The sequence below is a fragment of the Clytia hemisphaerica genome, unplaced genomic scaffold (genome assembly GCF_902728285.1).
Source record: "Clytia hemisphaerica strain Z4C2 unplaced genomic scaffold, Clytia hemisphaerica genome assembly, whole genome shotgun sequence".
NCBI classification, from domain to species: domain Eukaryota; kingdom Metazoa; phylum Cnidaria; class Hydrozoa; order Leptothecata; family Clytiidae; genus Clytia; species Clytia hemisphaerica.
Window position 1 is genome coordinate 1,546,148 of NW_027103282.1, and position 143,059 is coordinate 1,689,206.

At 36.4% G+C, this 143,059-nt stretch overlaps 11 protein-coding genes and 1 long non-coding RNA gene across 13 annotated transcripts; 8 read left to right on the forward strand and 4 right to left on the reverse strand.

Moving 5' to 3' along the window:
• The first annotated feature begins 18,008 nt into the window (after positions 1–18,008).
• LOC136804065 (uncharacterized) lies at positions 18,009–22,152 on the forward strand. Its single transcript, XM_067060808.1, has 5 exons — positions 18,009–18,260; positions 19,909–20,065; positions 20,690–20,968; positions 21,441–22,034; positions 22,124–22,152. The coding sequence occupies exons 1-5, from the start codon at positions 18,078–18,080 to the stop codon at positions 22,150–22,152; spliced, it is 1,242 nt and encodes a 413-aa protein (XP_066916909.1). The 5' UTR covers positions 18,009–18,077.
• LOC136804744 (TNF receptor-associated factor 6-like) lies at positions 21,853–23,306 on the forward strand. Its single transcript, XM_067061351.1, has 2 exons — positions 21,853–22,298; positions 22,589–23,306. Exons 1-2 carry the CDS (start codon positions 22,250–22,252, stop codon positions 23,293–23,295), a joined length of 756 nt encoding a protein of 251 aa, XP_066917452.1. The 5' UTR covers positions 21,853–22,249; the 3' UTR covers positions 23,296–23,306.
• Positions 23,307–24,530: 1,224 nt separating this feature from the next.
• LOC136804754 (uncharacterized) lies at positions 24,531–26,446 on the forward strand. The gene is made up of 3 exons (XR_010846302.1): positions 24,531–25,046; positions 25,546–25,913; positions 26,276–26,446. It is a non-coding gene; the product is annotated as an uncharacterized lncRNA (long non-coding RNA).
• Positions 26,447–26,891: 445 nt separating this feature from the next.
• LOC136804074 (uncharacterized) lies at positions 26,892–59,535 on the forward strand. The gene is made up of 6 exons (XM_067060819.1): positions 26,892–26,928; positions 27,647–27,772; positions 28,460–28,596; positions 30,798–30,957; positions 53,608–53,862; positions 57,104–59,535. Exons 1-6 carry the CDS (start codon positions 26,892–26,894, stop codon positions 57,784–57,786), a joined length of 1,398 nt encoding a protein of 465 aa, XP_066916920.1. The 3' UTR covers positions 57,787–59,535.
• A 4,174-nt stretch (positions 59,536–63,709) lies between these two features.
• On the forward strand, positions 63,710–64,601 carry LOC136804765 (tropomyosin-2-like). The gene has a single exon (XM_067061357.1). The coding sequence runs from the start codon at positions 63,785–63,787 to the stop codon at positions 64,511–64,513; it is 729 nt and encodes a 242-aa protein (XP_066917458.1). The 5' UTR covers positions 63,710–63,784; the 3' UTR covers positions 64,514–64,601.
• Positions 64,602–64,693: 92 nt separating this feature from the next.
• On the reverse strand, positions 64,694–66,980 carry LOC136804781 (dynactin subunit 6-like). Its single transcript, XM_067061358.1, has 2 exons — positions 66,796–66,980; positions 64,694–65,486 (listed from the first exon to the last, which is right to left on the reverse strand). The coding sequence occupies exons 1-2, from the start codon at positions 66,938–66,940 to the stop codon at positions 65,110–65,112; spliced, it is 522 nt and encodes a 173-aa protein (XP_066917459.1). The 5' UTR covers positions 66,941–66,980; the 3' UTR covers positions 64,694–65,109.
• A 15,841-nt stretch (positions 66,981–82,821) lies between these two features.
• On the forward strand, positions 82,822–85,196 carry LOC136804084 (uncharacterized). The gene is made up of 2 exons (XM_067060830.1): positions 82,822–83,283; positions 83,526–85,196. Exons 1-2 carry the CDS (start codon positions 82,822–82,824, stop codon positions 85,194–85,196), a joined length of 2,133 nt encoding a protein of 710 aa, XP_066916931.1.
• A 6,775-nt stretch (positions 85,197–91,971) lies between these two features.
• On the forward strand, positions 91,972–98,565 carry LOC136804797 (serine/threonine-protein kinase Nek11-like). Of its 2 annotated transcripts, XM_067061359.1 has the most exons (12): positions 91,973–92,194; positions 92,517–92,601; positions 92,983–93,063; positions 93,285–93,468; positions 93,711–93,837; positions 94,082–94,139; positions 94,374–94,465; positions 94,919–94,997; positions 95,406–95,993; positions 96,761–96,893; positions 97,173–97,485; positions 97,887–98,565. In XM_067061359.1, the coding sequence occupies exons 1-12, from the start codon at positions 92,025–92,027 to the stop codon at positions 98,092–98,094; spliced, it is 2,118 nt and encodes a 705-aa protein (XP_066917460.1). In that variant the 5' UTR covers positions 91,973–92,024; the 3' UTR covers positions 98,095–98,565. The 2 variants fall into 2 exon arrangements, with proteins under 2 accessions (XP_066917461.1, XP_066917460.1); XM_067061360.1 differs by lacking the exon at positions 92,983–93,063 and having other exon boundaries at positions 91,972–92,194; positions 97,887–98,177.
• Positions 98,566–101,192: 2,627 nt separating this feature from the next.
• LOC136804824 (uncharacterized) lies at positions 101,193–106,584 on the reverse strand. Its single transcript, XM_067061361.1, has 9 exons — positions 106,259–106,584; positions 105,927–105,976; positions 105,502–105,563; positions 104,972–105,181; positions 104,162–104,303; positions 103,035–103,126; positions 102,717–102,890; positions 102,491–102,563; positions 101,193–101,728 (listed from the first exon to the last, which is right to left on the reverse strand). The coding sequence occupies exons 1-9, from the start codon at positions 106,429–106,431 to the stop codon at positions 101,511–101,513; spliced, it is 1,194 nt and encodes a 397-aa protein (XP_066917462.1). The 5' UTR covers positions 106,432–106,584; the 3' UTR covers positions 101,193–101,510.
• Positions 106,585–106,839: 255 nt separating this feature from the next.
• Positions 106,840–109,325, reverse strand: LOC136804840 (UBX domain-containing protein 6-like). Its single transcript, XM_067061362.1, has 2 exons — positions 109,090–109,325; positions 106,840–108,394 (listed from the first exon to the last, which is right to left on the reverse strand). Exons 1-2 carry the CDS (start codon positions 109,317–109,319, stop codon positions 107,263–107,265), a joined length of 1,362 nt encoding a protein of 453 aa, XP_066917463.1. The 5' UTR covers positions 109,320–109,325; the 3' UTR covers positions 106,840–107,262.
• A 9,999-nt stretch (positions 109,326–119,324) lies between these two features.
• Positions 119,325–132,948, forward strand: LOC136804857 (V-type proton ATPase subunit d 1-like). Its single transcript, XM_067061376.1, has 8 exons — positions 119,325–119,530; positions 126,416–126,587; positions 126,975–127,153; positions 128,654–128,733; positions 129,056–129,133; positions 129,295–129,471; positions 131,765–131,842; positions 132,097–132,948. Exons 1-8 carry the CDS (start codon positions 119,398–119,400, stop codon positions 132,259–132,261), a joined length of 1,062 nt encoding a protein of 353 aa, XP_066917477.1. The 5' UTR covers positions 119,325–119,397; the 3' UTR covers positions 132,262–132,948.
• LOC136804847 (uncharacterized) lies at positions 132,822–136,046 on the reverse strand. Its single transcript, XM_067061370.1, has 2 exons — positions 134,760–136,046; positions 132,822–133,742 (listed from the first exon to the last, which is right to left on the reverse strand). The coding sequence occupies exons 1-2, from the start codon at positions 135,765–135,767 to the stop codon at positions 133,257–133,259; spliced, it is 1,494 nt and encodes a 497-aa protein (XP_066917471.1). The 5' UTR covers positions 135,768–136,046; the 3' UTR covers positions 132,822–133,256.
• Between the last annotated feature and the right edge of the window lie 7,013 nt (positions 136,047–143,059).

Below are 143,059 nucleotides of genomic sequence, written 5' to 3' on the forward strand. Positions count from 1 at the left end.
AATTTAATTTCGCGAATGAGCCGATTTTAAAAATTTCACGGAATTTAATTTCGCGATTGAGAAGAATTTATCAATGTTTATATTTGATAAAAAATACACAGTTATAATGCTTAAAAATCAATTGTGTCCATCTTTGTTAGTAATACCTGGTCAAAAACATCAAAATAAAAGAAGAAGAAAGAAAATCGAATTTCGCGGAATTTAATTCTGCGAAAATTTCTTCTCGCGGAAATTTCTTCCCTTAAGGTAACCTAGAAATGAATACATGCTAAATGGACGTTGAATATTATTTTGCAATATCAAAGGGCTTGGTAAAAGCCATCGGAATTTGAAAATTCAATACTTGTTATCATGAAAAAATAGGTTAAATGGATTAAGTTAAATTTCATTTCAAAATTCAATCGTAATCAGTAATTATCATGAAAAAGATGTTAAATGGTTGTTGAATGGACATTATCATTTATAAAGGGTGTGGTATGTATCAAAGCCGACCATGCTAAGTTTCAGTTAGAAATTCAATCCCAATATCAGTAATTATCATAAAAAAGACGTTAAATGGATGTTAAATGGACGTTATCATTTGTAAAGGGTGTGGTATGTACCAAAGACCTATCATGCTAAATTTCATTTTAAAATTCCATTGTTATCAGTAATTATCATGAAAAAGACGTTAAATGGATGCTAAGTGGAAGTTGAATATTTAGTGGTATATAATGTGTCTCTTGAAATAACCTTCACATAAAACTAAAAGTCCACGAATTGAAATTTTTTTTTAATATATTATGACTGAAATTCACAAAAATTTAATCATAAAACCGTTCACTATAAATAGACCTTATCGGAGTTTTCGATTTTTCTAAAAAAGCGATGCATTGTGGGATTGTATTACAATAGAATTCCCTTGAGGAATTCCTATGAGATTTCTATTGTAATACACTCGAAACAATCCCACAATGCTTCGCTTTTTTAGAAAAATCAAAAACTCCGATAAGGTCTATTAGATATCTGCACAAAATAATTACATATCTGCCCAGAATTTACATAACTGTGCAAAATAATTACATATCTGCGCAGAAATTACATAATGTGCGCAAAAATTACATAACTGCGCACAACACAGGTCTTTCATTTGAGGGCTATGCATGTATAGCCTCCACTGATGCAAGTTACCCGATCTCACGGTAGTTCTAGGTTCTTGTGTAGGGTTCCAGTCAAGAAGTTAGGGCACTAGTCTGGTAGAATTAGGTAGAAAAGGCCCTTCTTTACCTTTTATGATCTTTCAGATAAAATAGTTCAAATTTTTTTGATAACTTTTTGAAAATCTTGTTTGCAGAGAATTGTACTGAAAGTTGAGTCACTTCTCAAATCTACTGCAGGCGTTTTATTGGTGGTTCTTAGCCCAATACAATAAAGGACCTATGTGCCAAATTTCAGCCAAATACTATTTTTTTCAAGGTAACTAATTACCTATAAGTACCTAATTCTAACTGACTACATTGCCAGTCAGCCACACCCCCTTTCATTAATGGGCTGATATTTCAAATGATGAGATGAGCACTCTCCATGTGGAATCAGTCCCAATTCCCACTTTTTCAAATAGGAATGTATAGCGCTGTCCAGACACTGCTGGTTCTGTACACGCAAGACACAGATACCATAATGCATAGTGATGATACTAAACTAAGCAGGAGAGCATATAGCTCACTACGCACATAGAATAGGGCACCAGTGCAACCCCACACCAAAACGTCTGCTATATTAATACCCACACCCTTGTATCAGATTGATAGTACCCAATTCCCCTAACATAGCTGACCTGGGTGAAGGGGTGTTCACTTGCTAAGTGAACCGTATTACTACAATGGGATTCGAACTTGGACCTCCCAGACAGGAGTAAAGAGTGTTATTATGGCTTAAAGAACAATGATGACAACACCACTATGCCTAAAAAGTTTAAAAAGTCAGAAGAATTGGTCTGTTTTTTTTAACTTTCATCTCCTTCCCCTGTATATAAATCATTATGTGCAGTTCTGTAAAAATTACCCCCAGCCGACTGGAAACAAATTTCATTGCTCTTGAGGAATTATATGAAAACTTGTTGCTTTTACAGATTTTCTGAAAGCTGAAAACCCTGCACAATGTACTTCTCATATTGAATGACATTTTTGGCATAAAGACTTTTCCTGTTTGGCATTCAAGCTTTTTCCAAATGATGCAAAGAATATATTACGTTTTCTTATCATGTCAGGCGTGCCAATAAAAACACAGCTTTTTTTCAAGTCGTCAAACTTTGCTGAATGTAGAATAAACATTTTCCAACTTAAATAAGTTACATGCTGAATGGACTTCCCTGAATATTGATGTAAAACCAAAATAGAAAAAATGGCAGCAATAGTAAGAATGCAGACTAAATAAGCAACATATTGAATGAACCTACCTGAGATAGATAGTTGGAAACATGCTGGATGAAGATGAAAATGTTCGAGCAAAAAAGTAAAGATAGCAGCATTAGCATAAAGATACGTAAGCTTGAAAAACATGATAAACTTGTTTCACACTTGCTTTTCAATGTTTTAGAGGTAGGGAGCCATGCTAAGTAAAGTTTTGGGCATAAACCAAAAACAATCCTTTCTTTCATATAAAGATAACTCTAGCTCTTTAAAGATAAAATCTAATGAAGCAACTTCCATAAGTCAAAAATTTGGCCTTAAATTTTAAGGATTACAACTTCGCATCACTGCGTAAAAAATCAGGAAAAAATAAAGATTATGGAATTTCACACAAAGAAAAAAAAACATTTTTAGGCACTTTTTGGCCCGAAATTGGCCAAAAAGATTTTTTTGCGAAAATCGGGCTCTATCAGATTTTAAGCAATTTTTAACATTTTACATTGTGGGCAAAAATTCAGAAAAAACTCAAACGCAGGAAATGCTAATTTTCCCTAAAAATGACAAAAGGGAATCTCCCCAAATAAAATAATAAGATTTAATACGATCAAAAAAAAAATTCTGAAAAAAATAGCTTCAGCCACTTTTTAGAGAACCTTGCCCCATATCTTCATGAAAAAAATCAGAAAAAACTAATGACAAAATCTCAAACAAGGTCCAAAAAACCACTCTCTTAGGCCCTTTTTGGTACAGACACCCTACCCTTGGGAATAATTCTATTTGCTTCCACTAGTTTCCAATTCCAAAGATAACTGCTCTCCCCAACAGGAGCCATTTAGTTTAGTAGTTTAAAAGAGCACACTGCAACAGAGAGCAGTGAAATTTAGCACAGACACCCTTGAGAATAAACTCAGTCAGGGCTTCCCTGGTCTTTTTTAACATTTTAGTTCAACACAACCAAACCTTGTCTTGCGTTTACTCTTTCCTGTCAACAACTTTCACTTTTGCTTATGTAGGTTTTCAGAAATAACAACATCAGTCATGTACAGGATGTAATTGAAACAACAAGGGTGAGAGTTACCTGAATCAAGTTGAAGATCCCAAGACAATTAAGTAAAAATCGAAAGCTTGAAATAAAACATAATGACCAATTACTAACGTGCAGCATCCAGCTTACAAACCAACCATTTGTAAAATTTGCAATTCAATTCCAGAGATGTCGCCTTGATTGTAGGGCCTTGATTACTAACTAAATTAAAAATAATTACGCAGACGTAAATGGGTTGGTGTATGAGCTCTGGCAAAATTTCCAAGAAGTAGCCTATCCTGCGGTGCGCGGATCTAGCTGGTTGTCTAAGCCATAGGTCTTTTTTTTGGGAAGTTGTTCTTCAAATTACTTTTTGAGGTTGGCTTGGTTCAAATTATTTCATTTATGGCTTAAAATTTGGTAATTTTTCATGATTTATTTGAATAAATCTTGTTGAAAACCTTCTGTCAGGTTTCATTCCGTACGCTTTTTATCCACATGGTGAAGCGGTTTTCTCGATCTTCTGATAAATAACAAGCAACATGCTGAATGGACCTACCTGATGATGAAACTTAGATAGCAATAAGGAGAAAAAAAATCATTAAGAAAATATAGCGCTTAGCGAAAATGCATTAAATGTCATCATTGATTGTTGATGGGGGGAGGGGTTTAGGGAAAATAGAAATAGAAAGTTCCGGCTGCAAAATTGCAAAAGTTTTATTGACAATTGAATCATGCTTGATGGTGGCATTGTTATCATAAATTTTTTTAAGTGAAAAAATAAAGTAATGTATGGAAAAAGCCCAATTCAAATCTGCAAAAACGGCAATTTCCGGCATATTTCCAGCATTTTCGGCCGGAAAATTCTTTTTCTCAAAAATCGGACTCGGCAATGATTTGGGCATTGTTAATACGCATCTTTGAGCAAAAAATCAGCAAAAAATCAGCAAAACCTAGTGATAAAATCCCCAAAAAACAGTTTTTTCGGCATATTTCCGGCATTTTCGGCCTGAAAAAATGTTTTATCACAAATCGGACTCGGCTATGTTTTGGGCATTGTTATCAGGCATCTTCGAGCAAAAAATCAGAAAAAACTAATGATAAAATCTCAAGAAAATGCCAAATAAACAGTTTTTCCGGCATATTTCCGGTATTTTCGGCCGGAAAAAAAATTTTCTCAAAAATCGGACTCGGCCATGTTTTGGGCATTGTTAATACGCATCTTTGAGCAAAAAATCAGAAAAAAACTAATGATAAAATCTCGAGAAAATGCCAAAAAACCTGTTTTTCCGGCATATTTCCGGCATTTTCAGCCGGAAAATTTTTTATCCAAAATCGGGCTCCATCACATTTTAGGTATTATCATTTTGCATCAGTGTGCAAAATTTCATAAAAAAATATAAAGTACAGCTCGAGAAAATCAAGAAATACCGTTTTTCCGGCGAAAATGGGCTGCACCGGCGATTTTTAGACAGTTCCGGCTTCAAAACTCAGTTCTATTGACGATTGAACCATGCTTCATGGTGGGCATTGCTATTAATGATGTTTTTGTGTGAAAAAACAACGAAATATAAGGAAAAAGTCCGATGAAAATCTGCAAAAATGGCGATTTCCGGCATATTTCCGGCATTTTCGACCGGAAAAAATTTTTTTTCTAAAATTGGACTCGGCCAAGTTTTGGGCATTGCTAATACGCATCTTTGTGCAAAAAATCAGAAAAAACTAACGATGAAATCTTGAGAAAATGCCAAAAAACCGGTTTTTCCGGCATATTTCCGGCATTTTCGGCCGGAAATAATTTTTTTTCGAAAATCAGGCTCCGTCACATTTTGGGCATTACCATTTTGCATCATTGTGCCAAAAATCAAAAAAAACTAATGAGCCAATCCTGAGAAAAGCTGGCAACAGACGAACGAACGAACGGACGGACGGACATGGGTTAATTTAAAGGACCTCCACCGGGTTACCCGGAGGTAGGTCCAAAAATTGGAACTTTCCTGTGGGCACGATTGGGTGTAGGCCATCATAAATATATTTTTTATGTCAATTTACTGTATTCTAACGCTAATATAATCTAGATAGGGAACAAATAATAAAACTTGACTCTCTTTTGCTCGTATTTCAAAATTTCATGATAAAAAGAACTATTTACAAATTATTTTCTTTAACGGGTATTGTCATATTTAATGATGTCATAATCAATGACATGTATATTTTGTCAGCACAGTGCATATTTTGTCAACATCCTTTTCATTGGATAAATACCACAATATCGCCTGCAAGCATAGCTTAGCTAAGCCCACCTCTCTCTCATTATCTTATCAAGAATTGAACCAGGCAAAGTGATAGTGGACAAAGGTTTTTTGAAGATATTTTCAATTATGATCCAAGGTAGAACAAAACTAAACATAAAAACAGGTATTCTTTAGCGCTCTATACGATGATCGGTATTTGTTGAATTCTATGTTTAGATTTTTCTACCCAGCTCTGTTGTTATGAACGTGCGTCCTGTTGCTAAGACCTTTGCTTGAAATCGAGAGCGAAACCAAAATGTTATAGCATGCACTGCGGTGTGCATAGTATTGATAAAGTGAAAGGAAGCCCTGACTTAGCCTGGATCCAGGCTGTAAACTATTTCACAGTCTAGTTTTTTATATTCTATGTTCTGGTTTACAGCTTGGTCTCCCTAGAGTGTTTTAAATTCTCATATGAGAATAAGCCGAAGGACCGAACTACATGGCGCAGAGCAATTCTGAAACAAAAATAGGATATAATACTCCACTTGCCAGTAAAGATACAGCTTTCTGTTACATGAAAACATGAAAAGAAGAAAACAAGGACAAGTGTAATCTTTTAAATGGTTTTAGATCTTGTAACGGCTGCTTTTTATCAATTTCTGATTTGCTGCCCTGGCAGGCCAGGCCATATTTTAGAAAGGCAGGGCAGCGTCCGTTGGTGGCCAAAAAGGTCACTTTTTCTTGTGTTTTTCTGCTAAAAAGGCTGTTTTGACCAAAATTTAAGAGATTTCAGGAGGGGCAGCGTCCGATGACCGGACGCTAAAAGGGCATGAAAAATGGCCTGCAGGCCCTGGGTTGGCTAGAAAATTTTGGAAACATGGGTGTTAGCACTTTCATTCTCTAGGGAGACCAACTTTGTATGCTGAGGTAAATTTAGTTTTTTCGAAGCAAATTTATGAGCGAGGCAGTTCCAAATAAGTTAGTTAGATAAATTGTGTGCACATACCTCTATCCCATGCAAAAATTTGCTATATAAATCACATCTTCAAAACAGCGATTTTTTTGCCAAATGATTTTGTATGACTTTGGTTGCAGTCAAGGAAATTTTCTCGACCTGGCAGATAAGACTGTGAAAAATGCTGATTTAAAATGGTACCCTAGAAGTGTACGACAAAAAATTTATCGGAAGCTGAAACACGGATCTAAAATCTGAAGCTGATCGAATTACCGCAGGGGTATGCATCCAAGACAGTGGTTCTACGGTTTTGAATGTTCGATTTGCCATTATAAGGAAAGAAATTTGGTTCAAATGGCAACAACAATGACTTTTCATCATCCTAGACTTTTTATAGGCTGCTTGCATCCTCTAACGAATTCGTACTTCTCATATTTTGCCTGTGGTTTTGTAGAGGTCTGTGGTTCAGACTGGACTTTTTAGAACAAGGATCAAGTATCAAAGGTCAATCAATGAGAGGTTTTCACCGCGTCGTCCTGGAAGGAGAGCTTTTTTGTTAAAATTTTAAGCGACCGCCAAATTAAATTCCCGCCAAATTTAGTTTTTTCGTCCATCTGCCAAATTAAATTCCCTCTGAAAAAACTTTTTTGGCCATCTGCCAAATTAAATTCCCGCCAAAATTTCTTCCTTTAAGGTACTTCTTTATGATTCTACAAAAATGAGTGTTGTTGTTCGGGTTGTTCCCTTGTTCAATATTGAAAACCATTTCTTTAGCTTTTCATAGCTTCAGTCAGGTTTTTAGCTCCCCCAACAAAGTAATGTCCCCCAAACAATTTAGCCCCCCAAAAAATTACTTTGTGCTAGTTCCCATTATCATTATAGCGTACCATCTCTAAAATATTAGTATTGTGACATTCTGTATGTAGAGAGAAGTCAATAAAAAATATATGTGAGTACAGTACTGATAAAAATGAAAAGTAAATTTTACTTGTATAAATATTTATGTTTACAAATCTTTTGCTTTTTATATTTGATTTAATAGTAAGATAAGAGATCTTTTGTAATTAGCTGACCAACCCCCAGAGTCTATGTCAGATCAACAACCCCCCCCCAACAATCTTGGTCCCCCCAAATATTTTGGTAATTTTAGCCCCCAGGTTCTTTATTAAAGGCCAAAATATTTCTTAGCCCCCCCCCCCTAAAAAGTAAGGGGGGCAGAAGCTATTCTTTTGCATTCCACTTTTCGAGACAGTGTGTCCTTTGTGTTTATCTTTTTCTGGTATTTAGTTTTAATTCTTTAAAAAAATGTTTTTGGTTGTTCTCTTTCAGTTTTTTGTTCCATACTTGTATTTTTGAGCTTTGACCAAGGACCGAAGGAAAAGTTTTGTTAAACTCACAGACCAGATATCTTATAAAGCAAAAGTGAAAAATAAATTTACAGACTGTACAAAATGCACATCTCAGACCGTTTTTTATATTTTGTTTTTATTCTGATTTTTCTGGTCTGGAATTCGAATTTCGAATGTAAACATTCTATTGAAAACATTTGAAACTATTTTTTGTGCGCACATCAATAGACCTTATCGGAGGAATTCCTTTAGGGAATTCTATTGCAATACACTCGAAACAATTCCCCAATGCATCGCTTTTTTAGAAAAATAAAAAAACTCTGATAAGGTCTATTGATCGATGATGAATTGCATAAATTGTAATCCCTGTGAGGGAAGTTTAAATATTGAAATCTGCAACAAAAACGAAATGGTCCCTTCTAATGATTGCTTCCCAGCGCTCCTTTGCAGCTGTTTATAAAATTTACACCAATGAGATTGTGCCGCATTTCACAGGGCCCTTCTTTTTGGCACCCTTGGCCTCTCAGTGTCTTTCACGACGTGCATCTGTAAAATCCCACCCTTCATATATTTGTTTCAATCCGTGATCCTATAGCTAAGGATTTTTCTCATCTTCGATTTACTGAAGAAAGCAGGAATTTGATGTGATAGTTAGATTATCAACAAAGTGCTGTAAAAAATCATTGAATAAAAGAAGAACTTAAATCTTAAATATTTTAATTTTGAAGAATTGGTGCAAAAAAGTGAAACATGGAAAAGTTTTATCTTTGGCCCAGTGCGCAGCGCAATGGGCCTTTAAAACACAACTGGTCGAAAAAATTTGAATTTATGTGATGTGCTCAATTATCAATCAATGATTCCAGGCTAAAATCAAACTACTTGACTTTCTATGGTGGGCATGCGTAAGAAAAAACCACATAAATAATTAATACCTCCAACTTATATGGTCAAATCTTTATTAATTGCCAGACTTGAGTCTATACAGTGAAAAAATTTGCTCCTGTTGTATGGTCGATTCTGCAGTGGAAAAATATGCTGACAGTGCCAACACTGCTGGGCCTTTACGTTGCTTGACTTTCTTGTTTATTGGCTCAATCGAACAAGGGGATTTGGAAAACTTTCTACTTTATTGCATGAAAATTTTGCGGTTTTGCGGTTGAGGCCGAAAAATTTCTCACTTAGTGTAAACCAAAAGCACTACAGCAATGAGCAGGAATCCATTACATTAATCAAGTTGATTTTGATTCCACACATCGAAAGTAAACAGGAACTTTTAGGTTTACCCCAGAAAGCTTAAGCAATATTTAATGTTTTTAGAGGGCAAATCACACAACTGGTTTTAGATCTACTCAAAGATAACAAGATCCTGTTTGATTTTGTCCCAGCAAACATGACGTGTAAATGGCTAAGCTAAAAGATATTGCAAGAAAGTATTCAATGAATGGTATACTGATCAAGTTTTCCAACAGCTTGACGATGGGAAACATCAATGCCAAGCTCCAACTGACCACACTGAAACCTTTGCACGCAAAATGGTTAACAGAGTTCTACAACCACTTGACAACAAAACAAATGAGGGGAAGAAAGTGATTTTGAATGTGTGGAAAGCCTGTGGAATAAGAGAAGCAATTGATAAAGGCTATGATACCTTACCAGAAATATATCCTTTTCAAGATATTGACCCATTAATGTCAACAGGTCAACCTGTAAATAAAAGTAACGTTGTCGCTTATCTTGAAATATCAGAGGAAGACCGGCAGCTCCACGGTTACCGACCCTGTGAATCAGATGAGGATACCGATGATGATGACAATGATGAGGATACCGATGATGATGACAATGATGAGGTTTTCGAACTATGGAGAGGAACTATTTGGATGCATTTAACTGATTCAACTTGTTTTAAAGGAAAATATAGTCAAAAGGATAACTAAAATAATGCCTTATTTCTTGTTTGTGATAAAGAATAGCTAATTTTTGTTTTCAATTTTTTGGAACCGCAAAATTAAAATGCCGCGAAATACAATAATTTATGGCAAAAAAAACACGAAATTAAAATGCCACGAAATTTTCATACAATAGAGTATGTTTGATTTTTTGCACAAACCCCTGTAACTACCATAAGCTGGTCTAATGCAGACATTCCTCCTTTAATTTTGACACCCTCATTAGAGATGGAAATAAAAAGAAGGTCAGAATCACTGATAGATAAGATTTTTCCCTCTCTGATCGCTAAGCAAAGAAAAAAAGTTTACATCAGCGATTCCGACCTTCAAATTATTCCAAACTAAAATAATTGATGTTAGTTGACCAATTTATAGTATGAGCGAGCACCCCGTTCCTAGCTAAGATGTTGGCTTGAAATCGAAAGCAGTAAAATCACTGAAAGTGAAAGTAAAATCGGCCCACACTCCTTAAATCCCGTAAATCTTGATTGAAACCTTATTGCCTTGCATTAGTTTCCAATTCCAAAAGTAATTACAAGAACTTCAAAAAAAAGCAAATTTGAGAATATCAAACAAAATATCCAACACAAACTCACCACAGAAAATAATGTTGTACATTATAATATGTAGGTTTTTAATAATTATAATGTCCTACATTATAAATGATGTCACGTCTTGCGACTTCTGCATTAATAACACGCATGCGTAATTCGTCGTTCTTTTAGACCCGGGGGGGGGGGTACTTAGGCAAAAATGAATGATGGGTATGTGCGGACGGTAAGGGTCGGTTTTTTCACCTTTCAAAGTCTCTCTAAGGGTTGAAAAAATCAGAAAGTTTCAAAAAGTTTCTCTAAGGGTCACCTTTTCAGCAAAAATCAGTCTCTCTAAGGGTCAGTTTTCGGAGGTCCCCTCCGCACATACCCCTCATTCGCCAACCCTAGTACCCTCCGGGTTTAGACCACACATGTAGTTAATTCCCTTGATAAACAATTAGGAATGAATCGGTAGGGGTGGTTCAGTCACTTTTCGGTCGGGTTGTGGACGGCCAAAAGTGAACTTTTATTATTCTTCCTTTTTGACCGTTTCGATATTTTCGATTTTTGATTATTTCGATCTTATCAGTTTACCAACCCTGACCCTGGTTGGAGCTCGAAACACTAGCGTCATTATTTAGATGATCTGGAATGGATGAGCATCAACTAAAAGGGAAATGGTTAAATCTGTAAAGTGTAGAAGAGGCTTTCTTTTATTTATTTGAGTGTAGAAAAGTCCTTGAACAATTTTTTATGTACTACATTATAATGTGCGACATCATTTATAATGTAGGACATTATAATTATTAAAAACTTACATATGATGTACAACATTATTTTCCGTGGTGAGTTAGGACGCTTGATATCAAACACCAAATGTAGAATATTAAACTAACTTCATCAACATTTAATGATGGAAAATACCATTAGTCTTTTGCTTATCGCTGGAAAGAACTGAAAAGGAACAGAGGAAAAAGCATGAAAAGCTCTATCTTTTCCGTGTGTATTGAAAGCAAAACAGGCATCGTAAACATGGCAGCTCAATAGCTAGTAACTCCAGAAGATTTTTCAAACCAATCCTATCTTGTAGAGCTTTTTTTGAAAAAGAAAGAAAATGAGGGGTCATAGGCCTCCAGAGGATAAATGGTTGTAAAGATATTCAAATTTTAGTGTCAAAAATTTGACTAAAAATGTCAAAAAAAGGTTAGGAAAATAGCTTGGAAAAATTCGAAAAATGTGTCAAAAAAGAAAAAAAAGATATTTCCTAATCATGCTTCTTTAATTTTGCATATCTCTTATTCTAGTGTACAGTAGCTAGAGACCTGAAATTCGGAGGGAGAATTCTTTGATGGTGTTAGAACATTATTATATAAAAATATTTGTAAAATATTTAGTATATTATGTTTATGTTTTATATCTTATGTAATATATCTTTTTTTGAAAAAAAGACATTGCATTGTTTTATTTTTGTTTTTGAAGAAAATAGCTTGGAAAAGGTTGAAATGAGTTAAAAAAGGTGGTAGGACCCATTTTCAAGGGGCCTCTGGATGGAAATGGAGGAACAAAAAGTTATAAGTAAAGAATAAGTTTTTCTGAAAGGAGAAACCCCAAATGAAAAGAAAATCCATTTCGGCAGAAATATAAACTATTTTTTGAGAAGCAAAAAACCCTTTTTTGGATAAACATACAAAGTTTCAGCCTTCAACTACATTTTCCTCCATTTCCAAAAACATTTGTTCATCGATAGTTGCATTTTTTTTTTCTCCCGTCGGAAAACAATTTTGAAAATGTTGCAAAAACGTTCGGCACTTTACCAATTTGCCATCTAGCCTGAGTCCACAGTGTTATATGCCCCTGGAAAGCTAAGATATCACTTTTAGTAAAAGCTGGAACACTTTAGCATACATAGAAAAAAAGTTTGAAGGGTTCAAAGTTCACGGAAAAATGAAACATTTGGTTTGATATCAACAAAAGTAGCGTGACTTCTGGAATCGCTACAATAGCAATACAGGTCCTTGAAAAAACATTTATTGCGAAGCGTATTTATGAGCGAAGCAGTTTTACTATATTGTGTGCACGTACCTTTAACTTCTATCCCAAGCAAAAATTTACTATATAAATCACATCTTCAAACCGATGATTTTGTCAAAATTACCTTGGATGGTTTGGCTTGAAGCCACAAAAATTTTCTCGGTTTGGTAGCTAGGACTGCAAAAAATGCTGTTTTAAAATAGTGTATCCTAGCAGTGAACAGCAAAAAAAATACCCGAAGACGAAACATGGACTTAGAATATGAAGTTGATCATATTGCCACCCGGGCGGCACACATCTAAGCAATCTAAGCAGTGGTTCTTCGGTTTTAAATGTTTATTTTGCTGTTAAATGGAAAAAAATTAGTTTGAGCGGTGACAGAAAGGATCTTCATCATTCCTTGACTTTTAACAGCAAGTATCAAATATCAAATAAGGTCAATCAATTAGAGGTTTTTGCAAGTCGCGCGGACGGGAATTGAGTGCTCTTTTAGTGAACGAAACTTACCTTGCAAAATCAAGTGGATATTCTATGATAAAGAAGTACGGAGGTAATCATATTTGTCGAATTTGCCAAGAAATAAATCAAAACTGCCCAAGAACCAACAAGCCATCTTTTTACATTTTTGTTTTTGTTTTATTTTTATGTTTTGATGATTTCGACAGACAATTCGTATAAAAATGTTTGATCGTTCAAGGAATATCGTTCGATTTTATTAAGGCACCATTTACACTAGATAACTAGAAGGAACGAAAAGAGCAGCGACGCGCGGGGCAGCGGCAGGTTGTTGTGTCGCTGTGTATTATGTGGTGTGTTAGGGGTATTAAGGCTTACGACCCTGTCTCTTTAGCGGCTTTAGAGAGGCTTTAGAGTGTCTTTTGTTTTGCGAGCAACTTGCGAATTGAGGTGGAGTCTGGATCGCTTCGCAACCCTTATTTCTTATACGTACTACCGTAAGTTGGTCTAATGTCGACATTCGTCTTCTAATTTCGACATCCTTCTTTATAGATAGGAATAATAAGAAGGTCTAAATCACTGATAGACTAAAGATTTTTCCTCTCATCGCGCTAATCAAAGTCAATCATCGATTCCGACCTTCCTCAGTTTCTATTGTTCTTATCTCTAAAGAAGGGTGTCGAAATTAGAAGACGGATGTCGACATTAGACCAACTTACGGTAACAATACACAGTGTAGCTGGAACCTCGATATTCCAGGATTAGAAAAAGCTATACCTGTTATCTTTTTTCTTTAAAGAATCAACAAGCCATCAACATCTATAAATAACACATTTCCTCAGAAACTTTCAAAATTATATCTGCCATTATGACTTTCTTGAATCCGTTCGGAAATTAACCAATCGGGTTAGGTATCGGAATTCCTATGGGAGTTCTTTTCCGAGATTTTAAAATAGCTAAGTTGGCAAAAAAAATTTTCCTGGGGGTTTGAGGAATAAGCAGAACTGTTATCACTTGTTTTTTTATATAATCATATATTTAAATTTGCGCTCAAAAATACTTAAATAAATAAGTTTAATAATATTCAATATACTATTTGTACCTCTCAGAAGATAAACACTTACAGAACGACATAGTTTATCATTTGGAATACCCCCGTGTTTAGACCATTCTATCGTGGGCGGCGCAAAGAATTCTCGCGCGCTCAAGGGGAAAAGGAAAGTGATCGATATTCTTTGAAGGGAAAACGTCAGAAACAAACCCAAAGACCAAATAAAATGATGTACCGTGAGATTGGGTAACTTGCATCAGTGGAGGCTAACATGCATAGCCCTCAAATGAATGACCTGTCTGGTCATTAAAATACAACTACGCAGCACTGCTCGCAGCTCTACTCTACCATTTTTGTTTTGATTTAACTTTGTATTTTAATAACCAGCCAGGTCTTTCATTTGAGGGCTATGTATGTTAGCCTCCACTGATGCGTGAAGATGAAAAAAATTCTGCTATGCGTTTTTTTCGGAACGCTGAAAAACTCTAATTTCGATCTACCTTAAGGTAAAGAGGTTGCGAGATTTGGGTTAGCAAGGCAAAAATCGCTAAAAAACTGGTAAAATCGTAATCCTCAAAAATTGAAGTTCCAGCCTCACTGATACATACGGCTAGTTGAGTTATAATTGCCAGCGTTCCTCGCTCCTGCACTGCCTTACTAAACTTTAGCTGGATGAACTTTGCAGAATTAGTACAGGAAGGAATACTTACAATATCACATTTAGAACATCAACCTTCAAGACTTTCACTTTTGTCGTTTCATTCAGCTTTAGCATTGTTAGCATTGCCTTTGCGAGAAAAAAATAATAGTAACACTACTAAGATCTACCATTTTTAATAAAGAATTGTGGGTTGACGTAATACATGACAAGGGGAAAACCTAGTTTCTCAGAACTTGCTACGATTGGGGCGACTTTGTTTCGTATGAAATAATCAGGCAGGGCGGAGGGCGTTTGGAAGGGTGGAAAAACCTGAAGGGAATTCCCCTTTACAATGATAGAATTTCCCTATCCCACACTCCTTTTCTCCTAATCGAAATTCAAGATGGCAACCAAATTTTAATCTACAGACAAAAGTGAAAGTAGTCAGGTAGTGTGGTTGAAAACGACGAAAAAGGAATGCTTCTGGTTAGTTTATCATTTTATATTTTTTCACATAGAAGCTAAAACTGGAAATACACAGTCAGGTGTCGAAGCAGCCGGCGAGGCGACCTTTTTTTCCGATGTGTTTTGAGAGTATGTTTAGCTAGAAATTTTGATCTGTTCTGATATATCTTCGAAAATTAATCAGCTAGAAATAATGATGTGTCTGACGTGATAGGGGTATAATCAAAGTCAGATTTTGGAATCTACACATACTAATTCGCGAGTTTCCGTTGTTTTTTTTTGGAATCTAAAAGATGTATCACGAAATGAAACGTTTTTCGACCTCAGCCGCGCGACTAAAGGGTATTCTCTGGTGTCAATCAGTAATGTAAATAAAGCCTAGGATACATGGAGACGAGGTTCGGAAAGATATTGAAACTTTATTTCTTTGTAACACGGAAAACACCTTTTTCAACCAGTTACTTTTCCTTTCTCTGAAAAGGGTATCCGAATAGTCATTTGGGAGAACGCGATGGTCTATTGAATACGTAACAAATTACTCCAGTATTTATGTGGGAGCCATGTTTTACATGATATGTCCCTGGTGAAATTTCTCTTTTGTACAAAGCTAGGCTACCATCTTGTTCATCTTGTTTGGATGTACTTTTCACTTTCGCCATAATGATGACTCACAAGTGTATTTTGTAGAACAGAGTTTTGGTCAAAGAGTTAGGAGTCACATTCCCTTCTGTGTTTTGCCTTTTGTCATTTGTCTCTTTTGCCTTACTTACCCATGCTTTGAGGGACTCACGTCTGATAACTAAAGCTCTTAGCCATGATCATATGCAAAAGAAATCTGGAAATATCTGTTTTTTTCCTTTGGAAATTGAGGATTTAACAAGTAACGTAAATGAGCGCTCAGCCGGTTTTCATCATTTTCCCTGACTGATTAAGAAAAAAAGCAAATTTTCCTGGGAAAAGTGTTTACTTTTCCTGACCTACGAATGTGAGTTGTATTTGAATTGTACAATTCAAATGTATTTCAAAGAAGGTTCAGTTACAATTCAAATAATGATTCATATACATTTCGCAGTTAATTTAAAAGCAGTTCATGAACTGCTTTTGGATTGTATAATTTGGATTGTATTTGAATTATGAATTTCTAAGAATATAGTTAGCAATTCAAATACATTTCATAATGACATTTCAAAAGCAATCCATGAACTGCTTTTGGATTGTATATTTTGAATTGTATATATTTGAATTGTGGATTTTACAAGAAAATAGTACGCAATTCAAATGTATTTCAAAAACACATTTCAAAAGCAATCTGTGAAATGTTTTTGGAATATCTAATTTTGAATTGTATTTTTAAAATATGTTTTTGAAAGTCATTTTTTATGATTCAAAATTATAATTCAAATACATTTTAACTTGAATTGTATTTGAAACATAGAAGTCATTCCATTGCACATTTCACATTTGAAATGCAATCTAAATCATGCATCCCACAATGCAATTAAAATTGGACAAGATGGCAGAAATTGATAACGCCAGAAAACTCCAGAAAGATTATTTTATACTAAATGAAATTTAACGAAACTGAATACAGTATCTCCTTTTAATTAAAAATTCAAGCATTTTTTGAAAAAGAATGAGGTTGTTTAGTGGAATTCAGAGTCCTGAAATCCAACCAAGACTTCCTGAACATTGACTCCTTCAAAACGTAAGATTTTATTTATAAAGTATACGAGCAGCTTCTCTGATCTCTGTTTATAGATAGAATAGAAAAAAGTGGCTAAAAACTTGGACCCTTCCTTGTTATTTTTCCCTTTTTATTTTTCCCTTTTAGTATAAAAATCCTGTCAAATTATCTAACAGGTACAAAATTCATAAAAAATCAACATACATTAATGCCAGGGTGGAAACTGTGAAAATATATACTGTAATAACCATCTTTCAAAAAAGTCACAATCAACCAGCTGATAATACGATCTAGAGCATTTCACATTAAAAAAATAATTTGAAAGCTTTCCGTCTTTCAAGTAAACCTTCCTTGACTCTGAAAGTCTTGAAATGTTTTGTTTTAATTTTGAAATTCGAATTTCTGAAAGTCTGGGCATGCTCAGTATGGAATGAATTTGAATTTTCGAATGTTGCTAATTTTTGTTTTTGTAGCAACTTCAAGTACCATCCATTCTGAATTGTATTTGAAATGTTTTCAGAAAAGGTGTTTGAAACAATGCAAAAACATTTCATTGTTCAAAGAACCTTGATCGTCTTTGAAATACTTTTAGACTTTTAGGGCAAAAGCTTAAACAATCCAAACACAGTTCATTTTTTCTTCAATTTAGAATTGCATTTGAATCGTGTTCATTAATTTTGAAATGCATTTGAACTATGTTAAAGGGTTTTATTTCACGGAATGTGTTTGGAATGTCTGTCAAATGATTTTGGATTTCCTAGAATCCGTAAGGGCATTTTGCAAAAGTAATTAGAAATGTATCATTTTTTCTCTAAAAGTTCTAGACCAACCATTTCAATAAAAATACATTCCATTATACATAATACATACATTCCGAACAGTCCACTGTTTGTCGCCTTATTTGTTTACATGTGGCACTGCAACGGCTTCTTTGATCCACAACCCACTCAAATAGCATTATCCTTTGGTTTAGCCCCCACGATTTATCACACTGACCTATCAAATGAGCAAAAACTGCTACTAAATTATCTTGTCTCTAGGTAACAGCTGTGTTATAAAAGACAAATCAATTATATGACCTCATCATTTAAAAAAGTTCTGCTGGAGTAATTAGTTATTCAAAAGGGCATTGGACTTACGGCTCATATTTGAAAATAATTCTACGGAAGAAATGAAGCTACTACAAGGCAATCTACCTTAAGGGAACTTATTTTGGCTTATTTACTCGCAACTTGATTTTATTTTAGACCTGATGGTGGAAAATAAATTCCGAAATATATAGTCAAAGTTTTTAAAAAGATCTTTGTTATGGTAAAATGATGAGGAAAAGTAAAAATACTAAAAAAGAAATCGAAAGCGTTGGAGAGGAATATGGTGGCCACCAAGTTAATACAAGAGTCGTTTATTTTGGTGATGGTGGGAAGGAAATCCATGGTGTTTTGAAGTTTTTCGGTCATCTAAGATTGATGGATGATACTGTTTATGCAATTGTCGAAACGGTAATTAAATTTGTTTGCGGGAAGGATATTGCGAGTTCAAGTGCTAACTACATCCCAGACTATACATACGAGTCTGCTAAATGACGCGCCTTACGCGCCCACGCGCCCTCATATTTCTAACGCGCCCACGCGCCTAACGCGCCTGACGCGCCTTGAAAATTTGACGCGCCCTATGATTTCGACGCGCCTTCAAAATTTGACGCGCCCTAGAATTTCAACGCGCCTTCAAAATTTGACGCGCCCTAGAATTTCGACGCGCCTTCAAAATTTGACGCGCCCTATGATTTCGACACGCCTTCAAAATTTGACGCGCCCTAGAATTTCGACGCGCCTTGAAAATTTGACGCGCCCTAAGATTTCGACACGCCTTAGGGTTTTGATGTGCCTTAAGTTTTCGACGGTTTTGACGGACGGAATAATGGGACCGGTCTAATCATACATGGTTGGTATATAAAAGAATGCCGGTGTTAGCAAAATGATCATTTCTTAAGAGATTAGCCTAAAGTCGACCCGTTCCATTTATCGGCTGTACACTTTATGTACGCTTTAGTCTATTTCATAGAATTTGTGCATGCTACACGTTATTTCTATTCAATTTACAGGGGAAAATGTACAAATTTGTCCCTTCACAGAAAACCCAACTTTTTGTAATCATCTTTGACTTGGAAATTTTTGAAAAGTTTTCCATTGTCGCTGTCTTTGTTAAATGTACATCTCAATTTGAAAAAGAGTGATTTAAAATAATAATTTGATTACTGCAGTGACGTAGAAAAAAATCATGTACTGACAACACAAATTATGGCTTGGTAATAAAATACTCGGGAAAAAGGTTTGTATCCTCAATCGCTCATAGAACGACACTGGGATAACAACAACATTCTTTATGAGACATGGAGAAAACTCTGATCTTCAAATCAATCTCATTACTGTCAGTTACTTAGGTAGTGTCAAATTATCAGGGCGCGTCAAATTATCAGGTCGCGTCGATTTTTTAGGGCGCGTCAAATTATCTGGGTGCGTCAAATTATCTGGGCGCGTCAAATTATCAGGGCGCGTCAAATTTTTAAGGCGCGTCAAATTACCAGGGCGCATCGATATTCTAAGGCGCGTCAAATTTTTAGGGCGCGTCAAATTACCAGGGCGCGTCGATATTTTAAGGCGCGTCAAAATTTTAGGGCGCGTCAAATTACCAGGGTGCGTCGATATTTTAAGGCGCGTCAAAATTTTAGGGCGTGTCAAATTACCAGGGCGCGTAGGCGCGTGGGCGCGTAACATTTTAGGGCGCGTGGGCGCGTGAAGGCGCGTAAGGTGCGAAGGCGCGTTAAAAATATGAGGGCGCGTGGGCGCGTAAGGCGCGTCATTTAGCAGACTCCTATACATACAGTAGAGTCTTCATAACTCGAATGCTTTCTTAACTCGAACAAATTTTCTAGTCCCTTCAGCTAAGAATACTTTATACCAATCTCCATAACTAGAATTTTCCATTCGAGCAAATTAGGTCATCTTTAGAACAGCTGTTAATTAATGATATCTGCTCAAAAGGATTGCCCTTGGAATTATTCGACCTTGTTGAACTCTAACAAAGTCTACACTTTAGGCAACTTTTAAGGGTTGATAGATATATATCCGCTGGCTTCATTACTTTTAGGATGAGAGATGTACATGTACTGATACCAATGGTATATTGGGACGTTTGACAAAAAAAGAATTGAAAAAGTTGAATATTTCCTCCTTCTACAGAACGTTAGTTGTTCGACCTGAAGAATTGATGAAAGAAGAATTCATGTATGAGCAAAAAAAGAAAGGTACTTTTTATTGACTCTTTTTTATTAGGTAAAAATCTTTCTTATTAGTAGGTAAAAAAAGACAAGTGAATATTAGCCATCAAAAAAGACTTACACCATGCCATCTCACAGACCCGGTTGGTTTTTTTCAGCCAGTAGGGGTTAACGGACTGAAACTTGATGGGGATTGATATTCCTGTATTTTTTTATGGCTTGAGATTTAAATTCTATTGTTTTGAAGTCAGAAAAGAGCATATTATTTTGCAGTATGGATCAGTTTGTTTGATTATTTTCAGTGGGAACAGAAGTTTTAGTATAATTTTCAACTGGAGAAGATATTTCGGCCAATTTTTCCAGTGGGAAGGGGTCCCAGTGGGTCTGTGAGAAAGGGTGTACTTTCCAATACCAACTTCTCTCTTCGATTACCTAACCCCATCAAACAGAGATATAGGTTCTAGTAGGTGTTGATTATAACATTATGAGATCGTTCTTTTTGCTATGAGAAGACCTCTTTGTCCTAGGCTTAGGTGAGGAGAGAGCTTCTTGTCGACTCTTCAGGATACTAAAGTTTTTTGTGTATCCATTTCTTTTTCATCGTTTATCACGTTTATATAACTATTGTATCTATGAACTTTCCCTTTTCAGAAATAGTGAATCACGATCTTAAAAATGAATTTAAAGAGACTGCGCAAAGACAAGCGATAGTTGCAAATGAACCAAACACTTTGCATGAAGTGACTGAAAGACTTTCCGACCTGGATTTCTGTTATGAGCTTAATTTGACGGCACCGATTTACACCGAGTATTCGAAGCCGGATGAAATGGTAAAAAAGCCGATCCCAAGACCAAGACAAAGACCACATATCGCTTCTTATGATTTATTTGGAGAGAGAACATCTTATGAAGAAATCTCAGATATACCAAGTAACGTGTTATCGAGCGACCGTTTTGTTTGCAATTTCCCTTCCTTACTTCCTTCCTTTCTTCCCTCCAAGATTTATAATAAGATTTTTTTGGAGTGAATTATTTATGACGTGACACAATTTAATCATTCTAAAAATCATTAAAATTAAAATTACAATTATGAATCACTTGATGATAAAAGATATATTTATCGGTTCAATCGGTTTCTGAACGTTCCTGACTTTTGAAGGGCAAATAGGATATTCACAATGCCCAAATGTGATTTATTACGGGAAATAGGTCGTAATTTTCCAACTTAAAGGGGGCTTAAAGGGGTTTATGGCTAACTAACTCTCACTAAATGACTGTTTGTAGCTGATGTTTATCCCATTCAATGATTCGAGTTAATCTTGATTTTTTTTCCTTGGATAAAAGGTGATTCAAACTTGATTTTCAGTATGCTGTATGATATTCTATTTTATTCTATTTCTAGTATTGAATCCTGGTTTCATCCTTCCATGGTCAAGTTCGAGTGAAAGTGCAACAAACCTTCAGCCAATTGATTTTGACGAAGGGAACGACGCAATGTCAGACGGAAATGATTCCATGGTGGTGGAAGTTGAATATGACGATACATTCAATGAGGCTCCTGCGAGTTGGAGTGACCAGCCTGACCATCATTCTGTAAATAGATTCAGCATTGCATCGAACGAGCCTTTCACAAATGAAACTATCATTGCCCCTCTAAAGGTCCCTGCGGTTTGGAGTGACCAGTCTGACCATCATTCTGCAAATGGATTCAACATTGCATCGAACGAGCCTTTCACAAATGAAACTAGTATTGCCCCTCTAAAGGTCCCTGCGAGTTGGAGTGACCAGCCTGACCATCATTCTGCAAATGGAAATGGATTCAACATTGCATCGAACGAGCCTTTCACAAATGAAACTATCATTGCCCCTCTAAAGGTCCCTGCGGTTTGGAGTGACCAGCCTGACCATCATTCTGCAAATGGATTCAACATTGCATCGAACGAGCCTTTCACACATGAAACTATCATTGCCCCTCTAAAGGTCCCTGCGGTTTGGAGTGACCAGTCTGACCATCATTCTGCAAATGGATTCAACATTGCATCGAACGAGCCTTTCACAAATGAAACTATCATTGCCCCTCTAAAGGTCCCTGCGGTTCAGAGTGTCCAGCCTGACCATCATTCTACAAATGGATTCAACATTGCAACGATCGAGCCTTTCACAAATGGAACTATCATTGCTCCTATCGATGCGAACCCTCAAGAATCAAAAATGAAAAATGAAGATATGGTTTGTAAAAATGTGACAGGGCAGAATAGTGGTAAGATTTCTTTGTCAGGGAACTGGTTTTAATTTTTCATACACGATAAGTTTTAGTAGAGTTTTATTTTTATAACACATTCATAATTGTCGATCAAAATACGTTGGCGAAAACAAAATGTTGCCAGAATTTCGTTAAATTGTCAAAAGCTTCTCCTAAAGGCGCCCTAAAAATTCAATCGAGAGTAATTTCCTTATCTGTTTGTCAGTTTATTGTTTCTTTTGCTCGAAAAGTATTTTCCCTACAATACTCACTTTAGAATTTCTTTTATCTCTTATTTTCACCCTTAGAAACAAAGGATGACTTATTAAAGAATTTCGAAAGTCATTACTCGTGTCCTATCTGCTTGGACATTGCTGACGATGCAGTGGAGTGTACGAATTGCTTTAAGATTTATTGCGGTGAATGTACAGAAGGAATAAACGCGTGTCCCAGCTGTCGCTGCACACCTTCTGCATGGCAACCAAGTCGTAATGCTCGACAATTCATTGGTAATCTAAAAACCGATTGTCCTAATGATGGTTGTAAGGAGAAGCCAACGCGGTCGAATCTGCAAGTTCATTTAGAGAAATGCGAATGGTCTTTGATTGCTTGCTCAAGCGATGGTTGTGATAAGAGAATCAAGCAGAGTGGAATGGTTGAACATTTGCTTCAATGTGGTCATTGTTTGATAAAGTGTTCGTCTAAAGGTTGTTTTGAACTGGTCAAAAGGAAGGATGTGGAGGACCACAAGGATCGATGCTTATTCACTAATATCAATTGTATGAATTGCAACGAAATGTTTGTACGCAAAAACGAAAGTACCCATTTGAATATTTGTAAAGAGAAAATAATCAATTGCATGTTTTGTGGTTTTTCAGACACCAGAATGAATGTGATGTTACATTCTGTGCGTGTTCATTACGAGAAAGTTGCACACCCTTTCGGTGAGATGTTGGAATCTATCAGAGTGCATCGATCCGTGTCGAATCATTATCCTTCGTATTTGCCGCCTTGAAAACGTCGTATGATAACGTATTTTAAGTAAATTTTTGAAAGATTTATTTTGAAATTTCAATCTGGTCATTTCCAATCCAGTCTGTTTAATGGTGATTTACAAAATAATTTGTCTTGGGATTTGTTCATTAAATGAACAGAAAAATAAAAATGGGGGTTGGAAATTGTAACTACGAAAACCCAAAAATAAGGTAAATATAGGCTAAAATCAGGCTATTTAGAGCAAAATAAGGGACCTTCTCTTTGGAGTGTTTAGGCACACTCATGGGTCCAAAGTGGCTATCATTTCCAAAGTTTTCTAGCTAAAACGTGGAAGGAAGGAAGTATTTTGGAAAACGGAATATAATCAAATGGCGAGGAATAGATTTTGGCTAAAATAAGTCACAGGAAACAAAGTTTGATAGAGGGAATTCACTTTTTGGCAAAACTAGGAAGATTTATATATTTGTAATTTAATCATGTAATACCGCGAATGCTAATTTAATTTAAGAAAAATATCTAAAATTATAAATTATATGTAATTTATGCGTAATTTATATTGAAAATCAACTTTTTCCTGTTAATTTTTTATAATTTGTGACCATTACTTATTCATTTACTAACTAATCTTGTCTTTATCCTTGATTTCTTAAGACATTTTTTGAACAATCAGACCACAAATAAATGCCTGAAGAAAATTCTAGTAGTTTCAATTTCAATGGCAATTTGTCCGGGGGGGGCACTCGTATGGTCCGGCATGTGCCGCCCTTAAGGGTAGGTTTTTCGAGACTTTTAAAATGCACTGTAAGGGAGTACTTTTGATAGTGTTCACTACAAGGAAGGGTTTTCTCTTTTAGCTGGATACACTGTAAGGGTGTGTTTTTGGGACTGCTGAATTGCCAGTCTGACAGTAAAAATCAGATTTTTCTTTATAATTTTGACTTGCACCCATTTTGATTTGTTTTTTTACATTTTGTCGCCATCTCAGGCTCATTTTTGGGTGGCTTCAGCGAAATGAGATAAGAAATCAAAATTCACTGTAAGGGTCAGAAACGCTCGCTAAAATGTACTGTAAGGGTACCTTTTCACCGCTTAAGGGCTGCCCTGTAAGGGTCCGATTTTGAAACCCATTCTTTGGCGGCACATGCCGTCGTTTAGAAATCGAGTGCCCCCCCCCCCCCGGAAGTTGTAACAAAGATATCAAACACTTTTGTGTTCAGTCTTTGAACTATTTAAATTTTGTTTATTTTCAGCCCCAAAAAAAAAAAAAATAATAATTAAGCATACCATCCAACATTCAACATTGTTATGGCTTCAAAAACTGGAAAAAACATTAAGCATTATATTCTCTTGAAAGATATTGTTGGGTTCGAGAAAATAAAAATTGGACTTCTCAGAAGAGTGGCTTCGGTACCTTCCCAGGCACTGGAGGGAGAAATCTTTTATAAAGAAGAGAAAAATAATGAATATGATGAATACGTGTTTGTGTCAGCCGAAAATCAAGACCGACATGTGAGTTGTATAGAAGAGAACTTCAAACCCCTGCCAAGCAGGCTGTTCAAAATATTGATCGCAATACCATCTAAGATTGAACGAATGTATTTGTTAAATTCTGAAGAAATGGTGAAAAATATCATGAATATTGAGAAAGGTGACATGGTTGATGTAGAAGTGTGCCATTCTAACATCTTACCAAAGACAGTTAGTGGTATAATTGCGTTTGTGGGAAAAACACAGGAAAAGATTGGAGACTATTTTGGAATCCGTTTTAAAGTAAGTTTGTGTTTTTCACTTTATTTTATCAATTGCAATCATAAGGAATTGTTTTTTAGTATGGACTAAAGATCACTCGGCGTCTAGTCTTTGTTCTTGTTTTGGCAAGATGGACTTATTTCATTCACCGTTTACTCAACAATCATTTTGAGCTTCTCTAAAAACCTTTCAATCTAAGAAGGCAAAACAGATAAGGAAACATTGTTCGACGTCGGTAACGAAAACATATGGGAGATAGCTTGTGAAAAATGTAAGATGCCCTTGCATTAAGGGGAAAAAGTAAAGCCAAAAAAAGTCAATCAATTTGGAAAACTGTTTTGGTGTTTTAGATGCAGTCTAAAAATGATGTGCGCCGAGGAAAAACTCTCCTTGTAAATTTACTTATCTACCAGTCCCCTTAATCGCACCGTTAATAGATTGATTGTTGGTATTTTTCTCAGTCAACGATTTCCTGAAATCAAACAGATTCTGAAAAATTTATTGAAATATGTTATTTCAGGAACCTTTCGGCGATTGTGATGGATCGATAGACAGAGAAACTTATTTTTATGCACAGCCAAAACACGGAACTTTCGTGTCTGCTGACAAAATCAAGAGTGTAACCAAAAAAAGGACATCCCAAAGAGTCAAAACTACTCGTCTATGCCAGCATATTCTGAGGCATTAAAGCAAGGCAGAAAGGATTCTAGAACGAAATCGAGGAAAGGAAGAAAAGAAATGGAAAGCGTTGGAGAGGAATATGGTGGCCACCAAGTGAATACAAGAGTCGTTTATTTGTATGATGATGGGAAAGAAATCCATGGTGTTTTGAAGTTTTTGGGTCATCTATCTATAATTAATGATACTGTTTGGGCTGTCGTTCAAACGGTATACAAGATATTGTCTAATCATCAGTTTGGAAAATTTCCTCAAAGAATCAAGATAAAAATTTAAAAAAATTAAATTGGAGTTAAGTTAATTTGGAAATCCAAACTAAAATATTGTTTTTCATTTTCTCGTTGCATTTTTATCAAGGTTAGATATAAATTGACAGCCCCCCTCTCAGAAGTTCAGTTTTATTCTTATTGTTTGCCGCTTCGAAGCAATAGAATACTTTACCACACTGGACTATCATTCTCATTTACCGGTATCTATTCTACACTCCTCACTGCAATTTTTAAGACTCATTTCCTCCCTAAGCCTTAGCTTATTATAGTTTATATTAGTATTACTTGTTTTTAAAATTTTAGGATGAGAATTTTCTAAATGACAAGGCTGGTAGTGCATGGTACAAACATTTGAGAAAAGAATTCAAAGTGCTGAAAATTCAAACCAACCAGGCACTAGTTGTTTATCCGGAACAACTGATGAAAGAAGAAATTTCTACGGCCAAATGCAAGAGCTGAAAAAACGTGAAAAAGAGGGTAATAAGCTTATTGAGGATTATTTTCTGAATGAGCCTGAAATCAGTAGAAAATTGAATCTTTACATCAAAACAAAAAATAAGTTTAAAGACATTGAAAATTTGTTAAAAAGAAAACATTTTAATAATTTTTCTTAGATCAATTACTTTGAAGTTTGAAGGCGGTTTATTCTAAGTTGCTTACAAACGTTTCTCCACCTGCATTTTGCAAGCTATTTATCTTACTATACTAAATGAGTTTATGAAAATTTTTTGTAACGCCAACCCAGCATTATAAGAGACATCTCCGTTTATCACGAGCTTCACATAGCCGCGTATTGGATCGAGAATTCTATGGGGGATAAGATGGGAGGGGTTATGACGCTTGAGTGTGACTTTGAAATTTGGCAGAATTTTTAGACGTTTTCACAATTTCAGTTGATGACGTCATCAAAACAGGAAAAATGCGATATCTCGAGATTGGAAAGGAGTTTGGAGATGGTTGACCCCTCATTGGATCAAAGATTTTACGGAGAAAAGGCTGGGAGGGTATATTTTGAGTTACAAAAATGTAATATATGCAATTTGGGTCATTTCGGGTCCGATGACGTCATTAAAACCTAAAAAAGCGATATCTCGAGTTTGACAAGGATTTAAACAATATGATTGCCCCTCATTGGATCAGAAATTATCAAGAGAATCTATTTGGTCAATGAAGAAATAGTTACAGTCGAATAAAAAGTTTATTACACTCTCGATGACGTCATTTAAGGGCCAAATGACGTCATAAAACATTAAATTTGCCATATGTTTAGTTTTCAACCATTTTAAGTGGTAATTTTTCGTTATTTGGGCTTACAAATCAGATATTTTTACCCTCCCACCATCGAAAGGGCTTATGATGCGTTCAGCTTATCTTATCTACTTCTCGGCGGGTGCAACTCCCAACTAATCGATGTACTCCGAAAACTAATTCAAATTCCCCTTAAAAATAAAGTTAGAGAGCATCAACAATGCCATCCATGCAATACCATCTTTATCATCCTGAGGGCTTTTGATGCGCAAGCTAAACTGGCGTTTGTGACGACGGGAACCATCTAGTGCCTTCTATTATGAAATCACGTTGCGGTCTTGTTTTAGTTTTTCGTTTATACTGCAATGTTTTCGAAAGCTCGACATTTTGATTGTTCATATTAAAACGTTTTTCACTTATTTTTAGGTACAACCGAAGTTGAACAGTGTAAGCCTCAGAAAGAATTCGAAGAGAATATTTTACGTGCAGATTTACATAAACATTCGGTGAATGTTCCGAGTCAGGTGGACAATGTACAAAGCCAACAACTAGGTACAGTACAGTCCACAATTTTTTAAAGATGACTTTTTCGAAAATATATCAGAGTCAATATTTGTAAAATTTAGATGAGACTATAGTCTTGCATTGTTCTTTTTGTGCCTACGCCACCAAAATTGTTTTTTGTGATATATTTGTGGCAAAAAAGCAAGGAAAGTCAGTTGTTGAAATTGGTTTATTGATTCTGATTCTAGTTTTTCCCTAGGGGAGGGACTAATGTAAAATTAGGTGCCGCGACGGACCGTACCATTTTCTTAATAAACCCAATGAATGTTTATTTCTACGATAATCAGTATTGCACTTAGTCGTTGTCCCATTTAGAATTGGTTACACGTTTTTTTGTTTTAAGAAACACACTTTTACGAAACATGAAGCTCAGAATGCCTGAAACTAAGAAACATCTAAGAAACATGCTGAGGCTGAGAATGAGAAAATTTTTTAGTTCGGTTTTTTTTAAGAACCTTCCAATCCAGCCTTCCATGAGGCTGATTATGTCAAAAAGTTTAGAAACATGTAAGAAACATTTAAGACTCAAAAGGCCTTAAGAAACATTGATGCTGCTTGGTAAAACTAGTTTCTTAAAAAAAAAAGCGTGCATGCATTTTGAAAAAGCAATTCTTTGATTTCACGAGGGCCTAATTGCTAATTTGAGAGTCGTTGTTCTTATGTTCTCAATTTTAGAAGAAGCAGAGCCAAAAATTGAATTAGGAATGATGGTCGAATTCATGATCAAAGAAAAACTATACTATGGTTGCGTCAAATGGCTTGGTACGTTAGATATCAAAGGAAAAATGATTGAGCTTCTTGGCCTTGAAATGGTAAATATGTAATATTTTTAATTTTTAAGTCATTCCATCATGCAATAAACTCTTCGATTTCGATTCAGTTTGATTAGCGAGCTGATTGTTTCTTCTTTGTCTCGACAACCTGGTAAGAGTTCTATGGCTAAAGTCAGTCTCAATAGCGAGTTTATGTATTCGAGATAAATCGAGGGGGACGGTATAAAGCAAAGCTGACATAGGACCGAAATCACCGTCCACTTTGCTCGACGACGGTAAAAACACCAAGATACCGTCGTCTGTTTAGGTGAGCAAAGGCGATACAGAGCCGTACATCAACTATCGACTTTCTTTTATATCGATTTCACTTACCGTCGCCCTCGATATCCTCCGATACATAAACTCGGTAATATAATCTGCAGCGGAGACAAAATGTTATAACTTTTGATGGAATTCGATTTGAATAAATGTTTTGTGCTTGTTGAAAAAGATAAACAGGAGTGGAATATCATCAAAAAGAAATGAAGATTGAAAATGAAGAAGAAAAAAATCTAATCTTCTTTAATAACTGTGCTATAATCATTTTCAAACGAGTGATTCTTTGATCTTAGAACATCATTAACAGTCTGTGCCACTAACTCGATCGGGAAGATTCTTCCCAAATGGGAAGAACCTTCCCGAACGGGAAATTAACTTGACACCTAAATAGGTAAGAGTTAAAAAACGGACTTCCAGATCAGGAAGAAGCGGGAAAATAAGGAAAACTCGATCGGGTTGGAACTTCCCGTTTGGGAAGTTTACGCAGTTTTTTCACAATTTAACAAGATGTATACGGTAAAGTTTACTTTTCTTTCGATGAAAAATCTTAAAATAAAAAACCAAAAAGTTTCAATTTTCGCCGGTCATCGTGCAGCTTTGCCGAAGATTCAGTCAATTTTCAACTTCCCAAAGAGGAAGAATCTATTAAAAATCCGAAATTCAAGAAGAAAACTGTAGCTGTGATGTAAAGTGCGAAAGTTGGAATCCATGTTTTTGAGAAAATTTTATTGTAGGATCTTTTTGCGATTGTTTTGGTGTTATTTTTTGTTTTCTGATTTTCTTTTGTTCTGTTTCGAGACTTCTGTTTGTTTATTGATTGGTTCAATGAAGCGTCTTATGTGTTTGTTATTTGATTTGGTCAAGAATTTATTCTTGATGGTGGGGAGTGTTACTGCCGTAGGGGCAGTATTTTTCTTTGTTTTTGTAAATAGTTTGTAATTAGATATTTTTAGTTTCTTGCTTGTGTTTTATTGCTAGTTTATGTCATTAGGTACATTAATTCAGTGATCAAAGTTCTTCCGTTTCAGACGGATATCCGTCTCACAGAAATTTTTGTCAAAGTTTTCCGTCTCGGTTAGAAATGGTTATTTAGCAAGAAATTAATGATTTTATTTTCTATTCTCGTATTGAAACTGTGTTTATGGCTGAGGCCCCCCCCCCCAGCGGCACCCCTTCGCGCAAAAAAAGTTTTCTCCATCCCGCATCACGAAAATCGCTAAAATTTGTCATCACGCAAAAAATAGCGAAAAATAGCATAAATCACGCATCACGCCTCAAATTTTTGCCCTATCACGCATCACGACACAGTCTTGATTCACGCCATCACGGCAAAAAAGATCTCTAATCACGCCATCACGCAAGAAAAAAGTCCCAATCACGCCATCTCGCAAACCGCTGGGGGGGGCCTCATGGCTGATTATGGCTGATTTTACATTTTGAATTGTATTAATTAACAAATTTTAGTGCCTTTATAGCCAATCTAGGACGTAAAAAATCTGAAAATTTTCTGGCCCTTGGACCCAACCATGGTGGGGCCTGCGGGTGTCACTGTATACCAAAATATCTTTCTCAAGAAATTTTCCGTCTCACAGAAAAAAACTACTTTGACCACTGTATATTATAAGACAGACTTTAGTGTGGAGATATCACGAAAGAAAACCGATAACTTCTCTGTGGGAGTTTTTGCTGGGTATTTTATTGTGTTTCAGCTCAAAAAATTCTTTGAAATGACAAAACTTTCATTGCTTGTCCTAGTAGGGATGGGAATTTAGTTTTGCTTTCCATTGGTAATGAAACTAGTTAGGGTTCCAATCTGGTCTGTGAATTATGAAAATGCCTGAATGTCTCGTATAGAATCTTACGCTGGATTTTCTAATCTTATAACAAGACATTTCTGAAAAATTCTACACCCTTTTTTCTAGGAAACTTATGAAATAGCAAACAACAGTGGTTTTTTTCTCGGACAAAAGTACTTTGATTGTCCAGAGGGGAAAGGATTCTTTGCGAAGACCAAAATCTGCAGGGTAGACAGACGTTCCGGTGACGCTACCTCTAAGCAAGACAACTTCAACGTTGATAGAGGTAATCAATTACCCAAATTTCTCTTTTCCTTTAAATTTCGTTAGAAAAGATATCGCAAAGAGTGAGATATCATCAAATAAAAAACTGCCTAAAGTTTAAAAATGAAAATAGAAATGTATGAAGAAGAAAACAAGAGCCGCAAAGATCTGGAGTACAACAGGCAAATTTCGGGGCATGCGTCTCCAAAGAGGTGAAAAGTTTTTATGGTGGTTTTGGAATGCTAATTATACTATATTTTCAGGAATATGATAAGAAACGGGCTCAACAGGCCGGTATCTAAAAAGGTAGCCCATCAAATTGGATGTGTTTTTTACGAAAGTGTACCAATTTGTAACGGATTTTGCTCGCTAGTAAAAGCTGAATTCAAAATCACACCGAATATTATTTATTTGAGAGTCCTTTTGACTTGAAACTTTACAAATTTGTTTGGCATGTATTAAATCGAATTTTTAAAGAAAAATTTTTGAAAAAAATTACTTAGGGGGTTTTCAAGAGAAAACTGGGGGTAAAATGCTAAAGACCCCTCAAAACGACTATTTTTGCCTAAAATAATTTAAAAATTGACAAAACCGAGAGTAAAAATGAAAAAATATCGCACTTTATCGTTAAAAACTCAAACACAGGCCTAGTTAAGTATTAAACGGGTATTAAAATCAGTTTTATGTATTAAAAAGAAAAACTACCCACAATTCAATATTTGAAAGAAGGAAGGTCTATGAATCTTCTTTTTGGACCTACCTTAAGGTAGTCCTTTAAATTAACCCTTGTCCGTTCGTTCGTCCGTTCGTTCGTTCGTTCGTTCGTCTGTTGCCAGCTTTTCTCGGGGTCGGCTCATTAGTTTTTTCTATTTTTTTGCACAATGATGCAAAATGGCAATGCCCAAAATGTGACGGAGCCCGATTTTCGAAAAAAAAAATTTTCCGGCGGAAATATGCCGGAAAAACTGGTTTTTCGGCATTTTCTCGAGATTTCACCATTAGTTTTTTCTGATTTTTTGTTCAAAGATGTGTATTAACAATGCCCAAAACATGGCCTAGTCCGATTTTTGAGAAAAAAAATTTTCCGGCGGAAAATGCCTGAAACATGCCGGAAATTGCCGTTTTTCTAGATTTTCATTGGACTTTTTCCTTATGATTGGTTGTTTTTTCATTCAAAAACATTATTAATAGCAATGCCCACCATCAAGCATGTTTCAATTTTCAATAAAATTGATTTTTGAAGCCGGAACTATTTTAAAAGTCGCTGTTTTCGAGCAAAAGAAGAATTAATATCCAGACTTCTTTTCTGGTCACCAACGGGTCTAGTAAGACTAAGGAAGTTAACCTTCCTGGATACTCTGAAGAGGGAAACAGGTCTCGAGATTGAGGAAATAAAGACAGTCATGCAAGATCGGGTATTGTGGAAGGAAGGCTACGCAAATTTTCCGACGTAAGTCGAAAGATGATGATGATGATGATGAAAAGTCGCCGGGACAACCTATATTCGCCGGAAAGACAGTATTTCTTGAATTTCTCGAGCTGTACTTTATATTTTTTTATGAAATTTTGCACACTGATGCAATATGACAATACCTAAAATGTGACGGAGCCTGATTTTCGAAAAACATTTTTTTCCAGCCGAAAATGCCGGAAATATGCCGGCAAAAACGGTTTTTTGACATTTTCTCGAATTTTCATTTTTAGTTTTTTCAGATTTTTTGCGGAAAGATTCGTATTCGCAATGCTCAAAACATGGCCGAGTTCGATTTTTGAGAAAAAAATTTTTCCGGTTGAAAATGCCGGAAATCGCCGTTTTTGCAGATTTTCATTGGATTTTTTCCTTATATTTCTATGTTTTTCACACAAAAACATTATTGATAACAATGCTCACCATCAAGCATGATTCAATTGTCAATAAAACTGATTTTTGCAACCAGAACTTCCTATTTATTTTTTCCCTACAACCCTTCCCTCTCCCCCCATCAACAGTCAATGATGAATTTATTGCGTTGTGTATTTTCGCTAAACGCTATATTTTCTGACTGATTTTTTTAATTTTTCTTTTCGCATTGCTGTCTAACTTTCATCATCAGGTAGGTCCATTCAGCATGTTGCTTGTTTTTTATGGTTCGAGGGTACAATATCGGAAAAGACAATACTTTAAATTGTTAAGATTTCAAAGTTTCAAGTTGAGATCAGTTACAAATGGGGTGAAAATAGGCTCATTGCCAAGGGGACTGACTTTAGCTCTTCCATAAAAATTTTCCCACAACGCCAAATTTTTGATCCAATTGAAATTTATTGTCAAATTTCCTTAATCCTTTAAGTGCCAATGTTGAGTATATTGGACATGGGCTATTGTCATTTTTGGTCTTACTCGAAGGAATTGGATTGTGCTTTATGGTCAAGCAAAAAAAATTAAAAAGTGCTAGATTTTAAGCCAAAAAGTCAAAAAAAAGCAAAAAACTTGACAAAAATTGAGATTTTGACTATTTTTTGACCATCTTGTTCAACGAGTGATCAAAGAACTTCCAAATTGAGCTATGAACGACTTTCTAACTCCTACTAGATCCGGAGATATAAACCTTAAAGGGACATAACAGTACTGACGAAATTTGTAAACAAACCGAATGTAGCGGGATACAAAATCAAAACAAATGTCACACGTCAAAATATAAAATCAAACCAAATATGGCTGATTTTTATTGGTGCAATTGTTTTACAAGTTTGTTTTGGACACGTGATTTTCATTGTTCTCTTTAATGACACGTGGTTCGCGCAATGTTTACATTTTACTACTGTTATGTCCCGTTTGAATAAACGATTTTCTTAAAAAACTTAGAAAAATGGACCGTAGCACTTAAAGGGCCTCTAGCTTTAGTGGTCAGAGAATACGTAGATATTCGTTCGAAAAATGACTGTTTACCGGCCCTCCACAAGCTGGTAATAGCTCAGAACCATGCATTTTCGCTCCAAAACTTTTTGTCTAAAACCCATTTTTTAAGCCAATTTAAGTAAAAAAGTAACTCTTGGAGAGAGTTTGAAAAGTTTTCTTCGATTTTCGAAATATTTTCTACCCCTAAGAGACATTTTTTTGCAATTTTTTCTCTCAAAACTGAACAAAATTTCTAAATATGATGAATTATTTGACCCTTGGTGAAACCACTTTGAAATTTTCTGATTTTTGTCATCGTTAGAAAGACTTTTTAAGTTGAAAACCTGACCCTTATCGTCTGCACCCATCTTTGCCTAAGTACCTCCCTTCGAAAGACGAGTACCTGAAAAATGGGTAAAAATTGATCGGTATCGGTATTTGAACGAAAAAATTATCGGTATATCGGTAATTGAGAGAAAAGTGATCGGTATATCGGTATTACGAAGTCCCGTACGCCCCCACAAGCTTAACCCTTCAAAACCAAGAAATGTACGTACGTATACGGGGGGACCCGAAAAAATTCCTGTGTCAGAACACGAGTACAAATAGAACAATTTTCTTTTGTGTATTTGTCAAAAATTAGTATTTAATAATAATTATCACACGGTACCGAATCCATTATGAGATATATCCAAGTTCAGATTTTTCAATATTTTTTTCTAAACATTCGAAAAAAGAATCGAATGGTCATTAAAAAGATCAAAACATTCTTTTCATAAACTCTTTTGATATGTTGTTGTGTATTGGAAGCGAAGAGAAAACCTTTCTAATCATAAAAATGTACAAAATATGACTTCTCTCTTACCCCCTTTTTGAACGCGGTCTTGTATTTGTACGGTACAATGTACACGTCAATCAGATTGTTCATATTTTTCATCATATTTCTGCCGTGATCTGACAATATTTTGAGATAATTGCATAAACGAGTTGACCTTGTTCAAGATTAATGGTATCGTTTTAAGGTATATGTGTACACTTTTTTTCCGATTTTTTGTCAAAAAATTTTTTCCCAGTCAAAGTGGAAGAAAAGTTACTGGATTTCATTTTGGTAAAATCGCGATCTTAAAATCTTTTTTTGATCCAGAGTTATAACCATTTAAAATTCAAAACAAAGTTCGTCTTATGATTATTTACTCAAATAATTGTCTCTTTCGGAAACAACAAAGACAAAAGAGAGAATTCAGCTGATGTTTATTCTCACCTCTATTGAATGGGGGGGGGGGTTTCAGGGGGTACCCAATTCCGCAATTCCGCCAAATTTTTCTCCAATTTCCGTCAAACCGTCTTAAATTGAACCAAAATTCCGTCACCGAAAATTCCTTTGAAATTCAATATTTTTGTCGAAAATTCCGCAAATTTTGAATATCTTTTACTAATTCCAAAATTCCGCAAATTTTTTTGCTAAATTCCGTTTTTCCGCATTAAAATTGTCTAATTTTCCGTCTCCGTCAGAAAACCCAATTTCCGTAATTCCGTCTAAATTTTCGCCAAATTCCGCCACTCCGTCCGAAAAAAGGGCCGATTCCGCTCCTCCCCCAACCATGAAACCCCCCCCCTTGAATAGTAATATTTTTGACACATTCACTGATTACTCAAATAAACAGCAATTATCTCGTTAAAAATTTCAAATTGATGTAGAAAAAAACGAAATTTTACCACACCATACTACTTTTGACGAAGTTAAAGTCACCCATAGCATTTAGATATCGACTTCATTCTTTTTTTATGAGATTGACAAAAGATCAAACTTAAAAAGTGTCTTAGGATTTTATTTCTAACCGAGTTGTTTTTCCTCAATTTACAGATAACTGAAAAAATCACATTTAAATTTACTTTTTTATCGATATTTTTACAGAATTTAGGATTTAAAGAGTTAAAGTCAATCCCAAAGAAAATCCCAAGACACTTTTTTAGTTCAATCTATTGGGTTAACTTCTTTGAAGTAGGTAAGGTTAAAATTCTTAAGATTTTAATTATATCCTGCCCAGTTTTTTAAATTCAGCTGAAACTTTTACATTTAGAAAGAGAATATTATTGGCTTTCAGAAAATATATACTTTTGATATATAAAAATTTGTTGTTCTAAAGATATGATCAATTAAAGAGAATGTGTCAAGAAAGGTGAACACGTACCTTAAGATCAAAACTTTTGCTGATTGTGAAAGACCAAACCCTAGAATAGTATAATATTTAAAAGGGAGGAGTTAAAAGTAGTTAAACATCTTGATTTTGGAAAGATTTACACAAGTTTTACTCTACTCAAGCTCTTTCAAGCCAAAATTTTTAAAGTTACTTCTTTTTGTCAGAAAATAAACTGCAAAATATTGCAAGCAATTTTCATTTCATTTTTCAGGCTATATAAAAAGAAGCAAGTGACTTACTTACTTCCTTTTGTCAGAAAATAAAATGAAACTTTAGACTCTTAAGAGTTGATTTTTGCAAAAATATGAATATTTCAAAAATTGATGGTTTCTTTCTTTTGTCAGATCACGGCAGATTTGTGATAACGTGTTTTAATAAAACGCGATCATTAATGTCTTTTTACTTTGTTTGAAAAAAACGCTTATAAAAATTGATAAATTTATTTCAATACTACACTCAAGAGAATATGGCAATGACGAGAGCTCATGGGAATTCTACGTTTCAACCTCCAATTGTCTTTTAACTACTTGTCTCTAAAGGAACAGCTTTTGTGAACGTTTTTCAACCTTACTAATTCCTTTGAGAAATCAAAATCTCTTTAAAAACCAGAGAAATTTTTAGAAACTTCACATTAGCTACTGAACCGTTTATGTGTAAGTATGCCTCGAAGGAGAATTTTATCGACTTCAGAAGAAGACGCCGGTGATGGCGATAAATGTTCGACAAACTCAAGGAATACTTGGATCAACAATTCATGGATTACCAAATCCTATATCTCCTTAAATAAGCACTTTTGCTTAACCCAAAATTCTACAGGATAAACTATATATTTTTGGAATCCTCAACTATCCTAGTTTAAGAAATGGTCGGTCCCCAAAGCTAACTCCTAGTCAATTTTTCATATTGGGCCCGAGTTTAGGGGGTACTTTTTACCCTATGTAAGGATTTGTTAAGGAAAATATGTTTCCATGTATGATTTAATTTGCTACATCTCATGAATAAATTGACCAATTGCTTTGAAACTTTGCCAAAAGTTTCAAGATACATCGGTGATCATCATTGGCAAAAGATTTTTGCGAAAAATTATTTTTGGGGTTTACCTGGGGCAAAATAGGGAAAATTTGGGTATTTTTACTGAATTTTGACACTTTATAAGACTGGGACCTACCAAAACAGCTTTTAATGAGGCTCAAACTTTGTGTTATGATAAAATTTGATGCGATAGACCAGAAAAATTTCTTGTCAACTGTATTTAGTTTCATTTTTGACGCTTCAGGGGGTAAAAATGCCCATTTTATTGAATTTTTACATAATTTGAGCAATTTTCACTGCTTATCTCGCCTAAAATATCTTCGAAATTAGTTTTAACTTGATCTTTGTGTAATAAACTCTGGAAAATTACAATTCTGATTTGAAATTATCACATTCAGAGTGCAACTGGACAAACCAGGGGGTAAAATTGTCCGTTTTAGTGGATTTTTATCAATTTTTATTGATTTTTGGGCCCATTTGACCCATAAAAAAGTATTAAGGTGTACGAAATTTGATTTCTAACTACTGGAGACATTGATATTTTCTGATAGATAATAGAGGAAAGTAATCTATGGTTTTCATTATCTGGCATCAGGGATACAGATGTCAAATCAGGGAGTTATATGCCAAGTTCTAGTTCGCAGTTGCCTGAGTTTGGATGTTTTTCTCGAGAAGTTTCCTCAAAATCCTAAATTTTTAGGATATAAACCAGCCCTAATAAACTTTAAATTACCATTCAATCATTTCTTAGTCCTTTTAAAGACAACTACACAACATTTCAATGCTTTTAACTGAAGTTATGGCTACATAGGTACAGTAATTTAGCGTAATTTTGTCAGCTTTTACTTCCCGAAACGGTCACTACTGACGGTTTTTGAGTAGAACTTGTTATTTTGAGGAAAGCTACTGTTAAAAGGAAAATAAAATAGCGGAAGAAAAGAGAGTTCAACTCAAAGCATGACTTTAAAGAGGACATCAAGTTCTACTTTCATCAAAGGTGATTTGGCATTTTTCGTCACTCAGGTCGTATCCCCCTTAACCCGCAAAATATCACTTTTATTTCTACGCCTTCTAGTAATTATTTATGATAAATGTACTTAAAACACTGCTAGTAGGGACCATTTTTTGGAGGTCCTGAGAAGCTATACAAGAAATTTCAGAGCAACAGCTAACAAACTTACGCTAAATCACTGTAACTATGCAGCTGTAACTTCAGTTAAAAGCATCGAAATGTTGTGTAGTAGTCTTCAAAAGGACTAAGAAATGATGGAATGTAGACTGGAGTCGTTTATAATGCGTGTAATACTAATAATAATAGTAATACGGGATTTAGTTTGTATAAACTAAAATTGTTCCATTCATTACTTTTTGCTTTATTTCTACTATGTATAAATTAGTCGTCTACCTTGCTAGACTAGATGGAATGGTAATTTAAAGTTTGTTAGGGCTGGTTTTTATCCTAAAAATTTAGGATTTTGAGGAAACTTCTCGAGAAAAACATCCAAACTCAGGCAACTGCGAACCAGAAATTGGCATATTACTCCCTGATTTGACACCTGTATCCCTGATGCCAGATAATGAAAACCACATATTACTTTCCTCTATTATCTATCAGAAAATATCAATGTCTCCAGTAGTTAGAAATCAAATTTCGTACACCTTAATACTTTTTTATGGGTCAAATGGGCCCAAAAATCAATAAAAATTGATAAAAATCCACTAAAACGGACAATTTTACCCCATGGTTTGTCCAGTTGCACTCTGAATGTGATAATTTCAAGTCAGAATTGTAATTTTCCAGAGTTTATTACACAAAGATCAAGTTAAAACTATTTTCGAATATATTTTATGCGGAATAAGCAGTGAAAATTGCTCAAATTATGTAAAAATTCAATAAAATGGGAATTTTTACCCCCTGAAGCGTCAAAAATGAAACTAAATACAGTTGACAAGAAATTTTTCTGGTCTATCGCATCAAATTTTATCATAAAACAAAGTTTGTGCCTCATTAAAAGTTGTTTTGGTAGGTCCCAGAGTGTCAAAATTCAGTGAAAATACCCAAATTTTCCCTATTTTACCCCAGGTAAACCCCCAAAAATAATTTTTCGCAAAAATCTTTTGCCAATGATGATCACCGATGTATCTTGAAACTATTGGCAAAGTTTCAAAGCAATTGGTCAATTTATTCATGAGATATAGCAAATTAAATCATACATGGAAATATATTTTCCTTAACAAATCCTTACAAAGGGTAAAAAGTACCCCCTGGTCTACCCTTAAGCAGTTCCTGAGCATACGAAAAACCCCTAAAATTCCACCCATTCGCGACGAAAGAAACGTCCTTGTGAGCGATGTTTCTGAGAAGGCCGATATTTTTAACTCTTTTTTTGCAAACCAATGTTCTTTGATCGAAACTGGAAGCGTGCTGCCACCTGAACATTTTTTTTACTGACTCCAGGCTAAATAACCTTGAATTTGACGAAGAAAAAATCGCGTCAATTATTAATTCTTTAAACGTAAACAAGGCCCATGGGTGGGATAATGTTTCTACTCGTATGATCAGGATCTGTGGTGATTCTCTAGTAAAACCTTTGTTTAGTATATTCAATCTTTCCATCAATTCTGGCATTTTCCCATCACAGTGGAAGAAAGGCAATGTGGTTCCTGTCTATAAAAAGGGAGACAGGAGCATAGCTAAAAATTACAGACCAGTTTCTCTTCTTCCAGTGTTTGGAAAAATTATTTGAAAAGTGTATCTATGATGCACTTTACAGATATTTTGAAACAAATAATCTATTTTCTCCATGTCAGTCTGGATTTCGGGAGGGTGACTCTTGCATTTCTTAGTTGTTGTCCATAACGCATGATATTTTTACAGGGTTTGACGTGAACCCTTCTTTAGATACCAGGGGTGTGTTTTTAGATATTTCAAAGGCATTCGACCGGGTTTGGCATGATGGCTTGATTTTCAAACTCAAATCATATGGGGTAACTGGAACTCTGCTTTCCTTAATACGTAACTTTCTTGATGATAGGCATCAGAGAGTTGTGTTGAATGGGAAAACGTCTGAGTGGAAGAGGATCGATGCTGGGGTACCTCAGGGCTCGATTCTTGGTCCTTTATTCTTCTTAATTTACATCAATGATCTCCCATTAAACCTTGAGTCGAAACCTAAAATCTTTGCTGACGACACCTCCTTATTTTCCCTTGTGATGGACCAGCTCTTGATCCTTGGGGTACTAAACAGAGATCTTGCCAGGATAAGTGAGTGGGCTCGTCAATGGAAGATGTCTTTCAACCCTGACCCTTCTAAACAAGCTGTGGAAGTCTATTTTACCTGCAGAATCACTCCTGCTAATGCTCCAGTAATCTCCTTCAATAACACTAACATCGCTGTCAGTGAGCACCAGAAACATCTAGGTCTTATCTTAGATTCAAAACTTTCTTACGATTACCATCTTGAGGAGAAGATAAAAAAGGCCAATAAAGGTATTGGCCTTATTAACAGACTTCGCAAACATGTGCCTAGAAGATCTCTTCTTACCATCTATAAATCTTACATTAGACCTCATCTAGACTACGGTGATATCATATATGACCGCCCAGGAAATGCCTCTTTTGTGCAGAAGCTTGAATCCATTCAATATAATGCCTGCTTAGCTATCACAGGTTGCTTTCGTGGAACGTCTCAGGAGAGAATATACTCTGAACTTGGCCTTGAAAAGCCTTGCTGACAGACGTTTTGCCAGAAGAATGATATTTTTCTATAAAATCATAAATAACCAAGCTCCGTCTTACTTACGTAACTATCTGCCAGCAAGGCTTACAGAGCCAGTTAACATAAGAACAAGAAATCCTATTTATCCTCTTAATATACGAACTGAGCGTTTTCGTAATACATTTTTTCCTTACTGCATATCACAGTGGAATGTCCTGGGCGCGAATATAAGAGATCTACCTTCTGTTAAGACCTTTAAGAATGCAATTTTAAAATTTTTGAGACCCAAACAATCTCGTGTTTTTGATGTTTCTGACAATCAAGGTGTAGTCTTTCTAAATCGACTTCGGGTAGGGTTCACTCATCTGAACGAGCACAAATTTAGGCATGGTTTTCGTGATACTTTAGACCCTTTTTGTGGTTGTCGAACTAACTCAGTTGAAAATACTCAGCACTTTTTTCTGCACTGCTCTATATATTCCCATGCGAGGCAATCTCTATTCGACAAACTACAAGACTAAGGTATTATTTTCCTCCCACTAAACCCTTCTTATTTTTGTCGATTTTTATTATACGGTGATGAAAGCTTGACTTTAATTTTAAATCAAACTATAATTCTTTCTGTCGTTGAATATATCCACGAATCTGGAAGGTTCAGTGGTGCGTTATTTTAGTCTACTACAACCATAGCTCTCTCCACGTCACACCTTGTTTTACTTTTTCCTTTCTTCATAGCCTTACCTCTGGCGATATAACCTAAGTTTCTAGCGGAGGGAGGGACTATATTAATGTTTAGTAGTATTTTGTATTATATGTTCGTAATGTACCCTGTGTTTATGTTTCAATAAAGAAAAAAAAAAAAAAAAAAAAAGTACCCCCTAAACTCGGGCCCAATATGAAAGATTGACCAGGAATTAGCTTTGGGGACCGACCATTTCTTAAACTAGGATAGTTGAGGATTCCAAAAATGTATAGTTTATCCTGTAGAATCTTGGGTTAAGCAAAATGCCATTTTTCAGGTTTGGCTCCCAGACTAGATTTCAAGGACGACAATACCGACAAAAGAAAAGGCAAGAAAGGAAAAGAATTCAAAAAACATCTTGTAAGATTCAGTATCAGTTTAACGATTATCTGATATTCCGATGGCGTATTGGCGGCCGCCCACGCTAAAGCTCTAAAGGAGCGGGCCAATATACCATCGGAGAGAAATAGTAGTCATCCATTGATGTGCCGACATAAGTTTAGCCCTCATTTTCGGGGCCGTGCTGAACGCTCAAAAATTGTTTTTTTGAGATCTGGCGCCTCAAAAAGACCGTCAAATCACTGTCGTTAGTTACCACGTCATGAGTATGTCGGCAAAAATTACAAACAACATGGCTGATGTAATTTTCAAAAAATGTGTGCTGTTATGGTTGTTTTTGGTTTCTTTTGATGGATTTTTTGTAGTTTAACTGTACTTATCACTCCCTGAATATTAGTTTAGTATCCAGTGTAATTTCTGTATGTGCACCAACCCAAAAAATGTGTTTCTACCACAGAAAAGTTGATAATCATAACTTTTGTTTTTGTTTGTTTTGATGGCTGATTTTTTCTGCACTTTCTCAAATTTTATACCATTCAAAGACCAAAGAAACTAAAGCAGGTATGTTCCTATGGGCTTAGGCTTTTATCAGTAACTTTCATGTTGTGATCTATCTTAGACCGTCCTCCAAATATAACTGTTGTCCACCGGCCGACAACCGACAAACCGACTTCACAACCAGTGTTCCAGAACTGAAGTTTTTTGGATAAAATCTTTATTAAACTTCACAAAAGTGTTCATTATGGGTTAGTATTCATTTTCTATAGCTTTAGTTTTTCTTTTAGTGTTATTATAGATGCTGATTATGACTTTTCTCTTCTTTCAGGCTTTTTTGTGTACAATGTTATTTCTATTTTGTTTTTCCTTCTGTGATCAGTTTAAAGAAGGAAAAATACTTATATGAGTGTTTCTACATGCCCTCCTTGTGAAAAGAATGATAATATTTTGCATGATTCCTTCTCCAAAAAGTTTTGTATTTGAATTTATTCCGTGAAACCTTTTGAAGTTTTTTCTGAGCCAAATTTTGTCGGCCATGACACCTTCCCTGTCCAAATTGCACTCGGGCCCATTTTTCTAAAAAATTACGCGGTCAGGCGAAATTCCGTAATGTATTTCTTCCAGATGTTGAAAATTTTCTCGACCTTCAGAGCTTTAGCGTGTCGGAAGAAAATTTCTACATCGGGTGCCAGATAAGTTTAACGACGACCAGCTTCGATTAGTCGATGTCGGAAAAGAAAGTATAATTATACGTATTACGTCATTGTATATTTAGCATATATTAGCATATATTATATTATAGCATATTACAGTCCTTTGTATTCTTTTGAGTTAGTTTAGTTATGACCGCAGCCGCATAAGGTCTGTAGGTAAAGATAGTATATTTTATGAAATGGTCCACCGAACCGGATAAAAATAAAAGAAGATAGAAAATAAGAAAAAGTAACAGAAGGAAAAATAAATAAAAATTTGAATTTATGGTTGTGGTTGGAAAGTTGTTTTGATCACTTCATATATTTTAGACACTGTTTGTTGATTGAGTTTTGAATTGTTTTAAATCGTTTCTTGGGCTTGTTGTATACAGTTTGCAATTATGGCTACAAAAAGAACGCTCAGATCGTTGACTAGTAATTTGAAAAATATCGAAGGAGATATAAATGGAATTCTAGATGAAAATGAAAAACTTGATACCGAAAGGATTAATGAGTTAACTGGTTTAATGAATATGATGTTGGATAAAACCAATCGTTTTGTACAAGCATGTGAAGAAGTCGGAGAAACCATCGAATCAGACGGTGAGTTTGACACATTTGTTAACGCTAATTATGCAATTGAGAGTAAATGTAAACTTCTCATGAACAAAGCTGATCACAGGATCAGGGCCAGTTTGCCAGCCAAGCAGTATCAACCAGTTACAGAGGCTAGTGTATCGTCCAACAAAGCAAAATCAGTTGCGCTTCCGAAAATGAAAATTAAAACTTTCTCAGGAGACCCCACAGAATATCAATCCTTTTCTCAATCATTCGAAGAGGCTATCCATAAAAATGGTCATTTATCAAACGTCGAAAAAATGAACTATTTAGTATCTTTGTTGGAAGGAGAAGCGTCTGAATGCATTAAAGGCTTGAATCTTACGAATGAAAATTATGAGAATGCTAGAGAACTTTTAGCTAAAAGATTTGGTGATAAACAAACCCTTATTTCGGCCCATATGGACGTATTATTGGGATTAGAGAGTGTTGACGACGAAAAAGACATAAAAGGATTAACAAAACTGTTTGACCGAATTGAATCGCAGGTCAGAAGCCTAGAGGCATTAGATTGCAAGAGTGAAACTTTCGGGCCAATGCTAATTCCAATTGTAATTAAAAAATTGCCAAATGATTTTCGATTACTCGTTTCAAGAAATACTCCAGGAGAAATTTGGAATATAAATGACATTTTGAAAGTTTTTGAAAATGAACTCTCTGCGAGGGAGAAAATTTCAAAAGATTTATTTTCTAACGAAAACTATTATTCAACAACAGAAAGTCTGTTCGTTTCACAAAGAAATAATTATCATCACAAAGACAAGAGAGAGGAAAGAAAGAGCGGTGAACAACAAAGAGAAAGGAATTCACCAATGTGCGTCTTTTGTCGTCGAGGCCACGCCTCTAAAAACTGTGAAATAATAACAAAACCTGAAGTCAGGAGATCAATTTTGCAAAGAGAAAGACGTTGTTTTATTTGTTTTGCAGCTAATCATATGTCTTCTAATTGCTCGAAAAAGTGGAAATGTTTTAAATGTGGCGGTAGACATAACAACGCCATCTGTACCTTTAAAAAGAAAGACGAGTCTAAAAACGATTCACAACCCAGCTCCTACCCCTCCTGCTACAACTCAAAAAACTGAGCCTGACACAACGACATCAAACTTGACTTCTGCGAAATTTCAAACTGTTTTGTTACAAACTGCTGTTGCAAAAATCAAAAACGGAAAGAATTCGGGAAATTTACGTCTCTTATTTGACAGTGGTAGCCAGCAAACTTACATCAGCCCTGAAGCAAAAAAACTTTTGAAACTAGAACCAATTGACAAGAAAACAGTGAGCATCAAATCCTTCGGAAACGGAAAATCTGAAAAGGATTTAGAACTTGTTGAATTTGAAGTGATTACAAAAGCCAATGAAAAAGTTTTGGTGAAGGCCTTAGTGTCTGATATTTGTCTTCCTATTGAGAATCAACCCATTGAGATTGCCGTGAAAAGCTATTCCCATTTACAAGGGATTGAGCTTGCAGATAGTAATCTCTATAATTCCCCTTTGAAAATTGACATTTTAATTGGGTGCAAAGATTACTGGAGATTTGTTGGGAGTAATCAAATTAAAGGGACTTCGGGTCCTGTTGCTGTTGAAACGAATTTGGGTTTTATTTTGAGTGGTCCGGTTGATGAGAATTCCGGAAGCTCTAAAACGTCAGTGTTTAGTACGCATACGATGAAATGTGCTACAAGTCTTAGTCCTGATGAACAGATCAGAGAAAGTTACGCGAAGTGTTTTGAGACAAACCCGAAAAGTGACCCCAACGTACAAGAGATTCTTGATGAGTTCGAAAGTGACACAGTTTTCAAAGATGGTCATTATGAAATTAAGTTACCCTTCAAGGAGGAGATTACAAATTTGGGAGACAACTACGCCAGAAGTAAGATTCGTTTGAAAAATATGGTTCAGAAACAGTTCAAAGACAACCCAGAATTTTTGAGAACTTATGATGAGATTTTACAACAACAGCTCTCCGCCGGGGTGATCGAAAAAGTTGAACATTACGAAATTGGTCAAACACATTACTTGCCGCACAGACCGGTAGTGAGAGAAGATAAACAATCTACGAAAGTGAGAATAGTATTTGATGCATCATGCAAAAGTTACAAGGGAGGAGAAAGTTTAAATGACACTTTGAATCCTGGCCCGTCGATTACAGAATTACTTGGAGATGTTTTATTGAGATTTCGTAGTTACAATTATGCATTTACGGCTGATATCGAGAAAGCCTTCCTTCAGATAGGAATTACACCAGAACACAGAGATTTTGTTCGTTTTATTTGGTTTGAAAACCCTCACAGTATCGATTACGAAAATTTTGAAGAAAATAAACTTTGTGAATATCGTTTTGCACGTGTTTTATTTGGATTGAATGCATCCCCCTTTTTGTTACAAAGCCACGTCGTTAAACAAACATATCACACAAACTGTACAGACTCTCTCGAAAACAAAAGAGAAGTTGAAAAATTCTTTACATGTCGATGATATGACGTCAGGAGCTAACACAATTGAAGAAGCTGTTGACTTTTATATGAGTTCAAAAAGAAACCTCCACGATGGAGGGTTTAATTTGAGAAAGTTCAAAGCAAGCAATAGAGAACTAGAGAATATTGTTTATCATTTATTTCCTGAGGATAAAGAATTTTCATCTGAACAAAAGGTCCTAGGTTTGAATTGGGACAGAAACAATGATACCGTTTATTTCAATTTTCGAGAGCTTCGTGAAAAATTCGTCGCCATGCCAACCAAACGTGCTATTTTACATAACATGGCTTCGATTTATGATCCTTTGGGACTGATAAGCCCACTTTTCGTTTCGTTTAAAACTTTATTTCAAGATATCTGTGAGGAAAAATTTGACTGGGATGACATTTTACCAGATAGACTAACTGAGCGTTGGGAAAAAATTCTCCTTGAATTTAACAAAATTGACAAAATCGAAATTGATCGTCCCTATTGTATAGAGTCTCCATGACAATATTAAAACAGTCGGAGCTCATATTTTCAGTGACGCATCCAAATATATGTTTGGGGCGGCGGTATATCTTCGATTCGTATTGGAGTCTGGTAGTGTAAAAACAGCCCTTGTTTCGTCCAAGAATCGAATTATATCTGCTAAAACCTTAAAGTCAAAAACACAATACAACTCCCAGAAACGAATTAAATGGTATCCTTTTGGCAACTTCGCATGGTCCTGTGGTTATAGAAGCCCTTAAGAACTCTTACAATATTTCAGAAACTTTCTACTGGACAGATTCGTCCATTGCTTGTGCGTGGGTCCAGAATGAGAAAAAGAATGAGGACAGTTATGTAGAGGATAGAGTGAAGTGAAGAAAATTAAGAATGTCATTAAAAAGCCTCTATCCCACCTAAAACTTGTACCTTCAGAGATTAATCCTTCTGACATTTTGACAAAGGTACATTACCCTCTCGGTCTTGCTCGTAATGAATTGTGGTTTTACGGACCTCAGTTCTTGACTGAGAAGAAGAATGCCTGGCCAGTTTTAAAACTAATACAAATTCTGTTACAGCTACACCTGCCTCAACTGATTTGAGTGCAGCAAAAATCAATATTAGTGAAATTATTGATTACAAAAAGTTTAATGATTTTAGTAAAACATCCCGAGTGTTAGCTTGGGCAATCCATTTCGTGAGTAAAATCACGCTCAAGAAAGAAGAAGAAGATACAATAGAAACCAAACAAATAAATAATAAAACAAAACAAATAATACATAACAATAAAGATTGTGGTGGTGTGTTATCAATTGTTGAATTGGAACTTGCAAGAAATTTATTGATTGAAGATTCCCAGCGTGGTTTGGAGAATGACAAAAACTTTACAAATTTGAAGAAACAATTGGACTTGTTCCAAGACGAAAATGGTTTGTGGCGTTGTGGAGGGAGGTTGAAAAACTCTGAGTTAACGTATGAACAAAAGCACCCCCTTCTTATAGATAGAAAACACCCAATAGCGAAAATGATCATTCGAGAATCACATGCAAACGTCATGCACAATGGAGTAAGTCAGACTCTTACAAACCTTCGAAAACGCTATTGGATTACAAAAACCAAGAAAACTTAATCAAAACGGTGATCAAAGAATGCACCACATGCCGAAAACACGAGGGTAAACCGTATGGTTACCCAAACGAACCATCACTGCCGAGAGAACGAGTTACTGCAAACTATGCTTACGAAAATATGGGCATAGATTATCTCGGACCAGTCTACGTGAAAGACATTTACGCAAAGAACAATGAAACTCACAAAGCCTGGATCGCCTTAACAACGTGTACAACAACGAGGGCCGTCTACTTAGACCTCGTTTCAGACTGTTCCGGACCGACTTGTGTTAACCTGTTAAAGAGATTGATTTCTACTCATGGCACGCCAAAAGTCATGATATCTGATAACGGGACTAATTTTATCTCAACAGATGTACAAAATTTCATGGCAAACAGAGGAACACTGTGGAAATTTAACATTGCAAAAGCTCCGTGGTATGGAGGCTTTTTTGAACGTCTCGTCCGATCCGTCAAACGTTGTTTACGAAAATCTATCGAAAACGCTAAGCTGAACTATGAGGAAATGTTAACTATTTTGAAAGAGGTCGAGAATATTTTGAATAATCGACCATTGACATATCTTTACACTGAGGAAAATGTTGATCCTTTGACACCTAATAAGTTAATTTATGGGCGTGACCTGAACACGAATATCGCGCCAAACTTGAACGAAGAAGAAAACGAAAATGTCGATTTGGACACACGTTACGTCTACTTACAAACGATTCTAGATCAATTTTGGGATCGATGGTCAAATGAATATCTCGTATCACTTCGTGAACGATCGAGAAACATTGCTAAAACGTCCAATATTGACGTAGTTCCAAGAACTGATGACGTGGTACTAATCCACGATGACAAAGTCAAAAGACAGAATTGGAAACTGGGTAAGATCACAAAACTTATTAGAAGCACGGACGGTAAAGTTCGAGCCTGTGAACTATCCGTTATTACAAACGGCAAATTGATGAAATATAAACGCCCAGTAAATAAACTTTATCCATTTGAGTATTCCAGGAAGAATGAAGAGACCGACGAAAAGGTCACTATCAAATTTGTTGATGAAAAAGACACTTTGACGTTCGTGGCCGTGGCGGGAGTGTCGGAAAAGAAAGTATAATTATACGTATTACGTCATTGTATATTTAGCATATATTAGCATATATTATATTATAGCATATTACAGTCCTTTGTATTCTTTTGAGTTAGTTTAGTTATGACCGCAGCCGCATAAGGTCTGTAGGTAAAGATAGTATATTTTATGAAAGTCGAGAAAGCATAAAGTCACCTTAAGCACAAGAACATTAAGAAGGCAAAAAGTAAAATAAAAGATTTATCAAAAAATCTAAGAAAAGAAACAAACTTGATAAAATCGCTGATAAATCCCCCGGTGGATGGAGTACTGTTAAAAAATACGAAACCGACAGCGTTGCATCCGACACCGCCGACGAGAAGCGTCTGAAGAGAGCTGAGAAACGTGCACTGGAAAGGCGACACGAGTGCCCCGAAAGAAAATCCAGGAGAGACTCCAGAAACTAAAGCTAAGTGCAATTCAAATTTTCTTGTGAATTCTGAAACAAACTCTGTTAAGGGAAAACTTAAGCTCGAACTGGATTTTTGGTCAAAGACTCTGAAGGCACCGAAGTACATTCTAGACATCATCAAAGACGGATATTTTTTGCCATTTGTCGACATTCCTGAACCAAGCATTTCAAAGAACAGCAAATCTGCATTCCAAAACAAAGACTTTGTTTTAGAATCGATAAGGGAATACTTCAAGATGGCTCCGGCCAGGGAGGTAAAGTTTGCACCAAAGGTTATTAGTCCGCTCTCGGTTGCTACAAACAGCGTTGGAAAGAAAAGGCTAATTCTTGATTTACGTTATGTCAACGCTCATCTTTTTAAAGAGAATTTCGTTCGATGACTGGAGGTCACTCAAAAATCTGATTTCCGAAAACGGACTTGCTTATAAATTCGACTTGAGGAAGGGTTATTATCATGTGGAAATAACTGAGGCTCACCAAACCTATCTAGGATTCTCTTGGAATCTTGATGGCAGAGAAAAGTTTTTCATATTTTGTGTCTTACCCTTCGGATTGTCTTCTGCCCCCATGCTTTTCACTAAGTTGCTGAGATCCTTGGTCTCCTACTGGCACGATCATGGCATTAAGATATGCGTTTTTCTAGACGACGGGGGCGGGACGGAGAGTAATTTAGTCAAAGCCATTTCGAGCTCCAACTTCGTCAAGCGGTCACTTAAATCGTCTGGTTTTGTAGTAAACCAAGAAAAATCTGTTTGGCACCCCCAGAAACGACTGACTTGGCTTGGAGTAATTATCGACTTCTCAGAGAACGCCTACTTTATCACAGAAAAAAGGATCGAGACCTTAATCGATTTGATAATCAAGACTCTAACCATGAACGAGTTACGTCTAGAACTTTGTCAAAAGTAGCAGGCTCTATAATTTCTATGAAATTTGTATTAGGTGATATTACTCAATTAAAATCTCGTTACTTGTACGAAGCAATCGACAGTGAGGTGGCTTGGGACGCTCCATTTCTTTAAAGAAATTCCCACATGCAAAAAGAGGTTGAATTTTGGATGGGAAATTTACGTCAGCTTAATCACAGATTTATTTCGGAACACTGGGCCACCTTTGTAAATGTATATTCTGACGCAAGTGATTTTGGTATCGGGAGTCATATCCCAGCTCTAAGGGTGGAAAGTCATAGAAATCTTGACACAAAAGAGCAAGGTCTTAGCTCAACATGGAGAGAACTTTCGGCAATTTTGTACAGCCTTCGATCATTTAAGCAGCTTCTAAAGGGATAATCTATTAACTGGTTCACCGACAATTTTGCCGCTTCACTCATTGTCTCAAAAGCCCTTGACATATTTAACTTTTGCGCAGGTAATATAATCTCCCTGAAAATAAACTGGATCCCAAGGGAGGAGAAGAACAGCAGACGAAATATCTAAGTACATTGAATTTGATGACTTTCAAATTACAGACGAATTCTTTGCCTTGAACAAACGTTGGGGTCCTTTCTCTGTAGATCGCTTTGCACGCCCAGAAAACGCAAAAATACCAAGGTTCAATTCGAATTTTTTTGTCTCAGGCTCCGAAGCGGTGGACGCGTTTTCAGAAAACTGGTCCAACGAGATAAATTACGTAGTCCCACCAGTCGATCTTATCCCAGAAGCCCTATAATTTATCTTACATAGCCAATGCAAAGGTACCCTCATGATCCCCTTGTGGAAGTCCGCCCCATTCTGGTCTATGATCCGAGACGAATTCTACAGTAGAATGTTCATAGAATCCATAATTATCACAAGAGAGGAGAGAAAGATCCTTGAGAAGCCATCTAATGAACTTATAATACTATCCCCAGATAAATACAGGGGCTCGATGATTGCGTTCAAATTCGACTCTAAAAACATTATCTGATAATGTATTTGGCTTATCTTCTGAAAGATCTCACACAAATTATGCTAAAATCTACCTCTTCTGATGGGTCCCTCACCCATGGAGAAGAAAAAGGGCTGAAACAAGTACAAATCTTCCGCTGGGTTCCTGACCCATGGGGAAGCTTCCGCTGAGTCCTTGACTCATGGGGGAAAAATTACGTCCTGGACCAAATTCATTTGGTGCCCGGCACACAACGACTTTAAAATCTTCTGCTGGGTCCCTGACCCATGGGGAAGCTTCTGCTGAGTCCTTGACTCATGGGGAAGAATTGCGTCCAAGACCAAACTCATTTCGTGCCTGGCACACAACGACTCGAAAATCTTCTGCTGGGTCCCTGACCCATGGGGAAGTACGTATATGGAAGAAAAAATCGGGCTATATTTTCTCTACAGCGAAATTACTTGTTCACTTTACATCTCGAATCATCCTTTTCTGTCCTTTTTTCTCCTCTGCATTTAGATGATCTCGTTGCGTCAACTGCCGAATCAGTAGAACATCCAAATTGGAAACGTCTCGCTAGTCAAGTCCCTGGTATCATTTTGAAAAGCCGTTCTGAGAACACCGTCGAGGAATACAGATCATACTTCAACACTCGGTACTTGGTCAATCCTTGCAGCAAGATCAAACATGCTCGACACGGCTACACGAATTGGTTTAAAAAGGAAAAGATTTGGCTTGCACAGCTTACGCTCTGGTGGAGATACTACAGCCGTGAATGAAAAGTCTCGGTTAGACTATTCAAACAAATGGTGAAAAGTCCAAAGATGGCTATGTGAAAGATAAACCACTTTTCACTTACGTTTTTAGCACCCCCCATTGAAGTCGAAAGTATTCTACATTAAATTAGATTTTTCCCAGACCATTTTTCTGTGACTGTCACAGTGTTCTGTACAGCTTATCACTAGAACTATTGTTATGCTTTATCTATTTGTAAAATGTTTATAGGATGTTTTTATAAAATATACGATTGGTGTTGAAATAAATGTGTTATTTTCGTTTGAGGTACGAATTAGAAAATAATTTATTAGATCAGGAGATGATGAATGAGGCAAACAGAAAGGCTTACAGGTCCATCAGAATTGCTTCAATCTTTTCTAAACTGATAAGGAACTCTACCATGTTCGATTTTTTTAGGTCGTTCGATTTTTAGTCAAAACAATTGTTATACATATTTGGAAAGCTTAAGGGTTAGGGAAGGGTGCCAATTTTTTTCGGAAACTTTTGGGCGTTTTTCAGACAAATATGACGGTCTCAGGCAAAAATCATAGGGTCAAAATTTAATGAAAATTTTAGCTTGAGAAAAGAGAGCCCTGTTGACAGTGCCATAGGAAGCATTTTCTTATTGGGGGTCTGAAGTTTAGTGACACCGCGAGGGCCAACCATGAGGGGGGAATTTTGAAAACTTAAGCTCTAGATTGCTTGAAAATGCACTCAAAACAAAATTCTTTCAAGAAAAAAACAAGAAAAACTTTGCATTTTGCAAAATACCAATTTTTGAAAAAATTATTGAGGGAGCATTGGAAGTGTTAGTTCTCAGGCTAGCTTTAAGTGTGCAGTCCATTGAGTTTAAAGCCCGAAGGGTTAGTGTACAATCTCTAACCTTTCTCAGGCAAGGAAAAGTGAAGCTTTAAAAAATGCGCCGTATTTTTGACGACAGATTGAATCTAGCAATTGCTTTATTTACGATTGATATTGTTTTCGAAATTTAGCGGTAAATTTTAGTTTCAATCTGTCATTTGTGTAAAAACCAGGCGAGCCGCTCAAGGCCGCGCAACTTTGGTAGGATTTGTTGGCTTCAAATCCTACCAAAGAGATTGACTTCTAGCCCTTCGGGCTTATACTTCATTGGTGCAGTCCAGCTCTCGATTATTTCCATTATTTGAAAAACTTTGGTGTCAAGATAGAGGGGTGAAATTCTTAGGGCAATGGTGACGAATACGAATACATGCGAACATAAAAGTGTTAATCTTCTTATCAAAATAAATTATAAGACAATTTTATGTTGCACTTTTTTACTCGCTTTGCTTTTTAGCCTTAGTCAAACATAGTACGTACGCTCTAAGGGGGAGGGGAGGGGTCGAAGGGAAATGTACGTACAATCAAGGTCATAATATTTGAGAAAAAAGGGAAATTCCCCAGGAAGTTTTGAAACCACAATCGATTTGTAAGTGCTCTAAAGTAGGTTGGAAGGGTAGTTATTTTTAACTCTGAGTTTTAACGCTAGACTTGGGACCTTAGGATCTGAGGATTCAAAAGTTCAAAAATATTCCAATAAGGCTCAGAATATAGCCTGGAAGTCTGCCAACCCCTCCCAAATTGAAATATTCGATTAAATATTAAAGAGAGCCTAAAATCGATTTCTCGCCGGATATATACTTAAAATTTACTTAATGAGGTTTTTTAGATACTTTTCAAATATTTAATATTTTAGTCACCTCTTCTAACAAAAACATCAATCCAAGCCCTTCAAGAGGAATCCCAGCTATATATCTCGAAAATACAACTGAGCTTGAAGTTCGTCAACCAGCGTTACCAGATCTAGCTTCGTTACCTGATCTGCCTCAAGTGACAATGAAAAAACCACAACCTAAACCACGTACAATGATTAAAGCAGATGCGAAAATTGAAGAACCAGTGAAGCCTTCATCCGTTTCTCACAAAGATGACATCGTTGGAGAACAGACAGGTATGATATTGTTCTTGTTTACATGAAGGTATTTTTTGGCGAAAATAAAAAAAATGTAGTGTTTCCGGAAATCGGCCGGGTGAAAAAGAAGAATTTTTTGACCCGGCTGCAGACTATGGGTTCATCTATATGGTTTATCATAAAGAAACTCAAGTTGACCGTTCAAGCCATCAAATATCGTTTAGTGAGATATTCCCGCTTGTAAATCAAGTTTTTCGCTAGTAGTAGTTGATACATTAGTATTCAGGGCTTACTTCATACTGTTTGTACATAAAAGTTACATTATGCCGGAAACACTATATATTTTTATTTTCGCCCGAAGAAATAGTTTTTTGAAAAATCACATTAAATCTTAAACTCTATGCTAGCCCGGGGTCCACTTAAAGCTTTTAAGTAGCCCGGTAGTATATGGTAGTATGCACTTGCTTAGGCGTACAGTCCCGCCAGATTTTATATTTTTTTGGTAGATAAAAATAGAATTAAGCCATTTTTTATTTGAAAATAAGGGATTGGAAGTCTAGTTCAGGAGCCAAATCCTATATCTCCTTAAATAAGCACTTTTCCTGAACCCAAGATTCTACAGGATAAACTATTTATTTTTGGAATCCTCAACTATCCTAGTCTAAGAAATGGTCGGTCCCTGACGCTAACTCCGGGTCAATTTTTCATACTGGGCTCGAGTTTAGGGGGTACTTTTTACCCTTTAAGGATTTGTTAAGGAAAATATCTTTCCATGTTTGATATAATTTGCTATATCTCATGAATAAATTGACCAATTCCTTTGAAACTTTGGCAAAAGTTTCAAGATAGATTGGTGATCATTAATGGAAAAAAAATTGCGAAAAATTATTTTTGGGGGTTTAGCTGGGGGGAAATGAATTTTGACACTTTATAAGACTGGGACCTACCAAAACAACTTTTAATGAGGCACAAACTTTGTATTATGATAAAATTTGATGCAATACACCAGAAAAATTTCTTGTGAACTGTATTTAATATCATTTTCGACGCTACAGAGGGGTAGCGTTTTTATAGAATATTACCTAATTTGAGCAATTTTCACTGCTTATCTCGCCTAAAATGTTTTAAAAAATAGTTTTATTTGATTTTAGTGTAATATACTCTGGGAAATTAGAATTCTGACTTGAAACTATCACATTCAGAGTGCGACTGGACAAACCAGGGGGCAAAGTTGTCCATTTTAGTGGATTTTTATTTATTTTTGGGCCTATTGGACCCCTAAAACAGTATTAAGATGTACGAATTTTGATTTCTAACTACTGGAAACATTGATACTTTCTGATAGACAAATAGAGGAAAGCAATCTGTGGTTTTCATTATCTTGCATCAGGGATACAGTTGGCAAATCAGGGGGCATACCAATTTCTAGTTCGCAATCGCCTGAGTTTGGATGTTTTTCTTGAGAAGTTTCGTCAAAAATCTAAATTTTTAGGATGGAGATCAGCTCTAACAAACTTTAAATTACCATTCAATCATTTCTTAGTCCTTTTAAAGACAACTACACAACATTTTGATGCTTTTAACTGAAGTTATGGCTACATAACCTAAGCATGACCTTATAGAGAGCATCAGGTTCTACTTTCATTCGCACATTCGTCAGGCAGGCCGTATCCCCCTTAACCCACAAAATATCACTTTTATTTATACGCCTTCTAGCAATTATTTATCAAGTACCAGACTCAAGATAATAATTGTACTTAAAACACTGCTAGTAGGGACCTTGTCGGGAGGTCCTGAGAAGCAAGACAAAAGCATCAAAATGGTGTGCAACTGTTATCAAAAGGACTAAGGAATTATGAAATGGTAATTTAAAGTTTGTTAGAGCTGGTTTCCATCCTAAAAATTTAGGTTTTCTAGGAAACTTCTCAAGAAAAACATCAAAACTCAGGCGACTGCAAACTGGAAATGGCATATTTTCCCCTAATTTACCACCTGTATCCCTGATGACCACAAATTGCTTTCCTGCCTATCAAAAATATCAATGTTTCCAGTAGTTAAAAAACAAACTTTGTACTCCTTGATACTGTTCTATGGGTCAAATAGGCCCAAAAATCAATAAAAACGATAGAAATCGTCTAAAATTGGCAATTTTACCCCCTGGCTTCTCCAACTGCACCCTGTATGAGAAAGTTTCAAGTCAGCATTGTAATTTTCTAGTGTATATTACACCCGGGGGTACTAGGGTTGCGAGCTAAGGAGGGGTGCCGCCCGACTTTCGACCCTTAGCGGGACAAATTTGACCAATTTTGACCAAATTTCGGTCTTTCCGGGGGTAAAAACCCTTACTGGGACTGAAATTTGATTTTCTGATTTTTCCGACCCTTAGCGGGGCTTTGGAAATCCAAAAAGGGTACCCTTAAGGGCGGCACATACCGTACCCTTTATTTGCCTAAGTACCCCCCCCCGGATATTACACAAAGATCAAGTTAAAACTTTTTTCGAATATATTTTAGGCGAGATAAGCTGTGAGAATTTCTCAAATTATGTAAAAATTCAATAAAAATGGGCATTTTTACCCCCTGAAGCGTCGAAAATGATATTAATTACAGTTCACAAGAAATTTTTCTGGTGTATCGCATCAAATTTTATCATAACACAAAGTTTGTGCCATACTGAAAGTTGTTTTGGTACGTTCCAGTCTTATAAAGTGTCAAAATTCAGTGAAAATACCCAAAATTTCCCTATTTTCCCCCAGGCAAACCCCCAAAAACAATTTTTCGCAACATTTTTTTCCAATGATGATCACCAATCTATCTTGAAACTTTTGGCAAAGTTTCAAAGCAATTGGTCAATTTATTCATATATCACGATTCCAGAAATATATAGTTTACCCTGTAGAATCTTGGGTTAAGCAAAATGCCACTTTCAGGTTTGGCTCCCGGACTAGTCTGTTATGGGCGTTTGTTTCTGATTCTTAATTATATTTTTCAACTCCAAGTAAAAATGGTACTTGATGCCTCTCTGCTTGATGCTCAGCAACTAAAGAGACGGATCAAGGGTAAGTGGAGAAATCTAGGGAAAGGAGTGGCGCCCTCCCCTACCTCCGGGTAGACAGCTATACGAAAAGGGAGCCTTCGGGTCACCCTCGACTGCAGTCGTAAACTTATATTTTAGAATCTAGTCTAACTCTATACCTGCTTCCGTGATGTTACCATATTTTGTCTGATATCTGAATCATAAAATAAGGTACATTTCTTTCATGTGTAAATTTTCTCTGCAGAAATGAAGAACGAAGTCTTCAAAAATGTTGAAGACCAATGCAGTTGTGCCATTTGTTTGGAGTTCGCTGATGAAGCCGTGGAGTGTAGCAATTGTCATCAAGTGTTTTGCCAGAAATGTATCGTTGGGTTGGAAGGTTGCCCGAGTTGCCGTCAAACTCCATTTAGAACACAGCCCAATGTGATTCTAAGAAGAATATTCGGTAGCATGACGACAAATTGCACAAATGAGGGGTGTAAAGAACGACCAACTCGCTCAAATCTAACATCGCATTTGGAAAAATGCGAATGGTCTACGATTGAATGTCCAAACGATGGATGCGATCAAAAGTATCAGAAATTTGGTTCAGAGCAACACAAAAGGCAATGCGTGTATCGTTCGGAGGCTTGCATCGGATGTGGTCATCAATACAAGATGTTGGATCTGGCAAATCACCAGGATCAATGCTTATTTGTCGACGTTCCTTGCATGAATTCCAATTGTAATGAGCATTTCTTACGGAAAGATGAGAGCTCTCATATCAGTGTTTGCAAACAGCAGATGATACGATGTTCGTTCTGTTTCTTTTCCGATACCAGGATCCAAGTATTGCATCATACAATAGACATCCATTACCAAGAAGCTGTCGGCCCGATGTCCTCTTTGGCTCCCAGGTCGTTTGGTGCAAGTAGTCATCAACTGTGACACGTGCCTTGGCTGAGCCGTAGGCCAAGCTAAAACAGTTAAATGTAAAGTTTGTATTTTCTTTGAAATGGCACTTGAACCAAATATGAATTGGTATCTTCGGTGAGAATTTTGGAGTCATTTACGACGTCATTGCCACCTGACGACGTCATTGCCACCTGACGACGTCATTGCCACCTGATGACGTCATCATTCTTTGAAAATGCCGAAAATAGGATTTCCCAAATTTTTCACATTTTTCACATTTTTTTTGCTCAAATTTTGTGAAACAGCTCCACGTGACATGTATCGCAATTTTTTGCCACCTGCTAAGTATCGTGTATTTTACAGATCGACCCAAAATTGTTCTTTTCAAGTAAACGAGCCTTAGTTTTCTGCAAATAGGGATTAGAAAATGCTATTGACTGGAGATTTTGACAAGTGTTCGATAGTCAAAAGCTTCCAGTAGCTTTCGAGTTCTGGCAGGGGTCGACGTTAACTTTCTAGCCAGTCTGCAAAATACCAAATGCTTATTGAAAAACATTTTCCGTTTTAAGTCTCTTTTATTTGACAAACCAACCTTTAAAAACGACCATTGGTCAAAATTTAAAAAAGCTCTTAGCACTTTGTCAATCTTGAGATTTTGAAGTGGGCCTTGAGCCTCCCTTGTGATTTTAGTAATTCCAGATTCTTTCATTGGATATTTCGCAGAGAGGTCCAGAAACATTGTATGAGTCAAAAAAGGCCCACCCCAAAGAATGCCAGGTTCCTCTAAAATCCACATTCGTGAACATTTTCCAAGATGGGGGACTCTTGATAACTCTTTTCAAACTAGTTTTCAAATCGCATAATTGATTATTCCTCTCGATGAGTAAAAATATCAGGAAAATGGGATAATTTTAAACTTTGAGTCACTCGGTCTTGGGATATGACCTCTAAAGCTCTAAAGAACAAAAATGCTGTTATAATAACATCAGCTTTTTCGGGTGACTTTATTCGAAATTCCAGCAGCTTCCCGTGTAGCCTATATCATGGGCTTTAGAAAAATATATTGGAAATTTATCGTGGCTTGGATCACGAGATTTACGTTTGGCTTAGACGATGCTGAGAGATTCTTCTCCCATCATCGGGCAATGTGGAGGATGTTTTCTGCACTATTTGTACTAAGACCTTCTGATTACCCATAATTATCACGTGTAATTTCCCTACAAGGTATAAATCCCCATGTTATCATAGGTAAATTATCTCTTGGATTTATGAGATTACTCATAACTCTGATTTCCACTTCGCCTCTCTGTCTGGATGTTATAAGAACCCAAATATTGGGTAGAATGTATGGAATGCTATTAATGTGATTCTCATCCTTCTATGAAGGAATCCTCTCTTTTATCTTTCTGTCCTTGATATAAGCATTAATATCTATCACTTTCCTTTCGTCCCAATTCATTTCATGGTCATTCACGAGTGACGGAGAATTAGGGTTCGATTTCGGAGATGGAGCCTGAGAAACGGCTACCACATCTAAGGAAAGCAGCAGTCGCGAAAATTACCCAATCCTGACTCGGGGAGGTAGTGACAAGAAATAACGATCCCACCATTGATCAGATATTTCGTTTTATCTGACCCCGAAAGATCTTTTAGACTCGCCGATATATGTAGTATTACATTCCTTAAAAGGGATTTTGTATTATGACATTGTTCCTTTTGTCCATAGGAACTGTGTCTTTAGGGAGCGGTCATAAAGTATCTACTAGAGGGGATAGGAGATTTTAGGGGGGGGGGTGCGAAAGTTGTTGCCATCCTTAGGGAGGGGGGCTCGAAAACTCTTTGCCGTCCTTTTAGGAGGGGGGGAATTTGATTGATTGATTCAAATGAGGTTGATTCAAAAATGAAAGTCTTTTTTAACCATTTATCAGAGCCTTTTTTGAAAAAAAGCCGATCAACTTTAGGGCTTTACAACAATCATAATCTATTATTTGTCTTTACATGCTGCAAAAATCTCTTATTTTCAATAACTGTCGCACTAACAGGAAGCACCTAGGGTCACCTAGGAGGTGCATTGTGCACTGTAGTCATTTTTAAATTTTTGTGATAGGCTTTTTAAGAACATACATTTTCAGGTTTTAGCTAAATGAGAGGGTTAAAAATCTAAAATGTTCTCTGTCGACGCAAACTGGTTGCGCCTCACACTCACAACGATAAAATTTCCCAAAAAGAACACACAAAAATTAAAGGATATAAATGAGATTGTTTGTTCAGGAAGCAATGTTTGAAATCCAATTTCACATTTCAACAACTTTCATCTAACTTATGAACAAGGCAAGGATTTGAGGCAAGGAGTTTTTGGACATGTCTAGGGGGAGGGTGCCAATTTTTTTCTGTGTACACTTTGACAGATATCGAACCATCTTTATTTTTTTTCAACAGAGTGTTCTATTGTGAACTTTATCTTCATTTCAAACGAGTTGATATGGTCATGAATTTCTGTATATCTCCTCGTTTTTTGACACAGAAAATATCGTCTACAAAACGTTCAAATACTTTGGGAGATGACAGAAAACTACTTAGAGTTCTTTTTGCCGTGACTTTGCATGAATATTTTTTGCGACAACTGAGCTTGCTGGTCCTCCCATTGCAACTCCCTCATTTTGTTTGTAGAACTTTTCGTTATACATGGACCAAGTTTTCTGTCAGAAGAAAGTTTACTATGTCCGAGAAATCATCTATTGAAAATTTAGTTATATCTTTGACGTTTTCGTCGTTAGATAATAAATCTTTGATGATTTCATGAGCCTTTGCGATCGAAGCATTCGTGTACAATGAAGTGACATCAAACGACACTAAAACCTCATCTACCATCTCTCTCCTGACATATTCAGAGAACACTTAGAGTTCTCAGAATGCCACCCCTCGTTGTCAAAGGAAGGTAGAAGGTTCTCTTTCAAAGTTCGAAAAGCCTGATAATCATGGGTTATCAGAAGGTCTTAGTACAAATAGTGGAGAAAACATCCTCCACATTGCCCGATGATGAGAGAAGAATCTCTCGAAACATAGCCAAACGTAAATCTCGTGATCCAAGCCACGATAAACTTCCAATATGAATATCCATTGAGTCGATAAACTCAAACTTATTTAGATTTAGAAAAATATATGGCTTAAAAGTTTATAAGGTTTCCAAAAAAGCAGGTTTTCCATCTTTCTTGAATGGGCTTTTCCAGAAAAAAAACCGTGCACCCCCTGTTGAGGAGGTCCAACGTTTTGTGACCTACCCCCTTGGAATTCCAGGCAATTTTAGGATCATACCCCTCTGGAATTCCGAATTTTTAAGAATTTTCAATCATTACCCCTTTGGAATTCCGCTTATTTTTGACGGATTTTCATCTACCCCTATGGAATTCCACTGCATTTCAAACCTTACCCCCTTGGAACGGAAATGGACCTCCTCAACAGGGGGTGCACGATTTTTTTCTGGAAAAGCCCAATGTATGTTTGAGAAATCCCCGAGGTAAACCATATAGATGAGTGGGGGAATTAAAGTTTATTTTTCCAAAAAATATTTTGCGGTATTCATCGTTTATATTTTGATATTTTGAATGTTTTTCTTTCTTACTTTATACACCTATTTTGTAATTCTATAGATAAAATACACAAGCCCTGAATACACAATCTGATCATATAACCTTCCTTTAACATCTCATTAATGAATGTTTCTAGGTAGAAGAGGGTCAAGAGTTAGCAAAATTTAAAATTCAAATATCTCAAGATCCTATTGTAATAGTGTACTTTGGCTGAGGGTGAGCATTATTCTTATTTTTCTATTGTTCTAAACAATAGACCTATTGTTCTAACTCCGAAATCTCACCCTGATATTCTTAAGTATAAATTAAGCCACGTGCTGAATGGACCTACCTGATGATGAAAGTTAGATTGCAAAAAAGAAAACAATCAGTCAGAAGATATAGCGTTTAGCGAAAATGCAAAGCACATTTAAATTTCATCATTGATTCGATTGTTGGCGGGAGAGAGAGGGAAGGGGAATAGGGTTGAAAAAATCAGTTTTATTGACAATTGGATCATGTTGGTGAAGGTGTTGTTATCAATAATGTTTTTTATGTGAAAAACAAAGAAATGGACCATGTTTTGGGCATACGCATCTTTGTTCCAAAAATCAGAAAAAACTAATGATGAAATCTCGAGAAAATGCCAAAAAACCGGTTTTTCCGACAAAAATATTTTTTCTCGAAAATCAGGCACCGTCACATTTTAGATATGTATGCTGTGCCATAATTAATTTTTCACCCATAAAAAGATATCAGGCAAAAACCAAAAAATGCTGACGTCAGCAAAACTTGTTTTTTGAATAACTCCAGTTTGGCCTATGGTAAAAACATGAAATTTGGACCAAAGTTGCACACCATTAATAGGAGAAAGCTATGACTGTGTGATGAACGCGGTTTAATGACAGCACACAACGCATTAATAGAATGCGCGCACTCAATCCTATGTTCAAACACCACAGGAGATCCACTCTGACCTGAAGGAAGCGAGTGTCTTCAACATAATGTACACGGGCTAGGTTTACCATCAAAAGAGTATCTTCCAAACACACGAGCTCCATAGAATGGAGAAGCTGAATTTTGGAATATTAGCTTTAAGCGGTGTATTTTGTATTAACGGGCGTCACTTCGCTACAACACACCATCCGTGTCTGCCGAATGAACTATGAAATATGAATATATACAAAAACATGACACAAACAATTCAGTTCCAACCTGCCAATAATTATGAAAAAAGGTTTTGAAAACATTGCAGATCATTTCATTGTAGTGAAAATGAAGACACACCTAACAGCTCGTGATTTAATGGTTTAGTGATTTTGTGTTGATAGAGGGGAAAAAAGGTTTTCATTAATCTCGGTGGTTGATGCTAAAGGAATGGAGGGGCGACAGGATGTTGGTCTTTAAGGGTCGTAACGAGAATGAAAATGCTATTGGCCTCCGATCTCATCCTCAATCCCGACCCTTAAATTGTCGTTTAGCTCTTTCCTTTCGTCGCCACTAGCTATAAGATTCTTTCTCAGATAAGAGGAGTGCAGAGACAGAGGATAATCCAAGTATATCGACGGAATGGACGTATAGAGAAGACTGTATCAATTTATAAAGAAATTCTAAAACCTGATCAACGACGCTGCTCTTCAGATTCAAAGAAAATTGCTGAAAAGTTTTGGCTGTGGGTAACAAGAAAGAAAGGAAACAAAAAATCACCAAGAGTCAAAAGAAGAGATGGGAAGAAACCTGTAATCAACACACCTCGCTGAATGGAGGAAATTACTCAAGAATGTTCTGGAATATTTCGATTCCATTAACCAGAAATCCAGGTTTGCGATAATCATAAACTAGAATATTTCTGCCCTGCCGATCTCTTGTGGGAAGTGAGTTGGATCCTTTGTGATAATTCAAACTGTGTCACCGCCTTTTTGAGGAGAGATTATTAGATGATTTTGACCGATGGTGTCCTGGAGTCGATGGATTTTCGCATTTATCTTCTTTGTCATAGTTATTTCATAGACTTTGTCCTTGTTGACATAACCAAAGATCAAGACAATAAAAAGACATTCGAGGACATTACTTTAGCTGATGACGTCCGGCCTGCTTGAATCAAGCGTTCAAATAGCCTAATCTTAACTTTAGTAACATCAATCGGTACAATGAACAAAACAGCACGAACAAAACAGAAAAACACGACGTTGAATTGTCATATCAAACTTCAACATTCAAGAGAAGACAAAGACATGGATTGAAAAAGATTCATTTCTTTTGGCAGTGATCTAGAAGGAACGGAGGAGCTCATCCGAAGAGATCTGTCGAGGAAATGAAGCCATTCTAAAGCTGACTTTTCGAAAAAAAGTTTTCGTGAAGTCACTGCATTGATTTGACGTGAAAATAGAAAAAAACCGTTCACATCTCAAAAACGAAAAAAAAGCTGGGTCTTAAAGTTTGTAGTGAAAAAAGCTGCGAAGATGGACGCTTTAAGAATCAAAATGGAGAAACTTGTACAGAAGATTGACGACACTGATGGAGACACGGAAGACAAACAAGATATGGTGAAATCTCTGGAGAACAAAATCTCCGAAAATGAATTGGTATCTGAGGACCTTAGACGAAGAATCAAAGCTGTACGTCTCCAGTTGACGGATATACAAAACAAGACAAAAAAAGCGGAAGATAAAGCAATCGAGTACGAAAAACAGACCAAGGAAAATAATCAACGAATTTCTGTATTGACTGAAGAAGCTGACTTGAGAGATGAGTATTACGTAGAGATTGAAGAAAAAATGTGCCGCGCAAAGTTAGATCATATGGAATTAAGCGGAGCTTTCCAGGACGCGCGGTCGAGGAGTCAATTGTTGTTCAGCGAAATTGAGAAAGTAAAATCGTTGAAGAAAACCAAACAAAATTTGGTGGAGAAACTTGAAGGAACCATACGACGGAAAAGCGAGCAGTTGGACAAGTTGACCGAAACGAATGTTCAGAATGAAAATTTCGAGCGAGACGCTTTGAAAACGACGCAAAGTATGGATTCATGTATCAAAGAAAATAAATCGAAAGAAGCTCTAGCTAGAAGTGATATCGAGAGAATGGAGAAAGAAATCGAATCAAAACAAATCGAGATCAATGAAAAACGATTGGAACGTGAAAAGATCGAATCGGAGTTACAAGAACTGGTCGATGATCTTGATGAAGTATAAATTTCATGGAAATATTAAAAGTATGCTTTTTAACAAAGTCTCTGGTCAGTTGAGCTATCATTTTTGAAATTAAGGACAATTCGAGATTTTCTAAAAAAAAATTATTATTATTATTGAGCTGTGCCGGATTCTGATTTCTTAAAGTTGACAAAAATTATGCTTGTTTCCGAGTCGTCAAAGTTGAAGTTCTGTGAAATATTTCAACGATTTTTAGTTTGATTTAATGAATCTTGTATATAGTACGATTTAGTTCACAACGCATTATAATACCATAATAATAAATAAAATTTCTGAGAAGAAAAATAAAAATTTCAATTTTTGAGTATTCTATAAGGGTCATAAATTGAAGTTATGATTCGAACATAGTTTACTCCAGTGTTTCCCGATCGTCTGACTCTTTGTTTTATTTATATTATAAGAAGTGGAAGCAAACCATTAAGTTCTTTGTTGATAACAATATTAGCCATTGAAATCAGCTTCGGCGCACCTCAGGGTCTCGACAATCGAGTCCATCCGTCATATTACTACAAATTAATTTAAAATTTTCAGCAATCTTTTAGGACACTATAACTGAATCGATGATATAGAAATTTCTCTTATTTACCACGCCCCTTTAAATGATGGTAATTCGGTAAAATCTTCGTCAAAAAGTCTAATTGTAACATTTGTGGTGCGGGCCGTTCAGCAGCTCGTCTACGGTCGTTGTTTTGTCCGAATATAACTGTATTCTCTGCTATCCGTTCGGTACCAGTCAATTTACAAAGAGCTCCGACCACGCAACCATGTGTTACTTCCACATGCGGTCCGACGACTGTTTTGGCTTCGAAAACATTATTATCTCCGATCGCGATCGCTTCGATGTGTGTTCCGATTTCGAAGACGTTATTATGTCCGATTGTTAAAGGATTCTGTGATCGGTTGATGATGACGGCTTGCTCTTCGATCAAATTTCCATCTCCGATTATAATGGGACCTGTGATAAGCAAAAAAAAAGGTTTTTAAATTAAAGATTCTTCCTAGGAGTTTTAAGGCTTTCACCCGATTATTTCTCTTAGTGCTACCAGTCGGGGAAAGTGAATAATTGATGAGTCGCGTGGTCTAATAGTATAAATGTAGCATATTTTTCTTGTTTTGAAATTAGCGTTTTTATTTAGTTAAAATTTTAACATTATTAGAGAAAAAAATGTGAAATTTTTAATAAAAAATAACTGTCTTATTTTATTGCTCAGAGTCACAAAGAGTACTAGGGACAGAGATTCCGGTACGTGCAGACCCAAATTTTAAAGCCTGACCCTTGCAGAGACTAAATTTTCAACAAAACTGGATTTTTTAAACTCTACTGATTTTCGTAAAATTTTTGAGAAAACCAAAAAGGTTAAAAGTTCGAAACTAAGGGAGACTATCCTCGCGTTTTGTTATTTTTTGGAACCCTTTAAATAAAGCATATTTCTTTGTGTGGTTCAGTACAAGAAGACTTGATGTAGTATACTTTTCTTTTCATACTTTCTTTTCAGAATTACGTGAAAATTACCGAAAGGTAACACGGACACTAAGGTTTGCCCCCTTTTCAAAAGTAACGAAAAAAAACAACATTTGCCTTCATCAAACATCCTGTACCAAAGTTTCACGAGCTTATCACAAGCTAATAAATCGCTAACGACTCTCTGACACTTGATTTTTTTCTTAAACATAGGGTCTATTTGAGCTGAGGCTGGTCATATACTTTAAAGTTATGTTGTTCTTTAACATTGTTTTGAAGCCGAAATCGAAACCTGGCTATGCTATGAAGTGCTATGCTTAGGTCTTGAAGGAAGAGATTACTTGTGTTTTGATCTGAATAAGATTTGTCTACCATTCTTTAGATATAAGCGTTAAATAAAAGAAGTGTAGTTCTTCATTATCTTAAGATTTGAGAGACGTTCGAAAGATTCGAGAAAATCGAAAGAATGGAATATAAAAGCCCTGAAAGAGAGTATCATCAGAAAATAGTGTTACATTTTGATGTATAGTTATTGAAATAATAGGAAATCCTCTTATCTTAACAAATACAATGAAACATAAAACCCATTTTCTGATGATACTGGAAGAGTATAATAAATATTAAACTCCTGTGGGTTCAAATAGGGCTAAAAATTTGGTCCAGAAGGTAAAAATTTAGCAAACTAACCTTTTTCACATCAGCTCAACAAGCTGAATCTGGTTGTGAACCTTAAATTTATTTACTTATCTAGGAAAATTTCATCTGCAAAATATCAGAAAAGGAAAGATTTCAAATGACATACCACTTTCGGCGATGATTTTGGCTTTTGGATGAACAACAGTCCTTACACCAATGGTGACATTGCCAGTAATTTCAGCTTCGTTGCATACTAATGCTCCTGGTGTGATCTTGTATTGGACGTTGCCACGAGACGTTGATGTGCTCATTGTTTTTTATATTGCTTTTCTTTAAATACTTTTATTCTAAACAATGAAGTTAAATTTGAATAGCGCAGAATAGCGACATAAAATCACAAACAAAGAGAAATGTGTATAAACGTAAAAGCATCAATAATATTTTTCTTCTATTTTTGTCGTTTGTTTTGTGTTTTGTACTGGCAATCTTGTTTTCGGGTTGCCATTCGGTTGAAGTCAAACTTTTCTTTCAAATTTATAAATCAATAGTTCGAAATGCCTTCCAATATTGAAGAGGTAGATTTCAAAAGCAGCGATGTGCGCAAGGGAGGGGTTTAATATTTCAACGTCTTACAATAGGGAAATATACGAATTTCTAATAATGCTTATTTGGAAACAAATCTGTAAATTTTATTCAAAAACCACATTCACGGCTGAACATATATCATTTCAAAGTTTGTCTACTAAAAACATACAAGAATTATTGCAGAACCTTGAAAAATGTGCAAAAATAAGAAGCGTGATGAAAGAAGGTAAGGGGCCCTAAAACACCAAACCATAGTAAACATACAAGAGGCGCGAAATTTACTTTCAAACTGAGCGAGAAAAAAATATAGAGTAGTAATTTTGATCCACCAGTAGCCTATACTAGACGTCACCCGCGTTTTTTCTACGCAACTAACGTTTATTCCACTTTGCAACTTTTTCGAATATTTTGAGCCCAATTCGATTTTTTGACGTCACTTTAAACTTTCGAAGCTCTTGCAGTAGCAAAAAAATCGAATTTGCGTCAAAGCACTTGAAAGGCTTTTATTTTTAAAAAATCATCAAAGTGGAACTCACTAAGAAACGAGATAAAAATCCGAGTTTTTGATGAGGTGCTCGCTAATCCACCAGTCTTTTGCGGATTATTAGATCGAGGGATGATGATGACGAGGCCCTTTCTCTCTTTTTAAAATGGTCTGGAAACAGAGGAAACAGAATATAGCTTTTCTGAAGAAATGCCTATTTCCTGAGAAGGATGCAGTCACTACAAAGGTAACAGAGGTCTAAGTCATGGATGTGGGAGCGTTACTGCACAGAGCTCTGTGATCCATTCGACAAAAAAGCTTAACGAGAGATGTTATAGCAAATCAAAAAAACGAACAAATTTCCCCCTACTATATGTTGACAAAAAAGACTTTCTTAGAAATATTTTCGGATTATTCCCCTGTTACATTAAAGGTTTTAATTCCCGTTCTTGTCAGACACATGTTTTATACCAGGCCAGTGTCTCCTATTGTTATATTATGTTTGATTTTGTGCTAAATATACAAATAATAATTAAGTTTCAGTTCAGGCCACAATAAAAAATAGTCTGGCTTACAGAAATGTGGGTGACGAAGCAAAGAAATTATTAGAAGAATTTCAGTATCAGATTCACAATGGCTGGCCAACAAATTGCAACCAGTGTTTCACATATCATATGGCACCATACTGGGAGCATAGAAGTAAACTGACAATATTGAACAATTTGTTGATGTTAGGAGATAGAATAGCTATACCGAAAAAACTACAACCGGAAATTTTGACTCAGAATACACCCTGGACACAACGGGGTAGAAAAGTGCAAATGACAAGCAAGACAGTGTTTTTTGGCCTGGCATGAGTAAGGACATTGAATCAATTGTGAAACAGAATAAAACTTGTGCAAGATTACTGCCATCCAAACCAAAAAGTCCACTATTGCATCAAGACATTCAAGATAGAGCATGGCAACAAGTGGTAGCAATATATTCCAGTATTCCATTCCAGACGATTTACACGACAAGAGAACATTAAACATGTTACCAGTAGCCCCCATTGAATTTTCTCTAAGAATTTTGGGAGCCTTTGTCTGATACAAGAGTCTCAGTTATGTCAGGTACACCATTTCGAGAAAATGTTTTTTCAATGCATTGATAACCAAATCAGATGTTGCGAGAGATAAGACACAAACCTCGGGCCACAATGAATAATAATAATCTGCAACAATTAAAAAGTTGTTTCCACCAAAATGGAACATATTGCTACCACTTGTTGCCATGCTCTATCTGGCGCCTAGGTGTCAGTAGAAGGGTGTGGTTCTAATGCATTTTTGGGTGCGAAGCCTATCAGTGAATTTTTTGTAACATTCCAGTCAGGTTGCTGGTGTTTTGATAGACCTTTTTGCCTTTCCATCCGCCATCTTGAATTGTATGCAAAAATAAGAACGAGGAAAGAGAAACGAAAATGCTGTGGTTGGATTTAGTTGGAAAATATGCAAAACATAGGCAAGTTTACACAAAGATTACATAGTGTCCTCCCCCCCTGGATTCAGGGGGGGAATTGGTTTTGAGGTCAAAAGGACGTATAGGGGGAAAGAATTTTTTTTGAAGCCAGGGTGGGGAAAAACGAGGGGGGGGATGGAAAATTTTCATTCTAGGCATGGGGGGAACTCACCAAAATCAATTCAAAATTGAAAAACATCTGGTTTTATGAGATTATATACTTACTTTTGGATGTGTTTGAGCGTACTGCTCTGGCAAGAATCTTTTGATCCACACCACAATCTTCATTCAATCCATAATTCCTGAAGGAAGAAATGGATCAGCAGAGAGATTTCATGTCTAAAATTGAGTTTGAGTCAACTCTCCTGCACCCTGTATAACCACGGATTTGGGGTTCATCGGGAATTTTTTGCAAGTGTTTGTCAAGTGCATTTTTGAATTTGTCAACAGTTAAATTTTTCAAGTTTCTAATCCTCTTTGGCATTGCATTGAAAAGTTTTGCTCCTTGTATAGTCAGGGTACTGTCGCGTAATTTTGAATTGTATTGAATTCGTAAAATTGAATTGCGTATTTGCTAAAACACATTCGTCCTAATCTTGGATGGTCTTTAGATTTGAAGCAATCATTGATATTTGGCACAAGATTTTCCAATATTTTCCAGGTGTATATGATCCTGTAGCGTTCTCTCCTTCTTTGAAGTGAGTATATTCTAAGCTTCTTTAGACTTTCCCAATAATTTTGGTGTGTTCCTTTTATTTGTTTCAAGAATGATTTCTGGATCTCTTCAAGTCTTTGAATAAGACTAATAGTACTGGGGCTCCATAACGCTGAGCAATATTCCAGTATAGGGATCACAAGTGATTTATAGAGAGTGATCATGGTATGTGTAGAGCGGGAAGTGAAGGTACGTAATATCCAAGAAATGATGTTTTTGGCTTTTTCAATTATTGATTCAATTTGATGTTTAAATAGACAATCATTGGACATAAGAACTCCCAGGTCTTTAACATATTCCTTTCCTTCAATTTTATCTCCTGATGGTGAGGTATAGTAAGATTCATTTTTGATTTCTGTATTTGAGCCATAACGTAGCAATTCAAATTTTGCATCATTCAATTTCATATTGTTTGCGATTGTCCATTGATATAAAATCTGAAGGTCTTGTTGCAATATTTTTACATCTTCAGCATTCTTTATTGACTTGGTTGTGCGAGTGTCATCTGCAAAGGACTTGACGATAGATAATGCTTAAGGCATAATGCATAATGCATAATGCTTAGTTTTATTAATATTATGGTTTAAAAACAACCATCCTTTCCATTTCTTCTTGAATTAGAACTACCATAGGGAAAACAATAAGCGTTAAGTTCATCAAATTACAGCTTTTTAATTTTTTGCTTGAGGGGGGGGGGACAGAGAAATTTTTGGAGGCAGGGTGGGGAAAAATGAGGGGGGGGGATGGAAAATTTTCATTCTAGGCATGGGGGGGGGGGAAGAGACCCTGAAGGACACTATGGATTAAAAAGACAACAAAGCATCTTATAAAGAAATATTATAATCATTAGAACAATAAAAGATGGAATTTCTTAACCCAAAAAGAAATATTTACAGAACAACAAAATCCTTTTGGAAATTTATTCTTAGAGACATAGCATATTCTGTTTTCATGACATTAAAAAACTCCACCAAGACGGAGTACACACACCAAACTTTCAAAACATGCAAACTGAAAGAAGCAGTAATTATAGTAATTATACACATTCAGGGGGTTTCAGATCAATGTTTTGATTTGATCATTTGGCGGTTCTATTCCCAGGAGAATAATTTACCGTTAGCCAAATAAGGATTATTTTTGTACCTTCGCAGGTTTTTCAGCTTGAGTTTATGTTTTTGAAGTGCTTGTTCTAAGAGATGAGTGCATTTGATTATATTTAGTTTTCAAAAGAAGCAAATTTAATCTTTCTTCTACAAGATTTCACTTTAATATAATGCCAATTATGCATGTTAGTTTTATATTAATAATTTCTTTTTGCATAGGTTTTGCATACCAGACGCCCGTGCTCGATAGGATCGATCATCGGAACGGCTCGATGACGGATCGATATGTGATCGATGGATTACTTAACGATCCGGATAGGAGATCGATAGAGGATTATTTATCGATCTATCATCAATCTTTTATCGATCTTATCGACCCTATCGACTCATACTCGATTTACGATCAATAACAAATCGATTAACGATCGATGACGAATCGATTAACGATCGATGACGAATCGGTATACTCGATTGAAATACTAGCTCGATAATGGATCAACGAAGGATCGATACTTTTTAATGGCTGAATCTTCCATCGATCTCCTATCCGGATCGTTAAGTAAATCCATCGATCACATATCGATCCGTCATTGAGCCGTTCCGATGATCAATCCTATCGAGCGCAGGCGTCTGGTGCATACTATACTTTTCAATGCAATCTCACCACGCCACGGCAATTCGGTCACCATAATTTTAAAATTTTTGCATACAATTCAATATGGTGGATGGAAAGGATGGAAAGGTGCTCAACACCCAAACATAAATTCCTCGCAGTCAAACAGGAAAAATCAAGGTTTCAGAAGAAGAGGAGAAAAAACAACATCACATCAGACATCTGAATAAAGAATGCAGAATGTATTTGCAACAACAAGGATTGAAGCATGAGAACTCCCTGAACCAAGTTTATAATCCTAAGACAATAAAATTAAATGGAAATTGAAAGTTTCAACAAAATTAGCTAGTGTAGTGACCTACCTTGATAGGTTTATGTTGAGCGAGGCAAAAGCCTCTTAGTTGCAAGCTTGGCAGAGAGTGCAGACGTCTTTCATGAAGAAGAAGAAATAGTTGTAAGAACTGAACTTTACCTTGTCAATTATTTGTGTCACTCCCTGTTTGTTGACCCCCAAGCACTTCGACTAAGTGGGTACTACAGCTAGGAACTACTAGCACTAATAAATAGGTGTCTATAAAATATCAAATCAATATAAAAATATTTGTGGCACAGACCAAAAAATCCAGAACCAGAGCCTTTACTGATCAGAGACAATCAAGAGCAAGTAGCCTTTAACCACAGCAGTAGATCTAGGTACTATACTCACACATTATAAAGTTACAAAAGATTGGTAAACTGAAAAAAAGAAAAGTGATCACGTAAGTGATCTCGGTTCTCTTTTTTGAAAATTTCTTTTCTTTTGCCACTACTGCCTATACCATTTTGGAGGAGATTTGATGACAATTACGTCATAGCGACTACGGCGTTAGATGATAGCTAGCTTTTTTCAAAAATCTTTTGGAGTCGGAGGAATCGGCATACTTTAAAAGTCAGACCCGGACCTTGGACCCTGACCCCGGACCCTATTTCGGACCCAAGATCGGATCGGACCTCAAATCGGACCCTATTTCGGACCCCAAATCGGACCCCTATCTACAAAAGTCGGACCCCCATCTACAAAAGTCGGACCCCCATCTACCTACAAAAGTCGGACCCTCATCTACAAAAGTCGGACCCCCATCTACAAAAGTCGGACCCCCAGGCCCCCCAAATGAAAGAGTTTCTGATCAGAAACCCAGCGTGCTATCCATGTGCATATCATCAGTTTGTATTTTATTTGTAGAGTTAAATGGGTAAATAAACACTTAGTTACTAATACTAATATGGGTAAAATTACCCCTTTTTTACTGAAATTCGAGCCGTTACTAGCAACCCTGACCTAAGCAATTCCAAACAACAAAACCCCTGGAAAATTTGCAATGTCGGAATTGAAGGAAACCTCCTCGTGTTTACTTTTTGTTAATATATCTTTTACGATGAATATAATCTAAACGATAAGAAAAATAAAGTATATGATAAATGTTAAATGGGGCGACATCTCGTCATCCCCTCCGAGTTCAATATATCTGAACGGTCTTCAACGAGAGACCCATTTACCAGTTTCAGGTTCAAAACTTTTTGGCACGTCTGACTCGAGGTTCACGCGTCTGTGTCTCGGCAGTAGGGTAGTCAACGGAGTCGAACTCTTGGGGAACGTCGTCATCAACAAGGGGCTCAGCTTCCACATTACTTCCACTCTCAGGTTCACAGTTCAACAGAACATTCGGAGGGGTGGAAGCTGTCAGGCGGAGTGGTAGGTAGACGATCAGCTGGAGCAGGGACTTCAGGTGTTGAAGTAGGCGGTAAACCGGTGGATTGCGAACGCTGTGGTGGTGATGGGATACATGGAGACACAGGTTGAAACTTACGCAGAAATCGTCTATTCCTCCGAGTCAGACGTCCTGATCCATCAACTTTGACAACGTAACTGTCATGGTCAAGTACTTCAACGACAGTACCTGACCGATCCCATCGCTTCGGGTAATTGCCAGCTTGATTTTGGACATAACATCGGTCCCCAGCTAGAAGTGGTTGGAGTGGTCTGGCGTGAGATGCTAAGGATTCGGCAGTACGATGGTAGCGAGTTCGAAGTGCAGCTTCCTTCTCCTCCCAAGCATCTCTCCAAATTTGTCGGACGTTGGGGTTTGAATACTTCTCCAAACGGTTGACGAATGACATCGAATCACGACGGGGTCTTCCAAATAACACCTGGGCGGGAGATAACTTGCACTCTGGGTCGGGAGTGTTGCGAAGTTGTAACATGGCGGTTAGGAATTTCTCTGTATCGAGGGTTCCGGAAGGCGAAGTGTTGGATCGAAGAAGTCGTTTAACAGTCTTTACCGCAACCTCTGCTCGGCCGTTTGACTGGGGGTGGTAGGCGGAAGAAAGACGATGGTTGACACCCCAGCGTTTGAGGAACGACTCGGTATTTGAAGCAATAAACTCAGGTCCGCCATCACTCGATAAATCGATAGGGACACCGTAGCATGCGAAGCAATTGATTAGACATGAAACTAACCCTTGCGATCCTGATTTAGGAGATCCTGGCTTGCATTTGAAAACCTCCGGCCAGCCTGAGAGTCGGTCGGCAACAACAAGGTAATGCTGGCCGTCTAAATCGAAGAAGTCCGCAACGGTGGACTCAAATGGTGTGGAGGGTATGTGTGGTGGAGCAGGAGGCATCTGTGATTGAGAGGGTGCGTTTTTGATGCAGTCATTGCAACGGTTACGAGTGTCAGCAATGTCGTTTGTGTAGCCTGGCCAAAAAACAATTTCACGAGCTCTTGCTTCCATGGTCGACACACCCTGATGAGCGGAGTGTAGGGTACGCAGAACCTCCTGACGAAGACTTGGAGGGATCACTACACGATCATTATATAAAATCACACCATCTAGTTCGTATAAAGATTCACGATATTGCCAATATGGCTTAACTGACGGCTCATCTGATAAGTTATTAGTAAAACCTGTTCTCACACACTGCAATAACGATGACATTTCCGAATGTGTCACCTTTGCTAGCCGTTCCCAGGACAACGAGAAGTCAGATGTCGACGATTGCTGGATAGAAGCCATCAATGCTGATTCGATGAGATCGGATTCCTCGAGATAATCAACTGCATCGGAAGGTGAAGGATGTCGAGAGGTAGCGTCTGATGCTCCATTGAAGCGTCCTGGCATGTTGATGAAGAACCATGGCAATGTTCTCTGTTTTATTCGAAATAAACGAGTGTTCTTGATTTCATCAAGTCTACGGTCGCCGAGGAGTTTAGTCAAAGGTTTGTGATCGGTAACTACGAGTAAGTCATCACAACCCAACGTAAAATATCGAGTCTGTTCGAGGCCCCAAGCCACACCTAAAGCCTCTCCCTCTATAGGTGCATAACGCCTCTCAGCATCTTGGAGAAAACGAGAACCGGCAAGCGTAATCTTCCAACCGTTTGGGCAACAATCGGGTAGAGCAGATTGGCAATTACAATGTTGTTGAAGAAGAAAATAACCAATACCCTTGCATGACCAGTCTGGCCGTAGGCACGTTGGCTTCTGTAAATCAAAAATCTCAACACCCTTTCTAATAGCTTCAATTATAGCTGTCTTAGACTCGTTAAACGCCGTGTCAAGTTTATCTGTCCACTCGAAAGGATGTTTCGGGGAAAGGTATGGTCGAAATATGGCGAGGTGGTCTCTCAGCTGAGCGTAGTTGGCGACTTGATTTATCAGCCCAAACCAGCTCCTGATGTCGGTTGTGGACTGCGGTGTGGGGAAATCTCTGATGGCATTCAAGTACTTTGGGAGTGGTTCGATTGTGTTGTCTGACACCTGGAATCCAGCAAATTCGACTTGCTTCTGCGCGAACTGAAACTTCTTTGGATTAAGGACTGTTCCGGATGATCCAAGTTTGATGAGGAGATCGATGGGTCTCCACCAGTGTTGCTCCAATTCGTCGTCATGGTGCAGCATGTCATCAACGACCCGTTCCTTGCGCTCAAAGGTTGATAGTGTTGCATCGAGTCGTCGGTTGTAGCCATCACCGGATCCTTTGAAGCCTTGGAGGGCCCTCTTATAACGAAAGAGCCCAAATGGCGTTATAAATGTTGTTAAATGTTTATCGGACTCACGCAATGGAATGCTGTGGTACCCATTCCATGCATCAACGACTGTCTTCCATGTACCGGATGGGATTCGACGAACAACATGGAAGGGTGATTCTGTTGCATATGCGTCACGGCGACAATACTTATTCATACGAGATGCGTCAACGGTTCTTCTTGGTGAACCGTCATACTTTCTAGACACAACCATTCTATGACACCATGTAACCTGTTCATTCTCGGGTACACGTTCAATAACCCCAAGATCAATGTCACGCATTAAGTCCTCATAGACTTGCTGCTGCCAATGGAGTGGTATTCTTGCAGCCTTGGTGTGAGCGAACGGTTTTGCGTCGTCTTTTAGGTGAATTTCAAGCGGTGGTCCCTCCATTGCTGGTAACGGTGTGTGTGGACAGTTGTTGAACGTGGATTCTTTGAAGTAGTCGAGCAACCATGCTTTCATTCTCTCATTGTTTTCAGGTGAGCATTCAAATGGGAGTTTATCAGGTCTGGGAGGTATAGTTGAGCGTTTAGGGCAATCACATTCACTTTTCGTAGGAATGCTGTGACTGTTCATACTCTGAATCAAACCGTCTGTACCTTCTGATCTGAGGTTCAATCCGGCACATCCTGGTGCTGGGAAGGATTTGGGTAGCATATTCAAATTGAGCATGGTATCATACGATAAGTAAAACCCACGAACATCTCTACTGACGTATATCATCGATTTAGTTCTCAAAATAGTCCCGTCTGAAGTTCTGCCAGAAATGGTACCAAAGAATGCTCCGTCGATGTGTATGGCAGATTTATTTGCGGCATTCAGCGACAGTCTAACAGGATGTAATTTCTCGACTGAAAACCCTGCACGAACAAATTCATCCATCGACCAAACATCAGTCTGAGCGCCGGAATCAGCAAGGGCATTGACAGTGGTCGACTGAGATGGGGCAGAGTCATTTGTGATGGTTAACTGTGTACTGGGATGATTCCTCAACTGCGCACGTCGCCATTCTGCTTTGGAGAAGACATGATGACTCAATGTAACCGGCTTTGGACTGGAAGGTTTACGAACAGTGGGGTTTGACACTATCGGGGTTATGCTGGTAGATGATAAGGCACACATTTGACCGAATGGGTTAGATCCTTCACTCACAGATATGGCACTGGTATCACCCTGTTCATTCTTTTTCTCGTTTCGACGACGTTTCCAACAACTTGCACATCTCTCATGTGTTTTTTTATTCCAACCTCTAGGTTTATGACTAAAGAGGTGAAAAACAGTTCCACAATCTGGGCATGGAGCAGTTCTAGCCTTGTCGGCGGCTGATGGGGACGATGATCGATTCGTAGGTTTATTAACACGAGATCGACGATACTCAGAGACACTCGAAATCCCAACTGAGGGACTAGCATTACGGGCTATTTCACGAGCCTCAACAAACGAAATAATGTCATTTATGGGTCTGTTATGAATGTTCTCTGAGCTGAGGGCTTCTCTACGAATGTCCATATCAGCGATACCATTCAAAAGCACATCCCGGATACGTTCATCGGTGTAATACGTCTGACCGGTAACAACGGTATCGCAATTATTACATGACTGTCTAAACGAAGTCTTAAACTCACATGTTTCGGCTTTGCCTTGAACACGAGCGGCGAATGTTCTAAACTGTTCGTCTGCTCCTTGCACCATAGAACTCAGCTCGGCACGCACGACACCTAAAGCCACGGGTACAACTGCAAGCGATTTTAGCAGACGTATAGCCTCTTCCATCGTGGAATTAGTGAAGTCAGGGTAGGCTCGTAAGGTGATGTTGCCAAGGTCCTCGGTGGTGCATTCGAGTAGTTGGGCAGCTGCAGATGCATCGGTGATGCCTGATCCTGTGCGGTAGGTGTCCCATCTACGTTGGAAGGCGTTCCACTCCTCTGACGTTGCGTTCATCTTGATCCTCGGACGTTCTAGCTTTGGTGCTCTGACGTGCGGAACTGGACGATGTGGAGCATTCTGGTGGACGCTTCCATGGATTTGGAGGACAATAGCTGCCGCACCGATATCAATGTCTTGGGTTGCAAACGTGCAACTCTCAATAGGGCACTCAAGTATTGGCATAATGGAATGTTCAAAGCCAAGATAAAAATATCACTCTATTGATGTCCAAGTGGATTATATTCATGAAGGAAACCTCCTCGTGTTTACTTTTTGTTAATATATCTTTTACGATGAATATAATCTAAACGATAAGAAAAATAAAGTATATGATAAATGTTAAATGGGGCGACATCTCGTCAGGAATGAGCAATATACAAGAGTTTTTTCCACCGTAGATGTATTTATAAATAGTATTTATTACCGCTTTAGCGCGCCATAAGGGTCCGACTTTTGTAGATGGGGGTCCGACTTTTGTAGATGGGGGGTCTGACTTTTGTAGATGGGGGTCCGACTTTTGTAGATGGGGGGCCGACTTTTGTAGATGGGGGTCCGACTTTTGTAGATAGGGTCCGATTTGGGGTCCGAATTAGGGTCCGATTTGAGGTCCGATCTTGGGTCCGAAATAGGGTCTGGGGTCAGGGTCCAAGGTCCGGGTCCGACTTTTAAAGTATGCCGGAGGAATCACAGCAAATTGATCCTTCAAATCAAACGTATAGCTGTATAATTTCAGGACTCAGTTTCATTCCTGAAATCAGATGACAAACACAGGGTCTTGAAATTTCTCGATTTTCAGATCAAACCGATTCAGATCCAATTTATAGTGCATTGTATAATCCATTGGAACCAAAATGGACCTGCCAATGACGAAGATCCAGGTAAACATTCAGCTCTCTGTTGTTCAGGTTCGAACATTTTGTAGGCTGCTTCCTCTTCTGGTCATCCTTAAATTAAACTAGCCCTATATAGTTAGTAAGCAATGGGCAATTTCATTTTTAACCTCACAGCCAGACGGTGTCAATCGAACGAATCGAACGCCGAATCAATCGAACGCAATACACCGTTTAGGAGTCTCGGCATTTCACGGTACTCCATTGCAGAGGCCCGGTAAAAATGGTAGGTAAAAATGCGCACTTTAGTACTGTGAAAGGTTAGAGGAATGTAAACATTGTGAATTTTTGTCTCTCCTTTAAAGAGAATGATTTAGATATTTGAACATGATATCAATGATAATTTTATAAGTTTCTCCTGAAAATTTCACAAAAATTCATCAAGAGGAAAAGAAGTTATGATTAAAAGGAGTTCTTTACCTACCGTTTTTCTGCTATGTTTCCTTATGAGAACCAGATGTTTACCTACCGTTTTTTTACGGAGGAGAGTAGTGAATTTTCCGTGATCGCTAAAATCAAAACAATGGAAAATTGGATTGACGCGTGCGCAGTCGACACTCCTAAACGGTGTATTGAACGCAATCGAATAATTGCAATTCGATTGTCGAACGCAATCGAATCGCAATCGAATATTACCCAGGATTTACTGTTCGATTGCTTTGATTACGTTCGATTGTATTCGATTACGTTCGATTGATTCAATTGTGTATTAGATTTTATTCTCTTTGGCATGGTACTTAAGCACTCGGCCGCCCACGCTAAAAAGCTCTAACAGAGTGATCCAATTTGATTTAATCGCAATCAAACTCATCGAACATAATCGTAATCGAACATTAATCCAATTAATGTAATTGACAATCAATCAAACCAATCGAACATAGTCAACTATCAATCGAACATTACTCGAACGCAATCGAACACAATCGAATATTACCCAGGAATCGGCCGTTCGATTAAGATTCGATTACGTTCGACAATCGAATCGCAATTATTCGATCGCGTTCGATTACGTTCGATTGGTTCGATTGCGATTTTTGTTCGAAGTTGTTCGATTGACACCGTCTGGTCACAGCATAGCATAGCGTCAACCCCTCACCAACTTTTGGTTGGTTGGCAGACGATATCATATCATCCACCAGGATGCAAGTGAGATTTTTCAATCTACGGACCTAGACGGGGGTTCGGTTATTATCAGCTAGGGTTAGGATTGGAGCTCGAGAGTCACAATATAAGGCCGAAGGCCTTCTTAGGGGCATCTGTACCCTGAGACCTAACTTTAAGGGGCACCGGTAGGGTTGGGAGCTTTCTTAATAAAGGTCTTTAAATTACACCCTATAAGTAAAGTATTTGTGAATGACAGCTTTCTGCAGTGTCTCGTTGGGTTTACAAATCAAGGTTGCTCGCATTTGGTGGTTCGAGTCGGGGTCGGAGACTTTATTTCCAGACGGTATCAATCGAACGAATCTAACGCCGAATCAATCGAACGCAATTGAACGCAATCGAATAATTGCAATTCGATTGTCGAACACAATCGAATCGCAATCGAATATTACCAAGGGTTGGCTGTTCGATTGATTCGATTACGTTCGATTGTATTCGATTACGTTCGATTGTATTCGATTACGTTCAATTGTATTAGATTTTATTCGCTTTGGTATTATCAAGCACTCGGCCGCCCACGCTAAAAAGCTCTAACAGAGTGATCCAATTTAATTTAATCGCAATCAAACTCATCGAACATAATCGTAATCAAACGAAATCGAAGATTAATCCAATGTAATTGACAATCAATCGAACCAATCGAACATAGTCAACTATCAATCGAACCAATCTAACCTTACTCTAACGCAATCAAACACAATCGAATATTACCCAGGAATCGGCCGTTCGATTGAGATTCGATTACGTTCGACAATCGAATCGCAATTATTCAATCACGTTCGATTACGTTCGATTGGTTCGATTGCGATTTTTGTTCGAAGTTATTCGATTGACACCGTCTGGTTATTTCACCGGTATGGGCAAATTTTCAGAAAAACACTTAGAAAACAGTTAGAAACACTCGAGAAAGTCAGAAAATCAGGATAGAAGATAGGAAAGTAGAAAATAGGGAGAAAATAAGAGAGGATGCATCCTGGTGGATGATATCGTTTGCCAACCCTTTTGGTTTTGGGAACTAAAATACAGCCAAATATTTGGGGAGACCTGATATGTTCAATCAATCAAGAGCAGCCACCGGCTAGGAATTATGAAACATTTGTTTTTTAGGTCCCTTTTTCCTGGAAAAAAACGATCTGTTCTGTATCCTGGGCTCTCCTGGATTATATCATCTGCTATGGGAAAAAATGGGATCCCGGAAAATATATTCTCTAAACTAAGAAAGTTAAGATGCTCCTAGAAAATGAGACCTTTTAAGAAAATTATGAAGCTCCCTGGAAAGAAATCTGGCATCTGGTTGTGTTTTTCACAATTTGTCTGCTGGAAAATTGTATGTGTTTTTCCTTAAAATGTACTCCTGGATTTTAAGAACAGATGTCTTTAAGGCGACCCCTAGATTTTACATGGGTGTTTTGAGGAAAGTCTCTCCTAGATTTATCCAAAAAATTTACTCTCCTGGCAGTATAGACCTAACTCTTTGTACAAAATTACGGGAAACGCATATTTGGACTTTGTACCCTATGCTGCACACAAACACTTAAGCCAAAGTCCCGCTAAGGCGGGACAAAAATCAGTTTTTTGAAGTTTGCAAAGAAACGCCACCATAGAAGATCTTTCCAATTCAGTATGTGAATAGAGCAGTAAAAAATACAACTTTTCTATTTTTTCTTTTTTTGCAAAAGTTACAAAACTCTTCGCTTGAGAAGTTGATTGACAGATTAAATTTTTCACTCGCGCGGGAGCTTGCAGGCGTTCTGCGAGCGTTCTCGGCTCAATCCTCGGCTCAATCCTCGGCTCAATCCTCGGCTCAATCCTCGGCTCAATCCTCGACTCAATCCTCGGCTCAATCCTCGGCTCAATCCTCGGCTCAATCCTCGGCTCAATCCTCGGACTGTGTTAAAAATGGTAGACTCAGCTGTGACAGATCATTTCGATGGAAGTTGTTGGAATGTTTACAAGACTCTTGACAGAAAATCCTTAGTTTTATTGTCAATGATGACAGTACCGTTATTAATTTTGTTAGATCTGACATACTTTATTGTTTTGATTCCCATCTAAGAATCATTTTCTGGTTTTCATGTTATTAGATGCTGTTTTAGAGCTAGCCTGCCTGGAAAAAAAGAACAGATACATATTTCAAAAAAATCTTCCAGCGGCTGCTCTTGATATGTTTTGGGGGCTGGAATTTCAATGGCAAGGCTGGGGGCTGACTATTTCTCATATTATCTTTCTTTATATCACAACATAACATTTCTATGAAATTCATAGTGTCAGCCCCCCCCTGCCCCCCTAAATTTTGCCCAAAAAAGGAGGGGGCTGGTGGAAGTACACCACTTTTTTGGGGGGACCTATGTACTTGGGGGAGCTAAAATCTCATCACTTAACATGGGGGCTTGAAATAATTTATTAATAAGGAATGTAACCAACAATTTTAACAATATATTTCGACATTTTTTGTCATCATCAGGTCTAAAAACAAATAAAATCAGTTTAAAAACAGATTAAAAACAAACAAACTTTATACACGATATAATATGTACATACTCTCTCTTTCGTAACACTCTCTCTATACACATATTGACAAATTAAAAGTAAAACGAATAATGTCGCTTAAAATTGCAAGCAATCCCAAGGGACATTTCCCGTCATGACACTAATTAAAATTTTATTATTAATGTGTGGCTTTTAAATTCATCCTTTGTGTTGAGTGATGGTCTCAGTTCTTTTATGTACAACGCTTCTTTAATGAGTAATTGTCTTTGATACTTTGCTCTTGCAAGAATTACGACATCGTTTTCCATTGTTATTTTTACGTCACATGCTTTACAATGAATTCCCACTGGAGTTGACGGTTTTGCGTGCTCATTAATAATAAAATTTTAATTAGTGTCATGACGGGAAATGTCCCTTGGGATTGCTTGCAATTTTAAGCGACATTATTCGTTTTACTTTTAATTTGTCAATATGTGTATAGAGAGAGTGTTACGAAAGAGAGAGTATGTACATATTATATCGTGTATAAAGTTTGTTTGTTTTTAATCTGTTTTTAAACTGATTTTATTTGTTTTTAGACCTGATGATGACAAAAAATGTCGAAATATATTGTTAAAATTGTTGGTTACATTCCTTATTAATGTATGAAAAGCCACAATGTTTTTGAGCTATAAATTATTGAGACTGGAATTACAAAGAAACGATTGTTGGAAAGATTTTCTTCAGTACCAAAAGTTTTTGGAGAAAGTGGAGAATCACAACCTTCGAATTGTATTCTTGAATAATTGTTTGAAATCAAAAATAATACCGCGATTTTTGAAATTTCGTATTCCAAACAATGGCTGCTTCGACGATCGATCAGTACACGAGTTCCAGATCAATTTATTGAGAAAGGAATTGCACAAAGCAGCAACTGAAAAGTCAACATCTGTGAGGAAGTTGGACGAAAGTCGCGATAGTTTTAAACAAAAACTGCCAAATAAATGCACATCTTCTGTAATCTTACACACTCGATATGTCATACGATTACTCCGTGAACAACGATCACGTAAACTGAATGACAAACTTTTCAGGTTGTCAAATGAACAAGAAAGACCGCTTTTTAATGTTAACAACACAGTAATTTGTTACCAACTTGAACAAGTCCCACCGAAATTCGTTATGGAAACGCTTTCCCTTGGACCAAAAAAAACGCAGTGTTAGAGAAATTCAACCAAAATGACGTTTTAACCGAACTTGACAGTTTGTTAAAATTCTGCAAGGATAAAGAAGTGAACGAAGACCTAATAACCGACATAAATGTGAAGACATTAGCATACATAAAGAACTGTAAAAAGCAAAAGTCTTCTCGTAACATCCAGTTGACCAAGAGATATCTCAAGGAGAATGAGTTAGTGGCTATACCCTTTGATAAAGGCGTCGGAATATGTCTTATGAAACGGCAGGTATACAATCAGAAACTTGAGAACATTATAAACTTACCTCAATTCCAAAAAGTGGTACCAAAGAGGAAAAACGAGAAAAATGCAATTCTCAAGGAAGAAGAGCGTATCTTAGCAATGTTGAAGTCATTGAAGAATGAAAACAAGATCTCAGAATCATTATTCCTCAAGATGAAACCCATTGGCAGCCAACCAGCCAGATTGTATGGTTTAGCCAAAATCCACAAACCTGATGTTCCTGCAAGGCCAGTGTTATCGATGCCGGGTTCGTCGTATTGTAAGATAGCTTCTCAAATTGCAGAATGGTTGTCAATTGTGGAGGAATGTAACATCAACTCCTCTACAAAATCTATATCTGACAGCTTACATGATATCAAACTGCAAAATGATGACGTACTTGTTAGTTTTGACGTATCTTCCTTATACACGAACGTTCCTGTGTATGAAGCCATCGAAGAATGCACCAACCTTCTATATTCTGGCAAGTACAAGGAACCACCAGTTGATAAGAGCACGTTCAAAAAGTTAGCTGAAATTTGTAGTTGCAATGTAATAATGCTTACTCACGATGGGTATTATAAACAAATTGATGGTTTGGCTATGGGGAGCCCTCCTGCGCGACTCCTAGCTAATGGTTGGATGCACAAATTTGATTGTCATGTCAAGGATGATGCTTGTTTGTTTGCCAGGTATATGGATGACTACTTACGTAACATTAGAGCAGATAAGATCAACGAAAAATTGGAGGAGATAAACAATCTACACCAATCGCTTAAATTCACGATTGAATACGAAAAGGGCCGTTCCTTACCATTTCTTGACATGCTTATTCAACGTAGCCCAGATGGAGACCTGACATCTACTTGGTACAGTAAAGAGACCGACACTGGGTTACTTATGAATTTCCACGCGTTAGCTCCCATTACTTACAAACGTTCAGTAGTAGCTGGTATGGTACATCAAATTTTTCGTGCATGTAATACATGGAAAAACATTCACCAAAGTCTTGAGAAGGCAAAAAAGATATTGGAAAATAACCAATATCCACCTGCGTTCTACGATCCAATTATTGAGAAATGTTTAAATTCAATAATCCAGCCGGAAGTTGTAAATGTGGAAGAAGAATCCATCGAGGAGGAAGAAAAGCTCTTTTTCCTTCAATATCGTGGAAAATTGACGGACAAGTTTAAGTGTACGTTAAAACGAATGCAAGCCCCGTGTAAAACCGTCTTAACTTTACGAAAGTTAAAAACCGTACTTCCTCCATTGAAACCACCTATTGAGAAAGCTCTTCAAAGCGGTGTAGTGTATATGATTTCGTGTCCGCGATGTGATTCGCGCTATGTCGGACAGTCAGTTCGGCATCTAACTACCCGAATTAAAGAGCACGCAAAACCGTCAACTCCAGTGGGAATTCATTGTAAAGCATGTGACGTAAAAATAACAATGGAAAACGATGTTGTAATTCTTGCAAGAGCAAAGTATCAAAGACAATTACTCATTAAAGAAGCGTTGTACATAAAAGAACTGAGACCATCACTCAACACAAAGGATGAATTTAAAAGCCACACATTAATAATAAAATTTTAATTAGTGTCATGACGGGAAATGTCCCTTGGGATTGCTTGCAATTTTAAGCGACATTATTCGTTTTACTTTTAATTTGTCAATATGTGTATAGAGAGAGTGTTACGAAAGAGAGAGTATGTACATATTATATCGTGTATAAAGTTTGTTTGTTTTTAATCTGTTTTTAAACTGATTTTATTTGTTTTTAGACCTGATGATGACAAAAAATGTCGAAATATATTGTTAAAATTGTTGGTTACATTCCTTATTAATGTATGAAAAGCCACAATGTTTTTGAGCTATGAAATAATTTAGCTTAATAGTTGGCTTCAATTACTCAAATTAAAGTTCATGAATCTGAAAAATTTTCGCCTGCCGCGCAATATTTTTATAGTAGTGTGCAAAATATATTATCTTAAACTTAGAACTAAACGCAATTTATATGCATTGGAAAACCCTTTTTTACTGTCAGGTAGAATTGCATAACTACCCAGACAAAAATGGTGTAGAGATGAAATTTTACACAGAGGTCCAGGAACATGTCAGGAATAACCAAAAAAAAAGCACCACCCCAAAGAAGATGGAAACACCCTCAAATCCATAATGGCGGACATGGTACTTTTTTCTACAGTTAATCAAGGGGGGACCCTTGATAACTGAATTTTAATGGTTTTCAAATGTCAAAACTAACTAGACAGGGAGATTCCTCTCGACGAGCAGATAAAGAAAATGGGGTCACTTTTGAAATTTGGACCACGTGGTCCTGAGATATGACCTCTAAAATCAAAAAAATGACGATTTTGATGATGTCAGCATTTTTATTGAGAGCGATAAATTGGAACATCAACAAGCTCATCATGTAGCCCTGATCATGGGCTTTCAGAAAAATATATGGTTTAATATGTTTAGATCAGCCGTTGACGAGATATGACGATTTTAAAATTGTTTGAAACGCTTATTTTTGCTGAGTCAGCACTTTTTTTCGATTTTAAAATCGTTATATCTCGCCAACGAAAAATTCATAAATCTTTGGGGGGACTTAAAACTCAGGGCTTACCTAATTTTTGCCTGGGACCTAAACCCAGGTTGGCGCTACAGTATGTATCCAAAAATCTTTCATTTTACAGATATTGATTCTCTTGTGTCTGTCTGTACACCATCTTGAATTAACCATATATTATCCCAGCCTGGAAATGCATGCTGTCAACTCTCCCACATTGCTGGGCAGGAGACTCCCGCATGCCAACGTTTTCTGCTGCAGGAAAAGATTCAGCCAAATCTCCCGCATTTTCAGGATATTCTCCTGCATCTCCCGCATTTCCAAAAAATTTCTGATTTCTTGAAAAAAAATCAGATTTTGAAAAAACAGAACGGCAAAATTTCCTGATTTTGGAAAATTGGGACGAAAAATTTCCAGATTTCCCAAAAACAATTTTCAATAAAATCGGATTTCGCAGGACAATTTGCTCCCTGAACCCCCCACCAGTGCTCAGCCTTGGACCCAGTCCTTGGGAGAGGGGTTACAGCACCCCCTACAAGCAGACTTTTTTTGGCGTAGACTTCAGTTCAAACAAATAACAATTCCGCGTAGACTTTGCATCATTTCCACACTGACCATAGTGTCCTCCAGGGTTTGTTCCCCCCACCAAATTCTTGATTTTTTTAAATCTCCCCCCTCTTTTTTTCCCCCCTATGACCTTTCGGTTTTTTAGTTTCCCCCCTCTTTTTTGCTTTCCCCCCAGAAAATTCTGAAAATATCAGTTCCCCCCATATACCGATATAAATTTCTCAAATTTCAACCTGACACAAACGTAAAATCTTGCTGCAAAAAGAATACTAGACAAAATGGAACGAAAATTGGTTAATTTTTCAATCATGATCTAATCACATGATATCATGTGGAATGACCTTGGTTGCTGAGATAAAGTTGAAGTGATTTCACACTTCCCCCCACCAAATTTGCCAACTATCAATGTTTTCCCCCCTCTTTTTTTTCCCCCCTTTACTATTCAAATTTTCATTTTCCCCCCTCACCCATTCTAAATTGGAAAATTGGTTTCCCCCCCCCTTTATAAAGGGGGGGAGGACACTATGCTGACATATTATAGTCAATAGAATAGAAATGTGATTTCCCTAAAAACGATATTAAATCAACAAATACTTTATACTAGGTATAGGACTTGGGGGCTGCTTAGAAAACTTTTAATAATTGGGAGGGGGGCTATTTTTTTGCCTGGGATGGTGGGACCAAGAGCGACCTGGGCTGAACCTGTGTTATACAGAGGTAGGGGCTGAGGGGTATCAACTCAACCTGTCAATAAACCTTTCCAGAGAAGGAGGGGATTATTATTTTTCTAATCAGTACCAGTAGGGCGGCTATTGAAAATTGTTTTGTACTGTCAAAGGCTCCAACTTGGGACTATATCTGACAAAACATGGGATAGCATGCACCTAAAAAGTAGGCTTTTAAATCGAAAAAGATCCATGTGGAACAAGTGTCTGCACGCTCTGAGGAAGAAGAACAAATCAGCAACAATACGATGGAGCATTTGACGTCACTCGTGCGCCAAGTTACACACTCGTTATTTATTCATCAAATCGGACGGGAGGCAGTTCAGTGGCAGGCGTTCCCCGATTTTCCAAAAATCTAAAAAGGGCACGCTATAAGTGACATTTTATAACAGAAAGTATGATTGATAAACTTGGTGGAATTATCAAAACAAATTTGTTGTCAAAGAGATAAGTAAGTGAAAATACAGGCCAGATATCAACAATCCCATGTTTCAACCAATTGTCCCAAGTTAGCGCCATTGGCGGTATGGGTCACCTGCCCGCATCATATTCTTTGATGATTTTCCAATGGGGCAATACAGAGAAGCAGGAAAAATCCGAAAAAGGCAACAAAATAGTTTTTTTCTCAATCGCTCTGCTCTGGCTGGCTGTGGAAGGCGATGTGGATGTTCCCTGCAGAAATAAATTGACTTTTTTTGTGTGATTTTCAAAAACCCCTGAAGCATTTTTAACACCTGTTGTGACACGAACAGAACAATTTTTTGATGGCTGCCTAATTTCTATTGCATGCCTAAAACTATATTATAAAATGTGTCCCTGAAAGCGATTTAGAGCACATTCAAGATCGGCCAGGAACGTCCAAGTAATTCTACGGCCCAAATCGGCCATGTCCGGTTTGGATCGGCCAAGTCCGGTCTGGATCGGCCAAGTCCGGTCTGGATCGGCCAAGTCCGGTCTGGATCAGCCAATAACGGCCAGGTCCGGTTTTGTCAAGTTACAAACCTGATAAAACAAACACAATGTAAGACCGGTCTAGGCCGATATGGACCGGTCCAGGCCTATACGAACCGGTCCAGAATGTTTTACGGAAGCCGAAATACTAATTATAAGCAAAATTGTTTTCAAACAGTCGTCGGTTTCGTCGTAAATCACATACTCCCTTGTATATCATAACCTTGACTCACTCGCTCTTATAAATCCATTTAGAAAAGATTGTTAGAAATCCTCCTTAGAATAGAATTGCACTGTGTCCCTTCGTTAGTTTATTTATAGACATCCCTGTATCATTTACATGTCTCCCCTGTTAAAACTTGCATGTCAATATTTTTCTTTGTATTTCATACACAGCTAGTAAAGTAACACCAAAACCAAAAGGAATACCATTGTTTCGGCCTTTTAACTAACAACAGCACAATCTCTGAAAAAGAAACTGTTACTTGCTTTTTCCTTTGCTGATGTTCCAATAATACCACTTTATAATGTTATCTATTGGCTTATGAAAAATTATTCTCGTGATGGTTTTAGTGAAAACATAAAAATGAAAATACTTCTTTCTTCTTGCTTCTGTTGTGGTTCTTTTCCTTTTGCTATTTCGTTTTGATTTTAGAGTCAGAGACTTTTGCAAAACTTTTTTAATAATTTGATGGAACAATTTTCAAAACATTCGAACGTTCTCTGGAGTTCATTCGAACACTTTACAAAAAGATTCGAGATTGTAAACAAAAAGATACCGTCATACGAAAAAGAATTGCTTGTTTGTTTTCAGATCGGACTTGGCCGAATTTGGCCGATTTGGACCGGTCTAGATCGGCCTTTGTTTAGAGAAAAGATTTAGAAACATGGCTCAGCTAAGATCAGCCTAGATTGGCCAACATCGGTCAACATCAGCCAGGAACAGTCCAGACCGGTCCATATCGGCCAAAAGTTCGGCTTTTTAAGGATCGGCCCATTTTCAATGTGCTCCAAATTGCTTGCCCCTGCAATTGAGCAAATTTATAAGTGACATAGTATGTAATGAGTAACCAGACCTCATGAGGTGAGCTGGCTGGGGGTTTGGTAGCCTGGGGTCCACTTAAATCTTTTTGATAGACTGAATGCCGCTGATAAGTGCCCTGTCGTAATTTGGCAGACTCCGTTTTTTGGCTTTGCTTGAGGTGGTAGCAAATACATGCCACTAGATCCAGACCCTTTTTGGAGGAAAAACAAACAGAAAATAATGACTAATAGACCATTTTTGGACCTACCTCCGGGTACCCCGGTGGAGGTCCTATAAATTAACCTCTGTCCGTTTGTTCGTCCATCTGTTACCAGCTTTTCTCGAGCTGTAGTTTATATTTGTTTATTAAATTTTGCACACTGATGCAAAATGACAATACCTAAAATGTGACGAAGCCCGATTTTCGCAAAAAAACCAGAAATATGCCGGAAAAACCCGGTTTTTGACATTTTTTTCAAATTTTTTGCATAAAGATGCGTATTAGCAATGCTCAAAACGCAAGTTTGCTTTTTGAGAAAATTTTTGTTTTGGTCGAAAATACCAGAAATATGCCAAAAACCGCCGTTTTTGCAGAAATTCATTGGACCTTTTCCTTACATTTCTTTGCTTTTTCACACAAAAACATTATTGATAACAATGCCCTCCATCAAACATGATTCAATTGTCAATAAAACTGATTTTTGCAACCGGAACTTTCATTTCCATTTCCCTACTCCCCTTCCCTCTCCCCTGTCAACAATCAATGATGAAATTTAATGTGTTTTGCATTTTCGCTAAACCCTATATCTTCTGACTGATTGTTGTCATTTTTCTCTTTTTTGCTATCTAACTTACATCATTAGGTAGGTCCATTCAGCATGTGGCTTGTTTTCAATTTTTTGAGGTATTTACATGTTTTTATTGATTTGTTGTTTTCTTATAATTTTTGAAAACGAAAGTTAAAAAATTCAAGATGCCGATATCATCTAGTCTACTTCACTGGACTCAGCGCCATCAAAATCATCAGAAAGCAAAGTTCAGTCAGAAGTTGACTCCAGTCTAGGGGTTTGGCAAACAGTATCATCATCCAGAATGCATGGTCTCTTATTTTTTTCCCTAAATTTTCTTTGAAAAAAAACTGGGGCTGCTAATTAAATTCTAAATTTAATCACTTTTAGACTACTCTTAATAATATACTAAGATTTGTCCCATCTTCCCTTTAATTAATGGCTTCAGGACAAATATTTATTTCCCAAGAACTCTTTGGATGTCAAGAAGGCTGGGGGATGAGGTTAGAGTCCTAATGGCCTGAGGCTGTTAAATAAGGATGGCTGGTTGTCCATGGTTGCTTTAAAATTGCTTGAGAAAACTGTCACATTTTATTAGGATAAATAGCTAAATCTTCTTTTTGGGTTTTTTACACTAATAGTGTTAATGACAGTTACTGAAAGGTAATATAATACCTTATTTAATACCTTAAGTACACACGCTTTTTTTTATAAGAATGGTGTAAATCCATTTCATCATGGATATTCTTAACTTTTTTGGGAAAATCATCCTAAAATATTTCTTACGGCATAGTTAAGGATCTTAGTTCATTTAACATTTAGTACATACGTTTCAAGCATAAAATTGCATTTTTCTGCAAAGAGTGAGCCTTTCTTGAGGGTAATTGACAATTTATAATTGAAAATGCTCTAACAATGATATTTCTTTAATTTTTTGGCCATTTTCATAATGGACAATCTTACAATCTTATAAAGTGTATTCTTATAAAGAAAAAATGTGCACCCCAAGTTAAATTTCAGGTGGATTAAAGAAAATTATGATTTTTGCAAATTTTGACCCTTTTTGCGAAAATTAGTCCTCACAAAATATTTAAAATCAGGATTTTAGATTTTTGGTGAAAAAAGTCCACGTGAAAATTAATCCACTTTAAGGTAAACTTATTTTCTCTAATCTTATTTTCCTGGTTGGTTTGAGGGTATTTTTCAGAAAGTCATTTTCTTATTTGACACCCAATTTTGTCAAAACTCTTTCATTTTCTTAGTTTTTTTTCAGATTCTGGATAGATTAAGACAGGAGACCATCTTGTGGAGACCAACATGTATTTTTATAAACTGATATATACAGGACAGGGTCGGGCAAGTTGGTCAGGGTCAGGCAGATTTCTGCCTCAAAAAATCTTACAGTAGGAAATTTGAATTTAGCGCTTTCCTCACTTACTACAACTAAAACAACTTAAATTTTTTCCAGGAAAATATGACCAGTGAATAATAACAGAATTTGATAGGCTGTGTTTTCAAATTTCCTTTGGAGCTGGGAAATTCAAACTCATAGCCCAAACTATGCTATTCATTTGGCCATAATGTACATAAATCATAGCTTGGATCTCCAGTCTAGGAAAGAATAAGAACTACTTTTACAAAGGAAATTAAAAACTGCTTAAATTGGTTCCTCAAAAATCAGCTATATGAAAATTAGTCACCTTAACAATTAGCTTCATTATTACACTGTCAATTTTGATGCAGGAATTTCCACATTTTGTATTATTTAGAACATATCAAAAATGTATTTGAAAAATGTCTTCCTCCCAAAGAAGAAAAATTTCTAAAGTAAAGAAAACAAGTGGCGAGCATCATCAAGAAGAATCAAATATTGTTGCAAATAGATACTCTGTCACCAAGAAACTTGGTAGTGGCAGCTATGGCACTGTTTTTGTTGTTTCAGATTTGAAAACTTCTGAGGCTGAGTAAGCTATTATGAGATTCAATAAAGAAAATATTTTTGCTTCAAAGATCTTTAAATTACAGTATCTTTTGATTTCTCCCTATTTTAGAATATTTCAGCACTTTCCGGGTTTATCAAGATTGATTCTTTCTAAAGGCTCGAAATTTCTACTACTTTTTGATAAATGATATTTTTAAGCAGAGAAATTTGGGGAGCAAAGGAGCTGTGCATACCCTTACTAAAGAAACTGGAGGCTTTGGGTCTCTTCTGGCTGCTAGCATTATAATGTTAATATAACATGTTTTCTTCTTTCTTTCTCATCGTTAACTTTTTTGTTTTTTTAGAAAAGTTTTGAAGAAGATCCACATTGGTGATTTGGAGCCCAATGAGACGATCAGTGCAGTCAGTGAAGCACGTTTGCTTTCTAAGGTATGTTGAGATATTTTAGATGATATGAAGGGTGTAAGCGGTTTTAGTCACTCCAGCAGGCTGCATCATTTGAAAATTCCAGGCGTGTGGTCAATTACACTTCTAAAGCCTTAATTTTAGTGTAGGTGTACGTGATAAGCAGTGCTATGCACAACTTTCAGTTGTGAAAGTAACTTTATGGGGTATGATTGATCACACTCCTCGTATACATTGCATTGCACATTTACTTACTTTAGGTGAGTGTGGAGGTGTGCGTGTGCTATCGCCCGCCTCGAAAGATGCAGCCTGCTCCAGCTAGAAAGCTAAAATATGATGAAAAAAAACAAATCTTGAAAGTAAAAGCTTTTTGTAATTGTAAATATTACGTTATTTTCTTCTCAGCTTGACCATCCTGGTGTTGTAAAATTTCATGATAGTTTCATTGACCGAGAATTCTTCTGTATCATCACAGAATTTTGTGAAGTGAGTGTCTACATTATGACTGGCAGCTGATTCAGCATGACTAAACTATGACCAATATTCCCAACGACAGTTGAGCTAGAATCCGAGAATGTTTGTCCAAAAAGCGTTATATATCCTACTACTAAGGGTTGCTCTCCTTACGAAAGAAATATTTGTCTTGTACCTTCCCAGTGCTCTTTGCCTGTAACCAAGTCTAAAATTTATTCTCTACTATTTCTTAGGGTGGTGATTTGGATGTCAAACTTCATTCATGGAAGAAATCAGGGAAATCAGTAGACAGGACACTGGTCTTGACATGGTTCGTCCAGTTGATTGTGGCAGTGCAATATATTCACCAACGTCGCATCTTGCACAGAGATTTGAAGACACGAAACATCTTCTTAAAAAACAACATTGTGAAAATTGGTAAAAGACTTTCTTAAACAAAAATGAATTTTGAAATAAGAGAAATTGAGACTTATTAAAGCCAGGAAATTGTGTTTGATCTTTCACCTACAAGTAAAGTTTTGTACTACAAAGTCGTTGGTTTCTTAACTTCATTTGTGATCACTGAATTAAAAAGTGGATCTTTGACCACTATTTTGTTATCATTGTTTTCTCTTTTTCATTTATTTTACCAAGTTTACCCTTAACTTGATTATTTTCAGGTGATTTTGGAATATCACGTATATTGGAGGGTTCAACGGACATAGCGACTACATTTACTGGGACGCCATATTTCATGGCTCCTGAAATTCTAAAACATGAAGGTTATAACTCAAAGTCGGACATATGGTTAGCCTGGTTTTTATTCCTCTTTTAAGTGGACTATATAATATCTCAAGTTTCCTTTGGGATGATTAATAGCATAGCAGCTTTGTCATAGCGTACTTTATTGTTACGATGACACTTAATGATATTTATTTAGTCAGTGACTTAATTGGAGCAATACTGATTGCAAGAATTTTATGTTTACTTTGACATGAAAACCGTCATCAATCTTGAAATTATTTTAGCTTTCTCATGATTCTTTTTGAAGGTCACTTGGTGTCATTTTGTACGAGATGTGCACGTTGAAGAAAGCTTTCCAAGGGAATGTAAGTACAACAAAATTATTCATTAAATTTCTACTAGAAAGATACTTGGTCTAACTGTGGCCACTTTAATTTCAAAAAGCTCTCCCAAATCTTCTCAAAAAGTATACACGTTACTACCAAAGAGGGTTTATCGGAATATTCGTCAATAATGCTACGATTTCAAAAGATTTGTAGTGTAAATGAGGCTCGTACAACCTATTTGATATTTTAACATTTATTTTGTTGAAATTATAGAATCTGATGGCAGTGATGAAAAACATCGTCCATGGTGATATCCCGAAACTTCCCTCCAAATTCAATGCTGACTTACATCTCATCTATGAAAGGTACCAAATGCAGTTTTCATAGCTCCATGTATTACAATTTCCAATTCTGAAATTTCCCAAAAGAAGATGACTCGTTACCTTTAAGGACCTGATTTTGGCGAGAAAAATTCACCAAAATTAAAATTTGCCTTGCCAACAGTTGCCAAAAGCATAGTATAAACTTTTTCACAAAATTCCCAAATAAATTGCCCCTAATTTCGCCAAATTTGAGAAATTGTCATAAGTCGAAAAAATAAGTGCTCGTCAGAGCAGCAGTATCGCTTTTTTATTTGAAGGGAGAAAGAGTGCCTATTTTCGGGTAAAAAGCTATCGAAAGAGGAGCCTTCCGCTCGCCTCCGACTACAAACTTACTTAATTTTCAAAGACTAGTTTTCACTTTCCTGAAAGACACTAGAAGTGAAGAAAGTGTGTTTTTTCTGTAATACCCCTCTAACACCTTTTGTTTCTTCGTAGCATGTTGTGCAGAGATTCCGGTAAACGTTCTTCAGCAACTGAAATCCTCAAAAAACCTTACATTATGCAGTATTTGGAGGTAAAGTGAAAAAAGAAAGTTCTGTAATTCGAACTGAAACAGCATCACATTAGAAAGAATACTGCGTCTTATCCCCGCCCTCATTCTCCGTGTTAAATAGAGAACTGTTGAGCAATGAAACAGATTGGTGTATGGAGGTCATCTTTTTGAAGATTATCATAGTGGGTAGATTTGATTCATTATTCATTTGAATCAAGGAATTTTTTTTGAATCGATTTTTCTTTAGTTATTCACGTTAATTTCGATTAAAAAATATCATACTAATTTAGATCGTGGCTAAAAGAGTTAGTTTCTCAAATGTTAAATGATAGATATTATAAGATGTTTTTTTCTTTTCATACTAACTTATCTATTACTGAATCTTTTGTTATTGATTTGCATGAAATTTCCCAATCTCTTCATTTTCAGAAACTGAAGTTGAAGTTAAGTGGAAACCGCACCATTGATCGTAAGATCGCTAAGCGTGAGGCCATGGAAATAGCGGACGCGTTATCATCAGGTGAGAAATGCAGTAAATCAAATGTAAAAAGACGAGGAGATAGACTTTTACCTGGGTTGAATAATAACCAACGACCGTTGACGCCCAAAGAATTAATGAAAATACGGAAACAGCAGCGCGCTGACGAAGAATTAGAAAAATTAAAGAAACTGACTGTGAAAACTTACGCGGAGAGTAGAAGGGAATGCACTGATATCAAAAATCGTCTTGAACACGCTTCTGCTGAGAATGAGAAAGATGAAAATGTACACAGCTCTCCAAGAGAAAATAATCGAGACGTTGATAAACTTTGTAACATCGAAATGAATATAATTGAAGCTACAGAGGACGAGAGAAGGAGAAATTTACCTTTCAAAAGAGATGACAGTTTAGAAGTCTGCGAGCTTCCAGCTGATGATGTATTCGAGTGTGGTGGTGGTGATGAGCGGGCGAAATTAGATCGCGCGCATATTTACACGCATTGTTTTGGTGAAGAGGAAGAAGAAACTCAGCATCACGTAAGGAAAAAATTTTTAGCGTCATAACACCCCCCTTCTCACAGACCCGGTGGGATTTTATCTTTAAGTGAATGAAAAAATAACCAACCACAAGTCGATGGGTATTAATATTCCCATTTTTTTATTGCTGGGGATTTGAATTACATTGTTTTATAGCCAGGAAATTCAGTGTGGATGGAAAAAATAGCACAATATATTGCAGTGAGGATTTGCTCATCTGATTATTTTGAGCGGAAACAAAACTTAGAGAGTATAATTTTCAACCGGGAACGATATTTTGACCAATTTTTCCAGTGGAAGAGTTTCTAATAGTTTGGGGGAAGGGGTGTGTTATAGTCATTCCTAGTTCTTATATTTGAGCATACCCTTGTTGAAATAATCCTAGTTTAACAGTAAAGGCCGGTCTCCACTTGCTCGAGCTTCAATCACACTCTTTCGAGCAAATCTTTCACGCTATTGGTCAAAAGAAAAATGAAGTAACTCCATTGGCGCGATCTTACGTAACGGTTGAAAAAGTTGAAATGTATTCAACTTTTTTTTCGAGCGTGCGCTACGTTTTTATGACGTAATCTTTTTTCCAAGCCAAAAGAATTGAAGCCAAAAGTTGCGATCGCAGCGCGCGCAAATGGAGACCGGCCTTAAGACTATCTTAACATATTGTTATCCTCCAGTATGATTACTTATAATCGACTACACACCAGTTTTGATTGAATATAACGGCAATATTAATCAAAACGTAAGGATTTTTTGTCTGTTTTTTTTCTCAGATGAGAAAATACACTCATTGTTTTGGTGCAAGTAGCTCTGAAGATGAACAAGATTGTATTTCGAACACATTGGTGGTGGACCAAAGCGAAGATGGAGTGTTTAGTGGAGAAGAAGACGAAGATGTTGGTGATGGTAAGATATCTTCTAGCTGCCAAATAGTTCTCTCATTGGTTGATTTTCCACTAAAAGGTCCTCAATATGAGAAATTCCTTGGTATTTTTCCCCAGGGAAATCTCATTTTCATTTTCAGACGACTAGGGACACTGTCTTATTTGTATCTCCTGGATCCCTCCGCCGCCGCTTAAAATTATATGATTTTTTGGGTAGCAGAAAGCCTAAGATATCACATGATGATTTTATCATGAGCTGGTGATGAAATTTAGAGAAATATATCGTACCTTCTCTTTGCAGATACGAACGACCTAACAAACGTCAGCTCCATACCCGAAAGCGCCGACCTTGCCGACACGTATTACTCAAATTATGACGATTTCGAATCCGATGTCAGCAGTGACGATGATGATGAGGAACTCTCTGCCTCTGACGAAAGCGACGCTGACGGGAAAACGTCAGGTGATTATGATGCCCTTGTCGGTTGTATGGAAAACGCTTTAGATCTTTCAGAGGAAGATGTACAATCCACATTCGGTGACAGTTTCCCGTCGCTAAATGCGACATCCAATGGATTACCCATTCGTCAACAGAAAATACTAAAGTTGAGAAAGTAAGTAATCATTGAGTGATTCGTCGTTAAAAGGAGGTTAACCCTGCACAATAATGCAATAATGTTTCTACTGTATATAACTTCCAAATGACTTGAAATGGAATTTTAATGTTTAACGTGTTGACCATGATACCCCTGTCTCAGCTGCCCTCGGCTGTCCTCAGTGACCCTTAAGGAATTCTTTGCTCAGTGAGAGTATGCTAATGAAAACAGCTATTTTGGGGGGATTTTAGATTCTATTGTTTACAGTCCTTAGATTTAGTGGATCTTTAAGTTAGTGGATGAAATTCAAGGGATGAATCGATATATATTTTCCGAAAGAGGTTTGAAATGGGGATGTCTAAAGGAACGTCATGTCATTAACGCTTTATGTTTTCATCTGAACTAAATTTCATTTCCAGGGAATGTATTGGTTTACTCGGCGAGGAAGGCTTTCACAAAGTGTACGAATATCTGGACAAAGTTCGTTTCTCAGGGCAACGCACTGTCAGTGAGGATACCATTATGAAAAGATTGCGTAAGCTTGTCGGTTCGTCACGTGATTGCTTTTTGGTCGACCAGTTGTTGTTTTTAGAGAAACAAAATGAAATCTTCGGCGAAACGTTTTAAATTATGATGACGTGAAATAATTAAGGCTTTATTCGTTTAAGCTTATCTCACCTCTGTTGACTATACCATACTCCCGCGTCGAATCTCAGATTAATCTGTCGTCCAGAGAAAATTTGGGACATTAGAATTTTTAAAATTTGGATATTACGAGACCATTCTTACGTGTTTTTCACTGTCGGTTTTTGTAAGCATCATTCTTTCTCTTGTAAGAACTTTCCAAAATCTTTTGACAAAAGAAAGGACTTAAGTGCATCCGTCATTGGTTACATCTTATTGCATTTTTAATAGCTAACTAGCTATTTTTTTAGAATTTAGGAACTATTAATATTTTATTAAAATATGGAATTAATTTTGTATATAAAATGTGTGATTTTTGATATTTTTTGAAACTTTCATTTTGTAAAAATTGGCTAATTTTATTTTGAAACTAGAGTGTGTACAATATTGATATAATATATGCGTGTTTTATCTAAATAAAAGGCTTATCATTTCAACATTTTTACATTTTTGGATTAACCTTCAACCTTTTTCATGTGTTCCCGAGAGTTGATTTGTGAGTGATGATCGAATTTTCTCAAATTTTAAATGATTTTCAATTGTGTTGGTGAAATGCTAGCCTAGGTACACGCTTTTTTTTTAATAAAAATATACTTTTTTTGCTAAGAACGTTACCATCATGAAATTCTGTTACTCAAGCTAAGAATGCCATTTTTAGACCGTTTTAAATTATAAATTGTCAATTAAAGTCTATTCACGATAAGTGTGCACTCTTTTTTCTTTTACCTATAACTTTTGAAGGAATTCTTCAATCTTTATAAATCTGGTATCATCGGAAAGATATTAGTGAGTGGAACAATTTGAAATAAAAAAATATTTAAAAAAATTCTAAAAATGAAGATGAAAATGAAAAAGAAGAAAATGAAGATCTAGTAGAAAAGTGCTATAACTACCATTTTCACTGAAGTAAATACTTGATCATCGAACGTTATCACTGTGAAAAAATATTTTAAAAATAACCATTCAGTCAAAAGATATCAAACAAAGTTATAAGCTGATTGACGTCTAAAAACGCTGTTTTCTGCTGTTTTTTGCTGTTTTTTGGGGTCAATCGCTTATCAACTTTATATCATAATTTTATATTGAATAAATATTTTAATGAAATTTTTTCACAGTGATGATCTCCTAAGATCAAAAAATCTCTCCAGTGAAAATGAAAGTTATAGCATTTATCTACAAGATCTTCATTTTTTTCTTCTTCATTTTCATCTTCATTTTTAGAATTTTTTTAAATATTTTTTCATTTCAAATTGTTTCACTCACTAATATCTTTCCGATGATACCAAATTTATAAAGATTGAAGAATTCTTTCAAAAGTTATAGGTAAATGAAAAAAGAGTGCACACTTATCGTGAATAGACTTTAGGACCCTCACCTAAGAATGTTGTAAGAATATTTTAGGATGATTCTCCCAAAAAAGTTAAGAATGTCCATGATGAAATGGATTTACATCATTCTTATAAAAAAAAAGCGTGTATCCAGACTCAAAATTTTAGAAAAAAAACTCTTACCTCATCATACAAAGTTTCTAGAATTTTAGAGTCTGGTGTAACTAAAAAAGTTGAGTACAGTTTGTTTGATACTGTCTGTGAGTGAACCCTTGTTGACAGACTATCTAAACTTTGTAAACCCAGGCAGACACACATAATTAACTTACTATAAAACCTCTTTTACAAACTCAAAAAACTTTTAAAAACTAATTTGAACTACATCAAAACATCAGTCACATTTATAAAGGCTCCTTTCCAGCGGCCATTTTGCTTAGAAATGAACCTGTGTTTTCATTTTCATTTGTTTATCTTTTTTTGCAAGGTCTGCTTTTTCCATAAATTATGCGCGCGCATAGAAAAATATACAAAATCTCGCGGAAATTCTGATCAGTGACTGGTCGCGTATTGGCCAATCAGATGCACTCGCATATGCAGGGACAAATATCCCTGCAGACGAGTTAGTTGGACCAGACCGTAAACCAGAGACAAGATTATAAAAAAACTAGACGGTCTGGATATCCAGGCTAGTGAAATGCCAGCTTATAAGCGAATCATAAATCCTATTGAAGTGTCTTTACCCTTCAAAAACAGAAGGCTCTTTGAAAGAGATCAAAATACTTTTCTCTTTCTAATGGTACCAAGACCATTGACCAACTCCCAAGTTACAAGTTTCACAAGACATCCCTCAGGATGCAAGTCACAATATACATGTTTTTTTTATAAGAATTGCGCTTATAAGCATATCTAGGCTCATATATGGCAAAAATCTAAGCATATGCTAAACATTACTTTGAGCCTTCCTTTTCAGAATTTGTTTGTTTTTGGCTGGATTTTCGAAATTTCTCTAAAATTTTGCTTAGGATATAAGCATCCCTCAAAGCATTTTTCAGCTTTGTAAATCTCTCGATCTAAGCATTTATTCGAGCCAGCTTATGTATTTTTGTATGCTTATAAAAAACATACAAGGCCGAAGGCCTTTTTAGGGGCACCGGTACCATGTGACTTAACTTAAGATCCCATTATAGAGATCCTTTTAGGGGCACAAGTAGGGTTGGGAGCTATTTTAATTAAGGTCTAAATTTCACGCTATAAGTATTTGTAAATGACCTAATTCTGTCGTGTCTCGATAGTGGAAGCTGTTGGGTTTGTAAATCAAAGTTTTTTGCACTTGGTGGTTCAAGCCGCGGGGTGGGAGGAGACCTATTTCACCGGTATGGACAAATTTTCGAAAAATACATAAAATAGAAGATTGAAAAGTAGAAAAAAGGGGGAAAATAAGAGACCATGCATCCCGGAGAATTATATCGTTTGCCTATCACTCCAAACTACCGAAAATAACTGAAAATCACATTTAAAGGCCAAGTAGAAATTTTATTGAGCATTAAAAATATTTTTCAAAGTGGGTCTATTTAACACTTCAAACCTGAACGATGTATACATTCGTTTCAAAAATTTGCCACTATTATACCAAGTCCTAGACTATAAGGTCATAGGCTGTAACTCCTGACCACTTGTTTTGAAAGAACATAAACAGAATGGGACAAAATGGGATTACTTGTTCTACATTTATTGCCACAACTTAGTATTTATAAACAAGTCAAAAGGTTAACTCAAATAATATCTACAGATTTATTTGTATCCAGATTTCGATTTTATACTTGAAAACTTATGCAGACTATTCTGAAAATTGTCCTTATTTGAGTTGAGATGTAATGAATAAAATACAATGTCTAAAGTCGGGTTAAAATCAGTCTAGCAAAAATAAGTAAAAACTGACAGTTTTTAAAAGTCAAACTTAACGCAAACTATTGATATCATCATAATCTTCACTCTAGATAAATCAATTTTTCATCTTGACTACGCTGATATTCAGACAAAGCTCAAGGGGTTTATGGATAATTTCTTTTGTAAAAGTTGCGTTGTTTTTTGAAGTCTTTTCTCCACCACATCTAGTTGCCGTTGACGTTCGATCGACACCGATGTACAAGGTTCAATGACGTCATGTAACGACGCCGTAAAATATTTGACGCCAACACATTGAGCTGAGAAAGGACGTTGCTTCGTATGATTGCCAACTTTTTGCGAGGCTGTCATGAGTAAAACAGAGAATACTTATTGTGGTGGAATCATTAATTGAATAAAATAGAATGGCAAGGGAGAAAGATTGCCGATTGACAAATCACATTCAGAAAAAAGGGGAGAGTAGAAAGGAGAACTGGAAAACTAAAAGAACTCCGCAGACTAAATTCTAATCTTCGAGCAGATCCTGGTTACTCCGGTTAATCCGTACATTCTAAATATTAGAGCACAGTCGCTTTCGCTTTAAGGATGTTTGTTGAACAAATTCAATTCATTACATTCACCATACCCCTTTAGAGCATAGTGTTGTGGGAGAAGAATGGATGATCTCAGAACATTATGAGATTAAATGAATTCCTAATTTTTCCGTTAAAAGCAGCAACAAGCAAGTACTCTTAGGTGCCAAATAAATGGGGGGGGGGAGAGTTTGATTAAACGGGGTTGGAAAATTTTCGAAATTTTAATAAACAGTGGGGACCTACTTAATTGCAGGGGGTTGGAGATTGTACTTTAAAAATCAGGTTTTTGGAGAAAAATAAGGCGACTTCTTCTTGCTAACTGAAAATATTCTTAAAAATTAATAAACGAGGGGGGGAGTCTTAATAATGTCCGGGGGGTTGGAAAATTTTCGAAAAATTAACAAGCGATTATTTGGCACCTAAGAACGTACATGTACTCATACATTTTTACAAACATGGAGGGGAAGTGTCCAGACCTAAAAATAACTACGATTTATGTGATGTAGTGTGTCGGGATGAGGGGTGACTCACCTGCTTTGACATTCCCGAGGTCACGTTTTAAGCTTCCCATTGCACTTTTTGTGCTCCTCTTTTGTGATGTACGCTGTGGAGGAGATGAAAATGACAATTAAAATCAAAATTTTATAAAAGTTAGGGCAAAGAAATGAATGTTATCAATAAGAGTTTTCAAAATAAAGACCCAAGTATAAACAAGAATACAGACAAGGGTTTTTGTATATTACAAGGTTGTACTTACCGACGTTGAAGCACTGCCAGGCCTTGATCGTTCAGTTTTTACGGTAGGGTTCGATTTTTCTCTTGTATTTATTGAAGGACCTGCAGTTGCGGGACGATAAGCAGACGATGGTCTTGTTCTAGAAGATGGAAGTTTCGCTGGTGATGTTAGGGTACAAGTAGTAGGTGGTGACACCTTCAAATAAAAAGGTTAAACTTGTGTTAATACAGTTGGTTTATAATTTGAGTATGAAATCGATCCATCTATTTTCTACAAAGAAGTAATTTGAATAACAATCCAAAGAGTTTAGAACCGTGGGTTACTAAGCTTAAGAGCTACCTCATTTGGATTTTCGTTTTGTATATTGAAGGAATCGATGGGCAATATGTTGTTATTGGAATCGATTTGTAGTTCTGCATCTCCACTCTCCCCTGTAGAGAAATATCAAACGGATGATATGTTATACATTTTCTGTAGTAGGCCAACTATTTCTTAATCTGAAAAATTTAAAAATCGTAATGATAAAATTTGACAAAGAAGAAAATGAAAACTTTTGCAAAGAAGAGTATTTGAACCTTTGAAGACCTTATTTTTTTAATTTTTGCGTTAGATGGTTTATCTTCTCGTCTCGAAATCTTGAAATTTTTTTTTAACCAATTTATCTGAAATTAGGGATAACCCGAGTATGATGTTAAAACCTGACTTGATAATTGAAATTTAATTTAGATTGATTTGACAATAGCCCACTCTTTTAACCCTTTGAGTGCCAGGGTCCTTTTTTCTAAGTTTTTTTTAAAAAATCGCTAGTTCAAACTTTAAGGGCTTATATCTCCTGATCTAGAAGGAATTAGAAGCTCGTATATAGCTCGTTGGATAGCTTAGAGTCTCTTCTTTCTTTTGGGCGCCTTCGGCGCCGCCCGATTTAGGAAGGGCGTGGTGGGCGGCGGCCAAGGGGGGGGGTAGGTTAGGGAATTAAAGCAGTCAGGCCCGCTGCGCGGACCTGACTGAACTGATGAAAAGGTGCCCAGTGGTAAAATTTCAAATCAATTCACTAGAAGACAGAATAAAGTAAAACAGGGCCAAATTTGGAGGTTCTTGGATCACTCGTTGACCAAAAATAGTCAAAAAACGGTCAGAATCTCAAAAAAGTGAATTTTTGTCAATTTTTTGCATTTTTTTGACTTTTTTGCTTAAAATTTCGCTGGAAAGACTCACTTTTGAATTTTTTTTTGCTTGACCATAAAGGACAATCTAATTCCTACGAGTTCGACCAAAAATAACGATTTCTAACTCAAACTGGGCATTACAGGAGGGCTTCGCCCTCCTATATAGCCCATGTCGTATATATACGACATCGGCACTTAAAGGGTTAAATTAAAAAATTGATGAATAAGCAAACAAAAACAACTCATCTAAATAAACCTTGGTATAGGAAAATATGCAGTGCATGTATATGGTTTTCATACCGTAAGTCATCATGCTTTGAACAGGTGAAACCATCATGCGTGCGTGTGACTTCTGATCATTCATCTTCTTGAAAGATGGGCGACTTTTCCATGGTGAGGTGGGACGAGAGGTGTGTTGTAACACTTCCACTAAAGGTTTGCTCTGAAATGCACCAGGTAGTTCGAAATTAAACACTAAAGATTTTATACGACACTACTAAACTTGCTTTGGTAAACAGCTGGCTTATTCCAAACCCCCATTTATTTAGGTACCTAAGAGTAGTTAGAGCGTTTTATTGACCTTATTTTATTAAAAGTATTCAATTTTTCTTGGCAGGGGGGGATTCAAAAGAGGGTAGTGAGGAGATCCCTCTCCTTTTTCAAGAATTGATGTTATTCCCCTGAAAATCAGCGTACAACGAGAACCCCTCACTTTTCAAACTGTTATAGGGTCGTAATATCAGGAATTTCTCATTATTTAAATTGACCCAAATGATAGCATTGAACTTGAACGAGATGCATGATATGAGTTAATTTGGCTTATCGATTTATAAAAATATCTTAGGATTTAGGGAGACGGATGCTAAGAACTTTGCAGACAAGTATCCCTGTCGGTGCCTTCTTTTACAATTTTCAAACATTGCTACCTCTTTTACATAGATGGGGGTCGCGAGCTAAGATTAATATTATAACCAAATTTGATTGAAAAGTATTGATCGATAGGAATTTGGGTGTAAAATATTCCTTTTTCCATATCATAATATGCATGAATATCATGTGAAGAAATAAACTGTTCAAACCAAATCTCATAGCGGCTGTGTAAGAAAATACCTTATTGACAGCATAAATGAGGTCCAGTCCTTTATCAACGGGATGATCACGCGGTATTTCATTAATATAACCATCAAGTTGCGAGTCGAGAAAATGTTCCCTTTCGATCAGAAATTGTCGTTTCTTTAAAAACATGACATCCTCTCGCTGTTTGTAGTAACGTTCCAAAAGACTTGCTGATAACGATGCCCAATTATTGATGGCCCTTGACTGATGGAAAAGGATAATGATACAAAAACTCGAAAAAAGTTTGATTTTAAAGCGAAAAATGCCACCTTTTCAATTTATGACCAGGCTTAATTCAGTTCAAGCAATTGAATTTTAAGACCATACACCATAATTCAACATGATACCTCAAATTGCCTCAAATCCACAAGATTCTGTAGAAAAGTAGGTTTTAGCCCGATTTTAGCTTGAAACATGCTTAGTCCAAAAAGTTACATCAAGGCATTATCTGTGCTAAATTATCAGATATAAAGATAGAAAAATAGACGTACTGCACCACCTAAGTATATATACCATGAAAATACCTTAGGGAAAGCGACAACTTCTTCATCGTCATGTCGATAAATGAACAATGGTGGTGCCACCCCTGAAAAGAGAAGAAATCATTTTTGAACAGTTCCAATAACCATAATAATGTGCATAGTCAATACTTGAAAAATATGAGAATAATATCATGAATTTGAAATTTTGTTTTTTCAACACGTTTTTGCTTGTAAGCTAACTATTTGCTTGTGATCATGATACAAGAAGTATCGAAACGTCAAGAATGAACAAAATTTTGTTTTTCGTCTTTTCTTTTTTTTTTGAGAACAATCTGGCCCAGAAGAAAAATTTTTCAAATAATATCATGATCGCTCTGAAAGATGGCCCAACATTCCTGCCAATTTACTAATAAAATCCACGGACAAACATTTTATTTTTTTCAAAAATTATAAAGAAAATATCTTACCAACGATGTTAGCTACGTGTTTGGAAGCTTCGTGATCTCCACACCATGCTCTGTGGATGTCATGCAACAAAATAAGAATTTAAGAAGACGATATTTACTATAGGTAGTCCATACAAAATTTGATTAAAGGATTTTGAATACTAAAGTTTAACGACCTAAAATGAAAAGCCGATCCATGCTGGAGAGTTATTTTTAAAACATTGCTTTCGTTTTTCGTTACCTTTTTCTTGGGTTAATTCATTGTATATTAGAAGATTTCACCAAAAATCATGGTCACGGAGTAATATTTTCAGTTTTTTATTTGTTGCATGACAAACAAAAAAACTTTTTACCTCTTGACCAGGTGTTTCAAGCAGGAGAATCTTTCCATTGAGTTCTTGGTTTCACTTTCGAATGTTTTACACTTTAACTTCAATATACTGATCTGATCACATAACGTCTGATTCTCAACTTTCAAATTCTGGATGTCTTTATCACTTGGCTTAGGCTTATCAAAGTCTTTCATTTTCTGCAAACGTCTCGATCTTTTTAGATTGTTTAACCATTCACACTATTCAGTCTGCAAATTCGCACTGATTTTTGGTACATTCTTTCATCTATCTTTCAAATGCTACAAGTATAAGCTTCTCTCTTCTCTATTTTATTGACTTTGGTTATTTTTGCTAAAAAATATAAATGAAAGTTCAGTTAAAGATCGTAGAAAAAAGAATCATCATTTTGCGATTTAGTCAAAATTACTTGTCAAAATCAATAATTATCACCACAACATAACCCAAAGTTAATTTCTTAAATACATTGAAAAAATTATTCCTGGAAAAAGTTAAGATTTTTCTACCCATCAAAGTAAAAACATTGCATTGAAATGATCAAAATGAGAATTCGAAAGGCAAAAATAAATTTAGACTCTTTACAGTTTCATAAGACGTTATGTATTTACTCTAAAATAAATATCGTATTCAAAAATAAATTACAGGTTAAATTCAAAAACTGAAACTAAATCGTGTACTTTAAAGATGCAAAAATAATACTAGTATTCTCTACAGAATATGATATAAAATAAGTTCCATTTTTCCTATTTTTTCAGGTTCATTTGGCGGGTTATTTTTTTAAACTTCAGTCAACGAATGCTGTTGGAATGTCCAAACAAAACCAAATGTGAACAATCTTATATCTCAGGTTTCATCATATCATTCATTTCAAATGGCAGTTTATGTAATAAATGTCTTCAGTGTTCATCTGATAAGAAGCTAGATTCTAAAGTTTCTGTATCACTAAAAGTTTGTCATGGCTCGTCTCGTTCCATCTTGTACAATGAAAAAGAAATTAAAGACTTTTATTATAGCTCTTGCAATAGAATCATGACATCTTCTTTCAAAAAACGTACTTGCCCCCCTTGAGATGAGGCAGCTATTTCATTCACGTTTTGGTCAATGCGAAAATTCAGCAATGCCGCAGGGGTCAATTTTAATGATGAAAGTGATTCTGTTTCTTTACTAAACGGCTTCCCAATAGTATCCACAACATCAAAAGGCAACCAATCCAACGCTAAATTTTCTCGAACAAAATTCTTAACATCTGATAATTTTTCACTTGCTTTAAAAGTACCTTGAATGATAAGTCCATCAGGAAATCTGACCCTGATTATACAGTATCTGTAAATACGCTTCGGTCCGTTATCACCATCCCGCATTGCTTTAGTGCGTAATTCTTTGGATTTTTCAACAGTGTTGGTCATATCCATCTGAGTTTGTTTAACTTCATCTGAGCTAACATTGAAAAAGGAATCAGGGACTTTCATTTGACTTGCTTTGGCAGATGCAGTAAACACTTTTAAATTACGATCAAGGATAATCTCAAGACCTTCAGCTTGAGCAAGCATCTCTTTAGCAATTTGAATTTGCTCAATATTTGATGCGATCTCTTCACTCATCACATAAAACTCCTCAGAGGTGCCTGCTTCTGAGTTATCAACAGTTTGTAATTGAAATCCAGCACCTTTAGTAAGGAACTCTTCTACACCGATTATAGGTTGAACTTTTTCTTGAAAAACTTTATTTCCTTTTCGTATCTTCCTATACTTTTCCTCTCCAGGATGATCCAATATATTCTGTATGTATCTACTTAAGATAGTAATGCAAGCTTCCTTTTTGACTTTGTCTCGGTTCAACGTATGGATCATGGTTACAGAAATCATCAGCGGTTCATCTGGAAGCTCTCTCAACAAACATTGATGAAGATGATCATGAATTTCACCCCAAGGTAAGCAAGCAGGATATACAGGACAATTGTAAAACAATCCATCAACTGCAAGTGAGTGATCTTTGACAATGGTTGCTGGTTTTTTAATTGGTACTGTCGCGTTATCTGATGCAAGCATTTCCTGCTTCATTTTTTCCGCTTCTGATTTGTGTTTCCATGTTGCAGTACTAGAGGATGGTTTTTTGGGTTGACCATGTTGCTGTTGTAACCTTTAAGTAAGATAGAGTGAAGATTACATTCTATAAACGATTCTATTTCCACAATACAAGTCTCTTTGCTTGAAGGAATAAATGGACAAAATCAAAATATTATGCGTAAGAAAAGATGTAGTACTGAATGGCTCGCACTAAGCGGGGGGGGGGGCAAACCTAAAATTTGCCATAAAAGAGGAGGAGAGCTGTTCGTTTTTCCTGACATGCGGGGGATGCTTTATCTCAGGGGGCTGAATAACACTTCCTAAATATTTTTCTTTACTGTTGGTTTTCAATTTCTCTAAACCTTTAATGTTTTCATGTAAAGTGTAATCTGATCCTTAAAATTCTTAAAATTATATTGCATGTTCTAAAAGTGCACACAATTAAATCGAGCTTGAATTCTAAACAAAAACATTACAGCAGATTTGAAAGAAGAAAAAGTTTAAAAATTTTAAAACAAAACAACAGTTCAGAAGTAAGTTCTGCCATCTTATTAAGTTGTTATTGATTTGTTTTTTTTTGGAAAAAGTTAAGCCTCTTGGCACTATTTCAGAGGGCAATTAAAGAGCTCATTTTATCAGGCTGGGGGACCTTGTTCTCAGGGGGGACCTTTGGCAGGGGGGCTAGGACCCTAGGCCAAGCTTGAAGCCATAAAGAAACTGACTTGGACATGGCTTTTTGCTTGACCTGCACTTTAAAAAATACTATACCTGGCTAAAGCAGCTTCTCCAGCTCTACTTGCTCCAGATGATGGAATTTGTCGTTGAGTTGGTAACTGAGCTCTTGATGACCCGGCATCTTGTGAACGGCTTTCACTGAGTGTGTGCCCAGATCCAATCTGCTTGAATTTGTTGTCAAGTTTCTTTCTTTCAAAAAAACTTTTTAATTTATTCATGGTATACACTGATTTGATTAAGCCTCTAAATACAAAACATTTCATTTGATTAGAAATCATATTTTAAAGTTAGCTGACTAAAAATCCAGAACCAAACCATTGATCTTGTTGAAACAAAAACTATTAAACAAAAAAAATTCAAGTAAATTCAAAGATGGATTATTACTGATTATTATGTTTAAAATTTCAAAAAATTCCATAAGTATGGATTAAGGAAAATCTTTAGACATAAAAGCTCAACCAATACAGTCAGGTTGTCTATCCTGCATTTAAACTGACCCTCTCTCATCCATAAAATAAAGACTAATTAAATTTTATTATTTAATAAACTACCTAACGTATATACAGCAGTTAAAAGAAAAACATACAAAAATTTCAAATTTAGGAGAGAACTCTCCTGGCACATTTCCAGGACTTCTCTGCTGCTTTCTTCAGGCATACTGGTGAAAATACAGTTTCATGTTTGACAGTTTCCTTGGATTTAACAAATTGTTCCATGACCTTCATTTAACTTAAATAAGTTATGGGATGGTCTAAAAAATCTTAATTCATTTTTAAGATTTGGACAATTCCTCCAAAAGTTATTATAGTTATTTAACTCAAAAATCATTTTTCAAAAAGTGTAAAATCATGCTGAAATAGTGATTAATTTTCGTCTTTTTTTCATCTTTTGATCATTTTGCAGAAAACAATTTTGAAAAAAGACTTTTTTCTCTTTTTCCTTTTTTCTGGATTTCTTATTAATAATAATAATTACTCATGAATATTGCCCTTATGTATAAGGGCAATAGTAATATCTATGGTCGCATGCCCAAACCTTCCCTTAGTGTAGTAGTTGGTGGATTCCAACACACTAGCAATGTGGAGATGGATTTCTCCCAATTCACCGTCTCTGACCAGTCAGTGGACAAGAATTCACTTCCAGCTCTATCTAGTGGCAATTGAGTCCTCAGGTTCCACATGGACCCGTAGCTCATTGGTAGAGCAAATGTCCGCGAATGGCATGGTTGTGATTTGGAGTCTCGCTGGATCCGTTGGTTTTCCAACGGTTCTGGTGGCTGGTCAGAAAACAATATGAGAGCAACTGTATTCACTTCATTGTAATAATAATTAATTTTATATCAATAAGGCAATTAGGAAAGTCGTAAAACTCACTAAAAGACTCAAATCTGATAAATCATGTGTGTGTTTTCATGTTAATTGTTGAGATTTAATCACCCATTTTTAGAATTATTTTGTATTCTTTGAAAAGTGATTTTTGGCTATAAATAGTTAACTTTTGAACCAATTGTCCAAATTCAAAAAGTAATACATTAGAATTTAAGTTAGACAATTCTTTTCTGTAATAAAGCAAAGTCTACCTCGCAGATCTCTTTGATAGGTCTGAAGAAAAACTTCTGAAGATTTTTTAATCACCTGTAGTTGTCTGATTTCATGAAAATACATGGAAAATACTCTAAAGCTTTGAGATTTAGCTTACAAACTGAATCACCTATATACCTACCCAGAGTCTTGGTATTTTTCATTAGCTTAACTTCAGCCAGTACCATAACCATAGCGTCAGCCTGGGTTTAGGTCCCAGGCAAAAAGTAGGTCCCCCCTGAGTTTTAAGTCCCCCCAAAGATTTATGTATTTTTTGGTAGCCCCCAGGACTTTTGACCCTATACACTTTCAAAAAATTGATCCAGTAAAAAAGGGTTTTCCAATGTAAATTGCGTTCAGTTCTAGGTTTAAGATAGAATATTTTGCACACTTTCGAAAATTTTTCAGATTCATGAGCTTCAGTTTGAGTAATTGAAGCCAACTATTAAGCTGAGTTATTTTAGCCCCCACGTTAAGTGATGAGCTTTTAGCTCCCCCCAAGTACATAGGTCCCCCCAAAAAATTGGTGTACTTCCAGCCCCCTCCTTTTTTGGGAAACATTTAGGGTGTAACCCCCCCCCAACCAGCAGGGGGGGCTGACGCTATGGTAACTTGGTCTAATGTCGACATCCCTCCTCTAATTCTAAGAGATGCCTTGGAGTTTTTACAAGATACTTCACTAATTGGTCATTTAAAGTGATAGAGATGATGCGTTCTTTAGAAAAAGTAATAAGATTCTTTTATTACATCTTAAGGCAAATACTTTTTTATTTATTGGTTTACGGATCCGCCGACGTTATTTTTGCCAAAATTAAAAAAAAAATAAAATAGAGATTTCAAAAACTATTATTTACTTTTTCTCTTCCGACCTTCAAAAAAGAAGAAATAAATAAAAAAACCTTTATTTTAAACATGAAAACAAAAGAAAAGAAGAGAAAGAGAGAGGGATGTTAAACGATCTAACACAGCCTTGCCCTATTCTGCCAATGTATGTTGTAAAGATACTTTGATCCTTTCCTTAATGTCAGGGAACTTCCCCATGGAATTTCCCTATTCACAAAAAACAACTTCAAGAGTAAATCTTTTCTGCACATGTGCTAAGAAGAAGATTGTTGAAGAAAGACTTATTTCAAAAATCGATACTTTTTCGAAATTTCATAAAATTTTATCTTATTATTTCCTACTAAATTTCTGATTTAAAAAAAGAAAATCAAAAAAATTTAAAACATCAATTTTATTTTTATTTTTTTTCCATCCTCCTGTCCAAAATTTTTCCTCATAATATCCGTAAACCAGAAAATAAAAAAGTAATTGCCTAACGACCAACCAAATCAAATAAAAGCTTGTAAAAACTCCAGCTTGTCCCAATTCCAACACCCTTTTTATCAGCTGAAATTTATAGAAAGGTTGAAACTGTTTTTCTTTGCTTAGTGGTCAGAGCTAGGAATGTTCCTTTTTCAATCAGTGATTCAAGCTTTCATAATATTCCTTTCTCTAAAGAAGGGTGTTGGAATTAGACGAGGGATGTCGATATTAGACCAACTTACGGTACTTAAGATAAATTATTTTGTTGCTATTATACCTCCCAGATAAAATAAATATAAATTTTTCCAATAGATGAGGCCAAAATAAAAAGTAGTTTTGTTTCCGGAAATGCAGGTGACGAAAAAAAATCTCACCCGGGCAGCCGGAAAATATTTTTTTTTTCAATTTTCCTAGAAAAACTCTAATTGACGTGTACCAAAAAATAATCCAGGTTCGATGTCTCTTTACTTGAAAAAACGAAATTTTAAGAAGAAGCTGTACTCTAAGGTAATTCTATTCACAACAACATAAAACAGGAAAGTAGAAAACATTTGTGACAGAAGATTTTCTTTTTCAAAACACAAGTGACATACGTAAATCTTTGAATACAATCGTTAAATGGATCGTAAAATCGTAAAATGGAAAATAAACTCTTTATAAATCTTTGAATACAATCGTTAAATGGATCGTAAAATCGTAAAATGGAAAATAAACTCTTTATGTATCTTTTTTATTGCGATGAGCTCGCTGTTTTTTTCTATTTGCAGCCGGGTGAGATATATTTTTTTCCAAAAAAAAATTCTCCCGGCCGAATTCCCGGAAACAAGACTACTTTTTTTTTTGGCCTGACCAAGATTAACTAATCCAGTAATTCTGATTATCGATCCATAATCAATATTATATTAGTATGAGTATCAATCAACCATCAATGTCACCGTTTACCAGCGATTGCCACCGTTAATTATTCCCAGGTTTAAAGAAGGTTGTGGGAATTAGATGAGGGGTGTTGACATTAGACCAAGTTACGGGATCTAATCAAATGTCTCCTTGGTAATATTCACCATACCAGATGTAATTAATCGAACAGTTCAATTACCAAACTAATCGAACTTTGTTGAACTTAATCGAACGACAAAAGTTCGATTAAATTCTTTTATCGAACTTTTCAAAAGTCGCTAAAGTATTCGATTATAAGTTCGACAAAACATATTAAGTTTGACAAAGTTTGACAACAAGACATGTTCGACAAATTTGACAACAAAAAATGACCTTCTTTGGGTACTACCGTGGACGGTCCCTGGGGGTCCCAGCCGAGGTCCCGGGGGCGGTCCGATTGGTGCCCACTGGTCAGGGGATGTGAGACAGGGGATGTACACGTCTACACCGTTGGGGGTCCTTCAAGGTTTCTCAAAGTGTCATCAAAGGCCGGCAAAAAGTGTGATCGAATTACGCGCAAGTGGAGCGGCCTTCAGTTGCTTCAGGTACCAGCCCTGGTGGGACCAATCAAGGCCTCTACAGCCCCCCAGAGCCTACCACAGCCCTTCGGACCGCTTCGGATACCCTATGCCTTGCTTTCCCTCAAAGCACCCTCCATCAGTCATCCGAAGCTTTTAAAAGGCTTGGAAAGGCGGAAAAGCTTGAAAATTGGTCAAAGTTGGAGAAAAAAAATGACCTCCTTTGGGTACCACTGCAGACGGCCCCTGGGGGGTGACGGGGGGTCCGATCGGTGCTCACAGGTCAGAAGGGATGTGAGAGTACACGCCTGCACCGTTGGGGGTCCTTCAAAGTCCTCAAAGTGCCGTCAAAAGCCGGCAAAATTGCCAAAAATGACCTCAATTGAGGCTGCTACAGATTTTTTTTGGCGTGATCAAGATTTTGGCGTGATGCGTGATCGGGCAAAAATTTGAGGCGTGATGCGTGATTTGGGCTATTTTTCGCTATTTTTTGCGTGATGAAAAATTTTAGCGATTTGGAGAAATGGAGAAAATTTTTTTGCGTGATGGCGTGATTAGGGGTGCCGCTGGGGGGGCCTCTTTGCTATGTGCATCCGGCACGGATGAATCAAGGAAGTTATAGAGATGCCCTGTCTGCCTGTCCAAAACAAAACATGAAGTCCAAAAGGTCATTGAATCCCAAACATTTCTCAGTGACCAGTTTGTAAATCAGAAAAAAGGTTCAAAGAACTATCAAAGGAACTGTGCAAAGCAGAAAATTCACTAGATGCCATTTGCAACAATAAAAATACGTACCCTAGCTAGCTAGCTACTGCTAACAGGCTGACTGCCTAAAAAACTTCCCTCTCTCTGACTAAATCTAAAATGCTCAGAAAATTTTCATTATAAACTTATCTTTTGTATATTGAAAAACCTTTATGCAGTTGAAAGAATTTGTTTGGTCTCCCGTAATTTCTCTAATTTAATACGTCCTCTAATTAATGCGAGGAAATTATTTTCGTCATTTTGAACTAATTTAAATCCGCTAATTATTAGTGCGAGCACCCATTTACCTACTTTTGATTTTCCTCTAATTTAATACGGTAAAGTTCAAATTTTCCTCTAATTATAGTACGAACTGATTTTTTCAGGATTAGTTTTGTTCTTTCAAATTTTTCAAATTTTCAAAAATATTATTTACAATTCAAAAGGGTCGTCATCGTCATCGTCTTTTTCAGTGGCATCGTCCTCTAAATCTAAGATAGTTTTAGCATTACCCATGCATTGTTCGTAGAATTCTCCACTTCTCACTTTGCTTGGATCAGTTGTTGTGATGCCACATACTTCAAATGATCTGGCTACCATCTCTTTGTCGTTTGACAGAACTTTGTGTGCTTTCTCAACCCAGTCTACAATATCTTGTTTGCTTGGTGGTGGAAGCTTGAAGTCGGGTTTTGATGAGGGTTCAGGCATTTTCTCGATGACTTTAGATACGTGTTCAACCCAACATTTTCGCAAAATGGCTTTGAAAGGTTTGTTGATGCACACATCCATTGGCTGGCATTTCGATGTGCATCCTGCTGGTATCATTAGAGCATCGCATTTATTTTCAACCAACTTACTCTGGATATCATCCGTTTTGTGTGCTGCAAATGCGTCGTACGTTAACAGCGAATTTTCGAACCCGATATCCTTGGAGACCTTCTTGATGTATTCTAACCAGATATCATCAAGCCATACTTTCATGAGATGCTCGTCCATCCAAGCCTTTTCTTGGCATTTTACCACAAATCCTTCCGGTATTCGCAGTTTCTCAATGGTTCTTTCGGTTTTGCCTTTGAAGATTACCATTGGAGGCAGCATGGTTCCGTCTGCAGCAGCTGACAGAACTACGGTGACATGCTTTTTCTCACCACCTGATGTTCTCACCACACATTCTTTGGTACCGGTTTTAGTGATGCTTTTAGCTGGTACCATATCAAAAAATGCCGGTGTTTCGTCCATGTTCCCAACAAGTGACAAGGGATATTTACCGATCCTCATGTAGCGACCAGCATCAAGATAGAACTTAGTGATAGAAGATTCTAGTTGCTGGGGAAGCTTTTGGCTGACAGATGTTCGGCTGCGTAGGGATAGTCGATGCCTTGCGAAAAACTTTTGGACCCAACCACGACTAGCATTGAATGTGGGATTGTGAGGGCAGATAACACTTCTTCCCTTCTCCTGTAAAGCGAGCACAGATACTGGAAAATGCATATCTCTTAGCTTGAGAATCCAGCATACAAGATCATTTTCAACTTCTAAGGGGTATGTTAATGGCCTACCAGCTCCTGAACGGTTTCCTTTGTCAATCGGTTTAACGTTTCTAGGGAGGGTTTTCACAATATTACGAAGGGTGGATTCGTTAACATTAAAAGCTTTGGCAGAAGCCACAAAGTTTTGCGTGAGTAGGTAGTGTTCTCTCATTTCCCTTTTTGTTTTCTCGGTGTAACGTTTTCTGGTGGAGTGTTCAATTTCGTTGGCATTCTTCACGCTGTCAGGGTTTAAGTAAAAGTTGATGATAACTGAATCAAAATACGTGGCTTTTCTTTTCGTAAGAGATCGTTGTAGTCATGATTCCTTTCCAGCATTCGATTGATTTGGTCATCTGTAAGTGAATTTGGTGGTCGTCCGACACGCTTTTTTACTCGGTGGGGGGTGCTGCTGCTTTACCTGAAATGGTAAAAATAATAATTCAAATACTTTTACCAAAAAAAAATACCAACTATATATGGTAATTTTAACGCAAAGGGAAGATTTTATTTGTTCTTCGCAGAGCAAAATAGTATGTACTTACTTCTTAGATATACCACAGAGTCATCAACTTGATTTTGTCCAGGTGCCAGGAAAGATGTAATAGTTGACTGGCGTTTCCTTTTGGTATTCGATGCTTGTTTTAAAAAACCGATTATATTCGTTTGGGTAGACATTTTCTTTCGAAGAACAAGAACAAAATAAACCACACGTGTAAGTTCAGAAAGATAGATCTCGCGAGTGAAAAGTGATGGCCGAAGAAAACATTCGAATGTCAAAAACATTCGATTGTGCTGTGAGTTTTTTTAACAAACAAAGTTCCACTGCAGCGACTTCTTTTTTTCTCAGGTCGTTTCGACAAGAAACAGCTTTGCGTATACACAACAACAAAAATGTGTGACAATCTTTTTAAATCTCTTCTTGTTCAAGATTTAAAAATTCCAATAGTATTGGAAAAGGAATTTACAGCTGCTTGTTGTATTAGAGGATACCATATCTACAGCTGGACTGGGTGGACTGCTGATATCGGCTCCATTTTGACTGTGAAGCCAGAAGTTAGACCTGGTGCATTAGTCGAAGATCAATACGCGATTGCTATCTGTAGTGATGGTCAAACGGTTGGACACGTTCCCAAATTTTTGTCAAAATTAACATATTTTTTCATCAAGAATGGAGGAGGATTGTCGGTGAAAATTACAGGAGAAAGGAGATACTCTCATGACCTGCCTAAAGGAGGAATGGAAATTCCCGCAAGCTTTATTTTTAAGACTGAGAACGCTGATCTTTTCGCCCAAATGAGGCAGATGACACGTGAAAAGTTGGAAGAGTTTGAAAAAGAGAAGAAAATATGGGTTAGAAAAAAGCTTAAAAAAGAAAGAAACAAAAAACAGAAAATAAAAAAAATTGTCTTTTTTATTTTTCCTCCAATTTAGCGCGCCTTTACAAAGTTTTTCCTCTAATTATTAGTACGATAAAAAGATTCCAGATTCAGAGCAATTTATATCCTCCTATTATTAGTGCGACACCTCCAAAATAATTATTTTTTTGGTCGTATTAAATTAGAGAAATTACGGGTTTTGAAGTTTTCGCCTGCCAAAAACAGCCGCTATTTTCTATTTTTTCGGTAATGTCTTCTTCGTAAAAACGAAAGACACAAATATATTTTTCGGATCCGGGTATGCGGGAATAGTGTCAGGACCTGCAGGCGACGACAAGGGTTGGGTAGGTATGGGTGTGATTATGTATCAGATAGGCTAGGAATTGGGTTATTATCAGTTAGGGTTAGGGTTGGAGCTCTAAACAGGCACTCTTTTGTGTACGTAAATAAAGCCTGGAATACACGAGGAAGAGGTTGTCCTTTTTCATCTCCAGCTGGAAATAGAGAGCCGTCCCCATAAAGCTGACGTTAGGATGCTGGCATCCACTAAGTCCACTAACGGATTCGTGCTCAATATAGGAGATATACTATCGTACTATACTACCTTGGGTTTTGTAGAGGTCTGCGATTCAGACTACTCTGACGTTTGCTACATTTATTTTTATTTTTCGTCTCCAGCTGGAAATAAAGAGCCGTTCCTATAAATTTGTAAGTCTGCTCCTGGCAATAATGTGAACGGCTATTTTAAGGAAAAGGTCGAAACTTTTTCTTTAAGAGCTGCTCCCGTGCAGTTTGTTCAGTTTTCCAGCCATATTTTTCTTTTCCAGCTGGAAATAAGGAGCCGTTCCCGACAACCCGATTATGTTCATTTTATAGAAATATTCTCCTGGCTGGTAGTCTAGCAAGCTAGACGACTAATTCAGACATATTATTAGAAATAAAGCAATAAAGTAAATTTTAGTCGTCTAGAAACCTTTGTGCACTAACTCCAAACAAAAAAAAAGTGTCAATATCGCAATTAAAATTTTTTCCTGCTGAAAAAAAATTCTTGAAAATAAAATGTGTGTGGATTTGTGTGTTAAAAATGTTTCATTTGAGTTGATTTTATTTTGAGAGTTTGTTGTTGCTTAATAAATTGTTTTCTCGCTACGCAAGTTTCTGCGTAGCTAGGCCCGGTATCTATAAGGCTGGAACACCGGATTCTTCCAGTCGTTTATACAAACTGAATCCCGTATCATTATTTGTGTTTATTATTAGTATTACATGCATTATAAACGACTCCAGTCTACCTGGCTGGCAATGCAAAAGGGAACGGCTTTTTCGTGTTTTTGTCTCCATCGGGAAAAAAATATCCTTGGAAAGTGACGACGAATTTGAAATTTTGGTCGGGGGGATGGAAAAGTGACGAAAATGCCCATAGCTAAAGTTTATTCAAGATAAGTGTGCACTCTTTTTTCTTTTACCTATAACTTTTGAAGAAATTCTTCAATCTTTATAAATTAAAATAAAAAAAAAATAAAAATAAAATTTAAAATAAAAAAATCTTTAAAAAAATTCTAAAAATGAAGATGAAAACGAAGAAGAAAAAAATGAAGATCTTGTAAAAAAGAAATATAACTTTCATTTTCACAGGAGAGATTCTTTGATCTTAGGAGGTCATCACTGTGAAGAAATTTCATTAAAATATTTATCCACTATAAAGTTATGATACAAAGTTAATAAGTGATTGACCCCAAAAAACAGCAGAAAACAGCGTTTTTAGACGTCAATCAGCTTGTAACTTTGTTTGATATCTTTTGACTGAATGATAATTTTTGAGAATTTTTTTCACAGCGATTACGTTCGATAATTGTGGATTCACTTCAGTGAAAATGATAGTTATAGCACTTTTCTACAAGATCTTCATTTTTTTCTTCTTCGTTTTCATCTTCATTTTTAGAATAAAGTTAAAGTTATAGGTAAAAGAAAAAAGAGTGCACACTTATCGTGAATAGACTTTTTTTTTTTAGATTAGAGCGAGGTGACGAAATTTTTCCCCGACGAAAAAAAAACCGACTAAATAAAACTTCGAAAGTCAGAAAAACTACGAATTAGAGATGAAATAAGTCCAGATGTGTCTTTCGCTTTTCCAAAGAAGCCACGACCTTTTTTTTTTAGTTCTAGAAAATCTGAGTAAATTGCCGAATGCTTCTAATTCTGCAGAACGATTGGTTTCTATAAGCATTATGTTAAAGGCATGATAAGGCAGGGTAATATACTGATAAAGTTAACTCTTCTTGTAGAAACCGTCCTTCAAAGAAAAGTTGTAAACAGCTCACGGGTCGATCATCTGGAAGAAAACTGCAAATCCAAGATGGCGGCACTTTACGGGGATATGATTTTCAATATTGACAATGGTTATTTGGAAGGACTTGTAAGAGGATTTCGTTCTGGAATCCTCACAAGAACAGATTATCTGAATCTGATTCAATGTGAAACATTAGAAGGTATTTATTTAGTCATTTTCTGAGAATTCCCAATGCTAAAGGCGTAGTTAGTTTTTTATTCTTTTTTGTCCTCTAACATTTTGCAATTGTTTTGTCTCTTGATTTAGCTACAGGTCAGTATAATATTATGATCCTCAAGAATGAAAGTTCAAAATTGGGTGTTTTAAGATATTAAATTGGAAATTTTAAGGGGCTGCCATAAACCTTTTCACTCAATTTTTATCCGCTATCTTTTTGGATGATGATGTGATGGCAAACGCGAACTACCCCTGTCTAAACTTTTCAATTCATCTCCAGAACTAACAGATTTTTTGAAATTATGTAAAAAGGTCCAAGTTCCTGAATAGTTTTACTATGTTCTGTGAAAAAATCATAACCATCAGTCAAATACTCCAGTCTGGAAAGAATAGAAATATTTACGCAAAGCCTATGAACTCCAAAGTCTGCGTCGGAGATATCCGGCGTACATGCCTTACTTTCCAGATTGGCAAATACTATCGTTCATCTATTTAAGATTGAAGACAAAAATTTTGGAAGAAAAATAATACTTAATTCAAAAAATACTTTTTTCAACACTTTTTTCAACCAAAAAACAAATAACTTTTATAGACTTACTTTCCCCAAACATTGAAGAAGCCTCTACTAATTGAAGTGAATAGATAAGATAAGATAAAACCTTAAAATCAACCAGAATTTACAACCTTTCGTCCAAAGCAAAAGACATGCTTTTCTCGCCGCCATCTTGTTTTAGAACGAGAATTATTTTTGGTTCCAGTTCCCACAGTCTTTTTTTCATCCAATCAGATCATGCGATTTCACTTTCCCTTTCTCTAGTCCAATAAGACTGCAGGATTTGAGTCATGTGACATATCTAACATTGAAAATTTTTTTGAGAAAGTGATGTATTCACGTCTCTCTGACTTTCTTGAAAACCATAATCAAATCTACTCTCAACAATTTGGTTTTCGTAAGGCTCACTCTACTGAGCATACACTCATTAATATTGTCGAACGTATCCGAAACTATCTTGGCAATGGTGAGTTTGCCTGTGGTGTATTTGTCGATCTACAAAAGGCTTTCGACACAGTTGTGAGTTGATCACGAAATTTTACTTGAAAAACTCGATCACTACGGAGTCAGAGGCATTGTTAACGACTGGTTCTGATCTTACCTTACTAACCGCTCCCAGTATGTTTCTCTTGCAGGCTCAAATTCCCTTTTAAAATCTATTAATCATGGAGCTCCTCAGGGTTCAGTCTTGGGTCCTCTGCTGTTCTTGTTGTATGTAAACGATCTTCACCGCTGTATAAGAACCTCTGAAACATATCATTTTGCTGATGATACTCATTTACTAAATTTTTCAAAAACTGTATGGAGTCTTTGTGGGAAGGTTAATGCTGATCTCAGAGTTTTAGTCAGCTGGCTTAATGCCAACAAAATTTCTTTGAATGCTAGCAAAACTGAGTTTGTTATTTTTCGTTCCCCTTGGAGACAGATGGACTGTATTCCAAGAATTAAGCTTTGCGGCAAAATTCTATCACCAAGTAAGAGTGTGAAGTATTTGGGTGTTCACCTTGACAATTATCTAAACTGGAAGGTTCATACTTCTTTCGTTGCTGCTACATTGAGAAGGGCAAATGGGGCAATATCCAAACTTCGTCACTATGTTCCAATTCACATCCTTCTAAACATTTATCATCCCTTTTTTGCTTCTCATGTTTGCTATGCTAGTCAACTCTCGGGACTGTGTGACAATACTGTCACACATAGAATTCTTACTCTTCAAAACACTGCACTAAGACTCATGACCTTTAGTGAGCCAAGAACTTCTGCCACTCCCCTGTTTGCTGAGCTTAAATTACTCAAAATCTTTGATCAGGTGAAAGTAATGAATATCTTATTTATTCAAAACATAAAAAAATGAAGCGACTGCTTAGGTAGAAATTTTCGTCATCTTTCGTGACTTCATCAGCATATAGCTCAACAAAAAATGATATCCTTTTTATATGGAAGCTAGAAATTTCACAAAAACGTAAATAATAAAAACAATTTAAAAGCTATAACTATGTACAATAAAATATCATAAAAATTCTATTCGATCGAAATTCCCTAGATACAATAATAAAAAAAATATATATTCCTATGAGACTGCATAATAATACCGCAGTAATAAAAAAAAAAAAAAAAAAAAAAAAAAATGGCTAAAATTGAAAAATTAGATATTAAAAGAAAATTCGCAAGGGAATATGCACGCAGACGTAGATTGAAGTATAAAAAACGAAAAAATCGACTAGAACTCCCTTCTGGGTTTTTCAGAGAAATAGTCTAAAATAAATAAAACAGAAATCTAATTACATCGGATAAAACAGTAGATCACCTAAAGTGTATACAATAAGCAAATATGTCTTAAAATACAACCCCCAAAGGGTAGCCCCCTAAGGAGGTCGACACAGTTAAGTGTAGCGACAGGCGCTCGATACTGAATACAAATGTAATCATAAAATAAAATAAAATGGAGTTTATTGGGTCACAACTTCACATTCATTAAGACCATTTGGGAGAAGTGTTTTAAGTTTGTATTGCCAAAACCTCTCCCGTTCACGGGTATCTTCAAAACTTCTACCCTGGTCGATAAGGGTAAATTCAAAATCAGAAAACCCAGAATGGCCGGGGAGATCAAAATGATTATGAAGATGTTGCTGAGAAACAATGTCAGTCTTATGCCGTTTATTGCAGGACTTATAGTTTGCAAATCTAGCCCTAAATTGAGTTGTACAGCTACCGACATACTGAATCCCACAAGTTTTGCAAGTAAGAAGATAGACAACATTAGTTGAGCTGCAATTCAGATGAACTCCTCTAATGTCATAGGTCTTATTCTTGTTATCTGCAAAACCTGAGGTTTTCTTGACAAAAGGACACATTTGACAGCGGTTTCCGTCACATCCTCCACTTGAGCCTCGGTTGCCGTCTGGAGATGAAATTTTCGCACGGACTAAAAGATCTTACTATTTATTCAAAAATACCTCCAGGGTAATCTTCCATCTGATGTCCTATCAACACTAAAATTTTGATGAAATTGATCACAAAACTGGCACCAGGGGCAAAGCTATTAAACTACTAAAACTTTCAACGGTCAAAACCACAAATTTTGGACTTAACTCTTTCTCTCGTCTTTCGTCAAAACAATGGAATGAGTTACTAATAAATCATCCTGACACTGATTTTCACAACCTTGATACTGATGAACTAAAATCTTTAGCTACAAAATTCTATTTAGACAAATACAAAGCTGAAGACAAATAATCTTTGTGTGCATGTGATTGTGTGTGTGTGTGTGCGTGTATCAGGCCTGGCCATGAATGGCGTGCGAAAGCACGCGCACGCGCTGGCACACGCGTAAAATGATTTACGAGTGCGCCTAAAAAGGTAAAAAAAACTCCAAAATAATAGCACGCGCGTAATAAAAATTATTTTCAACAAAGCAGGTAAACTATAAATAGCTTATATTTGCTTCTCTATTGTGATTCCCTTTTTCGGGGAGTTTCTAAACACCGACAAGAAATGGCGACCACGACCAGTGACCACGACCGGCGACCAGATAAATTTGGGTTATCGAGTTTTTCCTCTTTCTCCACCGTAGAGTCTCTCTTATGATCATTTATTTATCGAATTGAAAAGTAAAGCTCACCCCTGTCTCACCTACAGTGACTATAAAGCCACGTGCAAAACGTGTAGAACAGCCATTTCAACGCTCTTGGAGCTTGAATAGAGTGTCAATTTCTATCCTTTTGTATTTTTGGCATCAAATTAATTAGTGGCAAAGTTTGTGCTGGAATTTATTTAGGAAGCTTTATATTTGATCATCAGATCATTATTTTGTCAAAATAAGTCATTTTGACAATGTTAAGGACAATAGAATAATTGGTGAGATTGATATCTCTAAAACTGCCTTCCCAGGGTTTGCCTACTGACAATTTCTATCTATTCATTCTAAAGGCATCTCATTTGGTACAATTAAAATATTTGGTGTAATAAAGTTTACAGGCATCACACTTAATTGCCCTGTCAATATTTTGTCAAAAAGTGTCACTTTGTCTAGAAAATGACTGGTAACGTCAAAGGTCAGTTTTAGTATTCTCAGCTAGAGTAATTCTCAGCCACGTGCTCAGTGGTTCATTTGAAAGCCACATCAGGACTCGATTTGGATGTTCTCTACGGTGGAGAGAGCAGATAAACTCGATAACCCAAATTTATCTGGTCGCCTGTCGTGGTCGCTGGTCGTGGTCGCCATTTCTGGTCGATGTTTAGAAACTCTCCCTTTTTCGTGCCCCAGACTTTCCACAAATCTCTCTTATCTTTCATTTGATAGTTTTTCTTTCACTTTTGACGTCATAGCCTTTTATACAGATTATGTCTGATCTTTCTTTGTGTATACAAGAAAGAAAAATATTTTACACAAGCTTTGCATAATAAATTAGTTAAAGAGTGGTTGGAGACTAGAGTATTTTTACATGAATTCGTTATTATATTTATAACATACCTGTCTCAGTGATTCGGTCCCAGCGTTGTTTTAACGTTCATCTAATGTTCTATAGACGTTATGAACGTTAGATGGACGTTGATACAACGTAGTGTGCCAGCTGAAAATTTTTCAATCGTTATAATAAAGAGAATAAGTTGTTAGTTAGCATTAGCCTGAGAGACTCCATATCACTAGTAGACCCCTTCTGAGATATAGATCTGATCAATTTCTTATCCTAATTACTAAATATTAATAGCACGTCATAAAAGTTTTAGGCGTGCTATTATTGCACGCAATAATATAAGTTAAGATTCTAGGCGTGCGATCGTAGCACACACACTGTTTTACTCATGGCCAGGCCTGGTGTATTGTGTGTGCGTGAACTTAGTGTGTTTTCCCAGGGTGGGAGGGGGTGGGTGGTGTAACAGGAAGAACTTAATAAATAAAAAAATAAAACTGCTCAAAGAAATTGTCATAAAATAAAAGTAAAAATATTTCTTATATTCATTATTCTGTTGTCACTATTAATATTATGATAATCGTTTATTCATTTTTTCTTTAGTTCTGTAACAATTTTTCAGTTTCTTCTAGGTTCCCCATTTTATTAGAGAAATCTTCTTTTTTTTTGTAAGGGGTTATCCTGCTGTGTTGCAGCAAAATATATTCAATTCAATTCAACTCTATTGAAAAACCCGCGCGGAATAAAATAGAAATACAGGGGGTCACACTATTGGCTACAGGAACTGAAAGCAAACAATTATAAAGGCCAATATTTTTGGTTTTTCTGAAGGACAAAAGGTATAGGAAGCTTAACTGAAGGAGGGATAATGCTGGGACTATCTATTTAAAAGATATAGACAAAAAAAGGCACAATTTTATTATTGCCGATTTTTTGCGAGCGAATTCTAGCGCATTCGCGGAATTTTGACTTTGTTTATCATTACATGCATTTTGGGTCAGAGGTCACAGTGTTCAAAGGTCACAATTTGAAACCACTCATAACACGTGGTTGTTTTGGCTGCTGGCTGACTGGCAGTTTCCTTCAAGAATACACTCCAAAAATGGATGATGGATGACTGAAGACCTGAAAATTTTTAAGACCGACCAACCGACTCACTCACTTTTTTGGTCGGTCGGTCGGTCGGTCGGTCGGTCGGTCGGTTTTTCCGTAATATTTCAAAATATCTGTAAAATCTTGGAATGAGTAAAATAGCAAGTATTGCATGAAAAGTGCAAAAAAAAACTTATCATCGGGGGGGGGGGGGGGGTCGGTTACTAAGTTGTGAGGGCCATGTGCCGGGTGGTGGTCTGATAAGGTAAGTAAAAAACAACTTAGTACATGTTACTAAGTGGTGGTCCTAATTGAAAAAAACATTTTTCCAACTTTGTATCAAGGGACTAAATGGTGGTCTCAATACCAAATATGAGGCACCAAGTTAGTATCTGGTACTCAAAATCATGAAAAATCACAAAAAATTTCTTTTAGGCAGTCTAATAGGATCTTACCAATAATTAGATGTTATTACGTTTATTGTTTATTAAACTTTTGTTCTTTGTTTTCCCCTGGGTGTTATCATAGTAGGCCGATTGGTGTAATTATCGTGCAAATTTGGAACAAAGCACCAAATTTAGACCGGACATGCCTATTACCCTGTGGATTGATATTAGAAAGACGGCCCAGAAAAGTTTTAAGGGTAGCCCTTATTTCTGGACCCATTTATTGAAAACCTAAGGTAAAGCCCAAGAGCTCATTTTTTATGGAAATTTCAAACTCATTTTAGGCCAAAACAAATTATAGAATCTGAAAGTTCTTGAAAAACTATGTAGAAGACTTCTGATTTCTGTACTGAACGGGAGTTATTTGATGAAGAAGTGGTAGTTTACCCCTCATTTTGGTCATAAATCGCTTATAAAATGACACTTCTATATCAAATAACTCCAATTCAGTACAGAAATCAGCCATACTCGCTTAAAAGTCTTATATATAGTTTTTCAAGAGCTTTCAGGTTCTATAATTGGTTTTGGCCCAAAATGAGTTTGAAATTTCCATTTTAGAAAATTTAAAGGAGGTGTACCAGTACTATTACTAAGAATTAAACGGTGGTATACCTATTTTGAGGGGGAAAATCAACTTAGTACATGGTACTTAACGGTGGTGTGTCATTTCTTAAAGGTGATATCAAGATTGTACCGCGGGTATTAAGGGGTGGTATACCTATTTTAAGGGCTAAATTCAACTTAGTTAGCTAAATTTAAAAAAAACAAGAAAGTACAACTTTTCGGCACTGGTCCAGTACCACAACTTGGTACCCCCCCTGGTTGATTTATCTGAAATAATTATTTCACTTTTACTTTTACAGATTTGAAACTTCACCTTCAAAGTACAGACTATGGAAACTTTCTTGCTAATGAAGCTGGTCCCTTGACAGTAGCAATCATTGATGAAAAACTGAGAGAAAAATTGGTTATTGAGTTTGAGCATCTACGAAACCAAGCTGTTGAACCATTAGCCACTTTTATGGACTTTATTACGTAAGTTATAGACAAAATGTATCTACGTAACAGCTAAAACTTTCACAAATCACTTGGGTTGGGTTTTTTTCAGGTTTTTCAAACTTTATCTTTCATTTTTACATTCAAGGTCAATTTACATGATCTCAAGAGTATTTTCTGTGTTTTTAATTTCATCCTTTCCTCTGAAGAATATATGCTTCTCACAATAAATTGGTTTTTAAAGATATTTACTCCTCGCCAAAGTTTCTTCTCGCCAAAATTTGTTCCCTTATGGTATAAGACTCGCTCCTTTCTTTGACCTAGCTCCCTCCATAACTCATGGTTATATGGTTATTAAGTACATTTTGATAGTAAAGGTTGAGTGATTGAAGAACTGTTTTAATTTTAATTCTAATTCTGATTCAGGTATAGCTACATGATCGACAACATCATCCTGCTGATCACTGGCACACTTCACCAGCGTTCCATTGCTGAATTGATCCCAAAATGTCATCCACTTGGCAAATTTCCAGAAATGGCATCCATAAATATTGCGTCAACTCCAGCTGAACTTTACAATGCTGTACTTGTCGATACCCCATTAGGTTGGTTTGATAAAGAAAAGCTGTAAAATCTAAAAATGTTTTGAAGATAATATGATTTCTTAGAGTTGTCAGCTGAAAATCATTATGATTTTTATGATTAAAAATTAATTACAGAATGATTGTAAGAAAAATTGCCCACAACAACTTCAGTGCTAAATTGTGTTGATCATCTCAAATTAGAGCTAGATCTTGAATAAGTGCAGCAATGATAGCTTCCTTGTTCTGAAATTATCGACTTCTTTGCCCAATACTTCAATGGGATAAATTATCACGGGGATTAAATTTCGCGGATTTTGGTGTCATCCCCGAGATTAAGTCCCAAATTCGAGAAGGCCTTATCTGCGAAATATTTATAAACAAAACTCAAAAATGTCAAATTAATACTTTTGAATGTTTACTGGCATCAAAGAGGCGCTAATAATGCGTATTTCAACAACCAGAATTTATGATTTGACAGTAAAAAGCACAAAATCGTGAAGAAAAAAAATTATTACCCAATAGTGCCATCCGCGAAATTAAGTCCCTGCTAAATCTTAAAATTTCGCAGATGAGCTCAACCGCGAAATTTAATCCCTGCTAAAATTAATCGCTTAAGGTTACAGATAGGGCTCATTTGAAGAAAATCTTTTTTTTACATCAAAAAAATTTTTTTTGCTGTAAAAGATTCAAAATTTAACGGACCATCGAATGATGCATCTCCCTAAACCTAAAAGTGTATCAAAATTGCAAAAAAAGCTAAAAACATTATCGATGTATAATCCCTATTGATTGAGCCTTTTATTCGAATTGTAAAAGAAAACTGTAAAGGGAAGTTTAAAGCGACGCTTCTTTCGATATCCCTATTATAAAGTCTTACAATGGAATAATGGTCTTTTTACTTTTCAATAAAAGAGGGGGGAATTTTTCGGTAAAGATAAAAAGATTTTAAATTTTGAAATATCTCAGAATCACAATTTCTTCAAAAATCCAGTGTACATACCAACTTTGAAAGGTTACTCTACAAGATCTGGTTGGTCGATATTTCTGAAACCTACGTCATTCTATTCAGAAAAGGTTGAATAGCAAAACCGTGCCTCCGATTGTTGATTCAAGGTTTTGTTGTGGAGAAAACTCGCAAAAAAACCTGTTTTTTAACATCGCATAACATGAAAAGTTAAATATCTTTTGAATGGGGCGTGTAAATGATAAAGCGGAGCACGGTTTTGTAGGGGAGAACAAGGGCTTTCGAATACAAAAGGTTTCATTGAAAAATATTCAGTAGATTTTGAAGAGTAACTCGTCAAAGTTCAAAGTTCGTCTTTTGAAATCGGGTCATAATTCCAAATTAGAAAAATATGTCGAAAAAGTAATTACATATTTAGAAAGCCATTTAATTGCACTTTAAGCACTCCAGTCCAATTTCATCAAAGAAAGGATGCTAAACAATTAATGATACTTTTTAAAAATAATCAAATTGACCTATCTGTAACCTTAAAGTATGATTTTTTTTTCTCTTCACAGCATCATTTTTTCACGATTGCATTTCTGAACAAGACTTGGATGAAATGAATATTGAAATTATCAGAAATTCTTTGTACAAGGTACAATCCTTTTAAAGGACTTTCAACAAACGAAACTTTTGATGCTTAGCATTTCCATTATCCTACATCATCTGGTAATCTGGTAGACTTGCAGTCTTGTTAAAATTGAAAATAACACTGTTGATTTTGAAGAGTACCAATAGGGATTAAAGTTTGTCTCCTAAAAGGAATGGTTAACTTTTAAAATCTTTAGATTTCGAGAAAATTAGTTTCAAAGAGAGAAACTTTTGTTGTGCACCCCGGTATTTGACCCATTTTTAAGGCCTGAGTGAAAACTAGTACCAGATCTTAAAATAATCATTACAATCATCTTATATTTTAGTCTTACTTGGAAGCATTTTCGAAATTCTGCGAGGGACTTGGTGGTGTCAATGCTGAAGTTATGAGGTCTATTCTTTCTGTAAGTTTTAGCTCTTACCATCATTATTCTTTCATAATCCTAAAGACAACTCTTTTTCTTTGGCTCTAAATTATTCTTCGACCTAGACACACTATGTAAAAGTAACAGTAAATTGCTTCAGAATGCTAGACAAAGTGTTGAATATCTGTCTTTTTTCCTAGTTTGAAGCTGACAGACGTGCTATCATGATCACTTTGAATTCATTCGGTACTGAACTCAACAAAGACGACCGTGCCAAACTATTCCCCAAGTGTGGACAACTTTTCCCTGATGGATTGGCCAGACTTGCCAAGGCTGAGGATTACGATCAAGTTCGAAACATTGCTGACTGCTATGGGGTATGTTGGATTCGTATCATTATTATATTAATTGAGCTCTCTTTGAGGACAAATTGCGCCCTGTTTATTAGACTCGCGTTCAAAAGGAAAGCTCAGTACTCCGTCTCAATTTCACTACTTTCTTGGGCCTTTTCTTCGGGAGCCTGAAAAATAGGGCACGAAAAAAGATCTTTTTGCCTGTACCAGACGACCACGGCTTTTTCCTCGACACCGTTTCGTCAGGAGTGATCTAAAAATCGCGTGTTGATACCGGGTGCGCCACAAAAAAAGTTTCTCTCTTTGAAACTAAATTTCTCAAAATCGAAAAATTCTTAAAGAACCATTCCCATTTCATTGGAATGAAAAAAGATAAACTTAAATTTTGATGGGTCATTTATTAAATTCGGTTCATTAGATCGAAAGTTATGCTCAATTGAATACAAAAGTTACTTTCAGAAAGTGCTCGGAAACGTTGAAAATTGACCTATCAAATTGTATTTCAAATTTGGTAGTCGCAAAAGCCTTTACATGATTAAGAGCATTTTTCAGTAACTAAACACATAAATTTTGAAACTGAAGGGTCAACAAGAGTTTAAAATATTCATCAACATGGTTTCTGCCCCCCCCCCCTTAAAATAAGGGGGGGTCAAAAAAATTGCCTTTTAAAAAAGGGGGAATTTTTGTCATTTTTTTTAAATAAGGGGGGATTCTTTATCAAGGGCTGCAAGAATCTATCAAAATAAGAAAAAAGGGGGGACTAAAATATTTGGTATTTTCTTTGTCTAATAATATCTTCTTTCCCGTTTTTGTGCTCACAATCTCATGCCCACTATTTTGCAGACCATGCTATATTGAAAGTTATTTACATTAGAATGATCTTTAACAGACCAAATCAAACCATAAAAACTATTATTCTCCCCAATTAGATAACGTTTTAAGCTGTTTTGAGGGTGTAAAAAGTGAAAAAATTTCTTCGTCGCCCAACCATGGTGGGCGACATTTTTTCCTAAATCTTGCCCCCCCCCCCACTCAAATGGCTCGCCGGGGGCCCATTAATCTGCATACTCTCTTCTCTCTAACTCTATTGTAAAAATTGTTAGCTGAACGGTACAAAGATTTTCTTGCAATGGTTGGTCGACATCAATGATCTTTGTCATTAATGATCTGTCACATCAAAAATCAATGTCATAAGCATGAAATCTTACTTGTGTTTTACTGCCTAAATTCTCCACTTGGGAAGACCACGTACTCGACCTAACTTAAACTAGGACTACAATCAGAAAACATTCCCAGTTCAAATCTAATGATAAAGATAATTTACAAGGCCTAAGATATGAACAAAACACAACTGTTATACCAGGTATCTTTTGTTTGGTTTTATTCATAAAAAGTTTTATTTGTAACATTTGATTATAGGATCCAGTTTATTTTCAATGATTTCTTTTTATTGAATTTTATTTAGTTGGATATCATTATGTTACTAATATAATGTTGATGGCATTGATATCAAACCAATCGTTGTACTTTGTTATTGTCAAAGTCTAAAAATAAAAATCTGAGGGGGGATTCCTCTTTTTTTTCATTTTAAGGGGGGACATTCTAACAAGGGGTACCGGTAATTTTTGTTCGATTTAAGGGGGGAGTTTTCTTTAAGGGCAAAATTGCATTTTAAGGGGGGACTGAAAAAGTAGGCAGAAACCATGATCAAAATCAATTTAATTTACTTTTACCGAAATTTTCCTCAGATTTTTGGTTATAGACCGGAAAAAGTTTATGTAAAGCTGGATTAACCTCGAAACCCATATTTGATGTATTTTTAAGAATTTTACCAGATTTTTTAGCCTTTTTCGACGAATTTTCTTCCTTTTATTGAAATTCAACTTTCCTTTATATAACAAAAGATTATTTCGACAGCTAATTATCATTTTTTAATGACTGATTAGAAAATACTGATGTATCATGTAATTATGCTTCTGTTTAATTTGATAGGTCTATTTTTAACGTTTTCAAGCACTTTTTGAAAGTAACTTTTTTATTCAATTGAACATAACTTTTGATCTAATGATTCGAATTTAATAAATGACGCATCAAAATTTAAGTTTATCTTTCTTCTTTCCAATGAAATAGAAATGGTTCTTTTAAAAATTTTAGATTTCGAGAAATTTACTTTAAAAGAGAGAAACTTTTTTGTGGCGCACCCGGTATATTTGAAATATCTGATGCTAGAAATATTTGAAGTAATGCATTTTCGGATTTTCGACGGGAGAATGTCGGAACATTATATTAATAATTTTCTTCGTTATTCATTTTTCAGGAATATCGCTCTTTATTCGATGGCACTGGTACAAACCCAGGAGATAAAACTTTGGAAGACAAATTCTTTGAACATGAGGTAATATTATATCCCTGACTATCATTTTTGAATAATTTGATACAACTGCGATAACTAACTTCCAGAGGTCACTTATGAGCATTTTGATTGACTTATTGAAATTTATAAAGCCTTTTGTCAAAGATTTTCGCGACTTATTAGACTAACTAGACGAACAGACTTGAAGATCCCTCATAGACAGATCTGAAGAAAAAAATTAAAACAGTTTTTGTCAAGGCATTGATTGACCTTTCCTTATTCTTTTTCTTTGTCAGGTCAAACTGAACGTGAACTCGTTCATGCAACAATTTCACTTCGGTGTTTTCTACGCTTACGTCAAACTGAAGGAACAAGAATGTCGAAACATCGTTTGGATATCCGAATGCATCTCACAACGAAATAAAACGAAAGTCGATAATTACATCAATATTTTTGAATAGTCTGGTTTTGTAGAGGTTGCATATGCTTTACTTTTTAAAGAAACACTTTGCTTTTACAATTTTGCTGAATAAGCAGAAAATAAAGCTTTAAGGTGATTATGACATCCTTTAAGTCACCCAGGTAAAAAAATTCGATCCCAATTGACTACTCACGTTGACACAATGACATAATCAATGGAGCCATATCGTTACATTGTACTATAAAGTATTGCATGTCGACTAGTTAGGGGTAGAGCTCTCAAACCAATATTATGTTCTCGAAGCCTTGAGATCATTTTCTGTTTAATTCTAGCATTAATTTATTTTTATCGGTTGCTTTGTGTATAATTTAATTTTTTCTACGTACAAATATGAAATCTCCTCAATATCTTACAAGCAGACTTTGGCTATCGAACCTTAATTTAGGGACAGATGAAAGTGAAATCTTTACGCAAAACAACCTCGGTTTTTTAGAAGAGCAAAGAACTTATAAAGTTATAAAGTGCCAACCAAAACTGCTATCTTAGAATATCCAAGGAACAGGCTAGTGTTTACCTCATTTCTATATACGTCTCACAGGGTTTTGTCTCTTTTTATTGCAAATTTTTCTGTTGACTTTTAGGAATTTACACAATATGATTATTTTTATAGAATTTAAATTATATAATAATATTACAACATAAAAAAGATTAACTGGAAAACACGGTAGACATCTTTTGTTTTTTGTTTTCTGTTTTTTTTTTGCCCTTGAGCATGCGTAATCATTTTATCCAACCAAAAATCGTTTTCATTACGTCATCTTTTCGCTAATCATCCTTTCAACATCAAAATATTTTCGACTTTAGTTTATCATTGACTTAAATTCGGGAACAGATACAAATTATCAACCTGATCTGTATACCCTTCGGAATTTCATTGAATTGAATTGATCTTCTTTTCAACTTAAAGCGAATCTTGAAATAAACTGTTAACCTTTTCACATAAATGGCAGCCGACAGTAGAATTGATACCATTTGCTACTCCAACATATTACTTTTCATAATTATGGAGATTCGACCGGTTAGTTCACCGACGATGATTTTAATGTGTTCTAGTTCTCTTTCACCAGGTCTCTCTGCCATCAAATGTTTCTGAAGATCAACTACGTTCTTCTTGATAACCTGGCACCAAGCTTCTTCATAGCTTAGCTCTCTAATCAATTCCTCCGTTATCGTAGAGTTGATTTCTTTAAAACACAAGCTAAGTGATTTCGGTTTAGGATTACCTGAAGAAAGTCTTTCTATCCCTTTGAAAAGTTTTTTCGCTTTGGATAATTTTTTCTGTAGATGTTTTAATTCTTCTCCAATTTTCCCGCTTAAATCGATTGAAATGCTTGAAGCTGATTGGTCGCCTTTTAAACAGAATGATGAGTCACGTGCTCCGTTCGTTCGATTTTCGATGATGGATTCTATTGTTGTGTTGTTGGTTTCGTTTGCTCGGTTCTCCTCTACGTTTTCACTTTCCTGAAAAAGTTTAAAAGGAGTTCAATTAAAATGAGATAATTGAGGGTTTGGATAAAGACCCAATGAGTAAACCTGGATAGGTGATTTTAAAATGTACAATAGCTCAGAAAAAGTCAGCATGGAGTTAGGAGTGCTGAGTAAAAACCTGCTTTTTCAGTGTTTTTAAAAGCCTACATCTTCCAGGTCTTCTTAAGGTCTGTATGAACATGGTTAGTGAATTTTTTATCGTGATTTTTCAAATTCTTTCAAAAAATAGCGTATATTTGCGTATAAAATTTGGATTATTTCATACTACTTTTGGATTTTGGATATTGGGATAAATCGCCTCACTAATCAAGAATAAACTGCTAGTGAGCATACTGTTCGCTAGTATGCTCGTCTGTTTCCTTGGGATTAGATTTCTTTCGGTTGTCTTGGTTTTTAAAACCATATGATGAAATGTTTAAAACTTAAGAGCTTTCTCGAGAAATTCAAATCAAATATCAAGACACGTTCAAGGTTGGAAGGATTAAACATTTTGGACTAGACTTTCGAAATGAGGGGATAAAATGACCTTAATGTTAAACTTTTTTCAAATTATAAAGTTATATAATTATACTTTGAAAATAAAAATTCAGACAAACGTTTTTGATCCTACTTCCTCGATCTCAAATCTTCCTTATGGCGGAAAAGAATCCGCATTAAAGGGAATTTCTAATAGGGGAAGGAAAAACAACTTTGTTACCACAACTTTTCCATTTCATTTTTAATCTTTGCAAACCGACCGTATAAAGCTTGTTGAATTTTTTAGCTGTAGAACTGATTAAATGTCTATGATCTTCACCGTTTTAGACGGGGTTCGAATTTCGAAAGTGTGAACAGAATAAACCTCACCGTATCGAGCTGCCTAGAGAAAAAATGTCAAAAAATACTTTACCTTTTAAGGTTAGAAATCATGTTTTTGTAAATATCTGTACGTAGACAGGCACTTTACTAAATATGTACTTTCAGAATATAAATAAATCCAACTATACTCACATCCACTGCCAGCTCTGGCGACGAAGCAACTGGTGAAATTTCACCACCACTTTCTTTGCATTCCACTGCATTGTCAACCTCGTCCCCTCCTTCACCAGTATTCTCAACACCATCATCTGAATCATCATCATTCAAATCTTCATAGAAAATTACCAAAATAGTATCCACCACACCATACAACTTTCCAACAGCACATAACAATTCCTCAACTAAAGTCATTTTCATATTCGTTGATTTATTGTTTGTAATAACGCTACAGACTTTTAAAATCTCTTTCAAGTCCTTTCGAATTTCATCAATTGATGGTATCGCTAAATCGTCCTGCAACGCATGCTCCTCATCTTGTATTTTCAACTCAATACTCTCGCAAGATGCTCGTAACTTACCAGCATTCGGTATCCCTTGATTATTACGTTCTGATTTACATATCATATCTCGATAAAGCAAAGAAGCATTTCGTAAATTCACCAAAACAAGTTTTTCAGAATCCATTTTGATGAGTTCTACATTGATATTCTCAATTTCAGCTAATAGTTTTTCTTTAACAGATTGTAACAAGCCTCGTGATTTTGGTGCTCTTTTGCGTGGCTGAACAACAGCTGAAACTTCTGATGATGATTGCGAGTCCCTCGAAGACATGGATACGAACGAATAACTTCTACTTGTCATATTAGACGACGGGGCGCTATTTGTGGCGGAAACTTTACGGCGCCCAACTACTGGAGATGCAATAACATAATAACTATACTCCATGGAAGGCGGAGCGAACTCTTTTATCAACTCACTGGATCTATTCATCAAAGATTTCTCAACTTTCGGTGTAGATTGAGCTGACGAGATCTCCGATCGACGATTCATATTAAAGCTTCGGTTTAGAGGGGAAATTCCCCCTTCCTCCTCAGATGATACAGACTCGTGTGTATTGTCACCAGTAGCCTCTTCTTCCAAAATGGTCTCAGTCTTAGCACCTGAAATGATATTTTGTTGTGTATTTTGACTATTCATCATTCGTGAAATCAATAAAAATAATGTATTTATTCGTTAAATAACACAAGAAACACTCGCAAAACCAAAAGTTTATAATCTCAACACTTCTTTTCCGCTTGATAATCTCTCAATTTCCTGTTAGCCCGAGTATCTATCACCAATTATCATCAACAGTGTTTCAAAGTTTCAAAAGCCTGATCATAAACTACAACAAGTCCTCAACTGATGACTCTCACGACTCCTTTAATCTTGCCAGAAAGAAATGTCTCGTCGCCTCTGTTTATAAAAAGTTGACACACTAAATTTGTCCTACATCGTTGACAAAGTTATGAATGAGTAAACAGCGAAATTGAGAGATATATTATTTTCAAGGAGCTCTCATAACAAATAATAAGCTTTTCTTTAGCCATAAGTAGATAAAGTGAAAGAAAAAACCGTATATTTTTATATCGAAATTGTTTTCTTGTAAAGACAACAAGGTGTCGTCAGGCTTTTGGAATGACAAATATTATCGAACACATTATTCATTGTTGTTGTGAGAGACGCGGGTTATCGTAACGACTAGTGTCTTTACCATTGGTTAGAAAGATGAAATGAATAATTAGAAAATAGCAAAAATTATAGAATCTTGTTGAGATTATAAACCTTGACCTACGTAAGGGGAAGCTACAGAAAACGCTGTGTGGTTTACTATACTGATACGATGAATATCCGAGAATCTATTTTGTCAAAAATAGAATATTTAATTGGAAAAGATAATCTTCCATCCATCCTCATGAACGTCAACAAAATATCCACGACATATATATACACCAGGTCACCGAGACCGCTGAGACAGGGGTGTAGAATTGCAACGAAAACCCTATAGGAACAATGTCAATCATTTCACTGCAGAGAATCTACCCTTGCAAAAATCTTCCTTTGGCTGGTTTTGAAATGGAAACGAAACTTTAACATTAAACCATCATCTATGTTTCCTCTTTCAACACTCAAATCAAATGTTGAACTGAAATATTGTAACGAACTTCCTCATGTAGCGCGCTGTTAAGTTTGATTTCAAATTTTCGATAAGACCCAGTTAACACGTTATTCTTTCATTAGTGCAAGGGGGAGATAAGCTCTCAACTGAAAAAAAAAGTCTTTTCAAGATTAACATGACTGATTGACATTTGATGATGTAATCTAAAAACACGTAAAAGGAAGATTAAGTTGTACCATGAGTAAGTTTTTCTAAAACGTAGAGTTTGTTAAAATCAAAAATAGAAGAGCTTTTTTTGCATTTATACGCATGTGCGAAATCGTTCTCTGTGTATCCCTGGACTCCTTGGTCAAGTCTTTTTTATGGACTTTCGAGACCTTACGCCAACCCAAATACTGTAGACTTTATAAACAAATGAACCACTATTTCTACATAAATCTTTCTTTACCCCTAGCTTTGAAGTTTTAACACAAGTTTTTTTTTACAATTTTCTTTACACAGTAGCGAAACATCGATGACAGATGATTTAACGACAAAAAGACAACCGCTATATTACTTACTCACTTCAATTCACTCAGAACATACTTTGTCTAGAAAGAAACTATCAGCCCCTAAGCAAGCGCAAATGTTTGAAGTTGATGAAACGAAAAAAAAGAAACAACTTTTTCCGTAATTTTTGAATTCCTTTTTCTGTAGTTTAACTTCCTTATTGCTGTCTTGATTTTTCTCTAATTTTTCAAACTCCTCTATAAAATTTTTAGGAACAAGAATCATATATTCTAGATTCTGAAGTCAAATACATAAAGCTTTCAGTTATAACTGTTTTAAAAATTCAAGTTTTTAGCAAAACGAAAACGTGGTTATAAATTTTTATAAATTAAAAAGTCTAAAAAGCTCTCAATAGTTTTATATTCAAGTATTCTATTATGCTTTGATGAAAAAGAGGATAAAGGATTGAAGAAGAATAGCTCCTTTTCTATTTTCTGATCACAAATTTTATGGTTTGAAACATATGCTTTAAACAGTAACCCCAGCCAAGTACATAATCTATATTATTGACGGCACATCGCGTGTGTCTCCTCTCTCCGCTTTTACAGTGAAAAGTCCAACTCAAGTCAAAAAAGGCAATCATGAAATCGGCAGTAGTCCATTAGTTCCAGATAATATAACGCGGTATAAGCTATATAACGTGCTTTTTTATATATCTCGTGGTGCTCTAAACCCAAACCGTCGGGTTCTTCATATGAAATACTGAAAAGACGCAAAGCACAGAGGCGTAGCCATGAGTTTTTGTTTCGGAGAGGGGGCGAGATTGGACAAGTTTAGACTTTCTTAGGGGAAATTTTTAGAGAAAATTATTTTCTCACTAATGCGCCACCGGCGTAAACTGCTGCTCTAAGCAATCTCAAATAACTTAAACAAATAACTTAAAAAGGCATTGGACAGTCAAGCTTAGCAATAGAATAAGATCACAAAATGTGCAGTAAATATCAAATTTTATGTTGCAGAGAGTTTTTTCTTTGTAATCTTGGCGCCGCAGGGAAAAATTCTGGTCTAGGTAAGAAATGTTGAACAGCTTAAAAGAAGGCCTTTAAAAAGTTTAAAGGTAGCCAGAACAAGGTCACAAAAACTACATGCCCCATTCACATTATTGGGGAAACTTTGACCTTTTTTGTCAATTTTTATGTTTGGAGAGGGCGACTACCCACCCTGCCTCCGTTGGATACGCCCCTGAAGTAACTGGTTAAAAATACTTGTGCCATTCCCTATCGCCAAAAAAGACTCCTCTCGATCCCTGCCAGATATTGCTTGATAGAATCAAAACAAAAACTGAAGACTTCAGAAAGGAGAGTGAAATCGGTTTTCAACCCTGACAGAGAGGAACTGTTACATTTTAGTTTACATTTAAATTTTATCGACTTTAAATCAGCCTTCGACACGATTAGATAATACGAGGAGCATTAGACGATCCTATCGTCTACACAAGATCACTAAAAAGGGAATAGTTTAGGAGAGGCGTGATAAATTCGGGTGGAGTAAGCAGTGGCGGAGATGTTTTACGTTTTGTTCCAAAACTCTACCGCCACTTTTTTCCCGTAAACCGCCCTGACGCCCTAACTCTTTCTCGCATTTACTTTAAACGGAAGATAGCATCGTCGTCTAGAGGAGCATCGGAATTGATAAAAATGTTATTCGATTCGAATAATCGAGAATCTATATGAAGATACTGACTGTGGATGACTCCTGAGATAAAGCAGATGCTTAAAATGGCAAAATCCTTTAGATTGCCAGGCACTCGATGATATGGTTGTCGAGTGCAGATTAGCCATTAATACTGCCAAGGACAACTATTTTTCTCGTCTTGGCAATTCTTTAAATGATCCAAACATCGGAAGTAAGAAATACTGGTCTATCCTTAAGCAGTACGAAATACGAAAAACTCCTAAAATTTCACCCATTCGCGACGGAAGAAACGTCCTTGTGAGCGATGTTTCTGAGGAGGCCGATATTTTTAACTCTTTTTTTGCAAACTAATGTTCTTTGATCGAAACTGGTAGCGTGCTGCCACCTGAACAATTTTTCGCTGACTCCAGGCTAAATAACCTTGAATTTGACGAAGAAAAAATCGCGTCAATTATTAATTCTTTGAACGTAAACAAGGCCCATGGGTGGGATAATGTTTTTACTCGTATGATCAGGATCTGTGGTGATTCTCTGGTAAAACCTTTGTTTAGTATATTCAATCTTTACATCAATTTTGGCATCTTCCCATCACAGTGGAAGAAAGGAAATGTGGTTCCTGTTTATAAAAAGGGAGACAGGAGCATAGCTAAAAATTACAGACCAGTTTCTCTTCTTCCAGTGTTTGGAAAAATATTTGAAAAGTGTATCTATGATTTTTTTCCATGTCAGTCTGGATTACGGGAGGGTGATTCTTACATTTCTCAGTTGTTTGTCCATAACGCATGACATTTTTACAGGGTTTGACGTGACCCTTCCTTAGATACCAGGGGTGTGTTTTTAGATATAAGGCATTCGACCGGGTATGGCATGATGGCTTGCTTTTCAAACTCAAATCTTATGGGGTAACCGGACCTCTGCTTTCCTGTGAATCAAGATTTTTAGCGTGAACGTGAAAAGAAAATCATTGTCTAAAACACAAGGAAACTCTAAAAATCTATCTAAGACCTATAAATACCTAAATCTCTAAAGTTTTCTTGCTTGCTTCGTCGCATAGTCTTGGATTAACTTATTGTCATGGTAAAGTCATTCAAAATAATCAAAACTTTATAAAATTAAAATTCTCAAACATATCTAAACCATCGACCTCTAACGGGGGGGGGGGGGTTTCAGGGGGTACCCGACTCCGCAATTCCGCCAATTTTTTCTCCAATTTCCGTCAAACCGTCTTAAATTGAACTAAAATTCCGTCACCGAAAATTCCTTTGAAATTCAATATTTTTGTCGAAAATTCCGCAAATTTTGAATATTTTTTACCAATTCCGAAATTCCGCAATTTTTTTTGCTAAATTCCGTTTTTCCGCACTAAAATTGTCTAATTTTCCGTCTCCGTCAGAGAACCCAATTTCCGTAATTCCGTCTAAATTTTCGCCAAATTCCGCCACTCCGTCCGAAAAAAGGGCCGATTCCGCTCCTCCGCCAACCATGAAACCCCCCCCCCTAACGGATGGACGGATAACTCATTGTTTTCAAGCGCGTTGGTTTTATTGTTCCCGAATCAATAGAATGATCACGTGATCATTGCATCAGAAAAATTCGAGGTCTCGATTACCCAAGCCTCCAACTACTTCGCAAGTAAGAGGAAAACTGAACCACGGTACGCTCAGAATAAAAACAAAAATCATTTAGTCGCGCGGCTGAGGTCGAAAAAAGTGGCTAGAAAATGATTTTCGTGATACACCTCTTAGATTCCACTTTTTTCGATGGAAACTCTCGAATTAGTATATGTAGATTCCAAAATCAAAAAGTTTCCACGATATTATCGTGCAAGTAACGAGTAAATGGCGATTTTTTGCGTTTCCAGGCAAAATTGCAAGGCCTGGAAATTCATGATTTTTGGGGGGTCTTCAAATTAAAAAAAGACCTATATCACATGATAGAGCTCTTCAAACTGAGCAAAAAAGTGTATTACACCAAAGTCCCAACTTCTCTAGATCAAAAGTTATGGGCCTATTTGTGGTCAAAAAGGTGTTTAATTTTGCATAAATTAATGCAGATTGTGGGGAAATTCCCTGTTTTCCATCAGTTTTTTACCACAAATAGGCCCATAACTTTTGATCTAGAGAAGTTGGGACTTTGGTGTGTAATACATTTTTTTGCTCAGTTTGAAGAGCTCTATCATGTGGTATAGGTCTTTTTTTAATTTGAAGACCCCTCAAAAATCATGAAAAAAAATGAATTTCCAGGCCTTGCAATTTTGCCTGGAAACGCAAAAAATCGCCAATTACTCGTTACTTGCACGATAATATCGTGGAAACTTTTTGATTTTGGCATACAGGAAAACTGGGAGCCGGGAGGCGGGAGGCTGAACCGGGAGCCGGGAGTCGGGAGGCTGAAATCGAAAGTGGGAGGCGGGAGGCGGGAGGCGGAGGGCTGAAAACGAAAGTGGGAGGCGGGAGGCTGAAATTGAAAGTGGGAGGCGGGAGGCTGAAAACGAAAGTGGGAGGCGGGAGGCGGGAGGCTGAAAACGAAAGTGGGAGGCGGAGGCTGAAATTGAAAGTGGGAGGCGGGAGGCTGAAAAAAACGAAAGTGGGAGGCGGGAGGCTGAAATTGAAAGTGGGAGGCGGGAGGCTTAAAACGATCGTGGGAGGCGGGAGGCTGAAAACGAAAGCTGGGAGGCGGGAGGTGGGAGTCGGGAGGCTGAAATCGAAGGTGATATAGGCTGAAAACGAATAGACCAAAGGCCGAAAGCGAGAAAACGAATAGACGAAAGGCCGAAAGCGAGAACCAAGTTGCAAAGATAAACAAAATCTTGTGAAGATAAACAAAGACAACGGTTTAAAAAGCACTCTCACGAGTTCCATATCGTTTGTTAGTATACACTTTTTCAATTATAATAAGGATCCTTACGGAGCCTGGAGTATTTAATTGATCTAAACAGTTAGCCTAGCCCATGAGGTCCAAGGTCAGTTCACTCGTATATGCAGTAGTGTTTTTTATAAGGATTTTTGAATTAAAAATTTCGTACGGGCTCGATAGTACATTGCTAGCGTGCCGGACTCAGAATCAAAGACAAGAGACTTTGGTAGTTCGAGCCGGGGTCAAATTTTCAGTTTTGAAAAAAAAAAAGTCGCAAGGCGTTCTAATCATTTAGCTACAGTTCACTCTTGGTGTTTTCAAGTTAGTCTTTAATTATTGGAAATATGAATTAAAAAGGAAAATACTTTCATTTGTCTTTTTTTCTACGCTCAATGTCAATTTTCAGGATAGGACTCGAGGTTTGTTTACATCAGAGGAAATCCCGTTCTATTTAATTGTTAAAAAAATTCCATGACACACCATTCGAAAAAGTAGAATAATTGGGCTTTCCACAAGTATATTACTTTTTGATAAATATAACGAGATTGCTCACGGAAATATCTAACCCGGGCCTGTCAATCATTTTCTAGACCTGTCAATCACTTTTTTGGCAGCATATTCAGTCAGTTTTGCTTTTCTTTTCGTCGTGGTTCTGAAAAAAGTGTTTATAAGATATAATAAAAAAAGACAAAAGCCGATTTTTTAGCATTTTTTTAGTTGAAAGTTTTGGAACATTAGATTTTCAAGACAAGGGAAAGTCATAACTCTTGAGTCTTGACTCTCCACCCGCTAATCAACCTGATCCATTTTGAAATACTGTACTTGAATCAAACTGCATTGAGCTGAGGTGACACTCCCGGGGGGGTTACCAATTGACAGTATTTGCGGCAAAAAAATTGGCTTTTAGAATCGCACCCTTACAGTGCATTTATCAAATCAAAAGTCCACCCTTTACAGTGCATTTCTGATAAATTGGAAAACATACCCTTAACCGTTATCTGGTACCAGATGTGGAAATATGCTACGACACGCTTTGCTCTAAAGGTCCGGCATATTTTATATTGGTCCGCTCCTTTAGAGCTTTAGCGTGGGCGGCCGCCAATACGCCATCGGAATATCAGATAGCCTAAACCGCTGCAGATACCCGTCGCGGCGTCGGTCAATTTGCCTGACTGCCCCCCCCCCAATTTTTGTTTCTTAAAATTTTAACGGAAATTTTCAAAAATATCAATAAGAGCTCATGAAACCAGAAAAAGTTTGATCAATGTTGACAAAACAGTCAAAATAACACAAT

What these genes read in the sequence shown, in the direction of transcription:
- LOC136804847 (XM_067061370.1), bottom strand. Translation starts at nt 135,767, where the DNA reads ATGATGAATAGTCAAAATACACAACAAAATATCATTTCAGGTGCTAAG. An exon ending in CGCCAGAGCTGGCAGTGGAT is followed by an intron (nt 133,743 to 134,759) that starts GTGAGTATAGTT and finishes AAACTTTTTCAG; the next exon opens with GAAAGTGAAAACGTAGAGGA.
- LOC136804084 (XM_067060830.1), top strand. Translation starts at nt 82,822, where the DNA reads ATGTTTTTGAGCTATAAATTATTGAGACTGGAATTACAAAGAAACGAT. An exon ending in TTTTTAATGTTAACAACACA is followed by an intron (nt 83,284 to 83,525) that starts GTAATTTGTTAC and finishes CGTAACATCCAG; the next exon opens with TTGACCAAGAGATATCTCAA.
- LOC136804074 (XM_067060819.1), top strand. Translation starts at nt 26,892, where the DNA reads ATGCGATATCTCGAGATTGGAAAGGAGTTTGGAGATG. An exon ending in TGGAAAGGAGTTTGGAGATG is followed by an intron (nt 26,929 to 27,646) that starts GTTGACCCCTCA and finishes ACTTATTTTTAG; the next exon opens with GTACAACCGAAGTTGAACAG. An exon ending in CATCGTTGGAGAACAGACAG is followed by an intron (nt 53,863 to 57,103) that starts GTATGATATTGT and finishes TTTTCTCTGCAG; the next exon opens with AAATGAAGAACGAAGTCTTC.
- LOC136804857 (XM_067061376.1), top strand. Translation starts at nt 119,398, where the DNA reads ATGGCGGCACTTTACGGGGATATGATTTTCAATATTGACAATGGTTAT. An exon ending in ACTTTTATGGACTTTATTAC is followed by an intron (nt 126,588 to 126,974) that starts GTAAGTTATAGA and finishes ATTCTGATTCAG; the next exon opens with GTATAGCTACATGATCGACA. An exon ending in ACTTGTCGATACCCCATTAG is followed by an intron (nt 127,154 to 128,653) that starts GTTGGTTTGATA and finishes TTCTCTTCACAG; the next exon opens with CATCATTTTTTCACGATTGC.
- LOC136804824 (XM_067061361.1), bottom strand. Translation starts at nt 106,431, where the DNA reads ATGAAAGACTTTGATAAGCCTAAGCCAAGTGATAAAGACATCCAGAAT. An exon ending in ACACGTAGCTAACATCGTTG is followed by an intron (nt 105,564 to 105,926) that starts GTAAGATATTTT and finishes TTCTCTTTTCAG; the next exon opens with GGGTGGCACCACCATTGTTC. An exon ending in AAGTTGTCGCTTTCCCTAAG is followed by an intron (nt 105,182 to 105,501) that starts GTATTTTCATGG and finishes CTTTTCCATCAG; the next exon opens with TCAAGGGCCATCAATAATTG.
- LOC136804744 (XM_067061351.1), top strand. Translation starts at nt 22,250, where the DNA reads ATGAAAAATGAAGATATGGTTTGTAAAAATGTGACAGGGCAGAATAGT. An exon ending in TGTGACAGGGCAGAATAGTG is followed by an intron (nt 22,299 to 22,588) that starts GTAAGATTTCTT and finishes TTTCACCCTTAG; the next exon opens with AAACAAAGGATGACTTATTA.
- LOC136804840 (XM_067061362.1), bottom strand. Translation starts at nt 109,319, where the DNA reads ATGAAATGTTTTGTATTTAGAGGCTTAATCAAATCAGTGTATACCATG. An exon ending in GGAGAAGCTGCTTTAGCCAG is followed by an intron (nt 108,395 to 109,089) that starts GTATAGTATTTT and finishes TCTTACTTAAAG; the next exon opens with GTTACAACAGCAACATGGTC.
- LOC136804781 (XM_067061358.1), bottom strand. Translation starts at nt 66,940, where the DNA reads ATGAGCACATCAACGTCTCGTGGCAACGTCCAATACAAGATCACACCA. An exon ending in CAAAATCATCGCCGAAAGTG is followed by an intron (nt 65,487 to 66,795) that starts GTATGTCATTTG and finishes TGCTTATCACAG; the next exon opens with GTCCCATTATAATCGGAGAT.
- LOC136804065 (XM_067060808.1), top strand. Translation starts at nt 18,078, where the DNA reads ATGATGAGGAAAAGTAAAAATACTAAAAAAGAAATCGAAAGCGTTGGA. An exon ending in GTATGAGCAAAAAAAGAAAG is followed by an intron (nt 20,066 to 20,689) that starts GTACTTTTTATT and finishes TTCCCTTTTCAG; the next exon opens with AAATAGTGAATCACGATCTT. An exon ending in AAAGGTCCCTGCGGTTTGGA is followed by an intron (nt 22,035 to 22,123) that starts GTGACCAGTCTG and finishes GCCCCTCTAAAG; the next exon opens with GTCCCTGCGGTTCAGAGTGT.
- LOC136804797 (XM_067061359.1), top strand. Translation starts at nt 92,025, where the DNA reads ATGTCTTCCTCCCAAAGAAGAAAAATTTCTAAAGTAAAGAAAACAAGT. An exon ending in AGAAAGCTTTCCAAGGGAAT is followed by an intron (nt 94,140 to 94,373) that starts GTAAGTACAACA and finishes TTGAAATTATAG; the next exon opens with AATCTGATGGCAGTGATGAA. An exon ending in AAAATACTAAAGTTGAGAAA is followed by an intron (nt 97,486 to 97,886) that starts GTAAGTAATCAT and finishes TTTCATTTCCAG; the next exon opens with GGAATGTATTGGTTTACTCG.
- LOC136804765 (XM_067061357.1), top strand. Translation starts at nt 63,785, where the DNA reads ATGGACGCTTTAAGAATCAAAATGGAGAAACTTGTACAGAAGATTGAC.